The sequence below is a fragment of the Aethalodelphis obliquidens genome, unplaced genomic scaffold (genome assembly GCF_003676395.1).
Source record: "Aethalodelphis obliquidens isolate GAN/ISIS:26980383/991018 unplaced genomic scaffold, ASM367639v1 scaffold123, whole genome shotgun sequence".
In the NCBI taxonomy this organism is placed as follows: Eukaryota; Metazoa; Chordata; class Mammalia; order Artiodactyla; family Delphinidae; genus Aethalodelphis; species Aethalodelphis obliquidens.
The window spans coordinates 914608-1052593 of record NW_020838067.1 but is presented as its reverse complement, the minus strand read 5'-3'; the positions used below and the strand labels follow the sequence as shown (position 1 = coordinate 1052593).

The window sequence follows — 137986 nt, the reverse complement described above, 5'->3', positions numbered from 1 at the left end:
ACTGGTCCACACGGCCCGCGGCTGGAGACCATCGCTGTGTGTGCAGGATCGCTTGTGAGGGGAGTCGTGTGGGCAGGGCCTCCTCCACCTGCCGCGGCCAAATAATGGCTCTGGCTCAAACATGCAATTTCCAGAAAAACCACTGATCTGTGTGGCAGCTGTGCTAGGACAGCAGTGGGCTGGAGGAGGGACCTCCCTTTGAGAGGAAACATCGAGGTGCAAATCCGAATTGTTTATCTCACCACCTGAAACCACGTGGGCAAAAGGGAAGGAAAGAAAGGTAATGAGATGATTCCGAGCCCTCATTGTTTGAAAGTAGCGAATTTCAGAGCTTTTATCTCCTTTCTGAAATAATGGAAATTTCACTGAAGGCCTTATGAAAACAGCAGAGTCTGGGCGAATACCCAGCATGCAGCCTCCCCTTGTGCGCTCATCCCCGCCCCCGTCCGTGGCGGTACACCAGCCTGTATCAGGTTTCTGCCGGGTCGGGTAAGCGGGAGGACTCTTCAGAAGCACTCATAAATTCCCCTGCTGGGAAGACTCGGAGGGTGGACTCGGGCTGGAATAAATAGGAAGCAGGAGCTTCCAGTCCTTGGCGTGGAGAACGAGCCCCTCTCCTGCCTTCTCTCTGAGTCGCCCTTTCAACATTCTGCTGAGCGTTAAAAATAGCAGTGCCTAGGGGGAAAATGTGTTCAGAAGAGGCACCTCCCAGATCCAGCACCGGGTGTCTTAAGGCCCACTTTAGCCGAGACATTTCCCCTGGAGGCCTGCAGCTTTTTAAAAGCCTCAGGAGGAAAGGAACCATTTGCTTCACAAGCTCACTGAAGTGGGACCTGCGGGAAGGGGCTGCAGGCTGGGGTGCGGGGGGCCTGGCGGGCTCCCGGGGGGATTCGGAGGTCGGCTGTGTCTCTGGGGAAGCAGGACGTTTGTTTGGGGCTTGATGTGGCAGCCAGGACTGCCAGCATGACACCCTCACTTCACAGAAGCGAGCCCTCAGACGCACAGGCTCCCGGCATGTAGGAGTAAAGGCAGACATGCCTGGCGTTGGCTCAGCACCACCCAGTGCACCGCGTCGCGGCCCTCCGTCTCCCCTCCACAGCTCCGGGAAGTCAGTCTTAACATTTGATGTTTGTGGAAACCTAGGCCCAGAGAGGGCAAGTCACTTGTCCAGGGACACACAGCTACTAAGGGAGGATTTGAGCCTAGGTCCTCATGTCCGAGCCTTAGCTCTGAAGTGCTCCTGGAATCCTGGGGACAAGCAAGTGGCTGCTCGGCCTTTGTTGTGTCTGTGTGCACAGTTAGAGCCCCCAGTCAGCACACTGGCCTACTGTACTGACATGCTAATCATTCCACCCTCAACCACGGGTTTTTTGGAATGTGATGAATCCCTCCCACTCTGAAAAGCCTTGAATGTTCTAAATAGTTCTCCGGCCTTGGCCGCCGGAGGGGGAGGTGTGAGGGGGAAGTGCTGAGGAGCTCCTGACGCCCCCTGCACACCATCGATGACCCTCCGACCGCTCACGGACAGGTACCCTGCTTCCCTTCCAGGCCCCATCCCCTGGCCCCGTGTCCAGGTCTTCTGCTGGGAACGTCCACTGTTTATATATTGGGGCAGTTTGTCTTCTAGAACCGAGTCTCTCTTCTCTGTAACTGTGCTGGGACGCCCTCCAAGCGTCTCCTGGCTGGTTTACATTCATGCCTGCTGGCCATATGGTGAGTTCCGGGCACCCCGGGAGCTGAGAAGGGGCCAGCTCTGCTCCCTTTCATTTCTGTGGTGGGTTCCGCTCCAGACCCCCACCCAGTATTTGCGGTGTGCCTGCCTCAGGGGTCAGGCCACTGTTGCCCTGTTGCCTGCGTGTCTTCCGCCCACACGGCTGGGAGGCCACCTGCCCGTGGCCCTGGGAAGCTCCTGCCAGCTCTGGGAAGGCTCGGCCATGCCGAGGCGTTTGACTCATCGTAACCAAGGCTGAAGATAGGCTGAGGCTCCCATGCTGCCCCCAGGACACAGCCTCCCACGAGCCCCTCTGAGAGCCGGTTATTACTTTCCGGTATAACCTGCTTGCTTATCTGATCTTACTCTGTGACTCGCCGTCGTTCATGGCTCATGTCGCCACAGAAGACTTGGCTATTTCGGGCAGCTGATAATTTACCGACGTCTTAAAAAAAAAAAGGAACCATGGGAACATCTCTTGGCGTGGGCCTCCGTGTGGGGTGGCCGGCGGGGGAGCGCGTGAGCGGGCCCAGCTCAGGCCAGCGCCCTGCATACGGGTCCGTACCCCTGCCTCCCAGCCCTCCTTCCCCCGGGACTCTGGCAGAAACAGCTCCGAGCTCGAGAGAGGCAGATCCCTGAGGTCAGCAGCTGTAATGGCAGCAGAAAAGCCACGGCCTCTGTGGAGAGCCTGTCAGAGGCAGTTCCAGCTGCCAGCCAGGCCCCAGACAAAACGAGGCACCCCCTGCCCTGCCTCTCTCCCAGGTACCGTCACGGGTCCAGCAAGAAAGCAGCTGCAGTCCGGGCAGGGCTCACCCACCACAGTCTCAGAGGTACCACCGGTGACCTCGCAGCAGGCCGGGAGGTGAGGGGCAGCTGCAGGCCGGGCAGGGCTCACCCACCACAGTCTCAGTGGTACCACCGGTGACCTCGCAGCAGGCTGGGAGGTGAGGGGCAGCTGCAGGCCGGGCAGGGCTCACCCACCACAGTCTCAGAGGTACCACCGGTGACCTCGCAGCAGGCCGGGAGGTGAGGGTTGGAGGCCCATTTACGTGCGGATAGGACGCCACTGACTTGCCAAGGCTTGGGATACTGGCCAAGGCCGATACGAGCCCCGATATGAGTCTGACCACGGGGGTCTCCTGCCCCAAACCTGCCCAGGGGATGCGTGGCTCCTCCCGACAAGGGGATAAAAATGACATGAAAGCCAAGGCTGCGGGGAGAGGAGAGGTTAATTTCCGTAATTCAAACTGGAGCTTTCCCTCCAATTTTAATTGTGGAAAATTTCAAATCTACAGAAAAGTGGACATAGTAGTATAGCATACACCTGTATACTCCTCCCCATAATTCACCAGTTGGAAGTACTCTGCCATGCTTCCTTTATCTATGCTTAAATATGGAATATCAATGTGGACATATATTTTAAATACTTTAAGATTTATTGTGCTACAATATACAGAGCATCTTGACCAGTTTTAAGTGTACAGTTCAGTGGGGTTAAATACATTCACATTGTTCATCCGTCACCACCGTCATCTTCAGAACTTTCTCATCTTCCCAAACTGAAACTCTTCCCCACTGAACACCAGCTCCCCAGCCCCCCCAGCCCCTCCCCCCCGTGAATCTGACTCCTCGAGGGACCTCAGTGTTTGTCCTTTCATGACCAGCTTATGTCACTGAGCATAACGTCCTCAGGGTTCATCCGTGTGGTAGCAGGGGTCAGAATCTCCTTCCTTTTTAAGGCTGAACAATATTCCATGGTCTGTATAGACCATGTTTTGTTAATTCATTCATCCTCAGTGGACACTGGGTTGCTTCCGCTTCTTGGCTCTTGTGAATAACACTGCCGTGAACATGGGTGCGCAAGTATCTTTTCAAAACCCTGCTTTCGATTCTTTTGGGTTTATACTTAGAAGAGGGGTTGCCAGGTCGTTTTGATACGCATTTCCCTAATGATTAGTGATACTGAGCATCTTTTCACATGCTTTATTGGCCACGTGTATTGATATATCTTCTTTGGAGAAATGTCTATTCAAGTACTTTGTCCAGTTTTTAATCAGGTTTGCTGTTGTTGAGTTGTAGGAGTTCTTGATATAGTCTGGATAATAACCCCTTATCCAGGTACATTGTTTGTAAATGTTTTCTCCCATTCTGTGATAGTGTTCTTTGATGAACAGGAGGTTTTCATTTTAAGGTAGTCCAGTTTATCTATTTTTTTCTTTTGTTGCCTGTGCTTTTGGTGTCACATTCAAGAAACTATTGCCAAATCCAATGCCGTAAAGTAGATGCATTGTTTTGGCTAAAACTTTTTTTTTATGTTTGTTTGTTTGTTTATCGATTTTGGTTTCGCCGGGTCTTAGTGGCAGTACGAGGGATCTTCGTTGCGGCATGCAGGCTTCTTAGTTGTGGCGTGTGAATTCTTTGTTGAGGCATGCATGCGGGATCTAGTTCCCCGACCGGGGATTGAACCCAGGCCCCCTGCATCGGGACCGCGGAGTCTTACCCACTGGACCGCCAGGGAAGTCCCCTGAAACTTTTGAAAGGAAGTAAGTTGCAGACCCTGTGGTCGTACTTCAGCATGTGCTGCCCGAGAGGAAGGACCCAGAATAAGGACATTCACGCACAAGCCATTCTGTCATCACACTTTGGGAAAGTAACAGTAATTCCCTGTCATCATTCCTTTCATTACCTCTCACCATCTGGTCCATGTTCTGATTTCCTCAGTTGTGACCAACATTTGATTCCAAGACATGAGACCACGCGATCTTGCTGTTTTGTGACCAGCAGTTGTGAACATGGTCCTGCAAGACCCCAGTGATTCTTTCTTGTTTCTCTTATTATTTATTCAATCCCTGGGCCTGTGAAAAGGTGGCCGTGGCCCGTGTGATTGGGTGCAGAACGTGGGTCTGCTTTTTCCCTTCCCTCGGTGACCACTCAGGACCTGTGTCTGGTTCCAGGGTCACACCGCAGGGACCACCACTCCCAAGGCACAAGCAAGGTGACCCTCTGCATCACTTCTGGTTCCAGTGCCCTGTGGCGGGTTTGTGCAAACCGCTTGCACCCACCTGCCCAGGGCCTGACCTGCCGGCCCACCTCAGGGCTCGAAAAGCAGGTACAGGGGTGAACAGGAGTTCAAGCTTTAGTAGCAGAAAGCACTTCTCGGGAAAAGATGTTCGGTAGTTCACACGCCCTTGATCCGTGGCAGTGTATACGTGTAGGCTAATCCCCATTAGTCCTCTTTCTGTCCAAAGTGGAACTGCAGGTCCTTACTTCTGGTGGCTCTCCTCTGGTCCGGCTCAGGAATTTCAGTCCCCCAGGGCGGGGCGCCTGCTCCGGGGTTGGGGTCATAGCGGGAACTTGGGCCTCGGTAAACAGGGCTTGCTTCAGTCGGCCGTGCTGGGGAGACTCTGTGGAATCAGGCAGGACCCTTATGTCCCCTCCCCACCCTGCAGGCGGCACGTCAGGCCAACAGACACTGTGTCACTCGCGCTTCGGACCCGGCCCTGTGTTCAGGGTCACATCGTGGGTCTGTTAACAGCGGACAAAGAGGCGGGGCAGGGGGAAACTTGAGCTTCCCAACAAAAAGTCCAGAGGCGAGGCCTAGGAGAGGTTTTCTCTTGTCCAGCTCCCTCTGCAGCAGTCCTGCCGTTCACGACCAAGGCGGGGGCGAAGACATGGCCTCTGCAAAGACCTGCCAGTTCATCTTCGGGTTCCCACAGGTTTCTGGCTCCAGAGAACACTTGGGTAGAGTTGCCCTGCTCTCTCCAGTGTGCCGGGGAAGGCTATCTGATTTCCCTGGGGTGAAAATGGGTGGATTAAGAGAGATGGAAACAGCGGAGGAAGGAGATGGGAATCCCAGGTGGCCCTGAAGCAGGTGGAAGATGAGGTTTCCGTAGGCAGAGGGAGGGGATGGGCTGGAAGGAGAGTCGGAAGACCAGCTGCAGACATGTCTGTAGGTGCCTGGGAGGGAACGCAGGAGGTTGGGCCTGCTGGGCTGGGCCTCTCTGGGAAGTGTGAAATCACGTGGGCAGGACACTCACCTGTGCTCAGAGGCCCCCCCCACCCCGTGGCAGTCCGTGAGGGTGGCAGCACGCTACAGTCCTCACCAGGGACGCACCCGTTTCTCTCCTGGGGCGTGCTGGTTCCCTGCAACTCCACGCCCCCTGGCCGCTTGAGCCCACAGGACTCACCTTGACCTCCTCCTGTCTAAACACGTAGCGCAGCGTGGTGAGAGGTTGGGAATGCTGATGGTGGGGCCCGCCTGCCTCGTTCTCATCCTGGCTCTGTCCCTTACTTGCTGTGTGACGTTGGGTGAGTCACCCAGCGTTTCTGAGCCTCAGTCTCCTCATGTGTAAAATGGATAATGATGACAGCCCCTGCGTAGGGGTCCTGCAGAGACTTGAGGGGCAAGTACATGTAAAGCACTCGGCACAGCACCTGGCACAGAGGTGAGGGCTCAGGGCTAGTTATTTCTAATACTGTTCCAATTAATCTAATTTTGAGTCTATCCCAGAACAGCTTTTCAAAAAAGAGGTCAAGAGATCTGACTGGGTGGGGGTGGGGGGTGATTCCTGGATTTTGCTCAACCAGAAGTTTAAGAACGCTCCCAACTGTGGGTTGCTTCCTGTGCTTCAGGGCAAAGCTTTTTCAAAAGGCAGGCCCAGGCTTCCCTGGTGGCGCAGTGGTTTCCTGGGCCCGTGAGCCATGGCCGCTGAGCCTGCGTCCGGAGCCTGTGCTCCATGCCGGGAGAGGCCACAACAGTGAGAGGCCCGCGTACCACAAAAAAAAAAAAAAAAAAGGCAGGCGCCCCAGTTGGCTTGTTCCCAGCTGTCAAGTCAACCTTGCTGAGAGCCCTCAGACCCCCCGACAGGGAAGGTGCCAGAAGAGGCTGGGGCTCGGAAGAGGACCCTTCCTCGATGGGAAACCCAGGCAGAGGAGTGACGCTGCCCCTCGCTGCCCCGCGCTGGGGTCAGGCGGCCGCATGGCATTAGCCTCGCTGTGGGGCAGACCCAGCCTGGGCCCCAGGGTGCACATCCCATCCAGACGCCCGGCGTCCTCCGGGGCGTGACCACCGTCACCCCCATTTCACAGATCAGCAAACTGCATCCCAGAGAGAAGAGCCTTGCCCACGTCACACAGCTGGGAAACGTCAGGGCTGGGTGGTCTTCCTCACAGGGTTTCCCCCCAAGAGAAAAGACGTCACGTCTCAGCTGGTGGACACACCTCCAGAGGTTGGTCACCTGGAGCAAAGGTGCCCTGGCTTGGACCCGGGTCCACAGCCTCCAGTTGGTGTCTTCGCGGCTGTGCTCCAGAAATGGGGGGCGGGGGGGCAAGAGAGATCGCCGGAGACCGAGTCCTTGTTGTGCCTTTAACTATACTTGTGCTTTGAGACCTCTGATTCACGTGCAGTTGTGAGAAATAACTCAGAGGAGCTGTGTGCCTTGCCCAGTTTGCCCCAGAGCTGACATCTTGGAAAACCACGGGGTTATGGCGACCAGGATACCCTCGGGGGTGAGTCAGGCCGTCCCCACAAAGACCCCATGTTGCCATTTTGTAGCCCCACGCCCTCAAGCCTGACCACCACTCGTCTGGTCTACATTTCTCTGATTTGTCCTTTTATTTATTTATTTTTTTTGCGATACGCGGGCCCCTCACTGTTGTGGCCTCTCCCGTTGCAGAGCAACAGGCTCCGGACGCGCAGGCTCAGTGGCCATGGCTCACGGGCCCAGCCGCTCCGCGGCATGTGGGATCTTCCTGGACCGGGGCACGAACCCGTGTCCCCTGCGTCGGCAGGCGGACTCTCAACCACTGCGCCACCAGGGAAGCCCTGTCCTTTTTTTAAAATATAAATTTATTTATTTATTTTTGGCTGTGTTGGGTCTTTGTTGCTGCGCGCGGGCTTTCTCTAGTTGTGGCAAGTGGTGGCTACTCTTTGTTGCGGTGCGCGGGCTTCTCATTGCAGTGGCTTCTCTTGTTGCGGAGTATGGGCTCTAGGCTCGCGGGCTTCAGTAGTTGTGGCACACAGGCTCAGTAGTTGTGGCTCGAGGGCTCTAGAGCGCAGGCTCAGTAGTTGTGGCGAGCGGGGTTGGTTGCTCCGCGGCACGTGGGATCCTCCCAGACCAGGGCTCGAACCCGTGTCCCCTGCACTGGCAGGCGGATTCTTAACCACTGCGCCACCAGGGAAGCCCCCGATTTGTCTTTTTAAGAATGTCGTGGAGATGGAATCCCACAGTAAGTGATCTTCGGGCACCGACTGTTCGGTCTTTGGTTTTGAATGGGCTCAGGCTGTTGACCGGTGCTCGGGGCCTGGCTTGGGCTGGGAGGGAGAACGCTGTCTGTCTCCTGCCTGGGGGACAGGACACGACCCTCCCCCACTAGGAGAACTTTTGGTGGATTTAGGTCTTAAGCCCTCAGAAGGCAAAGGCCCTGGGGTTGGGCGGGACTGGTTACCTTAGGGGAGGGTTTGGGCTTCTGAGCCTGTTTCCCTGAGAGGAGGCGGTCCCTGCCCTGCCTTCCCGGCCGCCCCTCTGCCCCCCCGTGTGGTGGTGGCTGGCACAGGGGCCTGCCCTTTCCCCGACACAGCTGGCGGCTCCTCCCAGGTCTAGAATGGACCATTGTGTACACAGCGCCTACGTGCTCCAGTCGTGGGAAGAGAGCCAAGAGTGGGAAGCCACCTGTGCCGTCAGAGCGGTTAACCCGGAGCCGACTCCCTGCGGGGCTTCATGGCCGTCAGCAGGGCAGGCGCCAGGCCGCTCAGGAAGGAGGTGACCTCGTGGGCCCTGGCCCTGGGCGTTCGTTCACCGGGACACCCGGCAGCCAGGGCTCTCTGGCCCCGCCGCCCCTTCCCGAGCAGCCCTCCTTGCAGACCCTGAAGGAGCCCCTGCTGCTCCCGTGTTCTCGGCCCCCAGACTGGTGGCCCGGCCCCGCGGGAGGCCCGCCGTCTCCGCTGCAGTAAGGGGCTCATTCATCTCGTGTGGCTTTTCCCAAGTGGTCTGGCTCGCCTGCTCCGGAAGAATCAGGGTGGTGGGGGGACCTGGGACAGCCTGTCCCTCTCCAAGTGGATCTGGGACCCTGGATGAGGCCCTGCGGGGAGTTGTCACAGGGAGATGCGGCCCCTGCCCGAGAGTCAGATGGAGACACAGTGGACACTCAAGCCTCCTCGCGGGCAGCTGACCCTCTGTTCCCTCACCCCTCCTGACACCACACAGCTCTTGAAAAGAGAGGTGAGGGAAGAGGGGTCACGGCCCCAACCTGGTCCGGAGAGTTCTGTGGGCATGTGTCCCGTCTCAGCTCACGGCAGGCAGGCCACTCACTGTCCCCTTGGGGCAAGAGGAGTGAAGCCAGAAAGTCAAGGACGGGGCCCGGGTAGCCCCGCAAAGGGCACGGTCAGATCCTCCGCCGCAGGTGAGGCCAGTGTCAGAGGAGGTCCCGGCAGGCTGACGGCTGAGGAGGGCGGGCCCGGCCGCTGTGCACGTCCACAGGCGCAGGGGGACAGCAGACCTGCCTCTCAGGCTGGCAGGCCGCCTGCTGGAGCCACGTCCTGCAGCCCGCGGGGGTGTCCTGCCCAAGCCTTTCCCTGGCCTCGTTCCCGCACACACAGCCCTGTGACCCGGCAGTCGTGGGTGCCCCTCACCCTCTTCAACCAGGGGACACTGTGTCAGGACAGACAGAGAAAACAGAATCCACTCAGACTGACACCGAAACATCTTCTGAGCTGTTCCTGTGTGAACTCATCAAAGCGAACATACGATGTCGCTCACGTGAAGAAAACCCACAGCTTGATACTGAAACCGTCCCAGGGCACAGGCGTGGATGGCGGCGGGGCGGGGGGGTCACAGAGCAGGCTGGAAGCAGGGGCAGCGCGGCCGGACTGACCGGGGGTCCCCACCCCAGGCCCGCCGCCGGGGTCGGCTCTTCAGAGCCAGAGCAGGAGGGACCGCGAGGGCCTGATGGGCCCTGTCTCTCTCCTCCCGCAGGTGGACATCTACAACACGGACCCCCTCATCTGCCGCGCGGGCCTGAAGGTGTGCTTCGGCACCCAGCTGCTCAACGCCGTGTCGAGGGTGGAGCGGGCGCTGCCCAAGCTGACCCTGCCCTTCCTGCTGCTGCAGGGCTCTGCTGACCGCCTGTGCGACAGCAGGGGCGCCTACCTGCTCATGGAGTCTGCCAAGAGCCAGGACAAGACGCTCAAGGTGAGCAGCTGCCGCACGTCCCCGGGGCGGGGAGAGTGGCGTCCCTCTAGGGCACCTGCCCGAACCCTTGGCTTAGGGCCGGCCTGGCCCCCGGGGAGGCCCGTCCGCACCTGGCCTCCGGGCAGAAAAGGTCGTCCTCCTCAGAGGGCGTTAGGCGTGTCACGCACAGCAGGATGGAAAATGCTGTTCCAGGTGGAGCAGTTCCCGGGTGTCTGGCTGAACCGGGAAGACCCCTGGCTGGAGGATGGGGAGAGAGCAGGTGCACCGGCTGTGTCCCTGCCACGTGGCAGCGGAGCCTGAAGGTGGCTCTGCGTGGTCGGCTGGGCAGACCGCCACCCCAGGGCACACGCGCGAACAGACGTGTCCCTGGACAGTGCTGCCCCAGCTTGGGCACGGCCGAGTGGACGGCCCGGTCGAGGGCCACCTCCCGCTAGGTTATAGGGAACGCGGCAGCTCCCCGCAGGTGCCACACCTGCTGCATGGGTGCCGGGACTGGCACTCAGCTCTCTGCCCCGAGCCCCCTGCACCGCTTGCCCCAGCGCGCTGTGCTACAAAGGCTCTCACGTGTCTGCACTGTGCAGCGCCCCTCCGTCGCGGCTAAGAGTGGCAGCCCCTGGCCCAACACCCCTGCCAGAGGGAGGCCCGGACGAACAGCAGGAGGAAGGAGGGGAAGGAACGCCGCTCCCATCACGGCAGGAGACGGTCCCAGCTGCAAGTCCCACGCTGGCACACCCGAGAGAGAGTTGAAATTCAGAAAAAGCATTGAAATCAGGGTCTCGAAGAGATATTTCCACCCCATGTTCACGGCGGCCAAGAGGTGGATGCAGCCCTGGTGCCCACTGAGGGGAGGTGGTCCGTCCAGGCAAGGGGGTGTTTTCCAACCTTGAAAAGGGGGAAGTTCTGACGCAGATGAGCCTGGAGGAGGCTGTGCTCAGCGAAATGAGCCGGTCACAGAAGGTCAAATAGTGCGTGATTCCACGCACGTGACATATGCAAAGTAGTCAAAGCTCATAGAAACAGAAAGTAGAGGGACTTCCCTGGCGGTCCAATGGTTAGGGCTCCGCACTTTCACTGCTGGGGCTCTGGGCAGGGAACTAAGATCTCGCAAGCCGAGTGGCGCAGCCGAGAAAAGAAAAGAAAAGAAAGTCGGGTGGAGTTTCCAAGGGCTGGGAGGAGGGCGCTGTAACGGGGACAGGGTTCAGTTGTGGAGGATGAGAATACGGCACCGCGTGCAGAGATACTTAACACCACTGAGCCGCACACTCAGAAGTGGTTAAGATGGTAAATTTCATGTTATATGATGTGTACTACAGTTTAAAGAAAAAACAAACAAACTTGGAGATAGCTGTTAGAAATCGCTGAAATGGCAAGTAGGCAGGTGGTTATACACATGGAGAGTTCAGGGGAGGTCTGGCTGGAGATAGAGATTCTGAGTCATCAGCACACGGGTGGTTTTACAGCCAGGGGCCTGGACGGGGCTCCTGGGGAGAGGGGGAAAGAGGCCCGACCCCGCCTCGGCCGCACCAGCCTGCAGCTCAGGAGGGCGGCGGGAACAAGACCAGGAGGGTCGAGAGCTGTGGGAACCACGGGGGAAGGTGTTTCTAGAAGGTTCCCCTGGCCAGCTTTTGAATGATGCCGAGAAGCCAAGTCCTACGAGAGTGCAAGTGATCCCCGGCCACCGCTATGTGAGGGCCGTGGGGCTGGTGTCAGGACCACCGCCGTGGGCGGGTAGGAGTGAGGGTCAGCCGGGTCAGGCTGGGGTCCCACAGGGAGGAGAGGAGGCGCAGGTGGGGCAAGGCTGGAGGGGGAGTGGCGTGGAGAGGGGACAGTGGTTCAAGAAAGGATCTGATGAACATGTTGGGACCTTGCCAGCTGTTGCAGCACCACCTGCTGACCAGGCGTGGGTGCGTGGAGAGGGGGTCCTCTCCATCCGCTGCCCGGCCGCCTTGCCCACACGTCACTCGCAGTAGCCGTGACTTCCTGTCTTTCCTAATTGCAGATTTACGAAGGTGCCTACCACATCCTCCACAAAGAGCTTCCTGAAGTGACCAGCTCCGTCTTCCGTGAGATAAACACGTGGGTCTCTCAAAGGACAGCGGCGGCAGGAACGGGGTCCCCGCCCTGAGTGCCCTGGCCAGCCGTCGGGCCACAGTCGGGGAAGCAGGCAGAGGAAGGGCAGGAGCTGGCTTCTTAGATGTGGCTTGCCAACAAACAAACAAAAATCACAAATTGGAGGAATCCCTAGCGCAATTTACTAAAAAAAAAGAAAAAAGACAGTCTTGTCGCACATCAGGCCGTCCGCCACTGGATCTGCCTTAAGTGGTGGACGCTTTATGCAAAAATAGGAGGTCACGGCACTTCCCAGAGAATGTGCTGGAAGGCCTTAGGCCGCAGAGCCCTGCCCCGCCTCTCCCGCTCCGCAGGGTCCCAGGACCCCCGCTGCAATAACTGGAGGGGTCCCCTCCCGCCACCCCGCGCCCCGCCCTCACTGCCTCGGCTGGGCCCCCTCTGGCCGCCGGATGCGGGGCGGCGTCCACTTCCCCGGCAGACTGGCGCCGCCGCGGCCCAGCACATGCCTGCACTTCCTCGGCACGTGTCCACCCGTGACCCGCGTCAGCTCCTTGTCCGCCGGGAGCCCGGGGTGGGCTGTGGGGCAGGTGGGGCTTGGCCCAGAAGAGGCACCCTCGCCCCCTTCCCTCCGCGGGGCACGTCAGGGCGGCTGTTCGTCGCTGACTAGTGTTACCTGGGGCTCAGAGGATGGTTGTGTTGGAGATGGAGTGCCTCGTGTGTATAGCGTCTGTTCTGAAGCAGAGCCGGGGGGGGGGGGGGCGGGAACCAGGGGCCTTGAAGGCATGGATGCCCGACAGCCCTGTGCAGCCCCGGGGGGCGGGCCTAGGAGCCCCGTGCGTGCGGGACAGGCCTGTCCCAGCCCCTGCCTGCCGGGCCGCAGCCGCCCTGGGAGCCTCGGTGCTGGCAGCACAGCTACCTCTGGTGGCCGGAGAAGCTCCCCACGCAGTGGCCCTGCCCACGGCTGCAGGCCTGAGGCCACAGCAGCCCCGCTGCCTTTCTCGGTGCCAAACCCGCAGCCCCCCACCCCTTGGCCCTCAATTGCGCCAGAAGTAAACGGGGTCACCACCCACCCGGGGGGTACTTTGACTTTGAAATGGGACTCGCTGTCAGGTCTTGAGGCCCCACCTGCAGATGTGGCCGTGGTGGGGATGGAGCTGCCGGGGCGTGGAACCTTGGGGGAGGTGCGGTCCCGCCACCCCAAGGCTTCCCTGCCTGACGTGGAGGCTGGGGGCAGGACTCCCCACTCCCTTGCCCCTCCAGTACTGGGAGCTGATGCCCCACGTGTGCCGTGTTCTTCCAGGTCTGCTTCTCGGTCCACCTCCAAGGGCCCCCGAGCTGCTCACCCCAGCGACCGTCAGCTGGGGGGGGCCTTGGTGCGTGTCTTGCTGCCCCTGCCCCTTGGGAGGGAGAGGCGCCCAGGCACCCAGCCCTGGGGGACGGCGCCTGGGTCCCCACAGAGAGCGGCTTCATCGCCACGTCTTATTCCTCTGGCTTCTCTTCAGAGGAGAAAAACATGTAGAAAATGCAGAGAGGTCGGCCCCACCTGCCCAGCTGGGCAGCTGTGAGGAAGTTCCTGCTCTCGGGCTAAGGACCGGCAGAAACTCCACCCGCAAACCCCAGGCGCCCAGCCGTCCCGCCTGCAGGCCACAGCCCACCCCCACCTCCCAGAAGCACGCCGTGGCAAGGCCACATCCCAGAGTAAATACCAGGCCCGTGGGTTGACCAGTAAGCTTTCGATGCATGAATTTATTTATCTGAAAGCTCTTACAGAGGCATATTCAGTCACCTTTACAGATCTGGTTAAAGAATCGCCCATATTTAAAAGAAAAAAGTTCTTTGAAACCAGGACTGTTTCCTCATCTGGGAGGGGACACAGGGTACGTCCACCTGCTGAGTCAGGGGTGCAGGTAGCAGCGTCTGGAGGGCCCCCAGGGAGCACCCTCCCGTCCTTGCTGCACCGAGCAAGTCTTGAACTGGGGTCACCCTCCATGTTGGCGGCTCCGTGCCCATACCTGGAGCACCAGCGCCATGCCATCGCCGTGGTGCAGGGGAGCTGGGCTTGGAAAGGAGGCGAGGTCACACACGGCCTGGGCTCGAGGTGACAGGAGGACAGAGGCCACAGAGGGGCCCTGGACATGCAGCCTATCCAAACCACGCCTGGGAGGACGGACATACTACTCGGGACGCTGGGCCCAAGCACGCCTGTGAACTCGGCGCCGCCCTGTAACTCAGAGGCCACGCTGGGCCACACGAAGTGGTTTCACGCCTGAGAAAGTCTCTAGGAAAAGATGCCACCTGCAGCCACTGGAGGTCCCAAGCCCGCCAGGGCCCATTCCTTTGCTGGGATGGGGAGTGGTGACCCCAGCTTCCCCTTGGCTCTTGGGGGCTCTGGAAACTCCCTGCAGGGCCCCACCCTCCTGCTCTTTCCTTCACCAACTGCTGGCATCAGCCTGTTAGGATCATAAGCAATTTACTGGTTACTGTCATTGCTGCCGCTCAGCCACCTTCCTACACGTACGCTGTTAGTGGGGACCCGTGTATTAGAACTCTTAACGCACCAACGTCTGCCACAGCTAACCCTAATAAACACATGTTTTCTGATGGTGTCGTCTGCCTGTCTGTGATCTGACTGCAACGTCCCTTGCGGAGAGACCAGCGGCCCTTTGCGAGGCTGCACTGGGGGTCTGGGCCGGTCCCCTGATACACCCCAGTATGCGGACCTGACTGTCCCTCTTGCGGAGCGGACTGCACGCCAGCTTTCTCGTACAGACGCGGCCACCGCTGCCACCAGAGGCCGGGCCGCCCCAGTTCTGGGCTCCACGGCTGACCCTCCTCCACAGTCCCACGTAACTTCTGACAATTTCGAAATAAGTTCTGATCTCCTCCCCCGTGGCTGCACCTCTGCCTCGCCCACCTGAGCGCAGGAGACCCCAGCTCGGGCGGGTGCCTGCACCCCTCCCTCCGTCGCCCCTGCGCCTGACCCAGAAGCAGAGGCTGTCGGCTGCCTGCCTGTCCAGGCAGACCGTCTCCCTCTGGCCCCACTGGCCCCAGGGCAGTCACTGTCCCTTCCTGCTGGTGGCCACAGCAGCCTCCTCCGGGTGCCCCATCTTCCGACTTGTGTCCCATTGGTCTTTTCCCACATAGCGACCAGAGCGGGTGTTCAACGAGTCAGGCGGTGGCCCTTCCCACTCCAACCCTCGTGGTCCCATCTCACGCAGAGGCGGCCACGGCCCTCCCAAGCCTGCAGGCCCTGGGCACGTGGCCACACGCCAGCCTCTCTGTGGAGCCTTCCCACCACCCTGTGTGGAGCTACCCACTCCCTGGCCCCCGCCACCACTCCTGCAGCACAGCCACTGCCATCTGACTCGACCGCGTTCTGTGGACCCTCAATAGCCCTGTCCCCCCACCGGAGCTGAGCTGCGGGAGCTGGGTCCTCGCGTCAGACCTCTGTGTGGTTTCCAGGGGTCCCTGGTAAATATCTGTCCAGGGAGGGAGGGGGTGGGGGACCAGTGCTCTCTCTGGGCCAGGCTGGAGCCTGGAACTGGGGTTGTAGGCGCAGGGCCCACTTCTTGGTGGGCGCCCGTGCCCTCACCCAGGCCACACCTCCAAGGGCCCCCTCGGGTTTAATGTTCTGCTGTTGCTGGCTTGAAATCCTCAATCTTTCTGGGCATGGTTCTCCTCCCGAGTTCCTGGACCGTCCTCAGGGTCGCTGCTCTGGACGCTTCCTCGGGCAGGTCGCCCAGCTCCACGTCACTTAGTTCTTCTGGGCTTTATCTTCTCCTTCGTCTGGAACATGTTCCTCTGCCCCCTCGGTGTGTCTGAGTTGCTATTTGTATTTTGTGTCTGTTAGTGACGTTTCTCGACCTTGGAGAGGGGGCCTCCGTAGGAGACGTCCTGTGTCCCAGCGGTGCTCTCTCCTCTCGTCACCCAAGCTGCATGCTCTGGGGGGCTGCGTGAGCCCTTCTGTGGCAGGGGGCTGACCGCGTGGGGCGTCTGGTGGGCCTGGTCGGCCCCTGGCCTGGCTGGTCGCCAGGCCTTGCCACGTGTGGATGCCGCTGGCTGCTGGTTAGCGGGGTCTGGTCACGAGGCAGCGGGTTGTGGAATCCTAGGGGACCCCAGGCTAGTGCTGGCTCCTTGGTGGGCAGAGTCGGGGTCCAGGAGACCCTGGGATGCTGCCCACCCACTGGCGGGTGAGGCCAGGTCCTGGGGTTAGTGCCGGTCTACTGGCAGGCGGAGCCGGGCCCAGGGTTCCCAGAGCTGGTGTTGGATGGCCGGTGGGGGAGCGGTTCCTGACACAGTTGGGTCTGGGGTCCAGGGTGTCCTGAAGCTTGCAGTGACCTGCCGGTGGGCAGGGCCAGGGCCCAGCTGGTCCCAGGGCGGATCTGGCCTGCTCTGGGCAGGCTGGGTCCACAAGCTGCAGGACTGTGGTTTTCTTCTCTTTTTTTTTTTAAATTTAATTTTTATTTTATATTGGAGTATAATTGATTTATAATGTTGTGTTAGTTTCAGTCAGGTGTACAGCTAAGTGATTCAGTTATACATATATACACTGTTTCTCAGATTCTTTTCCCACATAGGTTATTACAGAATATTGAGTAGAGTTCCTGTGCTATACAGTAGGTCCTTATTACCTATTATATATATAGTAGTGTGTATATGTTAATCCCAAACTCTTAATTTATCTCTCCTCTGCCCCCCCGTTTCCCCTTTGGTAACCATAAGTTTGTTTTCTAAGTCTGTGTGTCTGTTTTGTAAATAAGTTCATTTGTATCTTTTTTTTTCTTTTTTCCTTTTAGATTTCACACATAAGTGATATCATATGGTATTTGCCTTTCTCTGTCTGATTTACGTAGTATGATAATCTCTGGGTCCATCCACGTAGCTGCAGATGGCATTACTTCATTCTTTTTGATGGCTGAGCAATATTCCATTTTATATCTGTACCACGTCATCTTTATCCATTCCTCTGTCGATGGACATTTAGGTTGTTTCCATGTCCTGGCTATTGTAAACAGTGCTGCAGTGAACACTGGGGTGCATGTATCCTTTCAAATTATGGTTTTCTCTGGATATATGCCCAAGAGTGGGATTGCTGGCTCATATGGTAGTTCCATTTTTAGTTTTGTAAGGAACCTCCATACCGTTCTCCATAGTGGCTGTATCAATTCACATTCCCACCAACAGTGTAGGAGGGTTCCCTTTTCTCCACACGCTCTCCAGCATTTGTTGTTCCTACTTTTTGATGATGGCCATTCTGACGGGTGTGAGGTGATACCTCATTGTAGTTCTGATTTGCATTTCTCTAATGATTAGTGATGTTGAGCATCTTTTCATGTGCCTCTTGGCCATCTGTATGTCTTCTTTGGAGAAATATCTGTCTAGATCATTTGCCCATTTTTTTGATGGGGTTTGGTTTTTTGATATTGAACTGCATGAGCTGATACGTTTTGGAGATTAATCCCTTGTCGGTTGCTTTGTTTGCCAGTATTTTCTCACATTCTGTGGGTTGTCTTTTTTCTTTATGGTTTCCTTTGCTGTGCAAAAGCTTTTAAGTTTATTTAGGTCCCCTTTGTTTACTTTGGTTTTTATTTCTGTTACTCTAGGAGGTGGATTGCAAGAGACCTTGCTGCGATTTATGTCATAGAGTGTTCTGCCTGTGTTTTCCTGTGAGTTCCATAGTGTCCAGCCTTACATTTAGGTCTTTAATCCATTTCGAGTTTATTTTGTGTATGGTGTTAGAGGATGTTCTAAAGTAAGTCCCCTACATAGGAATGAGTCCTGTTCCGAGAGCGCATGCGTAAGTCGTTTGTTTATAAGTCCAACAAAGTTAGCCTAGGTACCCAGCTAACACGATGGGCTATGTAGTACTGTACTGTAATAGGTTTATAAGGCTTTTCACACAAATAATACATAAACACAAAAAATAAAACATTTCCTTTTTTTTTTTTTTTTTTGCGGTCTGCGGGCCTCTCACTGTTGTGGCCTCTCCCATTGCGGAGCACAGGCTCCGGACGCGCAGGTTCAGTGGCCATGGCTCACGGGCCCAGCCACTCCACGGCATGTGGGATCTTCCTGGTCCGGGGTCCCCTGCATCGGCAGGCGGACTCTCAACCACTGCACCACCAGGGAAGCCCAAAACATTTTTAATCTTACAGTACAGTACCTTGAAAAGTACAGTAGTGCAACAGCTAGGATACAAGGGCTGGCATCAAGTGAACAGGCAAGAAGAGTTACTGACTGAGGAGGGAGAGGAGGTGGGAGACAGTGGAGCTGAAGCATCGTCAGCAATAGGAGACGGAGGGCGAGCTGCAGTTTCACTCACGCCTGACGTTAGTGGAACACATATTTCGTTCGCAACTTGAAGGTTTGTATGTAGGGGACTTACAGTAATTTCATTGTTTTACATATAGTTGTCCAGTTTTAGGGCTGTGGTTTTCTTGGTCTGGTGTCTGCCCCCTGCTGGGCAAGGCTGGTCTAGCGGCCTGAGCAGGCTCCCTGGAGGGTAGGGCAGGTGCCTGCCCACTGGTGGGTGGAGCTGCGCCGTCTGGTGGGCAGGGCCGTGTCCCAGGGGGCTGTGAGCTCAGCAGGTCCCAAGGCAGCCTGTCAGCTGACGGGTGGGGCTCTGTCCCCCAGGGGGCTGTTTGGCCCAAGGCTCCCAGCACTGGGCCTACAGGCTGTTGGGTGGTGCTTGGTTTTGGCGCTCACAGGCCAAGATGTCAGCCCAGCAGCACAGCAGCTGTGTTCACGGGCCGAATGTCCCCCAGTGTATCTGCCACCGGCATCTGTGTCCCCAGGGTGAGCCTCAACCGCCCCCCACCTCTGCAGGAGACCCTCCAAGAACAGCAGGTAGGTCTGGCCCAGGCTCCCATCAAATTACTGCTTCTGCCCTGGGTTCTGGTGCGTGTGAGGTTTTGTGCGGCCCTTGAGGAGTGGGGTCTCTGCTCCCTCGTCCTGTGGGGCCCCTGCAGTCAAGGCCCGCTGTCTTCACAGCCAGATGCTCTGGGGGCTCCCGGTGCCGGACCCCCGGGCTGGGGAGCCTGACGGGGGGCTCAGAGCTCTCACTCCTCGGGGGGAACCTCTGCAGGGTCATTATTCTCCAGTGTGTGGGTTGCCCACCTGGGGCTAAGGGACTCCTGCTGTCTCGTCGTCGTTCCTTCTTTATGTCTTTAGCTAAGGGACTCCTACTGTCTCGTCGTCGTCGTTCCTTCTTTATGTCTTTAGCGATAGAAGATATTTTCTGGCAGCGTTTGGTCTTTTCCGTGGATGGTGGTTCTGCAGGTGGTTGTGATGTTGGTGTGCTCGTGAGAGGAGGTGAGCTGCTCTCCTGAGATGACTTGTGATGAAATTTTCAATCATTTTGGAATAGGTCCCACGGGGTGGCCAGAGCTGGCTGTCCCCTGTGCAGAGGCCCCCTGGGTGGCACGTAGACCTGAAGGACGGTCCCCTCCCAAGGCCTGCACTCCTCCTACAGCCCAAGCCTCAAGGGGTTGACTGTGGGCAGTATCCTCTCTGGGCTGTTCCTGCCTCCTGGGAGCACCCACAGAGCACAGACTCCTGCTGAGGGCCATCACGTGGCAGGTGCCCCATGGTCTTGGGGCTGCCCCCAGATCCAGGACGGGGTGACACAGCTTGCCTCATCTTGGTGGGGCAGGAAGAGGGACGATGGAGCGCCAGGCCGGCCCAGCAGGGGAGAGCACGAGGTGAGCATGAGAGGGGCGTGTCCGAGGGGCTCGGGGTAGGTGGGAAGGGAGCACAGGTTGGTCCCAGGACTGGGACTCAGGGACGGAGAGCTCCAGCAGCAGCAGCACCCCGCCCGGGACGGTGCGTGGGGGGAGCCTGCGGTGGGGGTGCAGTGCTGGGACCAGCCACAGCGGGGAGCCACCCGCCCTGACCGGAGGTGTCTGGAGCCTGGGGTAGAGGACACGGCGGTGGCCAGGTGGGGGCTGGGTGGGAGCAGCAGCTGCTGTCCCACTCACGGCCCTGAGTGTGTGGCTTCCAGCCCGTGGACCAAGGAGGCTGCTCCTGCCACAGCATCCTTATCCCAGCCCACTGGGAGGGAGGAAAGGAGAGGGGCAGGGTGAGCTTTGCAAGGACGAAACCAGAGACCCCATCTGCCGTTTCTGCTCACATCTAGGACCTGGTGGCGTGGCCACGGCTCAAGGCAGCAGGGAAGCTGGGAAATGAGCCAGGTGCCCACAGCAAAGGGCGGGCACAGAGCTCAGAGAGACAGCAGGCTGTGCCCAGGAACCAGGCATGCACCCCAGGCTTTCCAGGAGGGGAGACCTGGGCTCAGCATCCACCTGGAAGATGCCAACACGGCAGGTAAGAGTGAGCTAGAGGTGAGGCAGGGCCCCAACTGGGGCCGAGCTGGCAGGAGGCGGCTACCGTGGAGGCTGGGTGACAGCTACCTCGAGGGCCGAGGAATCAGGAGAACACGAGTGTCCATCTCCACGACTCCATGGGTAAGAAGGGGCTACACCACGTGCCCAGAATTGCTCGTGTCCCATCTTCCAGGAACGAGGTGAGTTCACGTCGAGGTTCAGTGGGCTGAGCCCCACCCCTGCTGGTGCCTCCTCAGGACCCCGTCTCACTCCAGGTTTGGTGGTTGGTAGTACTGCTCCCACTTAGACCGATAAGGATGCTGGGGCTCTGATGTGCTCTAGCCCAGGTCCCCGGCCCACGTGCAAGACAGCCGCTGCCTCCCCGAGGTGCAGGTGGTGACCACCCAGGTGCAGGGTGCTGATGGGACTCCGAGAACTAAGCCACTGGCCGGGGGGGTGGGGGGCTGGAGTGCCTGAGGGCAGCTTCCTGGCTCCAGGGCCCCCCCCCCTGCAGAAGTCCCTGCCTGAGGCTGTGCTTCAGACTTTTACCAAAGTGAGAATTTTTATGCTAGTAGAGTGCTCCAGGAATGAAGGCTGCCCCTCGCCCTGGCAAGAGCACTCCTAACTTTGTGACGGCACCCTCACTCCTCCTCACTCTGCCGCATTGAGGCAGACACTGAAAGCTATGTAGGAGTTTTCCAGGTGGAGGAGCAAACATATGCATGCCTTTTTTTTTTTTTTTGCAGGTGGGAAGATTATTATAGGATGGGTTAAAAAAACGTATATCTTTAGGTAAGAGCCAGGACTAGGGCGAGGCAAGTGAGGCACTCCCCTCAGGCACACAAGGGTGCACCAAAAATCATAGTCATTAAAAATAAGCAATAGTTTAATGTAATACTTTACTTTCAAATCAAAATTAATGATGAACTTTCAAAGCAGGATTCCTGGTTGTCTTTTGCTCCAGTCCCCCGGGACTCGGCACAGCACGGTCGGTCGGCTTGTGGCCGCTGCCCCGCCGGCAGGCCCTCTTCGCCCTTACACTCCACTTTACATACAAGCCGTTTTTCTTTTCTGTTTTTGCTTACTCTGTTAACGGTTGATCTGTTTTTCCCAATGGGATCTTGTGATGGAATAGAATGCATATAATATTTCCTAGTAAAATGTATGGAAATTTTTGATTCAACAGTGTTCACTTCGAGGAGGCCCTGGGCTGAGGGTAAAACAGTGGCTTCCATCCTCAGCACCCCCTGGACTGATACGCACCACAGCCAGTGGCTGAGGCGGGTGCAGGGAGCCAGGCCAGGTCTGCTTAGCTGGGGCCCTGCGCCCCAAGGTGCAGGCTGGGCTGAGGCCCCACGGCGAGCCGTGTGAGCAGCTGCTCAGTAAGCGAGCTCAGAAGCCCTGCCTTAGCTCACCTGAGGGCAAACACCTCTGGTCCCACGAAACCTCCCAGGGCCAAGGGGAAACCCTGTCCCCAAGGGGAGTCTGGTCATCAGAGGGGCTACTCAGACCCACAGACGCGGGGCCCTGACCCGAGCTCCCCCGACCCTGTCCCTGGTACACAGGCTCCCACGGTGAATTCAAGCTTTATTGCCGCCTCCGCCCAGGAAAGCATGCGAGGAGGGGCCAGGAGCAGGTGGGACGTGGGAGGGAGGCCCTAAGAAACGGCCCGCCAGGTTTCCCTGAGTGGTGCCCAGCCCCAGGGTCTTGGGGCTGGTTTGTGCTGCGGGAGAGGCCTCATCCCCAGGTGCCCCTCCCCGGGGTCCCCAGGCACAAAGAGGAGGGGAGCCCGGCCGAGCGCCTACCGGCGCGGTGACGCCCCGAGCTCACAGACCACATGGCGCGCAGCCCTCAGCAGTCCAGGCCGACAGACGCCAGCAGGTCCTCCAGCGCCCGCAGCTGCCGCTCTGCCTGCTCCATGGCGCTGCACGTCTGCGCGGTGCTGCCCAAGTGGAAGCGGATGTCGTCCACCAGCGGGATGGAGTCCGTCTCCTGCCGGGCCGTCACGGCCGCGGCCTCCTCCTTCACCGCCTCCACGAAGTCCTCCCGCTCCAGCAGCTGCGGACAGGCCAGCTCAGGGCACGCCCGCCACCCACCCTCAGCCACCCCGGGCCCACGCTCACCTTCTCGATGACCTTGGCCATGTACTTCGTGCACTGGTCCTCCAGGCGCGCCAGGCCAAACAGCTTGGCCACGCGCCACACGCCCACCACGCTGTCCTCGTCCAGCAGCTGGGCCAGGCCACGGCCACACAGCTGCTTCAGGCCTGGCAACAGGTACACGTCAGCCACACTCAGCACGTCGTAGGCCAACTCGGGAGGCAGCTGTGAAGAGAACGGAGGTGAGGAAGGGCACCCGAGACTTAAGAATGGGGTCCACGGGCCGAGCCAGGGGCTCACGTTGCAGGCCAGCTCTGCCCCGAGCCCCACAGCCAGAGCCCATGTTTCCCACCTGCTGTGGCAAGCACGGCCTCCAGAGGACGAGGGAAGCTGGGTGCAACTTTCACCCAGTCCAGGCGGGGACACCTGCTTGGCCGTCACCCCGTTCTCTGGGAGCAGCTGTGACAGGGATCCTACAGCCCACTGACCCCTTCTGGGAGGAAGTGTGCTAACCCTGCCCTGGGCACTCACCGCAGAGAGAGAAACAAACAAGAAACAAACCCCCTTCCTCAGTCACCATATTACTACAGTGACCAGCACACACGCGCACAAGCAGGCAGTGCGCACCTGCCGCCTCCTCACCTGGGGCAGCTGCCTCGGGGCAGCCAAAGGGCCCTGTGGTGACCCCAACGCATCCCCACTGTTGCAGGAATTCAGGGTGACTGTCCCCACCCACCCCGTGGCTGGAAAACTTGGGGACCTCAGGTGGCTACACTGTGTCTCCAAGTGCCAGGTGCTCATGCCATGAGTCTTGTCACTCATTCTTGCCCTGAAACCAGGGCCCCTCCACCTGATAGAAAAGTTCACACAGGACCCACACTCCAGCCTCATGGAGAACAGGCCTCCCAGAGCCAGTCCAGACCTGGGCGCTCCCTCTAAGCCCCGTGGTGACGTGGCCTGTGTAGCCCCCCACAAGCCCTGCCCAGCGCGCACACCTCGGTGTGGTCACTGTAGACGTAGTACAGCACATGGGTGAAGATGGCGGGCGAGACGTCGTGCAGGGTGATGGCCAGGAGGCCGCCTGACGCCTCCAGCTCCTCGTTCTCGCGGAAGTGGTCATCCAGCAGGGCCCGGAAGTAATCGCTGCGGCCACAGAAGAAGGCCTGTGGGAGGCTGGGCTCAGGATGGGCCAAGACTTGTGCCTGGAGGAGCTGGCCCGGGGCTTAAGGCAGGGGTGGGGGTCCGGAGGGAAAAAACTTAGTACCTTGTGACAGAGGAAGCTGTAACCGTCCACTCGGAAGCAGACATCAGGACAGCTGCTGAAGCCGTCGCAAGGGAAGGGCAGCTCGCCAAGATCACCCTGGCGGGGGACAGCAGAGCAGGTGCCACCAGAGCAGGCGCCACCAGAGCAGGCAGGAGACGGGAGAGCAGCCGGCCCCGGCCAAGAGCCCGTTCTAGCTCATCCTGGAGGACGACCGCTGCCCCGCGTTGACTTAGACACAAGCCAACTAAAGCAAGCAGGCTAGCTCAGAAAAGGGAGGCAACTGGGCTCTAGGCTTAAACCGCATACCCGTCCCCAGACACGCCCCCTACCCACAAGCCCAGCCCAGGCGGGTGTGCTTACCCGGAGCTCGGGGGGCAGGGCACAGTCGGCCAGCAGGGCCAGGTCCTCCCGCAGCCGGGGGTCTACCTGGGGGGGCTCAATGGTCAGCACCTTCACACACGTGCCTGGCTTGGAAGCCACTGTGGAGGGGAGAACGCAGCTTCAGGGAGCCGGGCGGCCCGCCAGCTGCTGCCTGAGGCCCCGGACCCCAAGTCCTGGACACGCACACTCACACTTGGCCTCCAGGTCGCCGAGCAGGTCCCACAGCTGGCACTGCTTGGCCAGACGCTCACAGTCGCCGACATGCTCCACACCGACGTCCAGGCAGCCTGGGTATGGGTGCAGGGCTGGGGGGAGGCTCAGAGCCTGAGGGGGCCCTCGGCTGCCCCGCGGCCGTGCCTCGGCCCACCACCCGAGTTCTACAGGACCCGGGACAGACGAGAAGGGCTCCTCTGTGGGTGGGAAAACCCAGCCCAGGAGGCAGCTGGAACCACCCTGCACCCCAGGGGATGAGCCCCAGGAGAGAAAAAGTGGCGCCAAAGCCACGTCTGGGTGTGCTGCAGCCCCTCCCTACCCAGACCCAGGGCTCACCTGTGTACAGGTACTGCAGGAGGGCCCCAAAGGCCACGGGGTTGATCTGCAGGCAGAGACCGCAGGGAGACAAGGTCAGAGACAGCCGCTCAACACAAATTCCCTGCTCACCCTCTGCCCTCCCCATCCCCGGGAGGGACGCACCAGAGGGTGCCTGAGGACCACGACACTCTTGCCCTTCCATTTGGTGTCGAGCATGTGTGCGAAGTAGGTGCTGCGAGCACCCAGGATGCAGCGATGTGCCCGGAAGGACTTGCCGTGCACTAAGAAGACCACGTCGCTGTGGATGCCCTGCTCCAGGAGGCTGGGGGCAGTGGAGGGGGTCCTCAGCAGTGCCGCCCCCAAGTCCCCCCACTGCCCCCCCTCAGCCCCACACCAGCCACGCCCACCACAGAGCCTCTGTGCAGGGCTGTCTCGCGCTCAGTCTCACCGCAGCAGGCAGCTATAGTAGTAGTCCCGCCGCCGGTAGGAGGCCGTCACCTGCTTGTAGTCACGCAGGGCCCGGCGGATGGCCTCGCTCTGGGCCCCGTAGAGACAGCGCTCCCCATCGAAGGTGTTGGCCTCGCAGCGGGCTCCTGGGGACGGCAGGGCTGCCCAATCTGCAGGGCCATGGGGCTGCCCGCCACAGCTGGGGAGGGGCCTGGGGGAGAGGCGCAACTCCCCCTCCCCACCCCACCTACGGGGCCCGAGTCGCCCTGGGCCTGCTCGTGCCCCAGCATCCTCCCTGCCGGGGCCCAGGCACACGCCACACGCCACACACCACACAAAACAGACGGCTTGGAGGCCGGCCCTAATCTGTGCACTGGCAGTCTGGGGACACACCCTAGGCAGAAGAGTCCCCCGTCCTCACCTAACTGAGGTTCCTGGGGCAGAAAGACATACACAGGTTAGCAAATGACGTCAGGTGCTCTGAAAAAAAAGCTAAGCAAGATGAAGGGTGACAGTGGTGGCAGCTGCCACAGGAGAGGCTGTGGAAGGTCACTGTGGCAGAAACAAGGTGCAGAGACGTGAAATGAGTGAGAGCCATGCTAAGACCTGGGAAAGGCCTTCTGAGCAAAAGGAACAGCAAGTGCAAAGGCCCTGAGCGGCACGTGGGGAGGCAGCAGAGGGCTGGCGGGGCGGGAGGGGGCGCCTGTCAAGGAGCAGCTCAGGGCAGGCCAGGTTCTCTAGCTCATGGGAAACACAGCAGGGAAGGCACTCAGGCCAGGAAGCAGGTCACACTGGCCGTGGGGCATGCCCACTGTGGCAAGGACAACACACGGTAGAGGACAGGGAGGGGCAGCCGCAGGGACGCTGACCCGGGGCTGCGGAGCTGAGGGGAGAACCGGCTCTGAGGGCAGAGCTAAGGGCATTGCTGACGGGGTGCGGGACTGAGAGGGGATGCCAGGGCCCCTGGGCACAGCCCACGTCCACCGCCCCACCCAGCCCTGCCCTGCGCACTCACCGTTGGCTAGCAGGTAGAGCACCAGCTCTTCGTGTCCACAGAGGCAGGCATAGTACCTGAGAGGGAGATGGGCGGGGCAGGGGCGCTGTCAGGCCTGCAGGCCCCGCCCACCCTACCCACCCCCTGCCCCCCCCCCGGCACTCACAAGGGGGTGCTGTCCCACTTGTCCCGCACATTCACCTCCACGTCTCGCTGCTCCAGCAGGTACCTGGGCAGGGGAGGTCAGAGCCTAGGTCAGGATGGGTTTGGGGTCTGGAGAGGAGACCTGCGGAAGGGGAAGGAGGAAAGCCTCCCCAGGTGAGGGCAGAGACCAGAGCAGGACAGGCGTTTAAGGCAAAGGAGCCACGAAGAGTGGATGTGGGAGCCCCTGGGCGTCGGAGGCCCCAGAGCTGAAGAGGCTGAGCATCTGGGCTGAAGGCTTAAGGGAGGGAGGGAGGGAAGGAGGGGGGGGGAGGAGGAGGAGGAGGAGGGGGAGGAGGAGGGGGAGGAGGAGGAGGGGGGGGGCCCTGCCTCCACCCGAACCCTCGGGCTGCATGGGGTGGCAGGTTAGCCTTCCCAGGGCAGAGGGACTGGAGGTGGACAGGACGACCAGGAGACTTGCAGGCGTCCTGGCAGCGTGGAAACGAAAAATGGACAGATTATATAGAAGGCGGAAGTCAGGAAACAAAGCAGCAGAGGAGAAGGGTGAGGGGAGACCACGAAGAATGGTGATGGACAGGAACCCACTTCGAGGAGATGCCCAGGTTGGATCTCAGAGTGCACCACACTTTGGGGGCTACCAACTAACTCCCAGGTGTCACCCGACCCTGGGGAGGAGCCCGGAGAAGCTGCGGGGCTCAGGAAGTCCCCGACTGGCCCAGGGGAGGGCGCCAGGGGAGGTCGGGACCAGGGATGGGGGAAGGAAAACAGGTGCCTCATATCCCACATCAGCAGCCCCCTCCCCTCCCCGTGCGGCCCGCGGAGACGGCGATTGCAGCACCCGGGCTGCGTCAACCGCAATTAGGAGTTCCCGAACTTCTGAGAACCAGAGGCTGGTTCCGGGCCACAGGCGTTCCCAGCGCGGGGTCCGCAGCTCATCAGAGGAGCCACGTAGGGGGCGTCCCAGGCCTGCCCCCAGGGTCTGACCTCCGGGCCCTTCTCTTCTCTCTGCCCCTCTCCGCCTCCTTCGGGCGTCCGCGTGGCAGTCCTCCCCTCCGGGACTCCCGGAAAAAGTCACGCCAGCACCCGACCCCCGCGCCCCCGCTCAGAGAGCTGCCTGGACCGGGGCGGTCCTGCTTCGGCGCCCGGGCCGCCCCCCACCCCGGCCAGGCGCTCCGCGGGCGGCCGACTCACACCCTCCTCGGGGCCACGGCTCCTCACCGCACTCGGCCCACGTCCCCCTTCCTGCAGCTGGAGAACAGGTCGCAGGTATCCATGGCGCGGACGTCCCCGACCCCGGCCCGGCGACCCCAGGGCAGCGGCGAAGCCCCGCCGGATATAAACACGCCCCGCCCGCTCCGCCCCGCCCGCTCCGCAGCGGCGCCTGGCGCCCGGAGGACCGACCCGGGATGTGCCCGCCCCGCCCCGCCCCTTAGTCCACCGCCTCCGCTTATCACACACGTTCTCCCCCCACTCCGCCCCCAAGCGCAAAAACCAGTCGCGCAGGCGGAGGCGCGGGGCCCGGCGTGCTCTCCGGGCGGCTTTAATGGGGTCCCGGGGCAGCCCCTCGGGGCGTCGGGTGGGGACGGGGATGGGGCCGAGGTGCGTCGTGAGTCGGGGGAAAGCGGGGACCCCGCGCCGAGGGCCGGGCGGGGCACAGCCCCTCACAGGTGCGTGTCCTCCTCGAATACGTCCGAGTCCTCGGGGTCGCGCTTGTCCCCCATGAGCGCGCTCCAGCCCCCCGGGCCGTTGACGGCGCCGCCGCCGTTCAGGCTGGGCTGCTTCTCCTGCATCTCCGACTGGCTGTCGCTGGCCACGTCCAGCGTGGGGTTGTCGTGGCAGCCGTTCTCCACGAAGCGCAGCTCCTCGCCGTGCGACTGCGGCGGGAGGGGCCGCTGGGAGAGCACGCCGGGCCCCCGCCGCCCCCGCTTCATCCCTTCACCGGGCCTCAGGCCGGCGGCCAAACCGCACGCAGGGAACCCCAGCGGACCCTGATGGACGCAGGCCCTTTCGGCTCTGGGTCCTTTCTTAAAATGACTACTGACCCTGCACACGGAACAGACCCATGGCCTCCCTGACACCATCTGGTCCCTCCCGCCAGCACCGACCCCTTCTAAAGGGGCTCATGGGAAACAGGAGCTTTGTGCCCGGGCCCCTCCTTTGCGGGGAGCCGCCAGGCTGCTGGAGCCTCCTGTTGACGCCAAGCCCCCAAGCCAGGGCCTGTCTGATGAGGCATCCACAGGAGCCCAGGCCTGCAAGGCCGCCCGCCCCCCAGCAGCGGCCCTGCGGGTGCAGCCAACGTCCCGCTCCCTGCACCTCCAGCACCTAATGCGAGGCCGGCGCCCTGCAGAGGGCAACTGGGGGCCAGGCCCTGCACTAGCGCCTCACCCGCAGTCACCCCACCGGCAGATGGGGACACTGAGCCTCAGATGCCTGAGCTGGGCACCCCCTCACCGGCACCACCGCGGCCCAGCCCCCTGCCCCTGAGCTCCACGCTCGCTCACCACGTGTTTCAGCTTGGGCAGCCGGCGCTGCCAGCAGTTATAGAGCAGGCCGAGCACGATGATGATGACGCAGATGGCGCCGATGGCCACCAGCACCACAAAGAGCGTCCCGTAGTCGCTGCGTACCTGGCTGGCCCGCGCCTGGCAGCTGCCGGTGGTGGAGTAGTTCTGGATGCCAATCTGGGGGTGGGAGGGCCCGGTTCCTTAGCCGAGATCCTAGGGTGCCAGGGCTCCCCACAGGGCCCTTGGGGTTGGAGCTCAGGGACGGGGAACAGGCTTGCCCGATCTCCAGCCCACGCTGCCTGAGGGCGCCTCCACCCCCAGACTCCTCACAAACCCTGCTGCAGGCGGCCTTTGGCCCTAAACCCACCTGGTGGTGGCCCTAACCCCCCACTGAGGTTGGCCCCATGCCAGCAGTCACAATCCACACAGTCCCCACCAGCTTGAAAAAGGACACGAGCAGTTGTCAAGCTCTCTCCTCACATTCTCCACCACACACCGCAAGGAACTGCAAACACAGCTTCTACCTTGGGGGGCAGGGGTGTCCCGGTACCATTATGGCCATTGTGGGCCAGAGAGAGTGCACGTCCTCGGCCACCCCCAGTCTCCCAGCTTCCTCCCTCTTCCCACTGGAGTGGTCACCAATGTCATGTAGCGCCCAGCACCCCCGACACTGCGTTGTCTCGAGTGGGCGGCCTTCTCTGGCCAAGTGTCTGCTCTGTCCCCACCGGGTCAGGCAGACACTCTCCACAATCAGCATCTCGGGTGGAGGAAAGCAGGAACGGCGAGGTGCCGTGATCAGATGACAGGCGCCAGGGTGAGGGCGCCGTCCACCGGCTCCGGCGCAGAGACCTGGGAGTCCCCCTTTCTAAAGCCAGGTATTAGCTCTTCTTCCTGTGAACCACCTGTATATTTCCAGCACTTTCTCTATTCTCTTTTAAGTTACCACGGCTCAGGTCTCCTGCTAGACTCACCACCAATGCACGTGCTAAATCTGCCCACTAACATATGTCCAAAGACCCAGCATGCCTTTCGGCCGAATCAGTCCGAATGAAACGTCCGGAAAAGCCAGAACACCCAGGGGAGGGGAGAAGCAGAAGGGTCTGTAAAAAAGGTCAAACCCCACTTTCCACCAGCCCCCCAGTGTTCGTGAACCCCAAGTCTCACAACTGGACCGGCCCCCGTGGCTACCCAGGTGGTGTAGGTAGAGCATCACGGCGAAAGGCCCAGGCTCTCGAATCTCGCAGGCCTGGTCCAAAGCCTGGCTCAGCCACGCACTCGCTGTGCCATTTTGGGCAAGTCACCTCCCTGCTCTGGGTTTCAGCTCCCGTCTTAAATGGGGCACCTATGGTACTCAACAGGGGGCCTTATTTACTGCTTACAACCCCGGGGTGGTGCTCAGGGCCGGGTGAGAGAACCCAGTCTGGCACTCAGCACACTTATGAAAAAGCCGCAAACCACCACGGAGGCCACCCCCAGCCTGGCGTGGACTAGATGAGGAGGTGGGGCCTCAGCTCTGTCAACAAACACTGGAGGGCTCTCAAGGGACTTCCCTGGTGGTCCAGGAGCTAAGACTCCACACTCCCAATGCAGGGGGCCTGGGTTCGATCACTGGTTACGATACTAGATCCCACATGCCACAACTAAGAGTTCACATGCCACAACTAAAGATCCCTCATGCCACAACTAAGACCCGACACAGCCAAATAAATAAATATATAAAAAACAAACTAAAAACACTGCAAGGGGCTTCCCTGGTGGCGCAGTGGTTAAGAATCTGCCTGCCGATGCAGGGGACACGGGTTTGAGCCCTGGTCCGGGAAGATGCCATGGAGCAACTAAGCCGCGGAGCAACTACGCCCATGTGCCACAATTACTGAGCCTGCACTCTAGAGCCCGCAAGCCACAACCACTGAGCCCACGTGTCACAACTACTGAAGCATGCGCACCTAGAACCTGTGCTCTGCAACAAGAGAAACCACGACAATGAGAAGCCGCCGCATCACAACAGAGTAGCCCCCTCTCGCCGCAACTAGAGAAAGCCCGTGCACAGCAACGAAGACCCAACGCAGCCAAAAATAAATAAATAAATAACAAACAAACAAACAAATACTGCAGAACTCTTGAGAACTACGGGGACTGATAAGGCCCCTGGATTCCAGTGAATGGACGGGGCCTGGAGGACACGGGCTGTCCTCAAGAAGGGAGGTGAGGAACTGCACTTCCTCCTCTGGGGAAGGTGGATCTGGAGTAGAGGTCGGCCAGCCTGTCTCCTCAGCCCAGGTCCCTGGGGCTGGCCAGGTGGGCGGTGGACTGCCTGGGTCGCCCCACCCCCCACCCCGGGGCCCCCGAGCTGGCCCAGCGCCGCGACTCTCAGTGGGGAGTGCCTGGTGACACTTTCTTTTGCGCCTTTGGGAACTGTGCCACGTTCTCCCCACCCACCAGGCTTCTGCACGATTTCGAAATCTGCACGATTTCGCTTCTCTGCCGTCCACCAAAGAACTCCGCTTACCCTCCAAGATCCCCTCGGGGGGGCCCCTCCCTCTGCATCCTCTCCTGACCACCTCCCTCCACGGCTTGGGTCTGCGCCTGCTGTCGCATGTCACACGCACCGCAGCTGGTAGCTCCGTGCTCCTCGGGAGCTGGGCCTCGGAGACCGGAGACAGGAGCTGTCCAGAGCTGCTTCAGGCCGCACCCCCCCACGCAGGCCCTCACGCCTCAGGGAAGGCAGCCCCGCCCCAGAGTTTTAGGGGTGCAGGGAGCACGGCCACGCTCTTACCTCCACCAGGCTCCTGCGGATGTCGCCCAGCATGGAGAGGACGTCTTGAGTGGGCACCACCCCTAGGGAAACGCACCATCAGCACAGCCCTGGCCGCAGAGCTGCTCGGGCTCCTGACCCTCGGACCCCATCTGAGCCTCCGAGCCTCACTCCCCAGCGTGGAGCCCACACCGACCATGACCCGTACCTGCTGCCCACCCGCTGGCCCCTTCCAGAAGCCACACCCACGGCCCCTCCCCCACCACACAGAGTACACGGGCCTGCGCCTCCCTCCCGACCAGGGTGCACTCATCCTCCTTCTCTCCAGAACCCAGGCCTGTGGGCGTCACTGAGCCCTGAACCAGGCAGTCCAGCTGGGACTCAGCTTGCCCTCCCCACAGCCCCCACTCACCCTGCTCGCCCACCAAGGTCATCAGCAGGTGCCGCTCCTTCTCGCTGGGCTTGCTCAGGGAGATGTGCCAGTCCCCGTGGCGGCTGCGGCCGTGGCGGGGCAGCGCCTCCTCCACCAGGGCCAGGAGCTGCAGCCCCCGGTGCCGCCGGAACACCTCCTGCGAAGGCAGAGAGAAAGCCCCGCGTTCGGTGAGGGGTGATGCCCCCTGACCCCAGCCTCTAGGCCTGGGCCCCTCTGACCCGGGAAAGGCCAGCGGGCTGCCCAGAGTGGCTGCTCAGGGACCTCTGGGGACCACGGAGGCGGCTGTGACCCTGGCCTCGAGGGACAGTGGGCACAGGAAGACCTGAGTCCACTTGGTCCCTGCAGGCGTCCAGGTGCCCCCTCCTGCCTTGGCCTCTTGCACTCACGCGGGGCCTGGTGTCCAAACGTGTCACGTGACGGACGAGTATGTCGGGGGGGAGGACAAGAGAATGCGCGTCAATATGGCCACCGAGGTGGGAGGCATCCTCCCCAAACTCCCCTCCGCCTGTCACTGGAGAGACAGGGCTCAAAGCTGGGCAGTCAAGAAAGAGTCTGCTGTAGAGAACGAAGGTGTGGACACCGAGGCGGGAAAGCGGGGGGTGGGGATGAACTGGGAGATTGGGGTTGACATATATACACTAACATGTATAAAATAGATTAAAAAAAAAAGACGCCTGCGTCCTCGCAGGGTGCAGCGGTGCCCAGGACAATTAGCAGAGATGGCCATAATGGTAGACCCCTGGCCGCAGGGAGGGGCAGGAGAAGGGAAAGGAGACTTCTTTCCCATCTGGCGCTCTTGTGCTGCTGAGATTTCCTTCAGCTTGTACACAGGTAATCACACAAAAACAAAAACAAGAGGCTGGCAAGAGGCTGGCACTGAACAGGAACTTGGCACGGGGCAGGAGGCCTTGCCTCTGGCTCCCAGCCCGTCACCGTCCCTTCCTGGCCCGTCTGGGAAGAGGCCCTCCTCTGGCCGGGTCCCCCGACCCCTGGCCCCCAGCAGCCCCTCCCTCCTGTACGTGGGCTCCTATCTCCAATGCTCCCAGCCGCGGGGCCGCGAGCCAGGTGTCTCTGCCCATGAGACCCAGGCGTCTCTCCAGGCCAGCCTTGTGGGCTCTCCTTTCTGCTGGGGCCCAAGCTAAGGAGCGTGGCTGTCACGCTACTGACGTGATGAAGGGCCTTGTTGCCATGGCAAGTGCCCAGTGCAGGCTCTCACGAGTGTTAGGCTCAGCAGCCTAAGAGAGGCCTGCTCAGTTCCACACCTGGGAGAAGGCTGGTACCTGGAGATGGCCCGAGCGAGCGGCTCGGGAAGCCCCAGCTCCTGAAATGGCCGCTACCGTCCGTGTGTGCGCGTGCAGGGGAGGGGCAGCCGTGCCTGAGCCCTCCTTGGGGCAGCGCCTCCCCGTGTGTGTGGGGGCTGCAGCCCTGTGCGCCACCACCTGCGCACACCCCCCATTTTCAGGGTCCAGACGTTTGCCTGGCTTAAGCCCTAGACCCACAAAGTCAGTTCTGGGAGGGTCTGATGACTAGGTGTCTCATACATTCATTCTGTAGATGGGAAGTGAGTGTCAGTGGCTTTGGAATCAAATATGGACTCAAATCTTGGTTCTGCCATTCATCGGCTCTGGGACCTTTAGCAACACACTGCACCTCTCCGAGCCTCAGTTTCCCCATCTGAAAATGTGGGCATCGGGCCTAAATCCGTGGGCTTACTGTGAGGATTGAAAGGAATTATTCAGTCATAGGTGCTGGGACGACTGGGTATCTCAGCAGAAAAGAAAAAACATACCTGGACTCATAGGTCACACCATACACCAAAGTCAATTCCAGATGCATTTCAGATCTAAAGCTTTTAGAAACAAGCATGGCCTTGGAGTAGGCAAACATTTCTAAATTGGACCCGACGAAACCACTAACCATGAACGAAAAAACTGATAAGTTGGAGTATTTTATGATGAAGTTTAAAAAAATTAAGAACTTCCATTTATCAGAGGGTACTATTAAGAGGGTGAAAAGGCACCCCACAGGGTAGGAGAAAACATTTACAATATGTATACGAGACAGAGGTTTCATATCCAGGACATATAAATAATTTACAGACATCAATAAATAAAAAGTCAGATAACCCAGTCAATAAATGAGCAAAAGATCTGATGAGGCACTTGACCAAGAGGCTAAAACACACATGAAAAGCTGTCCAACTTTGTTAATCATCAGGGAAATGCAAAGTAAAGCCACAAAGTAGTGCCACCACACTACATACCTCGCAAAATGGTTAAAATGAAAAACAACACCGATGGCCGGCAGACGCGGCAGCCCCAGAGCACCCGGGTGCTGCCACGGTGTCACTGGCACAGTCACCGTGGAAAGTCGCTGGACGGTATCCAGGGAAGGTGAACGTACGCATACACGCTGACCCCACGGCGCCACCCGTTGGAATGTGCCCGGGATGTCACAGGAAGACAAATACTGTGCGATCCCACTAACATGAGGGGCCCAGAGCACTCAGATTCACAGAGACAGAAAGTAGAAGGGTGGCTGGGAGAGGGGGGAGATGGAGTTGTTTAATGGGGACAGAATTCCAGTTTCTGCAAGATGAAAAAGTTCTGGAGATCTGTTTCACAATAATGTAAATGTACTTAACACAACCGTACACTTAAAAATGATTAGAATGATAAATTTTATGTTAGATTTTTTTACAATTAAAAAATCCACCGTAAAAAATTATATTGACTAATTCGGTGGATATCAAGTATTAAATGAGAATAACAAACCAGACAAAAACAGGGAAAGCTGAATGAAAGCTATAAGCTTCTATGTGTTCTTTGGGAAAAGAACAGAGACATTAACTTTAGACTTCATTGTTCAAGTATGTGCCCCCCAAACTCCAGAGTCTCAAGTCCCCATGAAAGCCATGAGAGCTCCTTGAAGAATGTTGATTCCGTGTCCGGGGAAGGGAACATTCAAGAACAGCCTGGAACATCCTTGTGCACAGAAAGCAGGGAAACTAGCAAACACTAAAGGTTGGTCAAAAGGACTCAGAAGCCAACTCTGAGTTGAGGCTTTCACTGGCCAAAGATGGCGTTGTAGGCAACGCAGGCTGCCTGCCACTCAGTTCCACAAGGATCAAGTCTTAAGCCACTGCAGTCGCTGACCTACACTCTGAGAGGAATGCAGGACGAAGCATTCTGTGTCTGGATATATGGGCCCCCAGAGAGTTAACATGTATACTAAGGAAGAATGGCATTGACCCCAGATTCCTGCACTGTCCCACACACAGACAAGCACTCAAATCATTAACTGAGACGTCTGGTCCTCAAGGCCAGCAGTGACCTTTCCCTGAGGTCTCCGCTGCATGCGTCCCCTTCACCGAAGTTCATATGTATCCTGGCTCGTCCACCCGAGAGGCTGTCTCCCAGGCCACCGTCCTCAGTCAGACACTGAATGAACTCGACTCACAGCCCTTACCTCGTGCTTTATTTCCAGTTAACAGAGTGAGCATCAGTAAGACTAATAACTGCACTGCCCTGGATTGAAACACACCAATGATGTTACAATCTATCACTTTATAAAGATGCTGGGAAAAAGAGAACACCTCGTTGGTCACTTGTGGATTAAACGTGTGCATGTACTTTCACTTTTCTACCAAACACACTAAGCAAGAATGAAGGTTTTTTCTTTTAAGGTCTAAAACCACAAAGACAAAACCACAACAAAACAGCAGAGCAGACAAGAGCCACAGCATGTGATCACCGGAAGCGGATGGATGAGTCAGAGTTTCCCAGTTCAGCAAGCCCGAGAGAGCCAGACGCTGAGCCAGGCGGGGAGAGCTGAGGAGCACCCAGACTTCTCGCCCAACTTGCCAAACGCTCTGGATAAGCGGCACTGGCTCCCTCTGGGAGAGAGAATGGAAACGGCACCAGCACAGGACCACACTGAGAGTGTGTTTAAGAAGCAATGGACCCCTAGTTCCCCCTGACACCGCACAGCTGACAAACATCCCTTCTCCCTGCAGAAGACGGGACGCTTGTTCTTTAATGATGGTAAAATAGAGGGTCTCTGACCTTGAGGACACCAGACCCAGCCGTGGGAGGGGCTCACACTGCGCATGGGTGCGGTGAATAAACTCACCCATCAGGCACGTGTGTCCTAACACAGAAACACAGCCCTCTCCCAAGCTGCTCCCAGAACCCTGGCGGCCAGCCCCATACCCTCCCCGAAGGACAGACGTTCCTTTTTCCAAGAACCTAATCACCCAAGAGGAAGGCCCTAAAGACACTCACATTAGAAATTTTCACATGAAATGGCCCGGCCAGACCACCCTCCCGAGAAGCTACAGTGAAGCCCACCCCCAGGCTCAAAGCTTCTGACCAGCTTTTGCTGGCCCTCCTTAAACAGCACCAAACAAACGCCGCCAGACATCTGAGGAGAGGACGCATGTGGAAAATTGAGAACAAAACTAACACATGGGGAAAGCGTCCCGTACACGGAGAAAACAACTCTTCAGAAAGCAATTTCAATATCCTCATGGAGAGACGACATCACACGCAGAATCAAAAACGGAGGGGGGCAGGCGCAAAGAGCCTTGGGGATTTAAAAACCCGAGAGCCCTCTTTTCTCAGACGTTGGTGGGAGGTGGCTCCCCCCAGGGGGTCAGGCCACCCACCCCGGCCCGGCCTGCCGCACCAGCACTCACACAGTCCACGTTCTCCGCCATGTTCAGGATGATGTAGTTCTTTCCGGCTAGGTTGCTCCAGTCTTTGCAGATCACCTGTGCAAAGAAATAAGAAGGGCATCTGGAGGGAGGGTGGACGGAACCCTGTGAGAAGCTAGGAGGGCGAGGCCAGGCATGGGTGTGACAGCTGGGTGAGAGCAGACAGCCTCTGCAAGGTGACATGCCCAGGACCCGGCCAAGGTTCACCAACCCGATGTCTGGAGGGAGTGGAGGCAGGAGCTGTGTCACAGGGGCCCGGCTGCAGGGGCCGGCCTGGAAGCTTTCAAAGGCAAACTCGTGTAACGTTCTGAAGGGCAAACAGTAGCATGCCTGGGGGCCAGACGCACAGCTGACCACCTGGGACCCCTCCTTTCCTTTTGGTGTCGGGGTGGGCGGGTGAGGAGGAAAGCAGGGGCAACTGCACAGTGGTGGGGGGCGTGGAGGTGGGGCTGGCCAGAGCGCTGTCAGCACCCACCCTCAGCGGCTGTGACGAGCAGAGGGCACCCGAACCCATGACTACTGGGCGGGGGTGCCGAGCCTGTGCACCTCAGTGTGAAGAGGATGCCCGCTGCTGGGCCATGAGCTGTGCCCCCCAAAGTTCTGCCCGGGATCCACCCGCCGTCCCGGGGCCCGGCAGAGCTCTCCCCATGCCGTGAGCTGGGCATGGCCGGGCAGCCCGCGAGCACCCTCACTTACCTGCGTGGAGTCCCAGGGTGTTCTAGACGGAGTGTCGGCGGTCTGCCCTTCCTGGGGCAGCTGGCTTAGGGTTTCCCGTCCCACGGCAGCAGAGGAAGGTGTCAGCTCCGTGTCTCCAGGAGCCAGTGAGAAAGAGGCTGAGGCTCCAGGGTGCGTGGGGTCTTCGTCTGCGGCCTCAGCCCCGCCGGGAGCTTCTGTCTGAGAGAACGAGGCCGGGGACGGTCCCTCCCCCGGCCGGCCAGCCAAGCCAGCTGTTTCCGCAGTGGCCTCCTCACTGGGCTCCCAAGGGGCCTCCAACTCTAGCCCGTGCCCTGCGGCTGGCAACGCCGTGCCCCCTGCCCCCCAGTCGGCCACATCCTGACCCCCCAGGGTCACTGGACTTGGGGCGACTGTGGGCGGGGAAAGGCTTGGCTCCATGCTGCTCCCCACCTCCACACCCGAGGAGGCCTGGTCCCCAGACTCTTCGTGCCGGTGTTCGGGGGCCCCTGGGGTCTGGCTGCTGCCGGTGGGAGGAAAGCCGTGGACCTGACTTCGGGGTTCTTCTTGGGATCTGGTCACAGGCAGCAGCTGCTCCGCCTCTTCCTCCTCTGCAGGGACCACACGCCAGGGTGGCTCCACCAGGCTCATCTTGGGCAGGGGAGACGGGAGGCTCGCCCCCTCTTGACTCTGGCCCGTATCCTCTACGGGACCAGCCTTCTCAGTCAGGTCTGGGAAACCGTAATCTACGGACAGAGACGGAGAGTTCATTCGCGAGCGTCATCATTCATTGATTGCTGAGTACGTGCTGAACGGATGATGAAAAGAGCCGTGAGACCCTCAGGGGAACGGGGGGGAGGCTGGACAGTTGATCGTGTGGGAAAGGAGTGGGAAATAGTGGATTGGTGGGGACAGACTGGGGGACAAGGGCCAGGCTGGTCCTCACTTCCTTCATGGGAATAGAACGACACAATTCGGCCACTTAAGTCCCACAAACACGGGAAGGTGCGAAGCCTACACGCTCCCCAGAAGTGGCCCCGCTAACATCTGGCGCACAGGGTCCCTGCGGTGCCTTGTCTGGGCTCTCCCCGGGAGACCCCATCACGACCCTTCACCCCTTTTCTAATGGGCTGGGGTGGGCGTCTTCCAGGTGAAATCCCCCAATGAAGTCTGAGAACCCTGCGATCACAGATGACCACCACTGTCCCTAGCCAGTGCTCTTATTCTGTAAATCAGGTCCCGACTGGGAAATGCAAGATGCTGGGAGAGCAGAGAGGGGCACTGGCTGAGCCCACCCAGCGTCTGGAGCCTTCCAGCACTCACGGGGCCACTGTCGGCGGGTGGAAGGGGAGGTTCCTCTCCCTGCCATCCCTGGAACGACACTGTGAAGCAGAATACGGAGGCCTCCTGGAGACCAGGACATCTGGCTTCTCAGCGCACCCCAGGCTCCGTCAGGATAATGACACGTGAAAAGCACAGACCAGTTTTGCTGGAAGTTCATTCAAATATCAGAATCTATATCTAGGTAACAACTGTTATTGGCTGCCATTTTGTTTCAAAATAATAAATATCAAAGACAGTTCTGAAATACTGAGTAGAACTGAGAGGGCTGGGGAGGGTCTCAGGTGCTGACTGAGCTGCTCATTCTCCTCCTCCCAAATTTCTGTCAAATGACAAAATTTTTTTTTTCACTGTCAAAATGAAAGTCTAAAAAATGTAGATAAATTTCTGGGAACATGGAAAGCAGATGAGATCATAAGATCAGATAACCCCTCAGCCAAAATTAACAAAGAAAAAGTCAGCAGTGGAGGAGGGAGACTCTCTTTCCATCAGAATTAAGGAGAGAGACTACTGTGGGGTTAGCAAGGACACAGAACAGAAAGCTCAGGGAACACAAGATAATTGTTAAAATTCTAATGAGTATCCTCAGAAAGACCTAAAAATATTGCATCCCTAAAATAAGAACAGGCTAATAAGAAAATGAAGTAATCTTTAAAAAAGAAAAGTTCTTGGAAACTGAAACTCGATTGTTTAAATGTGAAAATTCGATAGAACAGCTAGAAGAAAAATCAAGGAAAAGTCATCAGAGCAAAAGCAAAAGGAAAGAAAAGCTAAAAGATACAGGTGATCAACGTACGAAGCCTAGCAACTAGCAATACGATTTTCAAAAGGATAGAAATAAAATGGAGTAACAGCCGAAGTTCCCAGGCCTCACAACGTGAATCTTCATGTTGGAAAGGTAATAGACAAGGTGAATCATAAAAGACTCACACCTAGCCTCATTCTCACAACAGTCCAACTCTCAGAGGGCTACCTATAAAGGAACAAGAAACAGATTATCAAATCATCATCAAGCTTCTAATTAATAACACTACATTGCAGGAGGGAAAAATGTGTTCAAAATTCTGAGGGAAGCTTATTTTGAACTGGGAGTTTTATACCCAACTGAACTATCATTCAAATGTGATTACAAAATAAAGACACTGTCATGTATGTAAGGATTTAAAGGTTTTCTTATCCACAGATTCTGAAAGAATGAATTAAGGAAGTTCTCCAAGAAATCCAAAAAGACATGGGAAATCAAGAAATATAAGAGAAATGTCATGAAAATCAATCTCAGGACAGAAGCTGGGAAGCAGGCCTAGAGAGCAATTATTCAAATTAGAACAAGGATCCAGAGGGCTCTAAGAATTATTACTTTTCCTAAGAAAAAGTATGATTTTTAGAAGCTGGAATGATCACTGAACTCCCACTACAACATTTAAATGAATAATTAAAACAGTCCACCACCCCCACTTTTGTTAGTTACACTCTTCAGGGCAGCAGAGACTTAGTAATTTAAGATCTTCCCCTCCTCCACCCCTGCACACACTCTGAAGGGAAGCTGACCTGTTCCCCACACAGAGCAGCTGGGGTGAGGCCTGCTGGTGGGACAGTGACCACAGAACTGCTGAAGAAACTCACGACAGCCCCTAAAACTGAGCAATCTAGTACCACCTGTACAAGCACGAGAGTGAGAAAGCAAAGCAACTGGCCTCTGAGAGAAAAGCTAATCTTGTCAACAAAGAAGCGCTTTGAAGAGCTGATCATTAACCTCTTCAGAGATTGAAGAGGCAATTACACCATAAAACAAGGAGAACAAAAATGTTTTACTTCAAGAGAAGTAAGAACTTTATAATAGACCTGTTTAAAACTGAAATGCAAAATAAAAACAGGACTGAAATGGGCTGGCTGACCGCCTGGCGGGAACCTATGTAACAGAACGTCAGATGGGTGTCTGGGCAATAAAACATATAAAAAGCCCTTACAGTCGTGCAATTTCATTCTTAGAGGATTAATCTGACAGCAACGCACAAGAATTAGATGAAGGAGGGGATGGAAGAAGGCAGAGCAGAGTTAGGGGCTTGTCGCAGTGGATCAGGAGAGATAAATGGAGTGACAATAGTGGAAGTGACGAGACAGGAATGGATGCAAGAGCCGGCCCTGGGGCAGAGGCAGCTGGCTAACGGGAGGAGGTGAGCACTGTGGGAAGAGCCATTCCATTAACAGAAACAGTGAAATCCAGAGGAAAAGGGCACTGGACACCCTCAAGAAGCAGTGGGAACAGCCAGCAGCTCAGGGAGAGCCTGGACCGTGGCAGAATGGCGAGCCACTGACCCACAGAGTCCCACTGGGGCGGGACAGTCCCCAAGGGGCAAGCTGACCAGACAGGCCCTCTACTCACCCTGATGCTGACCCGTGCCAAACACGGGGGTCACAGTGGTCATGCTGTTGGTGACATGATCTGGGAGCCAGAAGGCTTGCCACCACCTTGCTTGTCTGAGCAACGGCAAACTCCTCAGCTACCCTGGGCTTCAGTTTTTCCCGAGACAAATGAGGATGCCCATACCTAGGATTTCTAAGGCTCTTTCTAGCATGGATATTCTAAGCTTCGGAGACACTTTTGACAAATGTGTCTTATAAAAACAGCATTGAAGGCAACCACTCGTCTACTGTCCTAAACAGCATAAAATAGGAATCACTAGGTTACAAGCTCCTCTGGACAAGCAGGGGGACCTTCTTCACCTGTGTCCCCAGCACCTAACACAGAGCCTGGTGGAGTGGACAGGAGAGCAAGGCCTGCTCGCTGAGCCAGTCTCCCACCTTCCACCTCCCGCACCCAGGGTGTCCCCACAGGGAGAGAACAGAGCCTCCAGTCACGATGCAGAGTCTCCTTTACGATCTGCGTCAGCTCCTCTCCCCTCTCCCTAAATGTGACCACTTCCAAACCATCCGCCCTGGACTCACCATTTCTGCACTTCTTTCTCAGTGAGTTCACTGTTTCTGAAGACTTTCTCTATTGCCTCAACACTAAAGTCTCCCAAATTGACATCCCCCAGCAAGCCTCCACCCTTTTCCAGCCTCTCGTCTCTGGTGACTGAACAAATCACTAACTGATGCTCACCGGTGCTTGGAATCAGCAGAATTTTCTTTTTCTACTTTTTCTTACCACCTCTCAGCATCCAAAATTATTCCTTTCCCTTTTACTGTGTGATTTCAGTTTCACTGCTTATCAACCATATGGCCTTGGTCATGGAACCTAACGTCCATGTGCCACCTCTTCCTTACCTGTAAAAAGCGAAGAGTACGCAGCACACACGGCTGTGGTCTGGATTCAGTGAGATGAAGCTGGGCACCACCAACAGTACAAACACCCCGTTAATTTAAGCTCTTCCTCCACCTCCTCCTCCTCCACTACCAATATTAAAGGAATGTTCACACTGTTAAATCGTAAGAGAAAAGAGCAGCATTCTGGAAGTGCGCTCCACAAAGGAGGAGCACAGTAAGCACCTGAGTGGTAAGTCAGGATCCAGGAGAGAGGCAGGAAACGACCAATCATCTATTGACAAGCCTGCATATGATCTGAATATGGGAAATGCCTCTTACACCAGAAATGAGAACTAATGGGACGCCCACTGGGGGCACAGACTACAGAAGTATGACAGGAGGTGACACAGGGGCAGCTGGGGGACAGACCGTGGTGGGATGGAAACGGTGGTCCCAGGGGAGTGGATCCGAATGTGAATGTAGACTAACAAGCAAAGAAACTGAGCCTTGTCCAAGAGTAACCGCGCGCTGATGAACTGAGAAAGAAAAACCATGTATGACATTCCTTCCAAAAATGCAGAACCTGAATCTAATTACGAGGAAACACTAGACAAACCAAAACTGAGAAGTCTTCTACAAAATAACTGGCCTGTCTCCTTAAAAAAGCAAACATCACAATCCTGAAAGACAGACTGGAGTGTTCCAGAATAAAACAGACGGAAGACACAGGAGAACTAAATGCAGGACATGATCCTGGACTGAACAGCGAAGTGGGAAGAGTAACTTTTTTTTTTTTTTTTTTTTGCTACTAAGGACATTGCTGGGAAAACTGGCAAAGTTTGAATAAAGTTTGTAGTTATATAACAGTATTGTATCGATGTCAATTTCCTGATTTTGATCATGGTACTGTGGTTTGGTAACAGAATGTCTTTGTTAAGAAATACACATTGAAGTACTTAAGGGTCAAGAGGAATTTGCCTGCAACTTATTGTCAAGTGATTTAGGAAAAACTCTCCTATATACATCCATATATACATACACAGAATAACAAAGCAAATGTGACAGAATGTTAATAATGGGGGATCTAAGTGAAGGGTATATGGGAATTATTCTTGGAAGTTTTCTGCAAACACAAAGTTACCCACCAGAAAACAGAGAAGGCAGGGGACAGGGCAGGCTGTGTGGACTAACAGTTTCTGACCTCCAGGAGAAAGGAATACAGGTGCACAAGGCAGGTGAACAATCCCGGGGGGAAGAAGCGGAGCGTTCGTCCCACTCAGGTGTCCAAGGGAGGAAGACCAAGATTCCAGAGGGTAGCGACCTTGGAGGAATGAGGAAGCCTCAGCACTCACCTTGCAGGGACCAGGAGTAAAATGACAATGGAGGAAAAGGAGAGGGATGGAGATGGGCAGAGTGAAGAGGTGGGAGAAGGGGACTACTGGGAAGAGGGGGTAGGGGACTGCAGCGGGTAGGAGGGGACTGGAGGGGGGAAGAGGAGGGGACTGGAGGAGGGAGGAGGGGACTGGAGCGGGTAGAAGGGGACTGCTGGGAGGAGGGAGGAGGGGACTGGAGCGGGGAGGAGGGGACTGGAGGGAGGGAGGAGAGGAATGGAGGGACAGGGAGGAGGGGACTGGTGAGAGGGGGAGAGGATTGGAGGGAGGGGGAGGAGGGGACTGGAGGGAGGGGGTAGGGCTAGAGGGAGGTCATGGAGAAAATGCACCAGAAATTGCAGGATGAAGGGAGGGAATGCGTCTCCTCCCCAGGCGAGGTGGCCCCTACCAGCACTCCCGTCTCCGGGAGCAGCATCAAGCATGGCCTGATGCCCCAAATCCTGGACACCAGACCAGACACTTGTCCACTGACAGCCCCATGGACGTGGAGAGTGGTGCTCCATCCTGCTAGTAGCCCAGGCTTTGCCCTCCTTTTCCACCTGCTTCAGGCGTTGGAGTAAGGTTCCACAAACCCCAATAGCCTGTCAGGGACAAACACACCACATATCTGGACACAGGTGTGAGCAAGCAGAGATGCCCAGGAGACACGTTCGCGACAGCCTGAAAGCAAGTCAAAGCCTGTCCCTGTGCCCCGGAGGGCGGTCACAGCGGGGGCAATGGAGAGACAGTAAAGGTCCCTCACAGAGCAGGTCCCCCAGGCAGAGGCTCCAGCTTGGCCTCAAAGGGTGGAGGGTCAAGGAGTGGCCACGCTGCCCGGGGCTCAGCCAGCCAGGTGCCCTCACTATCCCTGAGATACCAGAGGCCCACCGGGGACCTCGTCCAATGCACCTGCCCCCATCAGCTCCCCTGCCTGAAACACTGGCCGACAGTGCGGGGAGCAACAGCACGCCCAAGTGGTTCCGCTGGAAACGACATCTTCCCCAGAGCCCTGGGGAACATCAGGCCTGCGCATTCCAGAGTGGGGTCCTGTGACATCAGCAGGCCCACAGCCCTGCTTTCACAGATGCAGAGCAAAGCTCAGAGAAAGGATGACACTTGCTCTGCGTGGTGAGGCCCAGACCTGTTGCAGCTGTGAAGCTGCCAACCTCAGGTTCTCGTGTGGTCGAAGCCAGTCTCTCAAGACACGTTCCCGGTCAGCCAGGCAGCGCCAGAGCTAGCTTCAGCTGACGCAGCAGCATCATCCCCTTGGTTCCGATCCTCTGAAGCTGGGCTTCTGTCACCAGCCTGGGTGACATGTAAGAGCCAGGGCCAAGCTTCAGAGTTCTGCAAGGGGGGCTGGGATTCTGGGTGACTGGCCCGGGGGCTCCGCACAGCCACCACTCTGGAACGTGAGGCTAAAATGAATGACATAAGGGATGCACAACCCTGGGCCCACCGAGGCACTCTTTCCTCCCCTGAAAGTCACGTGCAGGTTCTGCATCCCAGAGCTCAGCACACAGCCAGGCACACGGGTGTGTGCTGAGGTGTAGTTGCGGCGGGACCCCGAGGAGTCCAGGGTCCTGACAGCAGAAGGACCTGGGAGGTTCCCTGATGGGCCTTGGCCCTTGGCCGAGGCATGATGGCATTGCTGTAAGTTACTTTAATGGTAACTCAATAGAGCGAATTTCTTATTTATCTTTATTACAACACAAATAAAACTGTACAGACTGTAAATGGCAGAATTATGTATGCATAAGGGCAAATTATTCGGAAGGGAATTTTTAGACAACGTCTAGAAAAATGGGCTGCAATCTTCTTCAAGAACATGTCTTGGCCTCCTTAGGGAGACATTTCTGTGTCATTGGCTTTTTTTCTCCCCAATTTCCTTAAACCCAACTGGGATGGTTCGCTTACAACTTAAGCCCATTTCTGTTTTATCTGCTAAATGAGGAGAACCTGGGAAGCATCTTCCTCAGGGGGAAAAAACCCTACATATTCTCTTAGTTGCCCCAGTTTAGCCTTCTTTTCCTGGGGCTACATAACCGTAATTATTCCTTATTCTCAACCCTTTCCCTTGTCATTTATCTCCTCTTGTGAAAATTCTGGATTCGCCAGTTTTAAGGTGGTCATGAAATCAAGAGTAGGCATGCAGTAAATGTTTGGTGAAGGGACTGTTAAACACTGAACACGACTGACTAACCGGAGGCTAACGGATCAGAGGGTAAAGGAAGATCTCTTAACTCACCCAGTGTCGGCACGTAAGCTGCGTCTAGGCCTTTTTGTTTTTCTCTTAATCTCACTACAGTGCTGGCTTTTGTTCCCTAAATAGATCATGTCGCATTTTTTTCCTGCTAATATGTCACCCAAGTTTTGTAGGTCTTTTTCCCTTTTTATCAAGGTTGCACCGGACGTTATTTCTGCCTTCCAGGGTGGCCATCCTCTCATGTGACCTTCGGCCTCAGCTGAAACGGTAATGAACTGATTCCTCTCTTTAAGACAAGGAATTAAAACAGGCATCAGGGCCACTGGCCTCGAAAGATCACTTTAAACATCCCTTTAGCTTAATGTCAAATCACTGAAAACTGTCCCCTGAGTGCAACACGCAAGCCAGTTATTCAACTGTTAATATTTACAAAAACATTCACAAAATTCACAATAGATTTGTATAAAACAGAGGTGCAAGGGAAGCTTCCAGTAAATTAAACATGACTTTTTAATGGTCAACCTCAGTAGTCATCAAAGAAATGTAAATTAAACCAGATGATAAACCTTTTGGACCTCCAACCTGACAACATAGGAGTGCATTTAAGGACCATACTCGGTACCGGGTGAGCGCGGGAACAGGCACTCCACCTGCTGCTGATGGGAACAGAAATCGGGCCTCAGTCTGGAGGGGAAAGCATGAACAAAAAGCTGTGAAGACAAACACCCTGATCCTATCACTTGTCTTCCACAAACGCACGCTAAGGCAACAATTAAGGACGCTCATGACGATTCAGTGTCAAGGATTCTTGTCAGGGCACGGCTCATGGGACGCTCCTGCTTTCACATGGCAGGGGCAGCCCGTCCACACTTGGGATGCCAATTCGGCCTCAAAGCTGAGGCTGGAGAACTGTGTTTGCTGCCTGGGAAAGATGTGCGTAAGTGAAACCGCAAGATCTGTGCCCTCGAATTCCATTTTTCATAAAAGCGTATTTTATCTGAAAGTCCAGTAAGAGACACACCAGAATGTCGCTGTGCCCAGACTCTGGGTTGGTAATGGAGTTATGAATTTTTTTGTAACTTGTTGCATGTTTCTGACTTTCATACGATGAAACTTACTAGCGTAAATCAAAAATACGGAGCTTTTTGCGTTTCCTTTCTTTTTTTGGTGTCCAGCTGAAGTGCTACTGTCAGGAAACATGCCTGAAGTGTGGGCAGTGACCCGGAAGGTCAAATCATTGCATAACAGATACGACCCAACAAGACCGCTGTACTGAAACCATTTCCACACCCCAGCAGACAGCTGCTTTGATGATCTGGTTTCCACAAATTCACTCCAGACGAACAGTAACTGAAGTACCGTGAGGGAGGAGCTCACACAGAGAAGGAGCGGGTCCTGAAGCAGACACCTCAGAGCTGAGAGCCACTCTGCCACCAATCACCCGCACAACCTCAAACCACCCGTGAACCTCCCTAAGCCAGTCGCCTCCGCCATGAGACAGAGATACTCAGGCTGCTTTTAAGGCTGCATCAGGTCGCCGTGAGGGAAAAAAAAAAGAACTGTATGTGACGATGACTGAGGAAACGTAAGCACTTAGGAATGACCCTACTCGAGGCCATCATTTCATCCCCCTTTCTGTTAATGGCACCTTGATTCTCCTCTGGGGGGCCCTCCTTCCCTCTTCTTGGTCCCAAAGTGTGGGGCCGTGGGGACTCGGGACCCAGATTAGACCAGACCAAGGAGCCTCCACCTGAGTCTTCCCCAGAAGTGCTGGGGCTGCTAAGTGACAGGAGGATGACAGCAGAGTGATGGAGGGTCTCGCGCAGCTACCACAGAGAATGACCGCCTAAGAGTGAACCGACGAGGGGACGCAAAGCACGATGGGCTGAGGCAGCTTCTGATGCCGTTTCAACACCTGGACCCCACCTGCCTGGGCGGGAAACAACCGATCCCTTACAAGCCGATACACACCCCTCTCTCACACAGGTCTGTGGGTCTGTTTGAGTTGGGGTTCCAGAGAGTCATCTCTTGTCCTGTAGCACACTAAGTAGCTTGCTCACTGGGAAGATGAAGGCTGCGTGCAGAGAATGTTACTAAGGAGACTGGAAAGTGAAAGGGGTGAGGCGGCAGCAGGGCAGTTTGGGGATGGAGAGGTAACCTGGGAAACTATTCCGAGTCACTAGCAGTTTTCCATGAACTAACTGATCAGGCTTCAGGCTGGCTTGATTAGCTGGGAGAGTGGTGATTTACGTTCCATTTCTTTTCCCTACTTTGTAGAGACCACTCTTCCCACCCGAAATGTCAGAGAATCATAATATTTGAAAGCTAGAAAAGACTTCAATCTATCACTCCCATGGTCTCACTTTCAGATGAGGAGACTGAAGGCAAGATTAGAAAAGGGACCCACACAAGGTCACGGCCCTCATCACTGGCCAGGCAGCTGCTCTGCCGTCGGGCCCCCAGGGATCGCTGCTACAGGAGGAAAAGGTGCTAGCTCCAGTTCTTCCAGGCCCAACGAACTAGAAGGAGACGCAGAACAGGGCTCCAGTGACAATCAGAGGCACTGGTTCCTCTCTGACACACACCACCCATGTGCTCTCAGGGCAAGACCTGCTCGGAAGGCCCTGAGCCCAGACTCGGCTCTGCCGCACACAAGTCGTGTGACCTCGGGCAAAGCTAACAAGCTTTCTTGGCCTCAGTTTCACCACGTGTGAAGCAAAGACAGTAAGTGCTGCCTTGCTGACCCCACAGAGCGGCTGTGAAGTTCGGTGAGCTAAGCAAAGAGAAAACGCTATGAAAAAATGGTGGTAAGTCCTACACAAAACCGAAGACGTTACTGCTGGTCTCCAGTAAAACTGCTGAGCTGAGAGGCAACACGACACAAAGAGCCAAGGCTCTGGAGTCTGACAACTCGGGTTTAAACTCTGGTTCTTACGCTCATGGAGCTGTTACCCAAACTCTGTAAGCCTCAGTTTGTCCACTGGTCCAGTGGGAGTAACAATACAGACTTAACTGTTTCTCTGAAGATTAAAGGAGGGAACACTCTACAACACCTGACTTGGCGCCTGGCACAACTTGGCATTCAATTCCTGGGTCGGATGTCCTGGTTATTAAAGAACCTGCCCTGGGGCTGGACCGTCTGCAGTACGGCCCCCAGCCCTCACAGCCACTGCTGCATGGAGCGACCCCCGTCCCCAGGGGCCTGCTAGGTTGGCACTGAACTCTGGGCAGACTCCCCACCCTGGCAGGCCCTTAGCAGGCCTCTCTCTTTGTCCCCCCCGACCTGAGCAGCAAACGCCACGAGTGATGCCCTCCCTCCTCCCAGAGACCCCTGGCGGGAAGCCTCTGACTTCCCAGGTTGGGAGCAGAGGGCGGGGGGGAGCGGCACACACGATCCCTTCCTGTACAAATCAGCCCCACAGCCCGAACGCTTTGCCTCTGTCGCGTCCTCAGAGCACAGCATCGTGCGCTGTGAGAAGACGGAGGCAGGAACGAGCAGACTGACCTCAGGGCCGTCGCCAGCACAAGGACGTCCCCACTGGCGGATGAATTAGGAAACGGTGTGCCTTCCATCCAGCCCAGGGCCTGCTGAGAGGTACACAGACTGGACTTCAGCCCCTGGGCCAGAGCACCACCAGCCCAGCCACCTGCAGTGGCCCCGTCACCTGGGGGAGCTGGAAGAGCCTCTCAGAGGCCGCATCTCTCCAGATAAGTGCTGAAGCAGGACACAGCCCAGCAGGCAGTCGGGGTGGAGAGGAACACGCTGAGCAGGTGGGACTGGGTATAAGGGCGTCGCGGGCTTGGGGGATGGGCCTGAGCCACTGTCAGTAAGAAGACACTGATTCTCAATGCAGCCCCATCGCGCACCAGCACCAGCGGTGACCTTGGGCAAAGCACTTAGCGTCCCTGTGCATCAGTCCTACGTCTGCCATGCAGGGCGGACAACAGGCTAATGAGACGATGCAGTCGCAGGAGGGGAGGAGATGGGGCCGGGGATAAGGCTGGGCCAGACTGTCAAGGGCGTTTTCTGCAGCGCCAAGACGTTTGGCCTTTATTCCCTGGCCCCCTTTCTGCACACATCTCCTCGGGGTGTTGGAGAAGACTGAGCTGAGGAAAGGGCAGGACGGTGGGCAAACAGAGCAGCAGGAAAGGAGCAAGGACTAAGCCCTCCCCGCCCCCCACTCCCAGGGCATGCACGTCCCCAACTATCAGGCGTGAACAGCAGACACAGGAAACACACCTGCATGGAGCTGGCATGAGGACCTGGCCACACTCAGTGAGTCCCAGAGAAGCCACTGGGAGAAGAGAAACGACATGAGAGAAAAAGAAGGGGGGATGCACGGGGGTGGGGCAGTGGGCAGACGAAACGGAGCCCATCCAGGCCCAGGGGCATCCCACTGGGATCCGAGGACAGGTGGCACACAGCTGCTCCCTCCAGACCGAGGCTCTCGAACGATGACGGCTACTCTCACACTAAAATCCCACGAGTCTGGACAAAAGGGAAGACCCCAGTACACAGCACTGTCTAGCGCGAGGGGAAAGTGCACTGCTTTTCAACGAGGAGAGGACAGATTTATCAAGGAACGCTGCTGTAGCTACAGGCCTGCTACATGGGGAGATGAGCTCGATCCTCACCCTACACCACAACGCAAACAGATGACAGCTGGCAGCAAGTTACAAGTAAAATTTAAGCTGAAAAAGAATACAAGACATAAACGAGCGTCTATCTCACGGAGGGACAGGCTTTTCTAAACATAAAGAAAAACACATGAAAACATTTCAAAAGAAAGATTGTCCAAGCTTATAAAAATCCTCACTTATGTATGTCAAATGTTACTATAATAAAAATAAAATTACTAAACCGGAAAAAAATTTTCTATTTTTGTCAAAAGGTTGTATCTTTTTCATAAGAAGATTTGTACAGTGATAAAAAAATTAAAGCCTCAACAGAAAAAAAAAGGAAAAGTAATAATACTAGCTAATATCTTCAGAGTACTTAACGATGTGTTAAGCACTTTAAACGTACTATTGCATTTAAACCTCAGGACACTGTGATACTATTTCCTACAAGACAAAACTGAGGCTTAGGTTGTTACCTGCCAAAAGTCACACAGCTACTGAATGGCAGTGCTGGAACTTTGGAATCTGCCCGACTCCAAAGCCTGCTCTTACTTGCCCTTGCTTCAAATAAAAAAAAAAGATAAATGGTCACAATGAATATAATATACTCAGTGTGTACGGGTTTCACTTACCGATGCTTCAGTTAAAATTTACTAGTAATCAAAGGCCATTATAATTTTGCCTATCAAATTGACAAAAATCTCCAAGTGACAAAATTCAGTGATGGGAAGGGGTCAAAATCTGGCATGCATTTCCCTCTCTGACGGGTGCGCAAGCTGGAGCGACCTTTCTGGAGGTCACCTGGGAAATGCGGAACAGGAGCCTGTGCAAAGATCCTCATCCTCTGTGTCAGATACACCCACTCCCACGCGCACTCCCCACCCTTCTCCACCCCGTCCTCTGCCCGGGGACCGACCCAGTGAATCACACGAACCGGGACACATCCCTGCTTCCTGCCTGGACTCCTCCACAGAGGCAGGGGAAGGAGAGCAACGGGGACCCTGGCAGGAGACGGGAGGAGCCAGAGGCCGGGCATCTATCTTCCACTTTCTTCCCCGTCGCCTCACTGCGCGTGTCAGGACCACTGCTCCCCACCCCTCTGTCCTCGCAGGCTCCTGTCATGTGTCCCTTTCTTTGTCCTGTGGGTGTGGGGCGCTGAGCGCTCCTCTGCTGGCATCCCTGAACTCCTCTGGGTTTGCCATCCCCTGGTAAGTACACTGGTCTATAAATAAACCTCCTTGGTCTCTTCTAGCCCCAGGCGCTTCGGGATCCGCGGGCCCCGGTGCAAACGTGGCCAAGCCCAAGAACCACACCACGCACAACCAGTCCTGAAAATGCCACAGAAACGGCATCAAGAAACCCCAATCACAACGACACGAATCTCTTAAGGGGGTGGACCCCAAGTTCCTGAGGAACACACACTTTGCCAAGAAGCACAAGAAGGGCCAGAAGAAGATGCAGGCCAGCAACGCCAAGGCCGTGAGTGCGCTGCTGAGGATATCAAGGCTCTCGTAAAGCCCGAGGAGGTCAAGCCCAAGATCTCAAAGGGCCGCGCCCGCAAGCTCAGTCAACCTGCCTACACTGCTCACCCCAAGCTCAGGAAACGTGCTCGTGCCCCATCGCCAAGGGTCTCAGGCTCTGCTGGCCAAAGTCCCAGGCCAAGGCTGCAGCGGCAGGTGCAGCCGCGGCTCCAGTTCCGGCTCCCAAGGGTGCCCAGGCCCCCACAGAGGCTACAGAGTGGAGGCCTTTATCTGCCAACGTGAGGACAGAAGGACTGGTGTGACCGGTGGGCTGCTGTCTGCATGGGGCTGGTGTCCTCCTGTGCTATTTGTATAAATAAACCTGAGGAGGATCTGTCAAAAAACAAACAAAAAAACAAACCACAACCTCCTTGGATTACCTTACTTTGATTGTGTCTTCTGTTTCTGGGTGGGACGCTCATTGATACATCTTTAGACCTAGCAATTTTACTCTAGAAATTTATCCTAAGGAACAATCAGAAAAGTGCAAAAATATATAGGGATATTTGTAGCATCATTAAGACTGGAAACAAACTAAATATTCAATAACAGGGAACCGTTTCATACTGAGGGTCATGATCTACATGAAGAAACACTACGCAGTCATTGAAAACCAAGTTATAAAAGATAGTTAATGATGTGAAAATAAATTTCAGAAATATTTTAAGTGGAAAAAATGATTCCAATCTGCATATAAGAGAGACTGGAGGGATGTACCCCAAACTACTAGCACTAATTATCTTTCAGTTCTGACGTCATGGGTGGATTTTCTTCCTTGTGTTATTTTTGTATTTGTCATATTTTCTACAGTTTTCATGTATCATTTTTGTAATTACAGAACATAAGTCCAAAATACTATATGTATATGTATATACACATACATATATACATATATGTATATATATATATATATATATATATATATGTGTGTGTGTGTGTGTGGTACGCGGGCCTCTCACTGTCGTGGCCTCTCCCGTTGCGGAGCACAGGCTCCGGACACGCAGGCTCAGCGGCCACGGCTCACGGGCCCAGCCGCTCTGCGGCATGTGGGATCTTCCCAGACCGGGGCACGAACTCGTGTCCCCTGCATTGGCAGGCGGACTCTCAACCATTGCGCCACCAGGGAAGCCCCAAAATACTATATATTTAAAAAAGGAAAATCAGTGCTAAATTCTGGAACACCCCAACCCCATGCATGTGCACACACAGTTTGACAGTCCAGTGCTTAAAAACGGGCTCCTGCCGGCCAAGAACGTTCACACAGCTGCTGTAGCTGGAAGCACGGCGAGCACGCTCTGCTGCACCTGCGATCAGCCCACAGCTGCGTGCGCTGCTGGCTCCAGGCCTCAGGCTCGCTCTGTGAGCCAGACCCCAGCTCTGGTGCAGGGCCGAGGGAAGGGCACCTAGAATGCCTTGTGGGGCTCTAAGACCCAAGGAGGGACACGGGATCTGCTGACCTCCAGGAACCTTAAACGGGATCTGCTGACCTCCAGGAACCTTCAACAGAGACAATACAGCACAGAAGAGGGAAAAGACAAACAAAACCCGAGACCTTCCAAGGTCTTGGATTCAGACCTCGGCTTGAATCAGCACTGATCATCTCGACAGCTGTATGACCTCAGGTGTGCTTTCACCTCTCTCAGACTCTGCTTCCTCATGTTGAAGACAGGGATAACATTCTTTACCGCACAGCCTATAAGCATTACACTGAATTACGTGAGCACAGAAGTTAAGTATTACAAAAGTAAGAATGGCCTCCTGGGCCAATAAGACCCTCAGAGCCCAGACACCTGGCTTTGAGGTGCAGATGGACAGCAGAGGGTGAACGCAGGTCGAGAGGGAGAGGAGATGATCTGGCGGAGGAAAGGGCTGTTTGGCACTGTGCCAGGCCTCCTGGCGGCTGTGAGCAGCCCACATCTTAGGGGAGAGTGCTACCTGCAGTGGGTCCCAGGTCCAGACTAGAGTCGTTCAGCACCTCCTCCTCCTCCCAGAAGTACTGCGGCGGCTGCAGGATGCGGGACTCTTCGCTCTCTTCGCTGGCAAAGCCAGAGCCAGGGGCTCCCAGGCCAGTCCCCAGTCCCATGGCCTCGCTGGGCTCCTGCGAGTCCAGCGGCTCCAGGCCAGTGGGCAGCAGGAGGTCCAGCAGGGAGGTGGAGGTGAGGCCCTCTGGGCCAGGCTCCTCGGACCCGGCTGCACACGTAACCAGGGATGTTCCTGCAGACATGAAAGCCGGTGGTTAAGAAGGAAGAGCGGCACAGGGCTGAGACCCATCTCCAACAGCCAAGAGCCCAGGGGTGAGGGTGGGGCTTCAGGGACACTCCTGACGCCAGGGGGCTGCGAGGCGATTCTGAGATGCTGTACTCATCTCCAAAAGGCCAAACTGCTTAGCCTTCCTTCCCTGTAGCAGGGGCAAAGGCGAGACGGGGAGATGGGCGGGAGAGAGGGAGGAAACATTTGCTGAGTACCCACTCTCCACCACGCTGTGCGGGCGCAGGGCAGCGGAGAAGGGGCCCTGCTTCCCTGGACCTTGTGCGCACACTGTTCTGCAGGCTCCTATCCTAGGCTGAACATTTTCCAAAACTGCATTAAGAATGTGATCTGTGTTTCAGCAACACACAGTCTTTAAGACCATGTGAGAGACTTCCTGGTGGTGTGATGGTTAAGACTCTGCGTTCCCAAAGCAGGGGGCCTGGGTTCAATCCCTAGCCAGGGAACTAGATCCCACATGCATGCCACAACTAAGAGTTTGTATGCCACAACTAAGGAGCCCATGTGCTGCAACTAAGGAGCAGGTAAGCCACAACTAAGGAGCCCTCGAGCCACAACTAAGGAGCCTATGAGCTGCAACTAAGGAGCCTGCCTGCCTCAACTAAGACCCAGCACAACCAAATAAATAAATATTTTTTAAAAAAACCAAAAACCATGTGAGGTCACAGGTCAAACTCATCCAGAGCTGGTAATGATACATCTGTTTGGAATCTTGGACCCCTAATTTACAAAACAAACAAACAAACAAAAAACAAAAATAAAGGGCATCTTTTTTTCCTTCTCTCTCACTCCCATTCACTAAGAACAGGAAACAGCCCTCTTTGCTGGTTTCACAATGTCATCACTAATTACACAAATATCACTAACTTGCTGTAAGTCTTCCGGAAAGCTGGGCCTCAGTTTCCTCATCCAAAAAATGAGGAAAGTGGGTGAAATGACCTCCAAATTTTCTTTTCCAAAACGAACATTCAGTGATGTAAGAAAGAGGGAGTTTCGGGACTTATTTCCTACTCTGCGCCTGTAGCGCACTATGGCGTGGCCGAACAGCAGTTCACAGAAATTCTTAGTGATGTTTAATAATAAAGATAAACAATAACACTACTGGTGCCGCGCGCTGAATGCTTTGTAAGCGTTATCTGAATTTTCATCCTTATAAGCACCTTATGAAGCAGTAAACCCTGAGCTTTGTGTGTGCCCGCACAATGAGCGCCTGCTAAGGAACACAAGGGCTTTTCAGACTCAGAAATGAGTTCTATCAGAAACAGAGAACAGGGCTTCCCTGGTGGCGCCGTGGTTGGGAGTCCGCCTGCCGATGCAGGGGACACGGGTTCGTGCCCCGGTCCGGGAGGATCCCACATGCCGCGGAGCGGCTGGGCCCGTGAGCCATGGCCGCTGAGCCTGCGCGTCCGGAGACTGTGCTCCGCAACGGGAGAGGCCACAGCAGTGAGAGGCCCGCGTACCGCAAAAAAAAAAAAAAACCCAAAAAACAAAAAACAGAGAACGTGTCTGGGGGGGACGGAGACTTCGTATGCTACGCACCAGCTGGACAACACAGGGCCACGAATAAAACATCTCGTAAGGAAAGCAGTCCAGGGTACAGGGAAAGGGGCGTAACAAAATAACAAGTGTGCTGAAGAGGATTAAACAGGTCTTGAGATCAGACACAGCAAGAGCGCGTGGCGCAGGAAAGCACCCTGGCTTCCTGGCTGAATGACTCCAGGAGAACGTCTGCCCCACCAGCACCCTGGTCTCCTCATCTGTAGAGCAAGGCAAGAATTCCTCCAGCCTGCAAAGGCCACCCAGTGGTCAGCTCCGTGCAGCGTATAAACTGCACTGCAAAAAGCACACTGCAGTCTACAATCATAAGTATCATGAAGGATAGAGAACCGGGACATTCTCGGCCAGGAAGAGAATGTTTAAGAACGACAATGATATCTTCAAATGCGTTAAAACAAAAGGTTGATGTGAATAATAAAGATCAGTTATTCTATGTGACCTGAAGGAAAAAACTAAGACTAATGGGAAGAAACATAGATAGCATGAGAGTCTCAAATAGCCTTTAACAAGAAGCTGGTGACGCGTCAGGTCACCTGCACCAACCCGCCTAACTCCTACTCCTGCTTCCACCCTCAGCTCAGAGCAGCCACCCCGGCCCCCACGGTCTCAGCGGGGCACCCACCACTACATCGCCTCTGGACACGTCCCAGCACCTTCCTCACTGAACTGTCACAGACCACCTTACAGCCTCCCTCACTCAGCAGCGAGCACGGAGTCGAGCGCCCTGTGTCAGCTTCACCTGTGTTCTGCCGGGGCCTCGACAGTCTCGGAAATGTCACAGGAGCTCAAGACATGTTCGAGAGCGAATAAATCAACACCCGTTTCTTTTACAGATGAGATACCTGAGGCCTCACGACACTAAGGTCAAACAACCAGCCAACAGAAGCACTGTAATTAGCTGGTTTCTCCTCACAAAAAGGTCCTGCAGGTGCTCCGTAAAGAAAGACCGGAAAACTACTCTTTATGTGCCCTTCATCCAAAGGCTGTGTAAGGAAGAGAGCACCCAGGATGGCACGGATGCCTCACAGGACTTAAGGAGCAAGGAAACAGGCCAGACCTGAAGACACCCTCTCCTCCCAGCACTCTGCTCAGGGTCCCCACGAGAAACCCAAACCACAGGGTGGCTCCTCTCCTGAAAGACCTCAAGTTGGTAAAGTGGCCCCCTACATTTCACAAAGAAGCCCTTTTATTTCTATTTCTGCACAGACCCTATGTTTGGAAATAGTTCGTCGATCGACGGTACTCAGGTTAAGAGCTACTTCCTAATTTTTAAATAGTCAGAATCATATAATATTGCCAATCAGATATGCTGCTAATTAGGACCTACTTTGGTTTCAGGCAGGCGGCAGTATCGTACTGGAGCTAACATCTGCATTAGACTTTCACTGCTCAGAGGAATGCGGCCCCCCGAGTTCCCATTCTGTGCCACGTACTGTGCCAGGCCCTCTCTGGAGACACAGAAATGAACACAAGACAGCCTCTGCCCTCGGGGAAATAACCACTGTTTGGAAAACGTAATGCAAGTTTTATATAAAATACCAGCTGATACAACAGGTCTACTTTCAGACTTGGTATCCTCAGGGTTGGGGGAACCAAATTCTACAAGACAGGAATCTGGAAAAACTCACGCAGTCCAGGAAGAAACAAGTCAATTGATGAGAAATAATTACATGACAAAAACTGTACAGGTTCCCGGGGCACCAGAGCAGCGGTCTTTGAGACGGCCAAGAGGTGAAGCTCGTTATCTACCTACTGGGAAAGACATTACTTCAGCCGTTTTAGAAAAGCACAAAACCGCTGGAGGATCAAACACACGTTGCCTCGTCAAAACCCGACAGGTGTCTCTGCGAGCTGAACCGAGGTGTGATGGGAGAGGAGCCGCAGCCACGTGGCCTCGGTCCTGCTGGCCAGACCAGCCTGGACCACAAGGAACCTGCATGTGCCCTCTCAGGGGAAGTCTGACCAGCAGTCCTGTTGACTTCCCACCTCTGGGGATAAAATACTTTTTAGTCGGTGAAGCTCTCTGCGCAGAGCACTGTGGTCCGATGAATGCGCTGGGTCTATTCCCGACCATTTGCACGACTTAGGCGGGGTCCCCATTCTCTCAACCTCTCTCCTCCACCTGTCACAGTCTGTCCTTGTCTATCTTTCCCAACAGTCTGATAGGAATTAAAAGAGGTTCTGATAATGGTGCTGAAAAGCTGTGTGTGAAAAAGAGGAATCTGGTTTTTCATTCTTTCTGCAATAAACATTTCCATTTTCTTGAAGTTCCTTTTCCCTCTGATGACTATTTTTCTTTTATATAGACCTTGATATTTTCAAAAGCTCTCGCAGTGGGAAATTCTTTAGCTAATTACGAGAGTTACTTATTTTCAAGCTTGCCCACCGAAACAGTGGCTGAGACCTAACCGTTCCGTGTATAATTGCTTTTGCGTTTAACAACTCATTTGCCTTGAGACCCCCACCTGATTTTAACTTTCAGAATTACACTCCCTGTGATTTTTTTTCCTCTAGCACCTATAATTTTCTGCTACTTCCATCACTCCCAGTGAAAAGGAGCGAAAAAGAAGGCACGTGAAAAGGATTTGGAAATCAGCCTCAAAGAACTGAAAATCTGACCCAAACGGACTCAGAACCAGGTGAAGGAAGCAGGCTTGTATCGTAAGGGGGTGGGGAACACAAGGCCTCTCAATAAGCCCCATGTTTTTCTCCCCCGCAATCTGCTCTTGGTCCCAACACCCTTCTCTGATTTCCACCATCAGCCCACCCCACCCTTCCCCTAATCAGCAGCTCTGAGTCCAGGGATCCCTGAGCCCTCGGCAGACACCCATTGGGGAGCTGCCCGGCAGCATCTGTCACGTGGCCCACACCCTGGAGTGGCAGCTGTAACAGAAATGGTCCAGCACCACCACCCTACCACACACACTTGCTTGCATGTCTGTGTGTCCTTGCACTACGGTGTGCAAGGGAGACACGCTGCTGGACACACGCCACCCAAGCACAGGGGTGCTCACAGGCACACGGAGAGCGCGCCCCGGGGGCGGAGGCGGGAGAGGGGGTAAACGGAGCCCAGCTGCCCACAGTGATCTGTGGCTAGCCAGGAAGAGGCACCGTAACAGCTGGGCACGGTCCTGACTCACTTCACTGGCCAGTTCTGGGGTGGCTGCCACACAGAGAAAGAATGGACAAGCAGTACTTATTTGGTGAGCCTCACCTTCTTCCATAGAGGACTTAAGGTATGCAAGGACAGAGGTGGGGCAGCGACTGAGACAAACACGGATGCCATTTCTTATGCACACCACCTGTGTCCTTACTCATCCTGGACTGATGGTGCAGAAGGCGTCCCCTCGCTGAGCTGGGCGCAGGGACACGCTCAGGGGCAGTGGCCCTTCCCCGGGATTTTGCACCACGGCCCAGGGCACTAGCCGCTCTGCTGTCATCATCAAGCAGAGACCCCCCCCCCCCCGCCGGCTGGGACCCAAACACACACACACACACACACACACGCACGCACACGTGTGCACCACGGGCCCGCGGGCTGACTGCACGGGGAGCGCCGCGGGCCGAGTCCGCAGGACGGGAGCCAATGCAGGCACCCGGGGGGCGGGCGGGACCATACGCGCGGGCACAACGCCCCCCCCCCCACCCCCCCCCCGCCCCGGAGGGCTCGCCGCGCTGCCAGGACACGTCCTCGTGCGACCCGCCCCGCACACGCCGCTCCGTGGCCGCGCCCCTCCCCCCGCGCCTTCACACCTGCCGTCACCTCCGTGCACGTGCCGGCACGGCGCTCGCCCCCCGCGGCCGTCACCACAGTGCGGGGCCCCGCGGCCCTGTCACCCGGACACGCACCGCGGGCCCCCGCCCCGCGCCGTCGGCAGCGCCCGGACCGCGGGCGGCCGCCCCGCCCCGCCGCCAGCCGAGACCGCCTAGCCCTTTGTTGGCGCGGTGCTGCCCAGCGCGCGCCCGCCGCCGCCCGCTCACCTCCGGCCAGCAGCAGCAGCAGCGGCAGCGGCAGCAGTGGAAGTGGCAGCGGCAACGGCAGCAGCGGAGTCTGCCCCGGGGCCCTCAGCAGCCTGCCCATGGTGCCGCGTCGCCGCTCCGCAGCCGCCTGGGCTCCTCAGGGCCGCGCGGGCGGCGGCGGCGGCGCGCGCACGCCCATTGGTCTGCGCGGCCGTCGCTCGCGCCGCCCCTCCGCCCTCCACCGGCCAATCAGCGCCGCGGAGGCCGGGGGCGGGGCCGCGTCGCCGGCGCCTCGCGCCTCGCACCTCAGACCTCGCGCCTCTCAGGCCCGCGTCCACCTGGAGCCCGGATCGTGGAGGAGGGGCGTGGCCCCGGCGCTGAAGGCCGCGCTCGCGAGATTACGCGCGGACCCGGCGCGGAAGCGGTCGCCCACCTGTGCGCCCCGGGCCCCATCACAGCGCGGGACCTCAACTTACATGAGGGGTTAGTCCCTAGGCCGCGCCGGTGGACGCAGGGCTCATTAACCACAGCAGAAACGCATGCCTTTCTAAATAACTCTAGAGTTGAGGGGTAAATCACAAGATAAATGTTACTTTGTTTATAAATTAACGACATTGAGAACGTTGCGTATCAAAATCCGTGGGGTGCAGCCAACAGTTCACAGAGGAGAGTTTATAGCCACAAACACATTAGAAGACAGGCAGTAAAAGTAAGCGAAGTAAGTATTCAACTTAAGAGGCTTTAACACACACCTACACCGAGGAATCAGTAAGTTTCTATCGTTGAAATAACAAAAACCCAGTAGAACTGACTGCTAAAAGCCTGAGAAAGATGAATAGAGCACACAAATCTTTAGCATCCAGAAAAGGACATAAGTCAATACCATTAGGAATGAAAAAGGGAAAAAAACTACAAACAAGACGATTTTAAAATTATAAGCAAAACTTGACGCATATCAATACAAAATTTAAAGTCTCATTGAAATGGATACTTTTAAGGAAAACACAAATTACTGATTCAAGCAGTAGAAAAGCTAAACAACCTACCATGGGGAAAGATAAAAAGATAATTTAAAAATTCTCCTCTTAAAAAAGACATATCGCTCCTTTGGAGCGAGTGCATTCTGTCAAACCTTCAAGAAACAAAACTCCTCCTGAACAAAGTTAGAAAGCCTCCCAATTCACTTTATGAAGTTGGAATAACACAAACAGAAGAAAAACCCTAAGCCAATCTTACTAAACACAGATGCAACTTTCACAAAAATATATGAGCAAGGTGATTGCTGCAATGTATTAAATATGTTAATATGCCATGATTAAGTGGGGCTTACCCTAGGGATGCAAGATCGGTTGAGTGTTAGAACCCTAACCTAAACAGACGTTTCTCCAAAGACATACAGATGGCCAACAAACACATGAAAAGATGCTCAACATCACTAATTATCAGAGAAATGCAAATCAAAACTACAATGAGGGGCTTCCCTGGTGGCGCAGTGGTTGAGAGTCCGCCTGCCGATGCAGGGGACACGGGTTCGTGCCGCGGTCCGGGAAGATCCCACATGCCGCGGAGCGGCCGGAGCCTGTGCTCCGCAACGGGAGAGGCCACAACAGTGAGAGGCCCGCGTACCGCAAAAAAAAAACAAACAAAAAACTACAATGAGGTATCACCTCACATGGGTCAGAATGGCCATCATCAAAAAACCTACAAACAATAAATGCTGGAGAGGGTGTGGAGAGAAGGGAACCCTCATGCATTGTTGCTGGCAATGTACATTGATACAGCCACTATGGAGAACATAAGATTCCTTAAAAAACTAAAAACAGAATTACCATATGACCCTGCAATCCCACTACTGGGCATATACCCTGAGAAAACCATAATTCAAAAAGCCACATGCACCCCAGTGTTCACTGCAGCACTATTTACAATAGCCAGGACACGGTAGCAACCTAAATGCCCATCGACAGATGAATGGATAAAGAGGACATGGTACATATATACAATGGAATATTACTCAGCCATAAAAAGAAATGAAATTGGGTCATTTGTAGAGACATGGATGGACACAGAGACTATCATACAGAGTGGAGTAAGTCAGAAAAAGAAAAACAAATACGGTATATTAACGTATATATGTGGAATCTGAAAAAATTGGTATAGACCATCTTATATACAAAGCAGAAATGGAGAGAGATGTAGAGAAGAAACATATGGATACTAAGGGGGAAAGCGTGGTGTGGGAATGGGGGGGGTGGGATGAATTGGGATATTGGAATTGAATACACTATTGATAGTACGTATAAAATAGATAAGTAATGAGAACCTACTGTACAGAACAGGGAATTCTACTCAATGCTCTGTGGTGACCTAAATGAGAAGGAAATCCAAAAAAGAGGGGATATATGTATGCGTATAGCTGATTCACTTTTCTGTACAGTATAAACTAACACAATATTGTAAAGCAACTATACTCCGATTAAAAAAAAAAAGAAAAAGCTACTCACTCATTTCTCAGCATTAAGAGGATCAGTTTTTTTAAAATCTCAGGAGGGAATTCCCTGGAGTTGCATTGGTTAGGACTCCACACTTCCACTGCGCAGGGCACGGGTTCAATCCCTGGTCAGGGAACTAGACCCCACATGCCTCGCAGCAAGGCCAATAAATAAATAAATAAATGATCTCTGGAGATGCCCCCCCACCATTGGCATGCAATGAAACAGCCTCTACTCCTGATAAAAGGGACAAACAAAAACTTTAGAAGCAAACAAGAAATAGAAGGGAAGGAAAACTTCCTTAATTCAGTAAAGAGTATCTCCTAAACATGTACAGCAATCATCATATTTAGTGAAGAAACATTAGAAGCATCCCCATTTAAGTGAGGAACAAGAAAAGGACTATCATTACCACCACAAATATTGAATAGTCTGTAACAAACAATGCAATAGGCTTGATAGAGGAATAAAATGAGATAAAAATTTGGGAGAAAATTTGGTAAAACTAATTATTTGCAAGCATACCTAGAAAATTCAAGACCGTCAACTGACAGACTAATTGAAAACTAGTACGATTTGAGGAAGATTTCTGGATATAAAATAACATATAGAAATCAATAACTTTTTAATACATCATCAATAACCAATTAGAAAATATAGTAGGAAAAAAGATCTCATCCACAACCGCTATTGAAAGCCAAGAATAAACCAAATAGAGGTATAAAGTCTAAATGAAGAAAATACTAAAGCTTCATATAACACCAGAACAAAGGGGGAAATGTATCTTGTCCCTGAATGGGAAGATTCAATGTTGTAAAGATGTCAGTTCTTCCCCAGAGTAATCAACAAACGCAATGGAATGCCAACAAAAACCCCCAGTAGAATGTTTTGTGGAATTTGACAAGCTGATTGAAAAATTCACCCCAAGGGCTTCCCTGGTGGCACAGTGGTTAAGAATCAGCCTGCCGATGCAGGACACGTGGGTGCGAGCCCTGGTCCAGGAAGATCCCACATGCCACGGGGCAACAAAGCCCGTGTGCCACAACTACTGAGCCCTCATGTCACAACTACTGAAGCCCGCGTGCCTAGAGCCCGTGCTCCGCAACAAGAGAAGCCACCGCAATGAGAAGCCTGCGCACCGCAACGAAGACCCAACGCAGCCAAATACAAATATAAATTTTTTTTAAAAAATTCATCTTGAAGAGAAAATACTCAAGAGTAATAGAAATTTTGATCAAAACACATACAGAAATTAAAATATTGTGGTACTGAATCTGGAATAGATGCACGAACAATGAAATGAAACAGAGAGGTCAGAAACAGACCACTGTACACATGAAAATGTTTTACAGAGGAAGCTTTTCAACATGGTGGAGAACAGATATTCACTCAACAGTGTTATGTCAATTAATCTGAAAATATAACGTTAGATCCATATTTCACATCATACATCATTCCCATTAGACTGAATTACTAAATCTAATTTAAAAAGTTGCTTTAAATACTGGGAAGTAATATAGGTCATTTATTAACCAAACACAAAAGGCATAAGGGAAATGAGATACACGACCATATAAAAATGAACACCAAACATTAAAAGAAAAGTTAATACCAATTCTTCATAAACGCTTCCAAAAATTAGAAGTGCAGGGAACACTTCCAAACTCATTCTATGAGGCCAGCATTACCCAGATACCAAAACCAGACACAGACGTTACAAGGAAAAAAATCGCAGACCAATATCTCTTATGAACATAGATACAAAAACACTCCACAAAGTATTAGCAAGCCAAATCCAGCAACATATAAAAAGAGTCTTATACCACGGCCAGTGAGATTTACCTCAGGAATGCAAGGTTAAAACTTAACATCTGAAAACCAATTCACCCTATCGATAGAATAAAGGCCAAACCCCACATGATCAGCTCAATAGATGGAAAAAAAGCATTTGACACAATTCAACACCCTTCCACGACAAAAACACTCTAGAAACTAGGAATAGAAGGGATTCTTCCTCAACCTGAAAAAGGGCATGTTACCCCACTGCTAACATCATGCTTAATGGTGAAAGACAAAGCTTTCCCCCAAGACCAGGAACACGACAAGGCTGTCTAGTCTTGCCACTTCTATTCCATGTTGTGCAGAGGTTCCAGCCAGACAAGTAGGCAAGAAAATGAAATAAAAGGCATCCAGGGTAGAAAGGAAGAAATAAAACTACCCTCATTCATAGATGACATCATCCTGTACATAGACGATCCTAGGTTTTCATCCACTAAAAACACTATTGGAACTAATAATGAGCTCAGCAAGGTAGCAGGATATGAGATCAATATATGAAAACCAAATGTATCTCTATACACTGTGTGGTAAGCGGGATCACGGCTCCCCAGAGATGTCCCTAATCTCCAGCACCTGTGAATACATGACCTCACGTGGAAAAGGGGACTTTGCAGATGTGATTAAGTTAAGGATATGGGATGGGAGATGATCCTGGATTATCTAGGTGGGCCCAGTGTAATCACGAGGGTTCTTACAATGGAAAGAGGGAGGAAGGAGAGTCAGAGTCAAGGAAAAACAGGACAACAAAAGCGGAGCTCAGAGTGACGCAATTTCTGGCCAAGGAACGCAGGGATCCTCTAGAAGCAGGAAACGGCAGGTAAAGGAACTTTCACCCAGAACCCTGCTGACACCTTGATATTACCTCAGTGAGACCTATTTCAGACTCCTGACCTCCAAAGCCGTAAGATAATAAACTTGTGTTGTTTTACGCCACTGAATTTATAGTAATTTGCTATAGCGGAAATAGGAAACATACAAACTGCAATAGAGAAAATTCCACTTACAACTTAGAAACAAATCTAATAAGATAAACACGAAACTACAAACACGGCTGAAAGACGTTAAAGAAAACCTGTGTAAGTGGATGGACATTCCATTTCATGCATGAGAAGGAATGAAATTGTTAAAATCGTAATCCCCAAGTTGATCTACAGACTCAATGCAATCCTCATCAGAATTCCTCGTGGCTTCTTTGCGGAAATTGATAAGCTGATTTCAAAATTCATATGTAAATTCAAAGGGTCCAGAATGACTGAAACAATCTTAGAAAGAAAAACAAAGTTGGCACCAGCACAAAGATAAGCATATCCTTGGAATAAAATTGAGAGTTCAGAAATAAACCCTCACAGTTATGGTCATATGATTGCCAAGGCAACCAATGGAGAAAGAATAGTCTCTTCAACAAATGGTGCTGGGACAGCTGTACATCCCCGTGTAGAAAGTTACACCCCCTATGTCACACCACATAAAAAATTTACTCCAAACAGATCAAAGACTTAAATGTAAGAGATAAAACTATAAAACTACTTGAAGAAAATATAGGGGTATATCTTCAAGACCTTGGATTATGCAATGGTTTTTGAAATGATACCAAAAGCATAAGCCATAAAAGATATACAGATAGGAGCTCGGGGGCGCAGTGGTTGAGAGTCCGCCTGCCAATGCAGGGGACACGGCTTCGAGCCCTGGTCCGGGAAGATCCCGCATGCCGTGGAGCAACAAAGCCCGTGCGCCACGACTACTGAGCCTGTGCTCTAGAGCCCATGGGCCACAACTACTAAGCCTGCGTGCCACAACTACTGAAGCCTGTGCGCCTAGAGCCCGTGCTCCACAACGAGAGAAGCCACCACAATGAGAAGTCCGTGCACCACAACGAAGAGCAGTGGTGCAGCTGCTCTGGAAAACAGTGCGGTGGTTCCTCCACAGCGAAACACAGGGCTGCCCTATGACCCAGCAATTCCACTCCTGGGGACACACCCAAGAGAAGAGAGAACACACGTCCACACAGAAAGTTGTTACAGCGATGTGCATAGCAGCATCATTCACAACAGTCAAGTGCTCATCAACTGATGAGTGTATAAGTGAAATGTGACATATCCCTAAAATGGAATGTCACTCAGTAATAAAAAATGAAGCACTGACATATGCTACAACAGGGATGAACCTTAGAAACATTATGCTAAGCAGCCCGCTGCAAAACACCGTATATCGTATGATTCCATGTGTATGAAATGTCCAGAACAGGCAAATCTACACAGACAGAAAGTACATTCTGTGGTTTTCTAGGGCTGTGGTAGGGGTGGGAGAAAAGGAAGGGGAGTGAACGTTGACGGCTATGGGTTTGGTGGGGAGATAATAAAAATGTCCCCAAACTGATTTTGATGATGTGCTAAAAACCACTGAGCCGTACATTTTAAATCATGTTATTTAACCATATCTCAATAAACCTGTTACTTAAAATAACACAAGTCCACAAGCATACATTTTATAGTCTATAACGCACACACAGCAGTACGTAGTAACTGTATACTTAAAGTTTTTACCTGTATGATATCACACCTTCTGGTATCTTATATTTTCAGTCACGGTTATCTTTCATATTAATCCATTAATAAACTTATTGTATGAATAAAAACTTTTAATTGTTCAATCCTAAAATATACCAAAGGAAAACCTTCCCTCGATCCCGTAAACTTTGCCAGCTGCCCCATCTCACCGCTCCCCTTCAGAACGAGACTTCTCAAGTTTCTACGCGTACGATTTCCGCTTCCTTACCCACTCCCACCCCCTTTATTCTACTCACGCTGCACTGACACTGTGGGTCAAGGTCACTGTCAACCTCCGTGTTACCACAAATACCGGATTTCAACTTAAGAGGCACATTTACAACTATTTCCAACAACTCTAAACTGGGACGTTTTACGGTTTGACGGCATCCAGCCTTTCTAAATGTTAGCATTTTTGCCTTAGTAGCATATTAAAATAATGGTGATTCTTCTAACAGGTGGCATCTGACATTGGATGAAACATGGCACAGGGGACAGATCTATCGTCTCACCTGACCCTGAAGCTGTCTGGGTCCCAGTTGACGTCAACCTTCTTAAAAGGTTTCCCTTTCCTGGCTTCAAGAACAATCCCTCCTCTAGTTTCCCCCAGCACCTGCCCGTTCCTAAGCGTCCTTTGCTGGTTCACACGACAGGCACTCAAGCTTCCAGCGGCGATCGCTTCTCTCTGCTCTCTGCAGGGTGATTACACCCAGCCCCACGGGGACACCTGTTGGACCACTACAGCTCGTGCCCAAACCTCCACTCAGCAGCCCAGACTCAAACCTGCCCGCGAAGTTCCCGTTTCTCCTGGGACGTCAAACGCATTTCCAGCCACCTCGTCTACAAGAAGCTCCCGGTTTTCCCCTGACCTCAGCCTCTCTCTCAGGCCAGAAGCCTGGTCATCACCCATGGCTGCTTCTTTTCTCCCAGTACTTCTTACTCATGAGATGCAAAATACACCTAAAATAGGTCCACTGTCCCCGTCCCCTGGTCCAGACCACCGCCATCTCTAGGCTACACCCCAGGCTCCCATTCAGCCCCTCCATTACTCTCTCTCTCCACTCACTTCCCTGTGGCCGGATAGGACCTCCCTGTAAAACACGTGGGACCAGCTTCGTCTCCTGCTTACCAGCCTCAGGGCCATGTACTGCAGTCAGACTCAGAGCCTTACTGGACCTGTGTGATACTGTGATAGAGTAAGAAATATATATTCTGGTCTTCCTCCCAGCTCCTGGCCAGACTCTAAAAATACCTTTGTAATTTCCTAAGTGATAAGAGACACTGACAGAAGCATCTTTTGTAGTAAGATCTGGGTTTTATCCCTCGCTCCAGAAACGGCTCTGGAGTAATTCAGGTGAAAAGAGTGTCTTCGTTATCCTTAACAAGACCCTTTTGACCACTCCTAGGTTTGTTAAGGAGGTGAAGTTTGGAAAGCCCCTAAGGAGAGGGGCCTAGTTGCCCGGGTAACCAACCAGGTGATCAGAGGGTTGGAACTTGCCCCAGGCCCTGACCTCCTGGGAGGGGAGAGGGGCTAGAGGAGGAGCTAATCTAATCACCAGTGCTGATGGTCCGACCAGCACGCACGCCATAGTGAAGCCTCCACAAAAATCCGAACTGAAGGGGTTCAGAGAACTTCCGGGCTGGTGACGCACCCCGCTCTCCATGGGGACCGAAGCTCCTGTGCCCGGGACTCTCCATCTGGCTGTTCATCCACATCCTGTAATATAGCCTTTGTAATAAATCGGTTAATGGAAAGAAACTCGCCCTGGGTTTGGGAAGCCGTTACAGCGAGTTACCAAACCCGAGACGGGGCATGGGAGTCTCTTATTTGCAGCCCAGCTGGACAGAGGCGCAGGTGAGCTGTGGCTGGTGTCTGAGCCGAACCTGTGGGGTCTGCTTGGACTCCTGTAGTTGGCGTCGGAGCTGACGCCCAGTCTGTGACCGCAGACAACCGGACAATGGGTTGGCGTGAAAATGCACACGTGAGGTGTTGCATATGTGCAGAAAAAGCTTTCCCTTCAGCCTGCAAGCCCAGCCTGCCTGCTTGCTTCAGCCGTACCCGCTCCCGCTTGTGAGGAGCCCCTTTTAGAGGGTCACCTCCCCCCTAACGCAGGCCCACAGCACCGACCCTTCCTCCCGGCTCTTCCTTACCTGCTGACTGGAGTCTATCTGCCCCATCCCAGCAGAGACCACGTCTGACGTGCTCCTCAGGCCTGGCAGCCGCACGGCAGGCTCTCCAGGATTGGGGGGAGGAGGTGCGTGAGGCATCAGACATACCGTATCATCAGACGTCCGCAGGGCTTTCACCCGAGTCCTCACCTTGAAAGGTTCCAGAAGGCAAAACCTGCACAAGAGGGACGATCCAACGCGAGGAGACACTTCCGCTCCGTCTCGGGTAAGAAGCAGGAAGACCCAGAGGCGTGCAGCGCCCCGGGGGAGCTGTCAGAGCGCGGCGGTGCTAGGGCGAGCAGGGCTGCTCCCTCCACAGCATGGTCACCTCCAGCCCCTCTGGGTGTACAGGTCTGTCCCGAGGTCCCCTGATTTCACGGAGACCACAGAGGCAGCAACCGAATTCCCCAGCAAGACCGGACGCACAAACAAAGCCGCTCTCCTAGCCCGATCCTCGCCTGCAGGAAACCAGAGGCGAAAGGGGGAAGGGCCTTCAGGGCGAGTCCAGGAGAGCCTGGGTTACAGTATGAAAACGGAATTCAGACCAGTGTTCAGGTTTACTCCACTTTATTAAAAACTACAACGACAGAAACAAGAACTCAGTGTACAAATGAGAGAATGAGGAAAGGGCCAGGTAGGAGAACAGATCACACAGCAATGGTGAGGGGGTGGCCCGGCTCCGACGACCCTCACCATCTGACCCCAAACCCACTCCTCCCACTGGCGGAGGCCAAGGCTGCAGGGCCGTCAGAGGACGCGAGGCTGTGCCGACAGCTTAGGGTCCCATCTGTGCAGGACCCACACGCTGCCCCTACTCACGGGAGCCTAGAGAAGGCTGCAGGACACAATTCAGAAAAACGCTGCAAATACTGAGAACTTGCTCTTCAACCACAGGCAGCAAAAGCAACAGGACACGGAACTCATGCCAAGAGGCCAGCAGTTCTGGTGACACCCTTCCGTGCTCAGCCCCCTAGAACAGCCCCCAGGGGCCCGAACACAATCGACTTCAATCCCCAGAAGGTCAGGCGAACCTCCTGCAAGTGGTGGGCGGTTGTCAGAGGGCTATAAACGCAGCTCTGGGAAGTCAAGTGCCCCGAGATGAGAGCAGAGGAAGTGAGTCAAGGAAATAAAACACCTCGGCCGTGGGGTGGATGCAGCCACACGGCACCGCTGCGAGCCCGGCCCCAGGACTCGGAGCCCCGCGCAGTTTGGTTGTGGGTCCCTGCAGCAGAGTGAAGTCAGCACCAGGTCTGACCTTCCACCAGGACCACGGAGCTGCTGCGGACGCTCAGAACTGCTGAAGGATCATCTTGCGTTTCAGGTCGTGGGTGAACTTGTGCATCCTGAAGAGCTCACTGTCGTAAAAGGCAGACAGGTTGTGGATGTTGATCTGACGAGCCTGAAAAGAGGGGACGACCAGTGAGCCGTGCGGACGCGTGGGCAGGTCCCGAGCCCGAGGCCCCAGCAGGCGAGGCAGGCAGGCGGGGCCTCTGTCCCCGTCACAGGGAAGAGCGAACCGCTCTGAGGCCGAGGGAGGGTCTGCAGCTGGACACGGGGCTTGAAATTTCAGCCCGGACAACGGCCGTGAACTCGGACAAGCTGCGTGGTTGCCCCGGCCCAGCGCGTCGGCAGGACGGGTGACAGTAATGGGACAGTAGTAGGACACGTGCGTTGTGACGGCCCGGGCAAACCCCGCCCCTGGCCACGCCCATACCTTGTCCACCAAGTCCTTCTCGGGCACCTCGATCGTGTCCTGCTGGGCCCCGAAGCGGTTGCGCTGATACGTCACCTGCTCGGCCACCAGCTGCTTCAGGATGAAGAGCAGCAGCTCGTTGTTGTCCCGGCGGAACGACAGGTAGCGGGCAAAAGTCTACGGCGAGAGCGGAGGTGACCCTCCTGCCAGGCCCCCCCGAGCCAGCTGCTCCTGGCAGCAGAGGCAGGTTGGACTCCCGCGGCCCAGGCCCCGCCCCCATGGCCCAGGCCCCGCCCCCACCTTCCGCATGCTGCGCATGACGCTGAACTTCTGGGTGTCCACGAAGCTCTCGAGCATCACGCGGATGGCCATGTTGACGTCATCCTCCATCACGTAGTCCCGCAGGTGGATGCGCGCGTGGGCCTCAGCCATGCGGATCATGGATTCGATGTGACGCACCGTGATGGGGATGCTGCCCGTGGCCTGGAGGGAGGGCCGCGTCAGGTCTCCCCGCGGGACGGCCAGCACGTGGCAGAGGGGCAGAGCTGGTGCCGCCGGGAGGCCCAGCTGACCCCCCTGCAGGGCGGCGCCCACCGGAGCCAGGCGCGCCCAAGCTTCCCCTGGTTCCCAAAGCGCGAAGGCTCACGGCTGCCACCGCCAGCCCAGCACGTGTGCTCCTGGCAGCTCCCGGGCACCCGGAGTCTACACGCCTGTGGGCGGCTGTATTTGTTACTGTCAGGTACCAGGGACCGCCTGACGCAGTGCAGCACAGGGAGAAAACAAAGCTGTGTTTCTGTGAAGCCCAAGCTAATGCTCTGAAAAGACGTGATTAAGTGAAAAGGTGTTGTTAGGAGGGAGGGAAAGGGAAGGAGCGGTGGCTGTCATGCTTAGGTAGGTGAGAGGGAGCAACCTGCAAGAACTCTGCAGTCCACCTGCTTGCAAGCTGCCTTTAAATCTCTCCCCACCACGAGTGAACGCAAACTAGCTCAGGCGCGTGCTCATTCGGGTGAGATTTTCGCAAAGTCACTGGAACTAAATCAACGGCCCAAGAACAAAGACCTCAGCTGTACCCTGAGACAGACAAACGCACGTACGTTTAAGTTCCGTCTAAACAAAACAGTTAAGGTGAGTAAGTATCGTGTCTTTAAGGCCGTCCTGCTGCTCCAGTGCTCCTGGACCCACTGAGCACACAGACAAGGCTCTGCTGTGCGTCCCCCTCTGCCCCACCCTACCTGCCCCACCTGGCCCTCACCATGGATTCCTTCCTCAGGTCACTGTACATCTTGGCCACCTTGTCCTGGTCCATCTGGTTGAGCTTCGGGTGGACCTTCTCCTTGGCGTAGATGATGTACTTCTTCAGGACCTCCTGCGGCAGGGGCTCCACGCCATATGTGTTGGGCATGGGGGGCTCCGGGGCGCCCCCCAGGTCCCCATCCTCCTTGTTGCTGGGGTGATGTCTGATGTGGCTGCCGACCACGAAACGGGCCAGCATCTCATCCTGAGACAAGACGGAGAGGACAAGAGCGGGCTGAGCCTGGCGCCTGGCTTGGAGCAGGTCAGCTCACTGAAGACGCTCTGTAACGACACGTGTCCCCCACCCGCCATGGGCCGGGAGCTCCTGGGGCGCACCCCCCCAGTGAGGGCAGAGGAGACAGACAGAGTTCACACTATAGGAAGAAGAGAAGCACGTGGTGGGATGGAGGCCGGAGGACAGCCTCCAGCTGAGGCCACCAGAGCCCCAGTCACAACACCTGAGAGAAGAGAACAGAGCGCGAGTGAAGCCCGAGAAGGTGAGGGGGTGTGGATGAGAAAGGGGCAGGGGGAGAGACCTCTCGGGGACGGTGGACTCCCCGCCAGAGAGATGGGATGGGAGGCCGAGAGCAGGTCTGTAAGGAGAGGCAGGTCCGCCGTGCCCCCAAAGACGGCTGGCCTCTGACAGGAGAAGCCGGGGGCCCAGGACCAAGGCTGCAGTGCATCGGGCCAGAGGAGGGAAGCTGGGACGAGGTTCATAGCAGCGAGAAGTGAGGAGACTCGGGAGCTGGTGGCAGAGCGTGGGCGATGCTGGGTGGGTGGCCGGGGAGGGGCTGGCGAAGGAGAGAAATCAAGGAACTCTGGACTGAGAACAAGTGGAAAACACACGGTCCACACGGCAGCCCTTCCCTGAGCCTGGCGAGCCACAGCCCTGGGCCGACGCCAGGTCCCCAAACTCACTGCGCACACCCAGGGCGTGGGCTGCATACCTGGACTGGGTCCACTGTGTCCCTCACCACACACAGGACGTCGAAGCGGGAAATGATGGGCTCCGTGAGGTCCACGTTTTCCGAAAAGGTGAGCGAGGGGTCATAGCGGCCACCTGCATCACAAAGGCAGGTCCCCATCAGGGCTCCCGCTCCCTGGGGCCCCTCTTCTCCTCGACTGGACAAGGTTCTTTCCAACCCGTGTGGCTTCACTGACGAGAGGGGAATCAGTGGTGGAGGGATGCAGGGCCTGCCCCAGGCACCCCGGACAAGCCCGCGTGAGGCTCTCCCCACCTGCCCCAATCGGCCCGAGGCCGCTCAGCCGCCTCCCGCGAGGAAAACCCGGGGACAAGGTGGCAGGGGCGCCTGGGCTCTCTAACCACTTGCTGGCTGAGACCGACGGCCAGTCCCACCCTATTAAGCGCTAGGTGCTCCTCCTGTCTCCCGAGAACACGGCTCGACGAAAGCCCGGGGGTCTCCCGTCCTCCCGCCCCCGCCCCCCAGCAAGAAACGCAGGAGAGGAGCACTTGCTGCTGCTCGGTCCCTTCCTCACTCAGTGGCGCGGGTCCCAGAGCAGGGGCCCCCGGGTCTGCTCCCCCTCTGGCCGTCGCACCCACGCACCTATGGGGTTGGCGGCAGCAATGACGGTGCAGCGGGCCTGCAGGGAGGTGACGATGCCGGCCTTCGAGATGGAGATGCTCTGCTGCTCCATGGCCTCGTGGATGCTGGTCCTGTCCTGGTCGTTCATCTGCACGGCGGGCAAACGCAGGATTCTTGCCCGACCGCGGTCTCTCAGACGAGGCCCCCGCGCGCCCCACGAACACGCGCTCCCCACCGAGGGCTCAGCCCACACGTCAGCTCTGGGCCCGGGGACCCACCTTGTCAAATTCATCGATGAGACACACTCCTCGGTCCGCCAGGACCAGGGCCCCAGCCTCCAAGGCCCACTCCTTGCTGACGGGGTGCCGCTGGACGTATGCCGTGAGGCCCACGGCCGAGGCCCCCTGGCCGGTGGTGAAGATGGCTCTGCTGGACACTTTCTCCATGTACTTGAGGAACTGAGACTTGGCCGTGCCGGGATCTCCACAAAGGAGCACGTTGATGTCACCGCGCACCTTGTGCTTGCCGCCTGGGGCAGGAACGGGGCAGAGGGGGCTCAGGACAGAGCTGGATTATCCCCGATTTCCCAGCCTGCTTACCGCAAACAACAAAGCAATATTCTTTCTAGAAAGGGACGTAATGCCCAGGACCCACCCCACTCTGAGCACAGAACCCAGAACCATGGTGCACAAGGAGGTGCCTATGAAGACGCTGTTTGTCCTGTACACACTGGAGGCTGTGCACGTGCTCTCCAGCCAGGAGGACAGCTGAATGCGGCACGATGTGGACCAGCACACGGTAACTTCAGAGCGTGAGCTCGTTCTCTGTGTGCCCACAGGAAACGCTGCCAAAGCCGTGCTGACGGGGCAGCTGGGTACGTCACGGACAGTCCCTCACACACAGACAGGGAGCATTACACTGGCTAGGAGAAACATGCCACGGTCACGGAGTGCCGTGTTTTCCATATCAGCACACGTGTAATCTATCTGAACAGCCACACAAAGTTCTGCCCATGTCCCCCCGACACCAACCAGGTGACCTGCAGGGAGGGACCGTGATGAGACAGGGAGGTCAAGGGGGCTTCAGCCCCTCTGAGGATGTAATACAAACACACGTTCAGGTGTTACTCCCACAGTCAATCTGTGCACAGCGGCGTGGCCGCGGGCTGCGCTCCCCCTGGGATGAGGAGCCGCCCGCGGACGTATCCTTCTCCCGGGACACCGGGAACTGCTCCCACCAAGCCCCCTGCAGAGAAGGCGGCCCCCCTGCCCCGCTCACCAGGGTTTTTGGGCTCCCCTCCAAACAGAGCCAGTGCCAGGCCTCGCTTGATGTCTTCGTGCCCGTAGATGGAAGGAGCAATGCTGGCAAAGATCTGGGGGTGGGGGGCGGGGCGATGGGAACGGTCACCGTGTGCTCCGGCCTGGAGCGCCCATGCACAGCTGCAACTCCCCCGACCCCGCATTGACAGCCACCCCCATCCCACCCCCAACTCCGGGCCTTGTACTTGGTTGGCTCTTCCCGAGTCACCGAACCTGAAAGCTGACCAGAACCCCGGCCTGACCCCCTTCACTTCGTCCTGTTGCAGGACCACCCCAAGGTCGCCCGCAGAACAGGAGCAGGAGACGAGACCCAGGCCCGCGTGGGCGGGGGTGGACTCCAACAGCACGGACGCAGAAGACCCCACCCAGGATCGGCGGCCTGCCTGAGCCTGTGTCCTCAAATGGAAAGGAGATGACACTGCCCAGGTCACGGGGGCTGTGAGCACTACAGGAGGCGTCTACACAAGCCCGGGTCCCGCAGGACTGCAGGTACCGAGCTCAGAACACGGGGCGGCCGGGAGGTGGGTCCACCGGGAGGTGAGACGTTCACCTGGAAAGCCGTCGAGACATTTCGCCAATTGCTCTGGGGGGGTGTGTGTGTGTGTGTGTGCGTGTGCGCGCGCGTGTGTGTGTGTGCATAAGAGAGAGGAAGAGGGAGGGCTTCCCTGGTGGCGCAGTGGTTAAGAATCCACCTGCCAATGCAGGGGACACTGGTTCGATCCCTGGTCTGGGAAGATCCCACATGCTGCAGAGCAATTAAGCCCGTGCGCCACAACTACTGAGCCTGCGCGCCACGACTACTGAAGCCCGTGTGCCTAGAGTCTGTGCTCCAGAACAAGAGAAGCCACCGCAATGAGAAGCCCGCGCACCACAATGAAGAGAAGCCCCCACTCGCAGCAACTAGAGAAAGCCCGCGTGCAGCAACGAAGACCCAATGCAACCAAAAATTTTAAAAATAAATTTTAAAAAAAGATGAGAGACAGTCAACGAATCAGTGTGTAGACCTTACTTGGACACTGACCACAAGAAACTTTTCAAAAACTAAGAGACCACCAGGGAACTGTAGACCCAAGTGAACATCAACCCTAGGAACTGCCGGTATCTTCAAGTGTGACGGTGGTAGTGGGGTCAGTTTAGTAAAAAAAGAGCCTTGCGAGGCACACTGATGTAGATGCAGGCGCAAGGGCGGGTCTGAATTTGTGTCAGAATAACAAGGGAGGGGCTTCCCTGGTGGCGCAGTGGTTGGGAGTCCGCCTGCTCATGCAGGGGACGCGGGTTCGAGCCCCGGTCCGGGAGGATCCCGCGTGCCGCGGGGCGGCTGGGCCCCTGGGCCATGGCCACTGGGCCTGCGCATCTGGAGCCTGTGTTCCGTGGCGGGAGAGGCCACGGCAGTGAGAGGCCCGCGTACCGCAAAAGAACAAAACAAAACACAAAAACAGGGAAGGGGGTTGCACAGAGGAGCCCAGACCAGCCATGACCTCAGGGATAGGAGAAGTTGGCAAAGGACACGCAGGGTTGCCACACCATGCCACGCTCGCGTCTCACAACTTCTGTGACTTTTAAAACGTGGGCCAGGGTCCCCTGGAACTCACGATAACCTTGAGCTGGGTCCCCTGGAACCCGACACTCAGAGGCACCTCCCACACGTGGGAACCGCATGGGGGGGCAGAGGGCGGCCCCTGGAAGCAGAGGTGGAGGCCGGACGGCCTGGTGGGACCCGGGCTCTGCCACTTGTTAGCCGCGTGACGTGGGCGTCTCACGTAAACCAGGCCCCCACCGCCCCACGTCTCAGGTTACTCATCAACAACAAGACACAGACGACCTTCTGCAAATCGCTGTGACCAGCGGCTACTCGGCGCTCCGTACACGTTACCGATCCCCTTACTGAGCCCCCACCTCTGCTGGGAGACCTCATGCCAGGACTGCCCAGCCTGGGCTTCTCCACCCAGACCGCTTCTCGGTGCTGTCTGGGCACCAGGCACCTCACAGGATGAGGTAATGTCTCCCTCTGGGACCAAGGGCAGCAGCCCGCTTCCTGCCTGCTGTGCTCGCAGGCTCCCTGTGCCGTCTCTGCCGGCCTGAAGGGCACGGGAGCGGCCACACCACTGCCACACCGCTCGGTGCACCCGTGCTGACCCGGCTACCTTAAGCGATAGGGCAACTTAGTGCCTGGTAAGAGGGGTGAACCCAAACCCAGACCTGCCAGGGCGTGACACCCACTTCCCAAGGGTTATTCCATTTACCACCACGACCTCCACATCACACGGGAGGAAACAGGCCACCCGCTGCTGAGGACGCCCAGGACCCGACCCCAGGCTCCTAACACTCCTAAGTCTTAGGTGCACCGCCCGCCGCCCTCAGACAGCCCAGCCCCCACCTGCACGGCCACAGGGAGCACAGGAATCGTCGAGCGCAGGCCCAAAGCTGTGCTCATCCTCCCGCTGGCCCTTCCCAGCACCCCAGCTGTAACAACCTGTAACCGCGACAGCTGGCCGCGGAGACCCCACGCCTGCTCGCTGACCTGCTCAGCCTTTAGAACAGCTCTGCGAGTGGGTGCGACCCCCTCTCTGCTCACAGCCGGGGCAGCGCATCTGACCACACCGAGCACGATGCCAAACCTCAACCCTCAGTCTGGCTTCAGGCCGCGCGCGTCTCCCGTCAGTCCTTCAGACCCTCAGTGTCGGGCACCACACACACCTCTCGAACGCCTCACCCCACCAGCACCCACGAGATCCAACGCCACGGCGGCAAGCGGGGTGGAAGCCGGAGGGACGCAGGCGGGAGAGCCCACGGCAGCGGGCAGCCAGCAGACCGGAGGGAACCCATCGAGGGCGGCGGCCACCCAGCACACCACTTGCTCCTGAAGACACAGACCACCCGACTTGGAATATCGAAACCTGGGTGCCCACGTTTTTATGTGAAGTCTCCCTATTCCTAAGGAATGATAACTCATTCAAACATTTGGAAAAACAAAAAAACAGAACCACGTACCAGTTGGAAAAAACCCGTCGGCAGGCTGGATGGGGCCCACCAGCCACCAGCCGGCAAACCTCCGGCTCCAACCGTTCCAATGAGCCTGACCGTTTCTGGATCTTCCCTGTCACCCGTCAGCTTGTCTCCGAAGTGGCAGAGGGCGCAGAGGGAAGTCACGGCAGGCAGAGGGCAGGCGGGCGCTAGGGAAGTGTTCTAGAAGCACACGGACCCCCCGCACCTGCACACGTCAGGTGTGTGTAGACAAGCTGACACAGGCCTGGGACCCAGAGTCCCCCGCCCTCAGAAGCCAGCTCCGTCGAGATTCTGAAACATGCCCGTCACACTAGCACTGGTTTCCCTCGGCGGGGGCGGGGCGGGGGGGGGGGGGGTTGCCGGGGCTGTAGTAAAGGACAAGCCCCATGAGGGCGACAAGCGGCTCTCACTTCCCACCGAGAAGCCTGAACAACGCGGCCCTGGAGGGTCCCTCAGGACCCAGCACATTGGTGGAACTGCAGTGCCTGTCCTCCTGGGGCTAGGGACACCCGCCTTCCCCGTGTGCCCCCAATCTTGGCAGACTAATAAAGGTGGCCGACGGGGGTGCAAGGACCTGAGCTGTGCGGCAGCAGAGCAGCCAGGGAGAGAGCTGGGAGGTCCTGCACCAACAAGAGAACAGGAAGTGGGGAGGCGAGGGGAGAGGGATGCCAAGAGGGCTGGGGGAGGGCCACGAGCCTGAGGGGCCACCCGGCGACCCAGGAGCCCGAGGGCCGTGCGGCAGAACTTTCATCAACAGGAACTTAACATCCTACAGCTGAGACTGGAACAACCCGGGTTTGATCTGCGTGGGTCCACTTACACGTGGACTTTCAACAGAGTCGGGGTGGGCGCCCCTCACCCCTGCACTGTCCAGGGGTCGCCTGTATTTGTAAATTCTGCAACGAAAACCCCCGTCCCCCCAACCTCAGCAAAAAGCCTACAGTTAAAGGGAAAAGCAAACCCCCGTGCTGGGGTAGCGCTATTCCTGGAGAAACGACTGGGGACAGGGGTCTGATGCCACGGGACACCCCACCAGACAAGCTTTTCCTACTGCCCCCCCCGTTTCCCTTCCAGTCCAAGCCCGGCACAACCTGAGGAACCCTGACCTCACCCGTGTCCTCGCGGGCAGGACACAGGCTCGGGGGGCTGCCGGACGTTCTTCCCCTGGAGCACAGCCCCCGCCAAGGCAAGTGGACTGAGCGGACACAGGGAACCAAACGAAGGGACCAGCTTCCAAGACCCGGGCACCAAGACGGAGGCTGCAGGGTGGGCCAGACGGCGAGCCCCGGGTACCCTGACTCTGCGGCTGCCCCGCCCGCCCGCCTTCCACCTGCCTTCTCCCCAATCTGCTGGTCCTTGGAGAGGCTGATAATCTTCTTCACATCCTCGTCAGTCAGCTCTCCCACGGCCACCTTATTGTCCTTCTTGGCCACGTGGTTGGCTAGGATGACAGTGGCGAAGACGGGAAAGCCGTTGGCGGTGTTGAGAGCCCCATCGTAGTTGTTGTGATAGATGCCGGTCAGCTCCTGGGGGGTACCGAGTGGTCAGGAGGGCCACAAGCACGGGCCGGGCCCGCCTCCTCACTGGCTTCACCCGACCCCTCCTCCGGGTCCCTGGGTCACCGACAGGAGAGCAGTAACTCCACAGCACGCTGCTCCCAAGCCCAGCACCCAGCTGGCCGCCCACCGCAAGGAGCTCAGTGCTAGAGACGGGAGAGCTGACCTCGACCCACTCCCCGGGCCACCGCCACAGCGCTCACACCAACTTCCTCGGCCCCCCGGCCACTCACTATCTCGTCTCCCGGCTTGCAGCTGTCCACCAGGTCCGCGAGGAGGATGGCATCCTTGGAGCGGGGCAGCCGGCCGGCCGCCACCTTGCCAGGACTCTCCTGAATTCGGATGCGCTGGTAGTTCTGGTAGATGGTCTGCGCGGGACAAACAGATGGTCAAAGGGACCCGTCCCTAGCCGGTGAAGCCTGGGCTGTTGTCCAAGCACCGATTCTTTGTCACCTGAACTGGACCGGTGCCCTGGGGCAAGGAGAGCAGCGTTATTATTCCCACCGCTGACTAGGATACGCAGAACCAACGATGGCAGGGGGGCGAGCCACTGTGACCAGCGCCACGGTGCACGGTCCCCGCTCCTGCCACCCCGCCCCCCGCCGGGGATGCCTCCCTCCTGCCAGAAGCCAGAGCCCTGTGACAGGCCCTACAGCTGAGCGCAGTGCACGGGGACACTGGAGCCAGGCTCTGCTGTGGCCTAAGCTGTGTGGCCCTGGCGAGGCCTCCCCCTCTCCGTGCCTGCCCCGCGGAAGGGGGGTCGAACGCTGCAGCCACAGCCACACAGGGAGAAGGAAGTCACGGCACACGTGAAAAGCACTGAAACCAACGCCCACGAAACAAGTTACGCCAAGTGTGGGCTTACTGTCGAGGTCACAAGGCAGCACTGTGCGTGCAACCTAACATCCATCATCTCACCTACTGTCTAGAAAAGAGCCACAGGAAAAGGTGGTTTTAAGCACACGCTCTGCATCAAAATGCTTGCGTTCTAATCCTCTGGGCCACTCCTGGCTGGGTGACCTCAGGTCAGAGAGGGCCGACAACGGCACCCGCCTCACGAGGTGTGATGAAGACCACGTAACGCACGCCCCCACCACGTGGCACCGAGCAAGTGCTCCAGAGACTTTGGCGTAATTATTATCCCCCCACCAGTTACTGTCCCAGGTGCCCTGCAAGCAGAGCCTGCAACTCTGCTCTCGTTCAAGTAGATTCTCAAGAAATGTGTGTGAAGGGGGAACCTGTAAAGGGAGGGGGACCAGCTAGACGGAGGGGGCGGGGGGACTCTGGGCAAAGGCACGGGCTCAGCTGGAGCCCAGCCCTGCAGCTGTCGCTCCCCGAGGCAAGGCGCACTTGAACTTTGAAACAGGGCAGCCTTTGCCTGCAGGCTGCCAGGCTTTTCCTGGCAAGGTGGCTCCAGCTAGGGCGCTTCTCAGAATCGTAGAGCAGTGAGGCGTCAGCCCATCAGTCGTGGCAGCAGAGCAGTAGAGGGGGGTCTGGGCTCTACCGCAGCGATTGTGATGAGCCCGCCACACTTTACACTGGGAGTGGTTCACGTTCAAAGGCGGGTGTTGCGTGCCCGAGGTCTTAAGGCCCAGAGCCTTCCAGCAGGGCCTCCCGAAGACGGCACAGCAGTGTCACAGACAGTTACAAATCAGGGGTCCCCAGCGCAAGGCCAGAGAGGCAGGTACCAGGGAGTCTGGACTGGAAAGCAGGTGCCCTGCTGAGGGGCAGCCAGGGGAGACGTGGGCCCAGTTTCACCACATCTTCCCGCTCGAGAAAAAAAAGCCATAAACGTTGACGCTTTAAATGTCTGGTTTGTACATACTGGCTTGAATTCTTGAGAACACCATGAGGGCTGACCACATGGGCCTGCTTGCCCCAGCGCGGGGCCAACACACACTTGCATCTTGGCTCCCGCGGCTACGGTGCCAGCCTCGCGCTCACCTCCTCCATGTTGACCTCGAAGGGGCCGGCTGACTGGCACTCGGGGCACGAGCCCGGCTTCACCTCCTGGTTCTGGGACTGGCAGAAAGGCCCCAGCACGAAGCCACACTTGTTGCAGTTGTACTTGACCATGCTGAGCTGAGGCAGGACGCCCGTGCAGCTGGTCACCACCCCGCTGGTGCGGATCAGCTGGTTCAGGTGCAGCTGCCTGCGGAGGCGAGGCGCCGTCAGAGACCACAGGGCGGGGGCCGGACCCTCGCCCGCCAGTGAGGCCAGGACCCACGGGGTGGGCTTTCTCTGGCCGCGGCCACCCGCCACCCCCCACGGGTGCCCGAGCCCCCGCCGGCTCACCTGAGCGAGCGCAGCTCCTCCACCAGGGGCAGGTGGGAGATGCGCACGTGGACGCGGCTGGCGATGCGGTCATACTTGGGGTACATGGCCAGCACCACCTCCAGGGCAGCCTCGCTGAAGATCTGCAGCAGCTCAGCCGGCGCCTCGGGCAGGAAGTAGGCCAGGACGTGCTCCCTGGCGGCCAGGTCCTCGTAGTTCACCACCAGGCTCTCGCGGTTCTCTGAGGTGGGCGGGGTGGGAAGGGAGGCTGAGCGCGGAGCAGGCTGGGGCAGGCCCACCTCGCCGCGAGAAGGGGAGGCCAGCCCGCCGAGCCCTTGACTCGGAGCTGGAGGCGCAGCCTCGCTCCCAAGTCCGCTCAGCGTTAGCGACGGGACCCAGAGATGTGACGGATGCTAGGTCTCAAGCTCTGAACCTATGAAACGGGACCTAAGTGCCTGGGGGGGATACAGTGGAGTAACACATGGGGTGCCTACCGCAAACTCAGAGTGCCTACGAGGCCAGGAGGAAACCCGCGAAGAAACGTGTCGGATGTGAGACGAAAGGGAGAGGAGGGGCCGGTGGGGGACCAGGAGCCACACGCCGCCTCACGTGCTGCTTTGTTCAGAAACGTGCTGCTACACTCTGATCAAAGCAGTAATCCAGATTTTTACATAAAGTCTGCCCGATTGTAAGTCCATCAAAAACGACTTCTGGGGCTTCCCTAGTGGCGCAGTGGTTAAGAATCTGCCTGCCAATGCAGGGGACACGGGTTCGAGCCCTGGTCCGGGAAGATCCCACGTGCCGCGGAGCAGCTAAGCCCATGAGCCACAACTATGGAGCCCGCACGCCACAACTACTGAAGCCCGCGCACCTAGAGCCCGTGCTCCGCAACAAGAGAAGCCACCACAATGAGAAGCCCTGGCACTGCAAGGAAGAGTAACCCCTGCTCGCCGCAACTAGAGAAAGCCCGCGCGCAGCAACAAAGACACGGCACAGCCAAAAAAAAAAATTAGTTAATTTTAAACAAAACAAAACAAAAAAACGACTGCTGTGGTCCAGACGTACGTAGTCCCTGGACAGTGCGCTGGACCCACGATACTTTGTCTGAAAGACGGGCACCCCGGGCTCAGGCCCCGGCCCCGGCGCCCCATGTGCCCCGCACATCCGTCTGTCAAACCCACCGCCACAAGGCCAGGGCAGGCGGCCTCCCGCGGGCACGGGGCAGGCGCACCTTTGCACATGTCACTGATGCGCTCCTTGAAGACGTTGTGGCCGCGGCCGTCCACGTGGGTGCGCAGGAAGTTCTTGAAGCGGTGGTGGATCTCCAGCCGCGGGCCGGCCATGCTCACCCACTCGCGCACCGAGTGGCCCTTCAGGTCCTCCAGGTTCTCGATGCTCTCGATCATCTCGTCGGCCTCGCCACCGTCCTCCGTGGCCCGCTCCACCTGCCGCCGCTTCCGGCTGCAGCGCTCCTCCTCCTCCTCGTCGCTGTCTGGGGGCCGGGGGCACGTTCAGGGCCGGCTCCCCGCACCGCCTCCCGCCTCCCCCGGGCTCCCCGAGAACGCACCGTACAGGAGCCCGCGGCGCATGCGGCCCAGGCCCCGGCCGGCCTCCCGGTCTCGCTGCCGCATGACCCGCTCGGCCGCCTCCCTCTGGCTGGCGGTCAGCTCGTCCACGTCCTCGTCGTCCGGGGCCAGCCCCTCGGGCTCGTAGACATCTATCTCCGGGATGGGGCGGTAGTCCCTGCGAGGCCCCCAGATGGAGCCTGTTAGCACCCAGACCCCAAAACAAAACCCCACCAGGAACCGGGCTCCCGAGGGCTCCGGAGCCCCGGCCAGGGCACCTGGAGAGGCTCCGAAAGGCTCCCCCACGGATCCCCCACGGAAAAGGACACAGTCTTCCAAAGGACGGACCTCCTGACACCTGCTGTGACACGGGCAAACTCTGAGGACACTGCTCGGTGAGACAAGCCAGTCACAGGACAGAAATCCTGCGTGATTGGGTTTGGGGAAGAAAGTCCTGGAGAGGGTGGTGACGGTCGTACGACCACGTGAGTGCCGTGATGCCACTGAGCTTACGCTCAGAGATGGCCGAGACGGGAATCTTGTGTCACGTGGGTTTTCCCACAGTGAAAAAGGGGAGCTCTGAGCACCAGCAGGAAAGAGGAATCGGAGGACCCACAAAACCTTCAGCTCGAAGGGCCTTCAGAGAGCCAACACAGCTCCCCATGGGCAGGAACCCTCCTGCACTCCTGTTTCTGGCAGCCCCACCTCGAAGCCCGGACCCCAGGAGGCCCACACACATCAGCCCAACCAGCCTCTCCCGAACACATCTGTGGCTCAGTCCTTCCAGCCACAGCGAGACCTTCCACGTGACTGCCTGTCAGATATCTGAAGGACTGATGCCTCAACAAGGACCCCCACCAGGGCAAACACAGCTCCCCTCCCCGCGATTTGGGGAAGCACACATCACCCTCCATCAGAAAGATGAAGAAACCAAGGACAGGGGGCGGGGGGTGATGGGATTTCTGCCAGAGGTCACTCAACAGAGCTGGGTGTCAAGGTGGCTAGCTGCTTCCAATACCACACTGGCTCCACGACGGTCCTCTTGAATTCTCCCTTTCTCAGAGGACGTGGTAATTTGGGGAACTTCTTCTTTCTTTTTTTGGCCATAGACTCTGTCAAAGAACACTCTCAGATAATCCCACACTACTGACACCAGAAACAGAACCCAGAACCAGGTATGCTTCTGGATTGATCGCTTCCAAATTCTTAAGTGTTCTCAAGGAAAAGGTACCTGTCTAACTCGTTAAGAATTCCAAGTCATGGGCTTCCCTGGTGGCGCAGTGCTTAAGAATCTGCCTGCCAATGCAGGGGACACGGGTTCGAGCCCTGCTCTGGGAAGATCCCACGTGCCACGGAGCAACTAAGCCCGTGCACCACAACTACTGAGCCTGCACTCTAGAGCCCGCGAGCCACAACTACTGAGCCCATGTGCCACAACTACTGAGCCCACCAACCTAGAGCCCGTGCTCCAAAACAAGAGAAGCCACCACAATGAGAAGCCCGCGCACCGCAACAAAGAATAGCCCCTGCTCGCCGCAACTAGAGAAAGCCTGCACGCAGCAACAAAGACCCAACACAGCCAAAAATAAATAAATAAAAATAAATTAAAAAAAAAAAAAAGAATTTCAAGTCATGTGAAATGCCTGCAGTGAAATTCTAATTGGTCAATTTAAAAGAATTTGATAAATTAGACTTCAGCAAAGTTTTAAAACTGTACACATCAAAACCCACCACTTAAAAAAAATTAAAAAGACAAGCCATAGACTGAGAAAAAAATATTTGCAAATCACACGTCTGCTAAAAGCCTTACATCCAGAGTAAGTTTTTAAAAACTCTTACGACTCAATGATAAAAAGTCAAGGAAACAAATTATTGATAAAAAACGGGCAAAGGATCTGAAGACAAATTTTCCAGATACTCAAATGGCCGACAAGCACGCGAAGCGCTGCTCCACATCACTAGTCATCAGAGAAATGCAAATCAAAACCACAGTGAGATACCGCCTCGCCCCCATTAGGGTGCCTGTTGTCCAAACCCAGAAGATAACAGGTGTTGGTGAGAATGTGGAGAACTCAAACGACATATGCCACTTGTGGGAATGTAAAACGGTGCAGCTGCTTTGGAGAAGTCGGGCAGTTCCTCAAAAAATTAACACAGAGTTATCACGTGACCCAACAATTCCATTCCTAGGAACTGGAATTCCATTCCAAGAGAACTTAAAAATGCATTCACATAAGAAACTCCTAGCAGCACTATTTATAATTGCTAAAAAGTGTAAAGCACCCAAAACGTCTACCAACTGATGAATGGGTAAACAGAATGCAGTCTGTCCGTGCAATGGAGTACTACTCAGCCACGAAAAGGAATGACGTGCTGACGTGGGCTCCAACGTGGATGGACCCTGAAAAACACAGTAAGCCAAACAAGCCTGCACACAACGACGTGTGTATTCCAGACTCCACCTGCACGAAACAGCCAGCACTAGCAAATCCAAAGAGACAGAAAGTAGATTACTGGTTACCTAGGGGTGGGGAAGGGAATGGGGATTAACTACAAACAGGCACAAGGGATCTTACGGGGATGACGGAAAAAACTGGATTGTGGTGATAGGTGCACCACCCAGGAAATTTACTAAAACGCATTGAATTGTATTCCTGTAAGAGATAAATCTTACACTGTAAAAATTATAGCTCAGTAAGGTTGTTTTTTAAACAAGCCATGAAACCCAAATCTCACTGGGCCCATCCAGTCCTCAGATACCTCTATCCAGTCTTCCTTGCGAGGGAAGGACAGAAGATGCAGAGGGCGTGGATGGAGGGTGGCCGGCCGGGGAGGGGCGTCCTGCCTGCACAACCTCACAGGGCACAGCAGGGAAGCTGCTCAGGGCTGCTCTGCCCAGACTCCTCATCCCTCCAGACTCTGTCTGGCCTGTGCCGCACACCCAGGCCCATCGCCTGGAGTGATGGAGCTTAAAGCGAAGATCCAAACGGTCCAGAGTGCCCTGGATGCTCCCAAAGGGCATCCCCTGTGGCCTGGGGGGCGGCCTGAACAGTACTCTCATACACACCAAGTGTGAAGCCCCCACGTCAGAGTACAGAGAGCCCCAAAGCAGAACCTCCACGAGGCTCCCGGGCGTTCAGATAATTCTAGTGCTAACGTATAGGCCAAGTCCTGGGTGTTAAGACAGGGTGAGACACCAGTGGAATCTAACCTTGCTCACTCACAGAGCTTTCCTCCACCATCTTAGCAATAAGCCTCCATGACCTTTACTACGTTCATACATTTATCAATAAGTGTGAACACGAGATCTGCTACAGATTAAGCACAGTAACTGTGGGCTGAATTAAATCTAAATCTTGATTAATCACCCCCCACACACACAGTTCCTCTGAAGTTGCAGAGAAACTCTTGGCGACCTGCTTCCTGTCCTTCCCGGTTGGGGTCCCTGACGTGGCCCCGGATTAGAGATGCCCTGCGTCCCCTGGGGTGCACATCTCATGGAGCTGGGGCTTACCACGGCCTCTGGGTCTACTCTAAGGTCGACACAGCAAGTTGCACGGACATGTGCTGTGGCTGCATGAACCTGTCCCCCCCCAGACCCTGGGCCAGGATATGCTCAAAGCAAGCAGGCTCCCCGGGACACACGACAGCCCCCCAGCAGAGCTTGCTGAGCGCAGGGTCTTAAGCGCCGAACCTCTCCATGCCATCTCCGAAAAGCTCCTCTCCATCCTCCTCCTCCTCCTCCAAGGGCCCCTCTGTGCCGAGCAGTCCCTCCGACTCATCCTCAAAGGGAGGAAGGTCGCGGCCGGGGCTGGAAGTCAGGGCATCCGTGCGCCGGGAGCTCCGCCCAGGGCTGGAGGTCAGAGGATCGTTGCCTCTCCGCCTCGGGGCCGGGCTGGACGCCACCGTGAAAGACTCGGATGATTCCTGCAAGAGGAGATGGGTTGGAGGGGGTGAGGGCCCACTCAGCTTCCTATACGGTGGCGCCCCCACCCATAGGGTCTCCCTCTCCACGGCTGACCCTGTCCTCCCACGCTGCAAACCCCTCCCAGCCTGCACACTTTGCACCTGCTGTTCCCTCTGCCTGGAACGCTCCCTGAGCCCAAGGCTTCTCCACGCCCGGGGCCGGCTCATTCCTCACACACACCGTGACTCACTCGACCCCGTTTTCTCCAGGACAACCCACTGAGGCTACCTGGTTAGCTGGTTTACCTGTTTACCGCCTACTCCTCCCCCCAGCACGCGTTCCCGCCCTCTGGGCCCCCGGTGCACCAGGAGCTGCCAGGGGAGACGGGACACGAGAGCGGCCACAACCTAAGGGGTCGGAGACCCAGGTTGGTGGAGGGGCAGTCAGCTGACGAGGCTGCGGACGAAAGCAGCACGATAAGGAGGGCCCGAGCGCGCGGATCGGGCCGGGGGCCCGGGCTGCCGGGGTGGGACCCGCCGGCCTCGCAGACCCGCCCGACTGGAGCACGGGAATCGGCTCCGCGCCCGGCCCCCCACCGCCCGCGCCCCGCACGGCAGACGCACAGACTCCGGCGCGCTCACCGCCATCGCTGCTCAGCGCTCCTCTCCGCTCCGCCAGCAACAACCAGTTTTCGCGCGAAAAACGGCCCACGTGACCGCCCGTGCCCGGGAAGCGTCTGAGGGAGCACGACGTCATGACGTTAGCGTCCATTTTCGTCACGCCGGCGCTCGGGGGCGGGCCCGAGCGTGCGGCCCCGCCCACGCTGCCCGAGACCCCGCCTAGCCCGCGCTCTGTGCTGCGGGGCCAGTCGAGATGTACGACCTGGTGCTGTGGCCGCCTGGGGGCCTTGTTTTCTGACGTTTTCTTACTGTGTGATGTCAACTCCTCCAAAAGCTCAGGCTGCGTCCTTCAAGCGCCGAAAGGCGGGGGATGGTAGGAGGCCAGCTGTGACGTTCTAGTGGGGGTTACCCCCCCCCCCGAGGGAGCCGAGATGCAGGGGTGTTCCAGGTAGCAAGAGCCTCGTGCGCAGAGATGTGGAGAGCAGGGCACGGTGGGCATCTGCAAGCACTTTCCTAGTTCCAGTTAAACCGCTTGTGATGTTCAGGAAGGGACAAAAATTGAGGCTGGAGAGCCCAGGTCACGAAAGATCACCAAGTCTTTCTACTGAGCTGGCCTGAGGGCAGTGGAGAGCTACGTGGGTTTTAGGAGAATCCCTCAGGCTGCCAGGGGTGGACATAGATCGAGGCAGGTTGGAAGCAGTTACAGTTGGTTCCAAATCTGCAGATTCAACCAACAGGGTGGTTAGAAAAAAAGTTTAATTCCAGAAAGTTCCAAAAATCAAAGCTTGATTTTGCTGTAGGCCAGCTAACTATTTACACAGCATCTACACCTATTTGCATAGCATTTACATTGTATCAGGTATTGTAAGTAATCTAGAAATGACAAAGTGTACAGGAGGACGTACACAGGTTACGTGCAAATATTGCATCATTTTATATGAGACTTTAGCATCCTTGAATTTGGGTATCTACAGGTAGCCTGAAACCAATCTCCCAAGGATACAGAGGGATGAGCATGCTGCGATTCTTCGTCCAGGTACAGGCGGCCTGGGCTAGGGCAGGCGAGCAGGGCAGGGCTGGATCTCAGCCCTCTTGCGCTGGCACTTTTGTGCGGTGAACAAGCATCTCGGGATGGGGCCCCGGGTAGGGGCGGGAGCGATGACAAGGAGGGGAAATAGCCAAGACGTATTCAGGAGATGGCGTCTCTCGGTCCTGAGGACCGGGGACAGCAAAAGGGAGGCGCCCAGGATGGCAGCAGGATTCTGGCTTGGGTGGGTGACAGCGTCACCTGAGATGGGGGCGCGGGAGGAAGACAGGGAAGGAATCCAGCAGCTTACAACAGCTGCCATGTTGTCTCAGTGTCCGCGGGCCCGGGCCCGAACCTGGGCAGGGCTTGCTGGATGCCTCTGCCTCGTGGTCCGGCTGCTGAGCCAAGCACTTGTGTCTATTATTTAGGGAGCGGTTCTGCAGCACCATCTCCTCCTGTCAGCCATGCCTCGGGAGGAACACCACCCTGAGCCTGGTGCAGGCGAGGGAGGGAACCTGAGAGTCAGATCTTCATCTACTGAACTACCATCCAGGGAAGCTCGCTGCTGCCATGCTCTGTCTGGTGTGCAGGGGGCACTGCAGTGTGTCAGCACTCCTCTGTCCTGGAGGGAGGGGAGATAGCTACCCTCATTACTCCACAAATGAAATCCCACTGAAACCTATGCGTGGGGCCCAAAACTCAGCGTACAAAACGCAGAATTGCGCGTGGTGGTAGTAAGAGCAAACTCCCGCCTCCTCCCACGCCCGCTCCAAAGTGTCTGTACTGTCTCAAAAAAAACAAAGATGGAGGGAGGGGGGTCATTTGGCTTAGTTACCGATTCTCCATTTCTCCTCCTTCCTGGCACAGGGTGGAAGGGAAGTTTCCTGCCTCTGGAGGTCAGAAGTGGCCTATGACTTGTTTTGCCGATTAAAGGTGTGCAGGGGGAATGCATGTAACTTCCTGGCAGAAACTCTTGGAGCTGTCCACTCAGGAAGACAGGCGCCTCATGGCATCAGCTCATGGCTGATACAGAAACTGCACGCTGACCAAGGTCCAGATAAACTGGGTCCCAGATGGTCACAAGGCAGCGGCTTCCTCACCTTCCCCTTGTTCAGAACAGGAGCAAGGCAAAGACTGGGGCGCAGTCTCATTCCAGCCCAGCTGTGAAACAAGTGTGGTGTCACGAGGTGTGTATCTTGGGGCTACTGTGATCAGTGGGTGCCTACGACAAGCAGCAGGCCCTGAGTCAGCCTCCGCACGTTCAGGGAACGTGAGAAGCATGGCCCTGTCCTCACGACACTGCCATTCTAGTTGGGGGAGGCTGATGCTGAACTAGGAAGTGACTAAATGAACATGAACCCGTTAGAGAGACTGTGCTGCTGTGTAAGCAGATGGGGCAGGTGGTTCCCGAGAAAGAGAACCAGGAATGGCTTTCTTGACATAAGAGAAGCCATTTTTGGCTTGGTTGGGATGGAAGCCTGGCCACAGTGCTTACCCTTAAACAGGTCTCAGTAATGAATGATCTTAAAGGAGCAAAAGAATGCAGAAACAAACTGTTATCAGGTGAGAGAAGTAACAACGCTAGACAACGTATCAGTTGTAAAGATTCCCTGTTGTGATTCAATGGCAAAAATTAGCCTGAAGAGCTCAACCACCAGATCAACTGGACCCTAAGGGAGGATGACGGTGACCACCTCTGAGCCTCATGACTTCAATTAACTAAAACTTAGACTGCCCAAGCCCCTTGATGAATACGCATGTACCCTTAGCTTAAAACGTCCCCAATTTTGTTGTTTGGGGAAGCACGAATTTGGGAAAAGTCCCCTATGTCCTCCTTACTTACTGCAAGTGATCAGTTCTTCCTTCTCCCGCTCTTTGCCTTGGTTGTGTCTTTCCGCTCGACGTCCACCAACAGACGAACCCAGTTTTGGTAACACTGGGAATGAAATAAAGGGGCTTTGTGTGACAGAGACTGGACAGCTACTTTGGCTAGGGTGTCAAGCAGGAGAGGGGGGTCATGTGACAGGAGCCAGGCCGGGGTGGGGGTGGGGGGACAGGTGCAGACCCACAAGCAGGAACAAGCCTTGGTATAGCCAAAAAACAGAAACAGAGACCAGTATGGCTTGAGCACCCAGTGAGGAGCGGGTGGGAGGGATATGTTGGGAGGGATAAGGACTCAGAAGCAGGAGGGGCCTGACATGGTGGAACCCGGGAGAGGGGAAAGAGGAGTGAACACAGCAGGGACGCAGGAGGTTAATCCAGGAAGGCTTCCAGGAGTTGGCTTCCTGTAGTTAGAGGTGAGAGGAGGCGGATCAAACCCCAGTTCTGGGCTTTGTCACTTCCTGGTCCTGTCGCTTCGGTCAAGCACTTAACGTCTCAGCCTCAGGTTCTCCTGAAATGCGACTAATTACAGCTGTTCTGAAGAGCTGCCGTGAGGCGGAGGGTGCGCAGCACTGCGTCGACCGCGGCCGCGAGGACAGGTGCGCGGGGGACGCGCCGGTCCGGGCGGAGCTTGTCCCCCGGGACCAGAGGTCCTCAGGCAGGCGGCGGAGGCTCCTCCCCGGACGCTCGGTTGCCGCCTGCGGGAGAAAGGTCGCGGGCGAGGGGGGGGGGGGGGGTGCGCAGGTCGCGGACAGCTGAAGACAAGGCCCCTTGCGGCCGAGAGTGCCGTGCGCTGTCTCTTTAAGAGGTTGGCGAGCCGCCCCGCCCCCTGGGGATCTGATTGGCTCCTCCCGCTACGTGCGCCCTCTTTTCTGCGTAACCCCATTCCTATAGGCCGCTGCGGACTGGGGGCGGGCCTGCGTGCCGCAAGTAGGGACAGTGGCTGTTTCGCAGTTTCGGCGGAACGAAAAGGACGCGCCAGCCTTCCGGGTCACTGCTGTCGGAAGGGCCGCGCGGTGTCGGGCCCGACGGCGTCTCCCTACCCGCCCGCCCGCCCACCCAGTCTGCGGGAGCCAGCCGCCCGCGCCTCTTGGGCGACGCTCCCCGGCCCGAGCGCCGGAGGCCGAGTCCCGCGGCCTTGCGGGGTCCGCGGCCGGCGGCGGATGGGCGGCCGGGGCCTCAGGTAAGGAGGGGACCCCTCTCCTGCCCCAGCTGCGGGAACTGATCCCGGCGGCCCCCGTCCCGCCTGCCGCTCCTGCCGCCGGGAGCGACCCTCCCGCCCAGAGGCAGGCAGGGGGCGCAGAGGGCCGGCGTCCTGGGTCCCCGGGGAGGCCGGGCTTGCGGACCCTGCGATCCAGGTCGTGCGGGAAGACGTCCCTGCGAGTGGCCGAGTCCCACTTCCGGCTCCCCGGGCCCGAGAGGGCGGGGGTCCACTGGATAGGGAGCGAGGAGTGACCTGCCCTCACGCTGCAGTAGGGACGGGGCCGAGAGCCTCCCAGACGGTCCTCCCACTCCCCAGAAGGGCTGGGCCGCACTCTGCTGGACATTCATCTGTCCACTCACAACGTTTGCTGTCCTGGGGGGCTGGGTCATGAGTTGCGTGGGCTGAACAACACACAGCGAGGGCCGCTTCAGACAGAGGTAGTCAGGGAGGGCTTCTCAGAGGAGGCGGCCCGAATGGTGAGCCGCAGCTGGGAAGGAGTACGCACCGGGGTCCTGAGGTAGGAACAGCACAGCAGCTTGGAGAACAGGCTGAAAGATGGGCTGCAGAGTGGAAGGGAATCGTCAGCGCAGTTGGCAGGGGTGAGGCCAGGTTGGACCTTGAAGGCCCAGGGCTGTCCTTCCTCCTGGGGGCTCCTGGCAGGGTCCACCTCCCCCCTCCCCAAGGCTGAAGAATTAGGGGGTTGGCTCTGTCCTGTGGAGTCTTCCTCACCCTGTTTCGGTTCCAGGGTTTTAAGGCTCATCAACCAGCTCCGGTCGGAAGCCCTGAGAGGCGTTTAAGCAGCAGCCTCTCTGCTCAGGGTTTTGTTTGCCCCAGCGTTCCCCATCCAGTAGCTCTGGGTGGTCAGACCCACTGCACAGATGAGAGATGGGAAAGCGGAGGCCCACAGAGGGAAAGGTCCTTCTGGTCCAGGGTCTCACAGCAGGTCCAGCCCGCAGGACCCTAGCCAGTTGGCATCCTGCCCACAGAGGAAGGGAGGGAGGGAGGGAGGGAGGTGGGCGGGAAGAGGCCTCTGGAATGTTAGTGAGGTCAGGAGAGTCCTTCCCAGGTGGAAGAAACGCCCCAGACGGTGCCCCAGAGCACTTGGCATCCCAGGAACTTGCCCTCTGAGAATTCCCTTCCCCATGCCTCTGGTCTGGCTTCACCCCTCCCTTCCCTGCCCTCAGGCAGCCTTCCCACCATCCCCTTTCCTGAGCACCCCTTACTTTGCCACTGCTTGGGCTTCTGCCAGCAAGGCCAGGAGCTCACCTGTGGTGGGGAGAGGGGAATACAGGCCACAGGCGGACCTGTCTCGGCCTCTTTCCGCTTTGTGTGATGGGATGTTAGCAGCCCCCTCTCCTGGAGGCTGGTGTGGCGGCTCAGCAGGTGATCCCGTGGAAAGCCTCACCTGCACGCGGGCAGGGAAGGGTGCATTGTCCTTTTTATCGCGGCTTCAGTGATTTTGTGAGCTTTGACACATAGTGGCAATTCCGGTGTGGCTCAAGTGCGGTTCTGGGGCCAACAGAGCAGCAGCGCCAGCTGGGAGGGTGTTGGAGACGCAGACTCTCAGCCCCCAGACCTGCCTGACCCGAATCTGCTCCTCACCAACACTCCACTCTGGATCCAACCCGGCTGCAGGTGGAGACACCAAGGCCCCAGGAGGGGCCCCTGGCAAGTTGCCGGTTGGGGGCCTGCGCTCTGGAGACAGAGAGTCTGCGCTGCCCGGCTCCGGGCTCTGTGCGGGGGGTGACATAAGCACCTCCCTGCAGGGTGGCAGGGCTCCGTGAGCCTTCTCTGCAGTTATTACAGAGCTAGCAGGGCTTGGTGGAGGGGGCTTAGCTGACGCTCTCCTTCCTCACCTCAGACTCCGTAGCAAGTGGCGCTTGGACCCGTGAACCAGATCCTTCCCTGCTGCACGTCCCCCAGCCCCTCCTCCGGGAGGAAGAGCAGCAGTTACCTTTCTGTGTGTGACCTTTTGTAGACATTCACTTCTCTGGTCTTGCTTGATCCTTACAGCAGCCTTGCTGGGGGGGGGGGCGGTGTTATTGTCCTGTGACACCCAGAGAGGGGAAAGACTCCCCCAAGGTCACGGAGAAAGAACCTGGCAGAGCCAGAAGCACAAGCAAGGTCTACGCAACTCAGAGTCAAACCGGCCTACGCAGGAAAGGGAGCTTGTTGGATTCTGTAACTGAAAAGTCCGGCCTGGGGTGCGGGCATCTACCTTCAGGTGTGGCTGGATCCAGGGGCTCCCGCAAGGCGCCATCTCCAGGATCTATTTCCATCAGTCTCACCTCTGTGTTGGCTTTCTTTCCACGTGGGACTCCAATGTGCACATTCCCTGGAGTGGTGGAGGGGTGGAGTCAGCAGTACCTAAACCCTGTGGATGGGGACTGGGGTGCTGAGGTGCCCCCACGGGAAAATAGGGTGCTGGACAGGCAAGGCCAAGAGAAGCCCTCTGACCGCCCCCCCTCCCCGCTCTATCCGGCCCTCCTGCTTCTGTCCCCATTCATCCCCACGGGCTTCTCTGCCGTGTGGGGTCCCTGCAGGACGTCAGGCAGCCCTGGGCCCCGACCCTGTGTCGCATGGGCACCCTGCGCCCTGCTCAGGTGCCCCGCGCTGCGCCACACCACCCCCACTCCGAAACCTCTGGCTTACAGCAGCCGAGGCTCAGCTTCTGGCTCCGGCAAGGGGCCCCTGTCCTGAACGCAGGGCATCAAGGAGGGTCCTGCAACGGCGGGGCACCTTGTTAGCGAGGCAGAGGGGCAGTGTCACGGGGACACGGGGCTGGGCGCCCCGAGGCTCGGGCCAGAGCCCCGGCCTCAGCCTGCCCTGCCGTCTTCCCTCACCCCAACGTGCGTCTGTCTGCGGGTCTTGCTGGCCAGCCCTCCCCAAGGGGTCCCAGATCCCTCCACTCCTCCCCCGCTGCCCCCGCCGGTTCGGCCACTGTCCTCGCCGGCCTGGCCGGGCACTCCTCGGTCTCCCTGCCCCGCCACGGCAGCCTCTCCACGTGGGAGCGGGGCCGCGTCGCCCGCCTTCCTACACCTCCTGTTGCATTTAAAGTGAGCTCACCGTGCCGGTGGTCCCGGCTGACCTGGCCCCTGCCCTTTCTCCTCTCTCTCCCAGCCTGCTCTTTGCCCTCTGAACAGGCCAAGACTGTGTTTTCTTCTTAGCACTTACCTCTACGAGAGGTTTGCTTTTGAAGGATGGTATTCGTGCTGGCTGTCGGCCTCCCCTCCGAGAATGAGGGCCCCAAGAGGGCAGGTGCGTCCTGGCACCTGGACCTGCCGGCTCAGAGCAGGTGCTCGGCCACGTCAGCACCGGTGGAAGGGTGCAGAGCGCGGGAACGGGGAGGAAACCAGCTTCTTTCCTTGGACCTGCCGTGTCAGGCACACGTTCTCGCCTGCAGTACCTCCCGTCCTTGCTGTATCCTCAGGCTGCCGGGGGGACGCCATCCCAGAGCCGCTGGGTGGCCTGTGGGAGAGAAGGATGGGGATCCTGAGCCCTACGTCCCGGCCCTCCCGCTTCGGAATCTCCCCACTTTCGGCAGAGCAGCGCTCGTTCCACAGCTTGGCCCGCGGGGTGCTGCCCTGCAGGCCTGCTGTCCAGGGACGTGAAAGCAGCACGAGCACGGGATCCTGTTGCTTCGCTGCAAGCCCTGCAGGAGGTGTCCTGCGCTGCTCCTTGCTGAACGGGAGACCTGCGCTCTCAGCATAAACGATTCATCTTTTCCATTTCTTTAAATCTACTGAAGCGTAACCCATACGGAAAATCGCTCGGATCACAGGTGCGTGGCTCCATGAACCGCGACACTGGAGCACGCCAGCGTGCCCGCCACCGGGTCGTGTCTCCAGGGCTGGCCCCGCGCCCTCGGCCCTCCACAGGGCGCCCCTCCTGGTGCCCGTGTAGGGGCAGGCCGCGTGCCCACAGCTGGCCGGGCTCTGCTCAGTGGCCGGCTGCCAGGCCCTCCGTGTCACTGCAGGGCAGGAGTCACTCTCATTTCTGGCCGGCGTGCCACCGGCCACGCGGACGCCCCGCTGACGTGTCAGTTCTGCTGACGGGGGCACTTGGGCTGCTCCCGCCTGGGGCTGTCGCGAATGGCCCAGAAACGGGGGCGCCGGGTCAGGAGCCCAGTCTGTTCAGTCATCGTTTTAAACGCTGGCATCTGTCACGTCCCGCTGCCGCCCGGGCCCACGTGCTCCCTGCGACGTGCTGCTGCCGCCGTCCGGTCCCCGACACAGAGCCGACAGCGAGGAATGGCCCCTGTCAGGGGCTGGGTTGCGACCCGGGCGGGAGGGAGCGCCACACCTGCCCCCCACCTGCTGGCGCCCACCACCCACCAGAGGCCCAGGGCTGCACAGCCCCTGCGCTGCTCACGTGGTGGCTCTCACCCCCCAGGGCCAGCGGCTGGCGGGATGGACACCCCGGAGGAGGAGATCTGGGCCAGCGGGGCCCCGCCCCCGGCGCCCAACATCAGTGTGCCGCACCGCTGTCTGCTGCTGCTCTACGAGGACATCGGCACCTCTAGGTGAGGCCGGCACAGTCGTGCCGGGCTGCGTGACGAGGGGTTTCCGGGGTCGGGTGTGTGTGTGTGAGTGTGCGTGAGTGTGTGTGTATGTGTGTGTGTGTGTGTGAGAGAGAGAGAGAGAGAGAGAGCCGGGTGGGCTGCAGACAAAACCCCAGCAGTGAGCCGCCTTCTGCACCCCCCTGCTAGGGTCCGGTACTGGGACCTCTTGCTGCTCGTCCCCAACGTGCTGTTCTTCATCTTCCTGCTCTGGAAGCTTCCGTTTGCTCGGGCCAAGATTCGAGTCACCTCCAGCCCCATTTTTATCACCTTCTATATCCTGGTGAGTTCATTCCAGTTGGTGACAGAAAACCCAACTCCAACTGCCTTAAGCTGTCTTTGTAATGAAAAACCAGCTTCGGGTATGGCTGGATCCAGGGCATTAACTGATGTCAGCAGGACTGTCTCTCTGTCTGCATCTCTGCTCTCCTCTGGCCTTATCGCAGATGAGTTCTCCCCATAAGGTATCAGAGGTAGCCAAGAGCAGCTCTGAGCTAACCTCCCTGCCAACTCCAGCAGAAGGATACCTCTTTCCTGATGCTGCAGTGTTGATCTGCAATTCCCTCTGAGTGGCCCACCTTGGAAACCCTGTTCATCCCTGAGCCAGACTCTGTGACTAGCAGGGAAAGGGACACTTTGGAGCTGGGATGGTGGGGTCAGCTCAGCCAGACTGTATGGACTGAGGAGGGGTGGTGGTCCCAGGAAGAAAATTGGGGAATGGTTACTAGAGGGAAGGGGAATGGATGCTGGGCTGGGGAAAAAGCCCACTGCATTCTGAACCCCAGCTGTGCTGAGTGACCGTGGGCCAACAACTTGGCCTCTCTGGACCTCAGTGCCCTCCTACACGACGTGACGTGGACCTGCCTTTAGTTTGCGGTGCTCCCGTGAGCACCCAGTGAGATTGCGCAGAGCTCCAGCCCCGTGGGGGCCCGCACACCGTGGGCACATGGCCCTGAGTGGTGTCACCCTCCCTGAGATGGGACATGGTTTTCAAGGCACAAAGGACAGAGTGTACAAATCTGGGCTCTTCTGTTCATATGTGTCAGAAAACTGAACTTAAGCTCACAGAAGCCCGGGGTGGGGTGGGGTGGGTGGGGGCGGGGTAGTAGTGACTGAGAAACTGACAGTCCCAGCTGGATCCCAGGGTGCCGTCTCCCTGTATTTCGTAGATGAGGTGCAGCACAGACAGGTCCCAGAGGCAGCGAGCGGCAGGTCTGGGATTAGAACCCGGCAGGCTGGCTGCACCACGTCACCCTAACAAGCCTTCCCAGGCTGTCAGCGTAGCCAGGAAGCCAAGGCCCAGAGGGGAGGCCAGGCCTCCCTGCATCCCACCCAGGCGGCTCGTTTAGTGTGGAATCCTTCCATTCTTGAGGAATTGAGGGCTCCTGCAGACGTGGGGTGTGGGGTGCAGGCCCTGCGATTCCCGGAGCTCTTGTCCCCCGACGCCAACCTCCCAACCCCTCTCTCACTCACCAGGTGTTCGTGGTGGCGCTGGTGGGCATCGCCCGGGCCGTGGTGTCCATGACGGTCAGCGCCTCAGATGCTGCGACTGTTGCTGATAAGGTGGGGCTGGGCCTGCTGGCAGGGCTGCTGGGCACTGGGAGGGGGCAGCCGGCCCCCAGGCTGACGCTCTGCCCGCTCTGTGTCCAGATCCTGTGGGAGATTACCCGCTTCTTCCTGCTGGCCATCGAGCTGAGCGTGGTCATCCTGGGCCTTGCCTTTGGTGCGTCTGCTGCTGCGGCCAGGGCTCCCCTGCCCCTCCCTGGCTGGCGCCGACCCCACCGTGGTTCCCTAGGCTGGCTCCCGCTGACTGACCAGCACGTTTCTTCCAGGTCACCTGGAGAGCAAGTCGAGCATCAAGCGGGTGCTGGCCATCACCACGGTGCTGGCCCTGGCCTACTCTGTCACCCAGGTGAGGTGGGGGAGGGCAGCCCCGGGGGTCACCGGGGCTGGGCATCCACTGCCTTTGGGCCCTGGGTCAGAGTTGAGTGTGCAGTGGCTCAGACTTTAAATGCAGCTAAGGAATCCCCTGGGCTGCTGGCTAACAAGGCAGGTTCTGGGCCTCTCCAATTCCGATCCAGTAGGTTGAACCTACCGTTTCAACAAGCAGTCCGGGTAGGGAGAGTGCAGGTCTGTAGATCCCACTGAGACCCGTGCGTCCAGAGACCCCTTTCTTACTTGGGGGCTGCCCCTCCCCGGGCCTGTTCTGAGGGCCGGAGCTGCGGGGCAGGGCGTGGCCGGAGAGCTGGCTAGAGCAGGGGACGGAGCGCCAGGCAGAGCGGGGCTTGGTGTGGTGGGGAGCCCAGGGACGGGGCGTTCCAGGTCCAGGAGCCCCTGAGACCCTCCCCTGCCCGCCGCTGCAGGGCACGCTGGAGATCCTGTACCCGGATGCCCACCTGTCGGCTGAGGACTTCAACATCTACGGGCACGGGGGCCGCCAGTTCTGGCTCGTCAGCTCCTGCTTCTTCTTCCTGGTGAGCTGGGGGGTGGCCGGAGCCTCGGGCACGGCCTGCTAGCGGGCTCAGCACTGGGCAGGAGCTCCCTGCGTCCCGGTCAGCGCCAGTGTCTCCGCAGGTCTACTCTCTGGTGGTCGTGCTCCCCAAGACCCCGCTGAAGGAGCGCATCTCCCTGCCCTGTGAGCGCCTGGGGACGGGGCTGGGCGCGGGGTGGGCTGTTGGCCTTGCGGGGGCCTGGAGCGGACGGCTCTGGGTGGGTGGGAAGCAGGGAGCCGGTCCGGTCCCGACACCTGGGCAGGACCTCATGCGCGCCCACCCTGCAGCACGAAGGAGCTTCTACGTGTACGCGGGCATCCTGGCGCTGCTCAACCTGCTGCAGGGGCTGGGGAGCGCGCTGCTGTGCGCAGACGTCATCGAGGGGCTCTGGTAAGCGGCCGGGGCCGGGGGTGGCCGGGAGGGGGCCGGGGGGCGGCGGGGAGGGGGCGGGGGCCGGCCGGGTCGCTCCGCCGCAACCCTAACCTGCCCGTCCTCCCAGCTGCGTGGACGCCACCACCTTCCTCTACTTCAGCTTCTTCGCGCCCCTCATCTACGTGGCCTTCCTGCGGGGCTTCTTCGGGTGAGTCCTCCAGCGGGGGCTGCAGGGAGGGGGACTGGGGGGCGGGGTTCCAGGTGGCGCTCTGGGCTTGTTCGCCCCCAGCTTCCAGGCTGCGGGCGCCCCCGCGTGGCCGCCGTCGGGATCACGCCTTCTGCCTCTTGGGCATGCGCAGCCGCCACGGCAGCATCCCAGCCTCTGGGCTCGGGGCTGGGGGGCAGCTCAGGCTGGGGCCGGAGCTTGAGGAGGCGGACAGGGTACATGTGTGTACATGCACGTGCGTGCGGATATACGTGCACACTCGGGCGCGCACACATATGCATGCGCCCCTATAAACATACACACACGTATACAGATGTATACGTGTGTAACGTGTATGTGCGCACACATAAACTTGTACACATATATGCGTTTATATGCACATGCATGCATATACCACACCCATACAGGCACGCATAGGTTCACACAGATATATATAAATACAGACATAACACATTACGTACACAACACACAAAGACGTGCACTTTTCTCGTGAGAGAGGCCGTGCCTGCTGATCTGCACTGTGTTTTTCATTTAAGGATAGATCAGCTCATTCCTCAGCACCTGCTGCAGCCACCGACACAACAGGGAACAAAGCAGACACAAACCCCTGAGCTCGCGGAGCTTGTGTTCCATCTGGGGGCAACCGGAGTGGGGAGCAGTGTTGGGGGGAGTCCAGTGTGTCTGTGAATGTGGGGTGGGGTACACTTTTGTGACTCAGACGTGGTGGAAGCAGGCGTTCTGCCCCCAGCTCCCCCTTCCCTGCCTGCCAGGTCTGAGGGTGGGCTGCAGGGGTGCCTCAGCTCTGGAGCAAGAAGGACTAGACTGGATCCTCCCAGCCCTGATGTGCATGACCTCACACGTGATTCATCTCCCTGGCCTCAGGCTCCTTTTTGTAAATGGGGAGTGAGGCTTTCTCCCTGGACAGTTACCCAGAGGACTGAAGACAGGCGGGCACCTGGTGGGCAGTAGTTAGTGCTGCGGGGCAGGGGTCTGGGCCCGCGTCTGCCCCACACTGTGGGCAGGTGCTGTTTTAAGGCCCATCATTTGCCCGGGTCCAAATCCTTCCACCCATTTTACGGTGAGAAAGCAGGCGCTCGCCAGGCTCCCATGCCAGCAGCAGGAGGGCCGCTTTTAATACCGGTGTCCCAGCGGACTCCAACGTCAAGGCAAGGAAGGGGGCCTCGCGGGGTGGGTGTTAGGGGGCTGTCAGCACGTTTCTTGCCATGTCCGATGCTTCATTGCCCAGCCCCAGCGAGGAAGGCCTTTCCTGACCCACGGTGAGGCTCCCCTGCCTCTCTTCTCCCCCCCAGCTCGGAGCCCAAGATCCTCTTCTCCTACAAATGCCAAGTGGACGAGACCGAGGAACCAGACGTGCACCTGCCCCAGCCCTATGCGGTGGCCCGGCGGGAAGGCCTAGAGGCGGCGGTGGCCGCCAGCACGCAGTTCGACGCGGCCGGGGGGGTGGCCTACCTGGATGATGTGGCTTCCATGCCTTGCCACACGGGCAGCGTCAACAGCACGGACAGTGAGCGCTGGAAGGCCATCAACACCTAGCCTGGCTGCCCCGGGAGGGCGGGAGGGCCTGGGGGCCTGTGGAGGGCCGGCTGGGGAGTGCAGAGCCCCCGGCCAGGAGGACAGGGGGTCAGGCCCGTGCGTGGGCAGCGGCCCCTTGCAGGCCCTGTCCCGCCCTCTGTCCCCCACTTGCCTGCGGCCACCTCTGCTTCAGCTGGGGGCCACCTCCCCCTCCACCTGCCCTCCCCTTGCTCGGCGACTCGGCCCCGACTCTGACATCCCAGGGCCAGGCCTGGCTAGGCTGGCTGAGGGCAGCTCCCTGCGGCCTGGGCCCCCAGGACTGCTCTGATCCCCCTTAGCCTCCGCCCGCCCCCCCCCCAAAGCCCACTCTGGCGGATGGGCTGAAGTGTGTATATTTTCTTGATCTGTTTTCTAATAAAAAGGAAAAGGAGCAGAAGGTGTTGACGTGAAGGCTGTGCGGGGATACCGGGGCCGGGGTGCCCCTCTGCACTGGGAGCCCGGCGTACCTGCTGCGAGGCCCCGTCGGAGCAGAGGGGACGGCCGTGGAAAGAACCGTGGTTCCTGTGCGCTGTCCTGTCTGCCCCTCACGCTCTGTTATCCCGGGCAGCATTCCCCTCCTGCAGCTTCCGTTTCTGCATCTGTGACATGGGGATAAGAAGGCCTGTCTCACAGGGATGTTCGTAAGGGTTAGCGGAGAGCAGGTGTGGCTGGCTGGCACGTGGTGGTGGAGCGACGGTGACCACAGGCATTATTTTTAGGGACCGGAATAGTGCTCGGCACGTAGTAGGCCCTCGGAAGGTAGGATGTGGGGACTGATGTTCATAATCATGGATGTGATGAGCTGAAAGTGGGGACAGGTCCGAATAAAGCCCGGGGCCCTGGGGGGCTGAGGGCCAGGCCGCGCTCCCCCTCCACTGCCCACCTTCTTTCTCAGGAGGGCACCGAGGGCACCAGCTCCAACACACTCATGACTGGGGGGCCAGCGGCCAGGCTCCCCGGATCCAGGGCTGTCAGCTGGTGTGGGCACAGCCAGCGACCTGGACTCTGGGGCCCGCGGGGCTGCCAGGGCGCTCTTGCAGGCTCCTCGCCGTGCCCGGCCCGGCTGCCACCCCACAGCTCTCACAGAAGCCTGTTAGGTGGGGAGGGAAGCCAGCGGGGCATTCCGAGCCGGGGAGGTGTGGGGGGGCCAGACAGGGAGGAACTGGTCCTCAGATCCAGAGCTGGGTTCCCCATCGGCGGCGTTGACGGGCTGCGTCTAAGACGGCACGGCGGCAGCCTGCGTTGGCTCCGTGTGGTGACTCGGTAGAGGGGGCAGCACAGGAGGCCTGGCGCCCGTTGCAGGGCAGCTGGTGGACCCTGGAGGCTGGGGGAACCTCCGCTGCTCTGACCCCGTCTCCCTGCCCCCCTCCCCAGAAGCACCGCAAGGCCGGGGTCTTCCTAACCTTCCAGGAGCACCTGTGTTCACACGCGTGTATGCACGTCACCCCTAGTTTGGGAGCGTGAATGTCTAGCTCATTTCCCACGCTAACACCTGGTCTTGGGCTCATTCCACATCAGGTGGGAGAGCTGCGAACGTTCTGGATACGCGGCAATCGACTTACCCAGTCCCCTTGGGAGGGACCTTGGTTCCTAATACGTTTTGCAACAACAAACAGTGCAGCAACCCAAATCCTTACAAATAACTCACACAGGTGGGATTGCTGGAGCACAGCCTTCACTCGTGAGTTAATTAGTCTCCCAGTCTTCCGCGAGACTAATCGCCGTCCTCCAGTACGTGTTCTCCTTTCCTTCCGCTGTCACAGGACACGTGACTTGTAGCTGGATACACAGCTGCCTGGAACAAAGACTCCATTTTCCAGCCTTCCTTGCAGGGCCTGGCCAGTGGGATGTCAGTGTGTGTGCACCTTCCTTGAAGAGAAAGGATCGGCTCTTTTTTCTTGCAAACTGGGATGTGGTTGCAATGGCTGGAGTTGTAGCAGCCATCTTGAATCATCAGGGGATCTTGGAGTGGGAGCCTCTCATGGCAGAGCGTCAAGGTAGAAGCAGACGAGGTCCCCGACACTAGTGCACCCCTAACAGCCCTGGACTTCTCCTTTGGATGACCTGTTGGATGTGAGAGAGAAGTAAACCTCTGTCTTTCTTAAACCACTTTGGATTTTTCCCTCACTCATAATCGAACCTAATCTGAACCGACACACCCTTCCAAGAGGCTGTACCAGTTTTGACCCCCATGAGCACAGCCTCACCGGTGCCGTGTGCTGTTCAAATTCTCGGTGGTTCCACAGGTCCGTGCTCATGTCTGTTCTCCTGGAACCGCACCCCGTGTGCCGCGTCTGGGTGGGAACAGACCTCATGCCGACGGGTGGCCAGGATGTGGGGCGCTCTGGATGACGAGTCCACCATATTGGCTCCACGTTCCAATCTTACGGCCTCCTGCTGTTCACAGCCCATGGACCTTGACATCATGCCTCTCTGACCCTCTTTCCTCATCAGTGACACAGGGCTGTGGGTGACCGGTGGTCACATGATGTTCATCTTCCCTCCCTCAGTAACTGCGTCAGGATGCTTGGAGGGTCAGTGAAGCACCAGATAGAAGGTGACATTCCTGCCCCTTTACGTTCACTCAGGTGACTAAGTCCTGGTCATTGCGATGTTAGCAGGAGTGTGAGACTTCTTCAGCACAGGCTGCTTAAAGGGAGCTGACTGAGCTCGGAGATGTGCTCCTTTGTCCTCCTGCCTTCTCCTTCCTGCTTCCGGGAATGCAGACGTGATGACTGACTCCAGCAGCCAGCCTGGGTGATGAGGCGACTTCGGGAAGCTAGTCAACAAGGATGGTCAAACAGAAAGACAAAACAAGCCCTGTCCCCAATGACGATGGCGCTGCCACACCAGCACAGCGCTACTACACGATAGAACAGAATTCTCATACACGGAAGACTACCCTGTTTACGGCAATCCCGATCCTAAGGGAAACACGTGAAAATCCGAAAGTGTCCCCCAAGGTGTCACATCAGGGAGACAGGATATTTCCAGACACCAATTTGTGACTTTTCCTTCCTGAGCCCACCCTTCTCCCTCCCCATCAGAGGGAGTTTGGGCCTGGGCTCACTTGTTGAGGGAGCCTGCGGCTGGTGGACGACCTCTGACTTTGTTTCCAGATGCCTTGGGCTACAGAGGCAGCAGGGGCTTGTGGGAAGACACAGGTGGGATTCCCTTTCGAGTGAGGTCCTTCCGTCCCCGAGCCCTGGGGACCAGGCACGGGTGAGGCCCGGCTGCAGATAAGATGGCCCCCCTGTGGGTTTAGGGCCCAGAGCGCTCAGCTGCTGCAGAGGGTCCCGCAGCCCGGGTGTGGCTCTGACACTGCAGCTCTGAAACCTGCAGGTCCTGTGGCCAGGAGCCCTGGAGGTGACAGGGCGACCAGGACCACGGTGTATGTGTCTGCTCCGCTGCTGTAATGGATCCCATGGGCGCAGGGAGGGGCGTGAACCACAGACACCTGCTGCTTACAGTTGTAGAGGCTGGACCTCCAAGATCGAGGGCTGGCTTTTCCCAAGGCTTCTGTCCTGGGCGTGCTGGCCGTGTCCCCTGTGTGTGCACATCCCTGGGGTCCCTGCGCCCACAAGGACACAGTCAGATTGGATTACGGCCCACCCTGATGGCCCCATTTACATTTAACAACTCCTTAAACGTCCCCGTTTCCACATACGGTCACATCCCGAGGTCCTGTGTTCCGGACCCCACACTGACACAATGCCCCCTTTACAGACGCAGCAGCAGAGGGACAGAGATCACACGGCCACCAGAGGCGGATGCCATCTGACCCCAGGCCTCCAGCCCTGTGCCTGCTGCCCAGGCTCACAGACGCACCTCCCTCAGGAGACGGGCTCCGAGCCTTGCTGCTGGGGCCATCAGACCAAGGCGAGGAGGCTGTGTAGCCAGGCCAGGCCAGTCCGGGGGGCGGTGCAGAGGACACCCGGCGGGCTGCCTGGGGGTAAAGGGAGCCCCTGGCGTTTGTGGCAGCGCTGGGTCCGTTGGGCCGCGTGCCGCCCCAGCGGCTCCTGGTGCAGCTCCGCTGTTCCCCACCTGTGACCCTGGCAGGCCCCTCGCGGGCGGATCCCCCAGTGGAACGTGCTGCCGCCGTGCCTCCTTGGCCTCCACGCAGCCCCCAGGCCCACCCCGTGCAGGGCCTGGCACCGAGCAGCTCCCTTCCAGGCAGGACCTCCCGGGGTGCCGGAGCCGCCTGCGGGGAGCGGCCCGTGTCATCGGCCCCGGGAGCAGGGGCTGCGCTGGGCGCCCGAGCGTGGCCAGCGTTTTATTTCTCATATTGTTTGCAGGTGGTGACTCAGCTGAATCATTCAGCAAATCAAGACCCAATCACCACCCACCGTGAAGAGCGTTCAAAGCTGGGCTGCTCCCAGGAGGCCCCCGGACGCAGCATCAGTGCCACTTGGCCGGGGTCGAATCGGGAAGATTGGAGAGCGGCCCTGAAGACACGGTCCTCCTGGGGCCGGGCCTGCCCGGGACGGGGGCCGAGGGCTGCCCCGAGTTGGTCTGCCTGGCATGGGTGGTAGCACCCCCCCTGGAGTCATCCAACAGCCCCGGTGAGGGTGGCCTTCCGGAACATTCCTGCTCTTCCCCTTAAGATCTGACTCCAAACTCTGGCTCTCATCCTCCTCATGAACACAGGGGGCCCATGGGCGGGAAGAGGTGGGGGAGGGGAGCCAGGGCTGCCACTGTCCCCTGTGCCTGGGGAGCTTCCCACAGGCTGCGCTGAATGGCCGCCGTGTGCCCTGGTGGCCGCCGCGCCGCGAGGGAGGCTGAACGTGGCAGGGTTTCCTTTTCTTTTCTGAGCTGGTACGTGCTGCCCCCAATAGATCAGTGAGAAAGAAAGAAAAGGGGTGTCAGGGAGGCAGCTGGCGGTCTCCGCCACGTACCCCGGGACACAAAGACCAGCGGTAGCTGGTGACGCACCGCCAGCGCGTCTGTTTTCCATTTCCCCACAGTCCCTGGATGGTGTTTTGAAAACAACTTTCTGAATTGAGCATCACGGATACAGCGAAAGCCCCCGTGTAGCCTCCCTCCTGACTCTGCCCCAACCCCCAGGTAACCACTTTCCCGCCATCTTGAACTTCGTGTTTATCCCCGCGGCACACGTATGTGTGTCCGCAGACAATGTGCTTTGAGTCAATCAACCGGCTTCATTCTGAGCTCTTCTTCCCCGACCTGATTTTTTTCACTCAGTTTTGTGTGGGGGACTTCTCCTACGTCGATACTTCCTACAGCACTCCGCTGTGTAAACAGAGCATCGTCTACTTGTCAATTCTGTCTTTCAGGTTGTTTCCAAACCGTGAAAGCGAGCGGCAACCCGATGCACATCCCACCTCTGACTGGTTCCCACGTGCCCTCGAGGGGCTCTCGGGCGGATCCAGAGGACGGAGCTGCTGGGGTTACGGGTGTCCGCGTCTGCAGCTCCAAACTTCTCCTGATGGTCGATGGTGGCGATCAGGGCACAGGCCAGGGGCTCTCACACTGGGGTCCTCACCCCTCAGGGCTTCTGAGACCCTTCTAGGGGTCCCTGAGGTCAAAGCCATCTTCGTACAAGTGTGAGATGTTCCAGCCTTTCTCATCCTCTCACGAGTGCACCGTAGAATTTTCCAGACCAGCGTGTGGTAATGTCATAGCTCTGATGGCCAAAGGCATGTGTGCTTTGGTTGTGATTGAAATTAAACTTTGAGTATATAATTTCGAATATGTAAATGTTGGTAGACCAAACTCCAAGCCACAAAAGCTCTTCAAGGCCCTCAATGGTTTTGAGTGTAAAGAAGTCCTGAGACCAAACAGCTCAGGACGTGGGACAGACCCACGGCCTGGACCCCAGGGCGGGGCCCGACGGGGCTGTGGCAGCTGCGTGGCTCCTCCCCACTTCCTGGGGCGCCGGTGGCACAGTGATAGCACGCGTGGCTGCCGGAGATGTGCTGACCGGCCCTGCTCGGGGGCCCCCAGAGGACGTTCGTGCGCCTGGAATTCTCGGCACTTCTCAGAACAGCCGCAGCCTGACCCCTCGGCCGCTGGGGGGCGCTGAAGGCGTGTCACAGACCTGACCTCTCTGATCCTGTCCCGCTGGGCACACCGAGCATCTGAGCAGGGAATCCTTTTCGAGGCTTGGGGCGGGGCGGGGGGTGCAGAGGCAGGAAGTCAGGGAGCCTGGTGCAGGTCAGACTCTGCTCCCAAGAGCGACCTTTACCCGCCGAGTCTCAGTTGCAGACACACGGAAAAGGAACAGAGGACTTCTTTCCCTGGACCATCTGAGAGCCACGGGCGACACGACGCCCAGCGGCACGGACACTTTTTTGTGTATTTCCCTCAAACGGACACTCCTCCTGCGTGACCACTACGTCAGCACTCGTGTCAGGAAAGCACACGGATACGACAGCACCGTCCAAGCCTCAGACCCCACACACGCTTTGCCGATGGTCCCCGTCATGTCCTTTATGGCAAAAGAATCTAGTTCAGGACCCCAGGCTGCCAGGTTGCTGCCGCTGTGAGGAACCTCTTCTCCTCATCCATTTGTTATTTATTTATATTTATTTATTATTCAGAGGAAAACAGGGACCCTTTTGAAAAGGGGCACAATCATAATTACACAGGGACCCTAGGTATAAAGCAGGACTTTCCCCCAGAAAACTGGGAGGTGGGCTCACCTGTGACATGCCCCTCCCCAACGCCAGCTGGCGCCCTGCTAAGGAGAGCACGCTGCCGCCACTGCAAAGGGCACCCCTGCCCCCCAGCTCCAGAAGCCAGGCCTTGACGGGCCTCCTGACACCGCCCGCCCCTCACCTCCACAACCGTCCCGTCACCAGGTCCCGTGCATTCTACTTCCAGCTATGGCGTCGTCCACGCGACCACCGCACCCCTCCCATCCCCTCTGCAGGCTGAAGCCAGAGGCTCTTTAAAAATGCAGCTCCGACTCTGTCCCTCTGTGCCCTCCCCCGTCCCGCCCCCAGCTCCCAGAGGCCCCGCCCTCCTCACCTGCCTCACCTGGAGCCTACCTCCCTGGCTGGGCTCCAGCACCCTGGTCTGTGGGCCCCTGTGACTCTGAGCTTCCCAGCGCTAACCTGCCAGACACGGACGGAAGGAGATGGCTCGTGGCTCTGAATGTTTATGGTTACTGAGTCATCTTGTTTTACAGCCATTGAGTTAAATTCATCAGGAATTGTATGGGCTATTATTTTGGCTCCAGCTGTGAACTCTAATTCAGCTTGGCGACGTGGCCTGGGAACTTCCCACCCGACACCAGAATCAGCGGCCTCCACGCGCTCGCCCTTCTTGCTGCCCCTCCCGCCGGGGCTCACCCGCCAACAACATCAACAACCCAAAGCCCTGGTCCGGGAAACAAAGTCTCAGTCAGGCGCTGTGTTTAGCCCTCGCAGGCATGACACCTGATATATGGGTGTAAAAGGCCCAGCTCGGGCTTCCCTGGTGGCACAGCGGTTAAGAATCCTCCTGCGTGGGAAGCAGCCGCATAGCACAGGGAGATCAGCTCGGTGCTTTGTGACCGCCTGGAGGTGTGGGATAGGGAGGGTGGGAGGGAGGGAGACGCAAGAGGGAAGAGAGATGGGAACACATGTATACGTATAACTGATTCACTTTGTTGTAAAGCAGAAACGAACACACCATCGTAAAGCAATTATACTCCAATAAAGATGTTAAAAAAAAAAAAGAAAGAATCCTCCTGCCAATGCAGGGGACACGGGTTCGAGCCCTGGTCCGGGAAGATCCCACATGCTGCGGAGCAACTAAGCCCATGCGCCATGACTACTGAGGCTGTGCTCTAGAGCCCGCGAGCCACAACTACTGAGCCCGCGTGCCTAGAGCCCGTGCTCCGCAACAAGAGAAGCCACCGCCATGAGAAGCCCGCGCACCTCAGTGAAGAGTAGCCCCCGCTTGCCACAACTAGAGAAAGCCCGCACGCAGCAACAAAGACCCAACACGACCAAAGATAAATAAATAAATTGAAAAAAAAAAAAAAGACCCAGCTCAGGATTCATTGACATATTTGAAAACGTTTTATTTGGAATTTTAGTGCACATTCAGTACTGTCATCTTTATTTATTTATTTATTTATTTAGGCTGCACTCAGGTGTCTGCAGAAGAGCCACGTGTGTAGCTCCTGCCCCGTGCGCCAGGCTGCTGGAAGGTCCTGCACCCCCAGTGGCCCCCTTAATCCTTGAGACATTGAATCCCCCAGGGGCTATTATTGTCCCTATTTTACAGACGATAAAACTGAGGCTCAGAGGTTTGGTGACCTGGCCACGCTCCTACCACTGGAAAGTGGTGGAGCTGTGGTTCTCATCCAGGCAATGGGGCTCAGGCTGTGCTTTCCACCACTGTATGATGCTGCCTCTCCTTCACGCACTGCCTTTGTAGGGCTGAATCTACTTGTGATGGTATGTGGTGACTGCGACTTCTGTTGGGGGCCCTGACACAAGGCCCTGTCCTTGGTAAGTGGTCACTATGTATCGGTTGAATGAATGAATGAACGAAATGATCCCTTAAGTGATCAAAATACCCTCATCCTAAGTTCCCTCTCGCGGAATGAAGGGATGTGAGCAGAGCACTGATAGACGGTGGATGCTCAGAGGGCAGAGATGGGCCATCCTCGGCCAACCTTGCCAGTGGGAGCCAGGGAAGGCTGCCCTGAGGAGGTGACATTGGGTAAGTTTTGCAGGATGAGTAGGAGTTCACTGGAGCACAGACATCCAGCCTGAGAGCACCTGGGGCTGGGAGCATCGCCTGTGGTGGAGGTTCGGGCTCAGCTTCAAAGAACCTCCCTTCATTGCAGGTGCCTCTGTCTCCACACGGGAGGCCGGCCCGAGAGCACACAGCAAACCAGAACAAAGGGACAGATGGAGATTCCGGACGACTTCTTTCAATGCTCGCATCCACATGGGCCCGAGGTCCTGGACTTGCGTGACATGGGCTTCTCCCCGTGTCGTTAAGGCCAGTCTGGCTGGGTGTCTGACCCTGGTTACCGGAAGGATCCAGGGCAGAGGAGAGCTGGCCCAGCTCAGGGGCCAGGGTGAGGTCTGCAGCCCCTCCAGCGCTGAGTCCGGAGGGAAGGGCAGCTGCAGGGGCGGAGACACTGGTGTATTCTCCCAGCTGTCGGGCAGAGGCGGCGGCTCTGAGCGGTTCTGAGACAGGGTGGAGGGCAAGCACACATGCCCAGTGTGCAAAGCCACTGCAGCTGCAGGCATGAGCCTGCGGGCACCGGCCCAGAGACACACAACGGAAACACACACACATTTCAAGAATGTGCAGCTCTTGAGCTAGAAATTCCACTTCTGGGAAGCTGCCCGAAGGACAGAATGAAGGGTGTGGGCCGAGACTCAGCTTCAGGGAGTTTCCTTGCAGCGCAGCTCAGAAGCTGGCAGCACTCTGGATTCCAACGTGGCAGGAGAGCACGATGGGCTCAGCCCTCGGACCAAATGCAGGCGGATCCCTTCCTCGGGAAGAGCAGCCGTGTTTACCGTCACGTGAAGAAAAGGCCGCAGCCTGAGAACAGTCTAAATGCCCTGAGCCCATTTGTGTAAAGCTAGTGAGGACCAGTAAGGAAGCAGGGCTGTGGGGCTTTCTGTCCCTGCAGGAAGCGAGTGACGCTTTGTGGGTAAGAAAAACAAACCCGAATTGGAAGATGAACATGGTGTCTGCACACACCTACCCTCCCGTGTGCGACCGTGAGCTGTGAATAAAGACTGAGGTCACAACGTTGCCTTAATGGCAGGCAGCTGGGGCAGCCGTGGTGTCCAGCGGGGACGCTGCTGCCACTGTGACCAGGGAGGGCCCCAGGTACACCGGGTGAGGAACAGACTCCACGATACAGTAAGTGGGAAAAAAAGCAGAACAGTGTTTATGGTGCGTGATCATTTTGTATAAACCAGTTTTCGCGCACGCAGGAACGTAAACCATCTCTGGGAGGACCTGCAGGACACACAGCGGCCCATGTCTGGGGCGGGGACAGGTGTCCGGTATCAGGGTGGAAACATGAGGCTCGTGGAAGCTGCAAACCCGTCCACATCTTGAATCAAAACGTTATTTGCATGTGCTCCCTGTTCGAAAGCATGACGGAAACATTAAGGAAAAAGGAAGCACACACGTCTCAGGTTAGCACACAGCAGGGGCATCCGAACACGTTAGCACGAGCACCTGCTCATGGCGATGCCTGAGCAGCGCCCGCCGGGCCCACACGTGCTCTCCGTGCCAGGCTCAGCTCGGGTGGGGCCAGGCGGGCGGGCAGCAGGGAGCAGTGGCCACCCAGGGCTCTGCCTCTCCAGTTCCCTCCGGCTGAGCTGCCAATTTTCTGCTAGGCTGGCCCGGCGGCTGCAGAGCCGCTTCTGTTAACCAACTGCACCGAAGAGCAGAGCAATTAGGCAATTACACTGTTTTAAATGGAATTCAGAGCCCTGATGTCTCTCTGGGAGGGTGGCCTCGTGGCCTCACCTCTGCCCTGCATGGTGGGCAGGGGAGCAGGGGATGAAAGGGCAGGGCCGGCGACAGACCCCAGAGACAGACCCTCAGACCCGCGGCCCCTCCCGGCTCGTCCCCGCACACGGGAGCCGGTAGGTCCTGCACTCAACCACGCACTCATGTATCGAATGAACACCCAGCACGCACGTGCCAGGCACCGTCCCAGGCACTGGGATCCACAAAGTCCTCATCCTCCGGAGCCAGGGGACACAGATAACAAAGAAATAAGCGAGACAATTCCAGGATGAAACAGGAAGATGGGAAAGGGAACGGGTGGGGAAGAGGGCCAGCCAGAGTGCTCAGGCCTCCCCAAGGAGGTCACATTCCTGCCCTGAAGCTGGGGCTGGGAAGATGCAGACACACAGCTTTCCAGAGGGCGGGAACAGTAAGTGAGAAGGCCCCGAGGTATGCCCAGTCTCGGCTACTTCAGGCAAGACCAGAGGTTAACACGGCCAAAGCAGGCAACAAAGAGGAGGGACGGGCTGGAGCCTCCCTGTGGGCTGGCAGCATCCCGTGAAGCTCAGAGCGCTCCTGTGGAAGGGGCGTGTTATCCACGTCGGAGCTGGGAGGGAAGGGGAGTCACCCAAAACTGCGACCAGGACCGCGCAGCCTGAAGCCTGGCGCCAGGTGCTCTGGCCTCCACGTGCCTTGCGGCTTCCCTGACAGAGGAGCAGGTGGCCCCCAGGGCAGAGCCAGGGGCGGGGAAGCGCAACTGCGGAGGGAGGAGGAGCTTTTTTTTTTTTTTTTTTGTGGTACAGGGGCCTCTCACTGCTGTGGCCTCTCCCGTTGCGTGCCGACGGAGCACAGGCTCCGGACGCACAGGCTCAGCGGCCACGGCTCACGGGCCCAGCCGCTCCGCGGCATGTGGGATCCTCCCCGACCGGGGCACAAACCCGCGTCCCCCGCATCGGCAGGTGGACTCTCAACCACTGCGCCACCAGGGAAGCCCGGAGGAGCTTTTTAACGGAACCAACTGGCCATGGAATCCCCTCCTTGTAAGGTGGTGAGCTTCCTGTCCTGGAAAGTAGGGCAACCCGTTGAGAAGTTTCTACAGAGGGAACTCCAGTGCTGAGCAAGGTGGGACCGCGTCTCTTTTCCACCCGGCCTGGGGGCGTCTTGGGGACTCGATGGACAGCATGCCTGCCAGCGTGTGATGCCAGGCAAGGCCCTGATCTCACGAGGCCCTGACCTCTCCAGGCCTCCGTCTCCTCAGCTATAAAAGGGAGGCAGCTATAAAAGGGAGGCAGTGGTACTTGCTCTGCATGTGCAAACCCTAGAAGAGAGCCCAGCTCGAGGTGCAGCCTGTGCTGGGGAGCTGCTGAATTATTTCAGCAGCCCGTGGGCTCCCATCACTTATTCTTCTCCTTTTTTTTCACTTGAAAACTTCGAAACACGTATATGGTAAAAAGAAAGAAAGAAAATACTAATCCACCCATCCAAATGGATCAACGGTGAAGGTGTCTCCCTCCAGCCCTGGCCGAGCTCCTCCCAGAGGCCACCGCGGCAGCATCCTGTGGGGAGGGGTTGTCCTTCCAAAGCAGCTCCACACATCAGGGAACGTGCCTTTCCCGCACAAGCCGTAGCGTCCTGTACACACTCTCCTGTGCTCGGCTTCTTTCCCTCGCTCCAACAAAGCCATATGCACTGACTTGAGAGTTTTAAACTTCTGACTGGAATATACATCCTCACAGGGCTTCAAAGGTGCAGTGATCAACACTGAGTACCCTCTCTCCTCCCTGCCCCTGACCGCCACTGCCCAAACGGCTACACACCTGCTCGGTTTCTTAGGGATCCTTCTAGTGTTTCTTTACACAAGTACAAACACATACCAACAGGCCTCTTACCCCCACACCCAGTTCTGCACGTCGGTTTTTTCCCTTAATGTCTACCGGCACGTAGATTTCCCCTTACCTGCCAGGACTCTCCTCGTTGCCGTTAACAGCTCCGTACTGTTCCCCCGGGGGCGTCCGAGGCAGCGTTTCTATACGGCTCCTGGGTGGGTTGTGATTTCACCATCACAAACACAGCAGCAGTGGCCCTCCTGATGTAACCTTGGCAACATGGTACCCGGCTGTGCCTGCAGGGGCCAGGGTTGGCGTGGGTTGCTGGGCCGGGGGAAAGCCTGATGGACAAACAACGTCCCCTCCCGAGGGTGCGTGCTGTGTGCTCCCACCAGCGACACGGCAGGGACCTGTTTCCCATGGCGTTGCCAAGTCGGTGTGTGCACACCTGATGGAGGTGCGTACTGGTGGGAAGCAGGGTATCTCTGGGACCTTTGTTTCCGTTTCTCTTATCACACGTGAAGTCAGGCATTTGTCACATTGGTTCAGGGCCTTTGAGTTTCCTTTTTTAAAAACCATCTATTAATGTTTTCTCCCCATTTTTTATTGGGTTGTCTCTTCTTGATTTCTAGGACCTCTTCATATATTGGTTAAATGAGACCGGACTATGGCCTGTGGGCTAAATCAGGCCCACTGGCTTATTATGTTTTTAATAAATAAAATTCCCCTGGAGCACAGCTGAGTAGAGCCTGTGGCCTGGAAGCGGACAGTATCTACCACGTGGCTCCTTACAGGGAAAGTATGCTGATTCCCATATAAGACTTCTGTGATGTGAGTTGCAAACACTTCCGCCAGTTTGACATTTATCTTTTGACTTTTTTTTTCCTTTTGCTTTAAGTGCATTTTAAACGTTTAGCTGTCCGGACATCTTTCCATAGGCTAAAAGCTGCTTGACTTTGGAGGGTCCTTGCTTCTCAAAATGCACGATCTTTACGTACCAGACTCTGCAGTTCAGCGTCACTTGTGTTTCGCTCCAGAGCTAAGAGAAAATGAACGAAAAAGGCAGATTTAGACGAAAACTGTCTAGAAATTGTTGGAGAATTTAGCACTTGCACTCTTTCGGCAGGGGGTGTAACGGTCTGAGAGGTGAGGTCTCTAAGGCAGGTGCCGGTACGATGACCCCTTTTTACAGACGAGGAAATTGAGGCTCAGAGGTTGTGCAGCCTGCAGGCCTGCGTGGACAGCACCGCCACTCCCACTGGGTGACCCGCGCCCTCCCCGCTGGGAACGAGACCCAGGGCAGGAGAGGCTGTCCGAGGGGACAGGGCGCGCCGCCTCCTCGCGCTCGCCTCGCAGCCCGGCGTGGGTCCCACGTCCTGCGCCCCCCGCGGCCCCGCAGCCCTCCCGGCGCAGAGCGCCGCGATGCTTGGCGCGGCCGGCAGGGGGAGGTGTCGCACCGGCCACGGCGCGCTCGGTCTGTCCGCTCGCTCCGCCACGGGGCTGCGGGGCTGCAGCTGACGGGGCAGAGCCGGGCCCAGGCCCGCGGACCCTCCGCTCGGACCCCGCGGGTCGGGCAGGCGCGCTGCTGCCCCGGTGCACCGGCACCGCCCTGCTGCGCCCTCGGCACCCCGGCCTGTGTCCGCACCCCGGTCCCCACCTGGTATCCCACCCAGGCCCCAGCCTGTGCCCCACCCCGACCCCACCTCGCGCCCACATCCCCAGACCCCAGCCCGTTCCCTCCACCGGCCCCCAGGCCTTCCCTCCGGCTTCATCTTCTTGCCGGGAGCTGTGGGCTTGGAGTCAGAGCCAGGGCAGGGCGGGGCCGGCCGCGGGCCTCGCAGTGAAATAGCCCCCCCGCCCCCCACCGCTGAGCTGCCTTGGAACCCACCGGGGGCTCCTGTCACCTTAAAATAGAATCCCGATGCGGTGGCTTGCAGACCTGCAGAGGCCCTGCCCGGCTGACGTCACCTCCTCCGCCGACTTCTCCTGAGGTCCGCACATCGCTCTTCCGCCTTCTTGCCGTTTCCAGCAGTCTCAAAGCTCCCTGCGCAGGCACTACCTGCCCTCCCCCCATGACCTTCCCGGGACTCACGCCCCCCACCCCGCCCCACCCCCCTTTCTAACGTACCTTCCTCAGGACACTCCTCCGCACCGGATCTCCAGTAGCCCCAATTCCTACCTGCATGTTTCTGCTTTGCGTGCCCCTCCCCCAATACACACCCCCTAGGAGACCTGGGGCAGCCCCTCCCAGTCTCAGTCTCCACTGGCCGGCTCTCCACAGCGGACCAGGGTGCGTGGCACATGGCAGAGACTCCGTAGGTCAGGGGTCAAGGTGACCTCAAGCTGGGACTCTGCTGCTCAGGCAGGTAGACACTGGATCAGGTGGCCTGGGGCCCAGGCTTCTCTGGACACTGGCCATGACCTTGGCCTGAGCCCTTGGGGAGGGGGACACAGGTCAGCTCAGGACGAGGGCTTACTGTGTGCTGTGCGCTTTCCTCAACCCGCCTGACGGCGTCTCATAATAACCCCGTGAATTATGGCCCCATTTTATGGATGGGGAAACTGAGTCTCGGAGCGGCTAAGCCAGCTGCCCAAGGTCACACAGGGAGAAGCAGAGGTGGCTGAGTTTGAATCCAGAGACGAACTGCTTCTCTCCTGAGACAGCAGGTGCGTGAGCTAGGCGAGGCCTCACAGGGCCTCACAACGACCGCCCCAGGGAGCAGCCGGGCACACTGAGGCTGCCGCCGCCGCACAGGTAAACACGGGCCGGCTGGGGCTCGGGGCCAGGGCTTCTGGGAGCGGACGCACACCCGTACAGCGCCCCTCCCGGGCTCTGGGAACAGCTAGCTGAGCGGCTCGCAGGGCCCCCTCAGGGTTGGCCCCCTCTGGGGTCTCTGGCTGTAGGGCCTCTGGATCCATGTCTTGGAAGCCTGGGGGTGGGATTCTGGGGCAGGAAAGTGAGCAGACAGCGGTGGGATCACGGGGGCGGGGGCTGAGGTGGTGATTCCCTCAGAGAATCCCTGGCGTACGTGCCCCTCGTCAGCGGAGCAGCCAGTGGGCCCAACCACAGGCGGCCTAGGGCGGCAACCTCAGATGCTGCATGGCAGGGGGCGGGGGGGGGGGGGGGCAGAGACGAGGGACAAGGCCAAGTGTGACGCAGGCGGGCTGGGGCGGGGCCCGACCAGAGCCTCTCCCCTCTCCCACCTGAAGGGGGACAGGCTGGGCCAGAGGGTGTGAGAGGGCTGGGAGGGCTGTGCACGGTCGTGGGAGAGGGTCACAGCAGGCCCTACCCTCCAGGCTCCCAGCGCACTCCGCACAAAGTCCAGACTCTTCCACCACAGTGACCAGGCCCTACCCGAGGGTGGGCGAGCTGCCTCTGGGCCGGGCTTGATCTTGTTCACCCCAGGGTCCCCAGAGCGGAGCTGGGCACCGGCTGCACTGTGGGTTCTCAGTGAGTGAATGAATGAGTGAGTGAGTGAGTGGATGGGTGCGGTGGCTGGGGATGGCGGCTGCTCTCCTTCCCTGGGGATCCAATTAGTGGAAAGTCCCTGCGTGGCAGTGTAAGAGCTGGCTGGCCTCCCCAGCAGCCGAGGTCCATCTGCAGGCTTTGTTCAAAGATACTGAACTTCGCTGCTCAGCTGTACCACCACGGTGGGCTCAGCTCTCCCACGGCTGCAGCCCCGTCCTGCCAGGTGCTGCTGGGCCCTGCAAGGAGAAGTGTGGATTTAGGATCTGGTCCAAGATCACGGGTCCTTGGGCTGACAGACCCTGGGGTTCAGCCCTTCCCTGGAGGCTCAGAGAGGGCAGGGGACCTGCCCACAGTCACACAGTGAGGCTGGGACCAGGGCTGCATGAAGAGAGGGGCGGGGACAGGCTCAAAAGGCAGCTGGAGTGGCCCCTGACCAGCCTTGTCAGTGGCGGGGAGTGAGGGGGCCCGAGGCAGCGACACTGAACGTAGACCTGAAGGACGAGGGGGACCACGGACAGTGCGGCAAAGATCCGGAGGAGAGTGGGAGCAGAGAGCCTTGGGGAAGGGCAGCCAGTCTGTGAGGCTGCTGTGTCATGGGGAGGGAGCTTGGGCACGAGGCCGCAGGGCCCAAGAGGCCTGGACCGCCAGGGTGAGGCCCCAGGCAGCCACTGAAGGACTGAGATTTGCCCCTTGGCAGCCTTGTGGATGGAGGGGGCAGAGGATGGGGCTGTGATGGGGAAAAGCGGTCCTGGCCTGAGCTAGGGCAGGAGGGGGCTCAGTCTGTCACCCCCCAAGAGGACAGACATCCCTGTGCCCTGCCACCTAGACCCCCAGCCCCTCTTCCCCGTCACCCTGGTCTGTGTCTCAGGGCCCCAGGGTCGTGTGCATGGCGAGGAGGAGGGACGACTGCGTGGTCTAGTGGTCTGTTACCCCCGTTGAGTCCTGTAGCTTAATTAATGCTGCAGTGAACTTCTTTGTTTCTCTCCCCACTCCTCCTGTGCTGAAAACAGAAGGAAAACGAAAGTATGACTGAGCGAATGAATGAGGAAATTCAGGAAGCCTAGGACCAGTGGGGTCTCCCCAGCTCTCCCCTCCCCTCCTCCCACACCCGGTCTCCAAAGAAACCCCGGCCCCTCCCCCTGCAGCCTCCCTCTGCTCTGAACTGCCCCTCCCTCTCCACTGGGCTGTTGACACACCCTGCTCCTGCCTCTGCTCCCCTGGCAGCCAGAGGGCTCAGACCCGCACCTGCCGCACTCCCCTTCCTCAGAGGAAAAGCCCACGCCATCTGTCCCCGTACTCTCACTTCAGCCACACGTAGCCCTCTCCCACTCAGCCCCAGAACGTGCCAGGCCAGCCTTGCCCCGGGGCCTTCGCACCTGCTGTTCCCCATGCCTGGATGCTGTTCCCCGGGGCCCCCCGTCGGCCCCTTTGCTTCCCTTGAGTCTCCTCCCTGAAGTTCAGAGACGCCTTCCCCGGCCCCCGTCTGTCATACTCTGTCCCCTCTACCTCGTGGTTTTACGTGTTTGCTCCCGTCGCCGGGTGGATAAACAGATGCTGTGTCCCTCCCGCCTGTGCGTGGAGCTGAGGCCCGAGCGCGGCGGTGGCCCTGTGCCCGCGCCCTGCCCCCACGTGCGGTGTGTCTCCCTCGGCCGCGGCCAAGTTGGGGTGGTTTAGGCGAGCGTTTTGCCTCGGCGTTGGAAGGAGAGGCTGTGCTGGGACGGTGGCCTTGGTGACAGCCGCTGTCCCTGAGTGCAGGAGGGGCCTGTCACAATATTTGTTTAACAGGCCGGCCTGCTGAGCCAGGCTGCAAACACAGCGCTGCTAAGGGGGGCAGCCTCCTGCCGCCGGGCTCCCTCGCGGCGCTGGGGGCACGGTGCCCAGGATCCAGCGTCTGTCTGGCTGCCCTGGGGCGGGGCGCCCGTGACCCTCGCGGCCCCTGCCTCCCCGCCCCCTTCCAGCCCAGGCCCCCTCTGCTCCAGCGCCCACAGCCGTCTGCTTGAGCCCCTGGAAAGGCTCCCCTTGACCCTGGCTCCCTAAGGCGCTGGGGTGGGCCCAGCACTCTCAGCTTCTGAAGGCCTCAGTGGGGACGTCCTGCCGCACAGGCCCCTTGGGACTTGGCCAGGCCCTGGGCCACCAGGCTGCCTGCCTCTCACCGCAGGACAAGAAGGGGAGGACCTGCTCTGGACGGGGCTCCTGTGGGGGGGGGGTGAGGGGAGGGGACAGGGAGGCGCGAGGCCAGCCATTTGTTTATTTGAAAGTCTCTTTCTTGTCTGTCTGCCTGTGTGTCCCTCTGTCCGGGCATCCCTGGTGAGCCAGACCCTGTGCTGGCATCTGGACACAGACGGGGCGCTCGGAGAAACCCATTTCACAGGTGGGGCTGCTGAGGCCCACCGAGACCACCCAGCGCTCGCCCAGCCTGCACCCACGCTGCTCCTGTGGGGAGGGGGGCCTCCACATCTGCACCCCCTGCTCTGCTCTGCCCCCCTGAACCCATCCCCTGATCGGCAGCCCCCTGGGCACGAGCGGCGGCCCCAGCGCCCCCGCCTGGCACGCCTCCCCCACCTGGCACTCCTGCAGCCACAGTTTAGCACTTAGTGATACGCTCTGCTCACCAATGATCCTCGACTTGCGTGGGCTCCTGGAGGGAGGCGGCGCTCTCAGCCGCCGGCACAGCCCCCGCGAGGCCGGCCTCCTGCCGCCTGGGCCGGGGCCCACGCCCGCAGCCTGGAGCCCACGGTGTCCCACTGGTGGCCACGGGCACAGGACCGAGGCAGCCCATCCACTCCCTTTACAAGTGTCCATCTGCCCCGCACCCTGTCCCTGCCCCCCTGCGGCCCCCGGGGAGCGGGCTGAGACCGTCTGCAGCCAGCGGCAGGCCAACCGCCCCCAGTTCTTCCTGAGCACTCTCACCCCCAAAGCCTGCAGCCAAGCCAGTGGCGGCGCCTTCCGACCCTGCCCCAGACGCACGCAGAATCGCCCCCGCCAGCTCCACGCCGTCCCCCGAGTCCAAGCGGCCTCCCACTGGATGACGGGGCTCCTCCTGGGACCACCCCCCCGCACCCCCAGGCCCCCAGCAGTCCATCCTCCACCCACAGCCGGAGGAAGCACAACGTCCCTCCCAAACTCTGCTCCACACGGCGAAAGGTAACGGGACAGAACCTGCCACCCACCCACACTCCACGCTCGGGGCAGAGGCCGGGGGCAGGGGGCTCCGGGACGGGTGGAGGAGGGCAGACCGTTCACCTCTGATGGCTAGACTGGGGAAGGGCCTGCGGGATCTGGGGAAAGACTCAGCTCTGGGCTCCACGGTGCCCCACTGGCCTGGTCCGACCACTGACTGTGCCACTGGGTCGGGACACCCGGGAAGGTTCAGGACGAAGCCCTGAACCTTCATCCTCACCTGGGGGTCCCAAGGCCTTAGGGCACAAGGGAGCCCGCATGGGGGGCAGCTGTTTGTTCAGGGCCGCCGGGAGGAGGTGGGGCTGGCCGCGGGCCCGCGGCATCCTCCGGCAGGGCAGCCCCTAGCCCCTGACTTCCCGCTCCTTCTGGCGACAGAAGCTCTTCACGGAGGCCTCTTCGTCCTTGCTGCTCCCTTGCTCTTGACCTCCATCTTCTCCTGCTTCCGCCCCATCACCTGGACATCTCGGCTCTGCCCTCCTCAGGCTCCCCTTTGCCTCTGAGACAAGGTCCCAGCCCACAGTCAAGGCCCTCAGTGACCCGTCTGCCCTGCCTCTCCCCGGCCACTCCATCCCCCGCCCCTGTGGAATCCTACACTGCTTGAAAACCAGCTAAAACCTGACAGCAGAGGGTCCCGGCAGACAGGACCTTAACCAGTGCTCAAGGTCAACACGCCTGTGTCTCAGGACCCCTGACGTGAGGTGATGGGGTCGCCCATCTCTGGGTCTTCTGTCTGCAAACCCACAACTCGGTGGAATCGTGAGAAAGTGACAGACAAACGCAAGCTGAGGGACGGACGCCTACAGAGTAACCGGGCCGCGCTCTTCCAGAGGGTCAGTGGGCCCTGAGGGACTCGTGGAGGACGAGCCCAGAGGGACCAGGAGGCTAGGTGGGGTCCTGGACGGGACCCCGGGCCAGAAGGAGGACGCGGTGGGAGACATGGAGAATCTTCAGTCAGCAGTGTCCACCGACTTCATTTCTTAGCCACGATCAACGCGCCCGGTCACGTAGCGCGTTCGGGAAGCTCCTAGCTTTGTGCCTCCTTGTTCAAACTCAAGTTATTCCAAAAGGAAAAATTTAGAAATTCCAGCTGCTTAAAAATTCGTTGCTGTGGTTCTTACTGTAGCATAATACGTGCTCAGTGAAATAACTCAAATCAGCAGAGACTCGAGGTGCCGTCGGCACCGCCTGCCCCGGGAGAAGCCCTTGCGTTTCCGCACCTGAGCATAGATTACTGCCATTCCTCTGTTTCATCACAGATGTAAGCACGCTCTGTCCCGCCAGCGCTAAGGGTCGCGGAGAAACTGGTTTGCTGGGAACACAGAAGTGGTGGCCCTGCGGGGAGAGGCCTGGCACGGGGGGGGTGGCAGGGGGCAGGCAGGAAGGACTCTAAGACCCCCGGCCCCACGCCCCAGCATTTCCAGGTCAGCAAGGGGTCCGCCATCCAACCCGTTGCCTGAGCTGGAATCCTAGAGCCCGCACGAGGCCTGCTCCTCCCTTGTCTGCCCCACCCGAGCCCAGGCACAGGAACCCACACCCGCTGTGCAGCTGGACCTTTAGGGTAGGTCTGATGGTGACAAGTTCTTTCAGTTTTCTTTCTTCTGAGAATGTCTTGATTTCTTTTTCATTCCTGAAGGATATTTTCACTGGATATAAGATTCCGGGTTGACATTTCTTTCAGCACTTGAAGAATGTCTGCCATTCCCTTTTGGTCTCCATGGTTTCTGATGAGAAATCTGCTTTCAATCACATTGTTTTTCCCTTATACTTAAGATGTCATTTCTCTTACTGCTTTTGAGATTTTTTAGTTTTCAGAAGTTGTAATATGCTACGTCTCAGCATAGATTTCATTTGGTTTATCCTTTTTGGGGTTTTCTCAGCTTCCTGAATCTGTAGATTCATGTCTTTTGCCAAATTTGAGAATTTTTAAGCCAGTGTTTCTTTAAAAACTTTTCCAGTCCCACCCTCATCTTTTTTTTCTTCCTGAGATTCTGGATCACACAAATGCTAGATTTTTTTTTTTAATAGTTTCTTAGGTCCTTTAGGTTCTGCTCATTTTTAAAGTCTGTTTTAAAGTCTGTTGTTCAGATCGAGTCATTTTTATTGTTTTATCTTTAAGTTCACTGATTTATTCCTCTGTCCCCTCCCCTTTGATGTTGAGCCCACCTGTTGAGTTTTAAATTTTGATTATTGCATTTTCAGTTCTAAAATTTCCACTTGAAAAATAAATAAATAAATAAATTTTCCATTTGGCTCTTCCTGACATATTCTATTTCCTTGCTGAGACTTTCTATTATTTCATTTGTTCCAACTGTGTTCATTGTTGAAGGAGTTTCATAATGGCTGCTTTAAAACCTTTGGTAGGGACTTCCCTGATGGTGCAGTGGTTAAGAATCCGCCTGCCAATGCAGGGGACACGGGTTTGATCCTGGGTCCAGGAAGATCCCACATGCTGTGGAGCAACTAAGCCCGTGCGCCACAACTACTGAGCCTGCACTCTAGCGCCTGTGAGCCACAACTACTGAGCCCATGTGCCACGACTACTGAAGCCCATGTGCCTAGAGTCCGTGCTCCGCAACAAGAGAAGCCACTGCAATGAGAAGCCCGCACAGTGCAACGAAGAGTAGCCCCCACTCGCCACAACTAGAGAAAGCCCGCCTGCATCAACAAAGACCCAACACAGCCAAAATCAATCAATCAATCAATCAATCAATCAATCTTTGGTAGATAGTACTAACTTCTATATCCTCTGGGGTTGGTTTCTGTAGATTGCTTTTTCTCATTCAAGTTGAGATCTTTCTGGATATTGGTATGAAGAGTGGTTTGCAATTGAAACCTGGATTTTGGGGGGTTATGGTATGAGATTCTGGGCCTTATTTAAACCTCTGTCTTATCTGGCTTCCTCTGACACTGTTCTGGTGGGGGAGAGGGGACACCGCCTCATCACTGCCCAGTTGGGGTGGAAGTGCAGGTTCCCCACTAGCCCTCCTCTAACACTGGGGGTGGAGGGGTTTCTCATTACTGCTGGGAGAGGTGAGATTTCCAGCTCCCCACCAGATCCCACTGATGTGGCCCTTGCTGGGAGGGATGCCTCATTACTGCCACCTCATGGCCTCCTCCAGATAGCAGGGTGGGCGCCTGTGGTTGCTGGACTATGGTGGTGAAAGTCTCCACTCCCAGGTGGCCTCTGATGCCCCCCAGTGAGGGGGTCTTGACCATCCCAGGGAAAGGGAGCCTGTACCTCAAAGCAAATAGAACACAATGAGTTAATTAAGGAGTTAATTTAGAATTAAGAATTTCTGGGACTTCCCTGGTAATCCAGTGGGTGAGACTCCATGCTCCCAATACAGGGGGCACAGGTTCGGCCCCTGGTTGGGGAACTATATCCCACATTCATGCTGCAACTAAAAGTCCACATGCTGCAACTATGAAGTTCACATGCCACAACCAAGAAGCCCGCATACCGCAACTAAGAAGCCTGCATGCTGCAACTAAAGATCCTGCATGCCGCAACAAAGACCTGATGCAGCCTAAATAAATAAACAAATATTAAGAAAAAAAAGAATTAAGACTTTCTAAAGGTCCAGGCTCTGCAGTTTTAAGGGATTTTTTTCCCCTGTGAAATAGAACCATTACATAAAATAAGACTCTGTTTGAGATGGGCTCACTTAGGATTTCATTCTCATTCCACATGTGCAAACACTGAGGTGCTGGGAGGTAAGAGATTTGCTGCAGCAGAGCCAGCAAGCATCCAGCTCTGGGTACATGTGATGACTCTGCAGTGGCTCACTATCCTGTGGTCCAAGGTGGCTGCTCCAGCTCCAGCCATCACATCTGTATTCCAGCCAGTGGGAGGGCGAAAGCATGCCCCTTCTTTTTAAGAACACAATTCAGAGTTGCACACATCATTTCTGCTCACACTTCGCTGGCCAGCGTTTAGGCACATGGCCACACCTAGCTGCAGGGAGTGCTGGGAAATGCAGCTTTTATTCTGGGAGACCCTGTATCCAGCTAGAAGTCTAGAGTTCTGTCTCCATGCGAGAGGCTTGAGAATGGATATTGGGGGACAATGAGCAGTTTCTGCTTCATCTTCTAATAAATATGACGAGTGCAGCCCTTGCCCTGTGCCGTGAACCCACCTTGCGCAGGCACACAGAGCACCTGCTCCCAGCGAGCCTGCCGTGGGCCCCACGGATGTACACATACGTCTAAGGCCAAACAGAGCGTAAGAGCCAGACCAGGGGAAAAGTAACACAACCCTGGGCAAAGGAGCTGCCACCAGCGCCCGAGGCAACTCCCAGGGGCTCAGCCCTCAGTGTCTACCTTCCACGCTCCCTGGCTCTGGGGGTGGGGGTGGGGAAGTAGGTCTGAAGCCTGTCCGGGCTGCACAGGACAGCGGGCCCCGCAAAACCACCTACTCGAGGTCACGTGGTTTGCTGGCTCACGGCTGAGACCCCTTAGTTCATGCTCCTTCTCGTGCCCCTGGCTACCGCCCAGGGCCCATCTGAGGCAGACGCACTGCCAGGGGATGGGCCTGCAGCTGGATTCACAGCCCCCTGCACGTTGCTCCTGAGTCAGACAAGGTCTGCGCTGCTCCTGGGCCCCAGACGGCCCGCCCCCTCTGCCCTCCTCCCCTCCTGGCTCAGCCCGCCCCAGCCTGTGGCCTCCTTGCTGAACCTGGACCTGCCAGGCTCGCCCCAGCCTCTCCATGCCCTTGCTGCACGGCCCCATCCCAGCTCGCCCCCTCCAGCCTTCACACAGCTGCTCTTGGGTCATTAGGGTTCAGCTCAGACATCAGCTTCCCTGACCACCCCCTCGAAGTCCCCCGCCTGCCCAGGGCCTTCTCTGTCTGGTCACTGCTGTGTTTAGGTCTCTCTAAAATGATCTGTTACTCGGTTACGTGGCTTCAGTCTGTCTCCCCTGAATGTGAGCTCCCTGAGGGCTCGCGCTCACCGCCACCTTCGCAGCGCCGGGGGCAGAGGAGGTGCTCAATCCACGTGGGTGAGGTAACGGAACAAATGAACACACGACCTGCCCAGGGGAGAAGGGACCTGGGCCTGCCGGGACCGAGAGTCCTTTCTTCAGCTCTGAGCCAGGGGGAGGGCAGGCTTCCCGCCTCCCAGGAAAAGTGTGTGCAGTGGGGAGAAGGCGGCTGCCGGGGATGAGCTGACCCAGGTTCGAATCGCCATCCAGCCTGCCCCTCCTCACACCCACTGACCCCCTGGCCCCCAGTGTCTGTGTCCATAAAAGGGCTTGACGATGAGCCCCCCGTGGAGCAAATGGAGCGAAACGGGGTGACGGCGGAGCGGTCTGCTTGGCCGCCAAACACCACGGGCTGCGCAGCGCAAACACGGGGCGTCTGTTGATATTTCCTCTCCGCCCTGTAAGCAGGGCTGGCGCCTCCCGAGGCCTCTCTCCTCACCGTGACGGTGCTGTGTTCTCCCTGGGTCCTCACACGGTCATCCTCTGTGCGTGTCTGTGTCCTGATCTCCTCTCCTCAGAAGGACACAGTCACACTGATTCCGGCCATCCTGGTGACTTCAGTGTAACTTAATCACCTCTTTAAAGGCTCCGTTTCCAAAGACAGTCACGTCCTGAGGTCTGGGGTTAGCCCTTCCGCATGTGAATTCTGGGAACAACAGCTCCTAAGAGGGGAGGCCGGCTCTTCTCCAAGGTTGAGAGAGGCCCTCAACTTTCAGCTGGGTTGTTTTTCTTTTTTGATCTTGGCATATTAAAAAATGAAAATATGCCTCAAGGGTTTAAAACATTCGTCTGTATTTTATTTTTATTATTTATTTTTTGGCCACGCGGCCTGCGGGATCTTAGTTCCCAGACCAGGGATCGAACCCAGGGCCCCAGCAGTGAAAGCTTTGAGTCCAAACCACTGGACCGCCAGGGAATTCCCTAGTCTATATTTTAAATGGTTACTTTAATAAATTACCAACAAAAGCACACTTCACACACATAATGCACTACGATTGTGCTGATGACAGGTTAATTCCAACATTACTAACAGCATTCCTCTGGTGCCTTATAGATGGTCTGGTCTGGCTATGGTACATGATTTTCAAGTTTCGCTACAAGAAGCTTCTTCTTTGATCATGCATCTCTATATTTACGGATAAATCATCTAAACTTTTGATTCCTTGAGGCTGGGTGGCCTGACTCTCTGCGACCAGCCGTGCCAGGCACTTCCTGGGCCTTACGGTGCAGACAGGAAACTTCTCTGGGGGCCTGCCAGGGCCAGGGGCTCCCTCCACCTTCCCCCTGCAGCTCTGCCTGGGGACTTCCCTGGTGGTCCAGTCGTTAAGAATCTGCCTTCCAACGCAGGGGGCTCGGGTTCGATCCCTGGTCAGGGAACTAAGATCCCACGTGCCGCAACTAAGACCCGATGCAGCCAAAAAATAATAATAAATAAATAAAACAAAACAAAATGTAACATGTAAAACAAACAAACAAACAAACCTCTGCTGGGGCCGGCGGCCCCACGGCCAGGAAAGCTGCTCAGCGAGTGGGAGGGGAGCCAGGCCCCGCTTGGGTAGCATCGCCATGGCAACGCTCTCCCCACTCCACTCCTCACTGAGAGCCAGGCATCCGTGGCCATGGAGACTGGCCCTGCCACTGACACATCTGCATAGCAACCAGAGAGGGTGCGGAGCGCAGCTGGGCCCCACGTCAGGAGAGCAGGTACACTCAGAGCTTTTATAAATCATTAAGGAGAAGATGGGTGCCTCGATGGGGAGACGGACAAAGGATGCGGACAAAGACGGACCCTAAGTGGCTAATAAATACGTGAGAAGTGCTCGACATCGCCAGCGATCATAGAGATGCAAATGCAAACAACAATAACATGCTTTTTTTTTAAAAAAAAAAAAGCAGTGCAATTGGCAAGAGATGAAGAAACCAAAAAGATAAGACTCGGAGCTGGGGGGTGTGCAGGGGAATGCGGACTTGCACACCCTGCTGGTCTGAGTGCATGTTTGTAGAACGTTTCTGGGAGGGCGATTTGGCAATACGCATCAAAAGCCTTTAAAATGTGCAGACCTTTTGAACCAACAATTCTAGTTCTAGTAATTTATTCCAAGGTAATAATTAAGTGAATAAAGATTTAGCTACAACTGTGTTCCCTATAGGGACAATTAGAATAGCAAAAAGTTAGAAACAACCATAATCTGGAGAGAAAAAGTGATTAAATCATCTATTTTGCATTCGTACAATAGAATGCCAGGTAGCCATTAAGAACGTTGTAGACCACTGAATGGCGCAGAACACCATATGCAGTAACGTGTTAAGCGGTAAAGAACAGATTATAAAACAGATGTACGATGTATGGGGGTTTGAGGGGAAGGGTGCTCAGGGACGCCCCCCCCAAACACCCTAAGTCCTCGGCACCCTGCCCACAGTTCCAGAGAGAACTTCCAGAAGCTTCTGTGCACACGAGAGCACGTTTGGATGTATATCATAAGAGGCACAGTGCGGGGGGCGTGGGGACTCAGGACCCCAGGCTGGATCCTGTCACTGCCACTAACCACATGACGAGGGGACAGCCCTTCCTTGAGAGCTTGCCATCAGGTGGAGGTGACACTGGCCACTGCATCCCAGGCCATCTGATCCCAAACCAGACCCAGCTGGGTTGAGGGTATAAGTCATGAAGGGTCAAAATTTTTTTTTCAAGGCAACTGTCCAGATTTGGGAACCTTGATTGCATGAGAAAAACAGACTTCAATGTAGGGCATTAAACATTTTTTTTAATTTTATTTGTGGTAAAATACATATAATATAAAATTTACTGTCTAGGGACTTCCCTGGTGGTCCAGTGGTAAAGAATCTGCCTTGCAATGCAGGGGACGTGGGTTCGATCCCTGGTCAGGGAACTGGATCCCACATGCCGCAAGGCAACTAAGCCCATGCGCCACAACTACAGGGCCCGTGCACCCTGGAGCCTGCGCGCCCCAACTAGAGAAGAGAAAACCCACACGCCACAACTAGAGAGAAGCCCGCGCGCCGCGACGAAGAGCCCACATGCCTCAGTGAAGATCCCGTGTGCCGCAACTAAGACCGATGCAGCCAAAAATAAACAGCCCACAAGCAACTAAGGAGCCCACTTGCTGCAACTAAGGAGCTGGCGAGCCACAACTAAGGAGCCCACCGGCCGCAACTAAGGAGCCCACGTGCCACAACTAAGGAGCCTGCCTGTTGCAACTCAGACCTCACGCAACCTAATTAATTAATTAAAAAATTTACCATCTAACCATTTTCAAGTGCACCATGTGACTGGCTTATGTCACTGAGCATAATGCTCTCAAGGTTCGTTCATGGTGTAGCAGGTTTCAGAGTGCCTTTTTTTTTTAATTAATTATTTGTTTTTAAAATTTTCTGGCTGTGTTGGGGCTTCGTGGCTGTGCACGGGCTTTCTCTAGTCGTGGCGAGCGGGGGCTACTCTTCGTTGCGGTGCGTGGGCTTCTCATCATCGTGGCTTCTCTTGTTGCAGAGCACGGGCTCTAGGTGCGCAGGCTTCAGTACTTGTGGCACGTGGGCTCAGTAGTTGTGGCTCGTGGGCTCCAGAGCGCAGGCTCAGTAGTTGTGGCACATGGGCTTCGTTGCTCCGCGGCATGTGGGATCTTCCTGGACAAGGGCTCAAACCCGTGTCCCCTGCATTGGCAGGCAGATTCTTAACCACTGCACCACCAGGGAAGCCCCAGAGTGCCCTTTCTTTAAAGACTGAACCACAGTCCACTGTACGGATGGACCACATTGTGTTTATCCACCACCTGTTGACAGATACCTGGGTCGTTTCACCTTTTAGCTACTGTGAATAATGCTGCCGTGAACGTGGGTGTGCAAATATCTCTTCGAGACCCACGCAGCGCATTTTAGATGAAGAACAATGACCTGGGGTGAAGCTAGAAAGCGACTGGAGTGAGCCTTGCTTCCCATGTGGGGATGTCTGTTGTAGGGACCAGTCAGACAAACCGGGAGGCAGGTGTGAAAGCAGCTCTGATCGTGAGCGAGCCTGGTGAGGCCACGACACGGAGGAAAGAGCTCGGCGTGTTCTCATCTTCCTGCTGGAGCATCTGGCACGTTCAGAGACTGCAGGGGAACAATTCCAACGGTCTTCAGAAAAGTGAACAGTGAGAAGCCATGTAGGAATAACGGGGGTGAGAAACCTCTCAGAGCAGGGCTTTATTCAGCATAAAAGGACCCACACAGAAGACAAATCCTCTGGAATGAGGGCAGTCTGGTAGCCATAGCACAGGAGACAATTCACAGGGAGGGAAATATTACATCCAGGTCTGCGGGCGTGTTTGTCACCAGGGTACTTGTGGGCATCAGAGAATCTGCCGGAGGGTCCAGGCGGACGACCGGTCTTCGGTGTGGCTTCTGATCCTTCCTGGCTTCTGCCAGCCGTGCTCTGTCTTCGTGTCCAGCTCAGTCTCTGCTGCGCTCTTGTATCTACTATGTGCTCTTGTTTTATGGCAGCAGTGACTCCTCTTTCCTGACATTTCCACGGGCATCCTGGGGTTACTCCAAGGGACCCACGTGGTCACAGGAGCAGCTCTGGGGTGTGGGGTCCTCAGCTCGGAGCAGAAAAACAATCGTCTGGTCATTGCAGCTGGGAGCATGGCAGCCCAGGGTGTCCAGCAAGGGACAGAGGTAGCGAGGCGCCGGTGGGCAACTGCCCAGATGCGGGACATGGGCCAGGCTACAGGTGGGCAGAACCCACGTGGGAGGGTCAAGGGCCAAGCCTCAGAGACTGACCTGCCTGGGAACCCCTCCTGCCATGGATGACCACGCGGCCAGCCCTGCCTGGGGGTCTCCTTGCTGCAGTTCAACAACTACCCATACCATTTGCTGTTTAAACACTGTCTCTGCACTGACGTGTCTCACCTCCAGCTGGACTCTCCAGGACTCCAGACTGACTGACCGCAGTGTCCCCACTCACTGATCCAGGAGGAGTCTCGAGCAGTGCGGTGGCCACGCTGCTCCTGACCCTGTACCCGAAATCCACTCCTCCAGCTGCCACCCCTGGGTTGGTAAATAAGCCCCGTTCTCCCCGGTGCTGAGGCCAAAAAGTCTTGTTCGCCCCGTTTTCAAAACCTGTCCAGAATCCAGCTGGAATTCTCGCCCCCACTGCTGCCACCCTGGTCCCAGTCACCACTGACTCGCCCAGACATCTGCACAGCCCCCTTCACGCTCCCCATCTCTATTCTCACTTTACAGGTAAAAGCCAGAGGGAACCTTTGACAAGTACATCAGATAACGCTCTGCTCAAGGCCCCCACCCCGCGTCGCCCTACTCCATGCATAAACCCCAAAGGATTTTCAGTGGCTGACAGGGCCCCGCATGGTCTGTCCCCTCCACTTTCTCCTCTCACTCTGCTCCAACACACCGGCTGCTACATTTTTTCTCAATCATGCCAGGAACATACCTGCCCCAGGACCTTTGCACCTTCTACCTGGCAGCTCTGCCACCACCAGCCCCTCATCTATGCACTGGGGGCTCCTTTTCAGCATTCGGGTCTCTTCTCAAATGTTGGCCCCTACACCAAGCCACTCGCCCCTTGCCTGGCCGCCAGCGAATGCACACAACTTGCTTCTGTCCTGAAGGGATTTCAAGGAAGGGCGTGGAAGGAGATCGGAAGACAGAGCACGTCCCCCAAAGAGAACCCAACTGGATGTGGAGCTCAGCTGTGGCAGGACGGGGCTCAGCCGTGGCAAAGAGCTGACAGCAGGGGGGGGCCGCACGGACGCTCCCACCTCTCTCCCTGCCACCACCCCACACACCACTGCTGCCGCCTCCCACTGGCCACACCCAGCACGAGGGAGCCTGGGTGCGCAGGCCAAAGAGTGACTGAGACAGAGGGGGGCGGCAGGTGGAGATGCGCTCACACCTTGGCTCCGTCGCTCACTAGCTGTGTGAGTTTGGGCCAGTTTCTCAGCCTCTCTGTGCCTCAGTTTCCTCTCCTATAACATGGGGATCACCCAAGTGCACACCTCACAGAATCATTCTCAGTGTTAACGAGCTACAACAAGCAGAGCACTTAGAACGGCACCTGAACACCGTAAGTGCCATGCAAAGGCAGCACCTGTCACCCTGGAAGGGGCAACCCCAGCCTGGGAAGAGGCCTGCAGCTTGGACCCAGTAGCCCAACCTCCTGGTGGGCACCGGCAGCTGTGCTTGGCTGACCAGGCCTGTGCGGGGAGAGCTCAAGGCCCTGTCTGCCGAGAAGCCTGGAAGGCGTCCTGGCCTTGAGCCGGTCACTGCCCTCTCAGGCCTTGGTTCCCTGTGCGTGCAGGAGGGCAGTGGGCGGGTGGTGTGCCCTGCGGTTGCACCAGACGCGGCGCCCTCCCCCCCAGCAGAGCTCCCTTCTCCTTCCTGGGAAGCCTGTGTCTGGTCTCCAAGGCAACGGGGCATCTGAACCACAGGGAGAGTGTGCTGGGGATGCAGGAATCAACAGCCCACCCTGGCAGCCCTTGGAGACGGCCCTCCTGCCCCCATCTGTTCCCTCCCTCCAGCGTGGAAGGTCTCGCCTGCCTTCCCTGCCTCAGCTGCGCGCCTCCGCAGGGCCGGGGTCACAGATGGACGCTTCTCCCACATCAGCAGTCACCACCCCGTGAAGCCTCGCACCCCCGAGTCCTGGGAGAGTGGCGGACGAGGAAACAGGCGCAAAGAACCGAGGCCATGCAGCTTGCGGGACCTTAGTTCCCCGGCCAGGAATCACACCCGGGCCCTGGCAGTGAAAGTGCTGAGTTCTAAGCTCTGGACCACCAGGGAACGCCCGGCCCCTCACTTCTTCCTGTCTACCAGCTCCAAGACCCTGTGCCTTCCGCGTCACCAGTGGCGGCCTGTGGAACCCAGGAAAACCGCGGGGGGAGGACAGCGGGCTGACGTCCGAGGGAGGCTTTCAGACCTGCAGATCCGGGGCGAAGCAGTGCCGGGTAAGGAGACAGCAGAGCGAGGGCCTGGGAGCGCCCTGGCGCTCGGGCGGCCCTGTCCCCGGAGCCCGGGCAGACACTGCTGAGCCATGAGAACACCTTTCCTGTCGAGCCAGGCTCAGCTCAGCGTCATCCTCGACGTGGCCCTCCGGGAAGCCTCTTCCCATCTGCCGGCCTGTGTGTGCGCGATGAAACGCCATCCTCCTGGACCATCATCTGAAGGACGATGGCGAGGGATGAGGTGGGAAGATGTGGAGGTCACAGACGAACGTCCCAGGACCTGTGCAGATGACCTGTGGGGGCCAGGGATGCGGGCTGGGCTCCAGGAAGGCAGAGCTGGGTCAGTGGGTCCCGGCCCACCACTAGCAAACCCCAAACTGGAAACAGCCCACGTGTCCATCAACAGGAAAACAGAGCTGCAAGCTGAGGTGTATTTACCCAACGAAATACCACGCAGCAATGAACTGCAACTACACAACGGTGTGGGTGAATCTCACAAAAACTGCTGAACGAAAAATGCCAAACAATAAAGGAGACAAACTACATGATTCCATCCTATTTTTTTAAAAAATAGGCAAAACTACAAATAGATAACTAATAAGAACCTGCTGTAGAGCACAGGGAACTCTCCTCAATACTCTGTAATGGCCTATACGGGAAAAGAATCTAAACAAGAGTGGATTTGTATATATGGATAACTGAATCACTGCTGTACACCTGAAACTAACACAACATTGCCAATCAACACTACTCCAAAAAAATTATAAAAAAACCACAAAAACCAGGTAAAACTAAACAAGCATGTTTTAGGGATGCGGGCTTAACACAATGATAAAACTATAAAGGAAAGAAGGGAAGCGATTACCATGAAAATCAGGAAAGTGGTCATTTAGGGGAAGGGGGAAGAGGCAGGGACCGGGGGCATGCGAAGGGCCTTGGGGGGCACCCACAGTGCTTGCTTTTCCGCCCTGCCAGGTGCTCCCTGGGATCGGCCTGTGATAATTCACTGACCTGTACATTTCTGTTTGCTGCAATTTTCTGTATGTGTTCGTGGTTCACGTGAAGAACTTCTTTAACTCCCTCTGTGTCCTTGGCCCCAATCTGTCCGCACAGACTCTAGCTCTGACGCTCTCTGGCTGCAGTTCATGCTTCCTAAGGTCCTTCACAAATATGAAAGTGTCCTGCTAGCAGGTGGCTGCTAGTCCCCCTTTTCTGATAAGGAAACTGGGGCTGGGGGGGGTGTGGGGGCCCACGACTGAACTCGGTGGCAGAGCAGAACCAGAACATTCAGTCACGTCCCATCTTTTACTTCTCGCAGTGGATGTGTTGGGGGGGCAGGTATAAATCACATTTTCTTTTTTTTTTTTTGCGGTACGCGGGCCTCTCACTGTTGTGGCCTCTCCCGCTGTGGAGCACAGGCTCCGGACGCGCAGGCTCAGCGGCCATGGCTCACGGGCCCAGCCGCTCCGCAGCATGTGGGATCTTCCCGGACCGGGGCACGAACCCGTGTCCCCCGCGTCGGCAGGCGGACTCTCAACCGCTGTGCCCCCAGGGAAGCCCATAAATCACCCTTTCTGTAGATTGATTTCACTTAAGATGCACTGGGGAGCCTCCGCTTCAGGAAACCCCAGAGCGAATTCGTTTATTAATTGTCTCGGCAAATATTTCTCGAGTGCCTATTTTATTCACAGAACTGTGAACCCCTTTGAAACCTGAAATGTTCTTTCATCGAGTGACTAAATGTTCATTTAATTTGCTGGCTATACGGGCCTATATTTTCAGATGCTGATACTTTTATACTTTCTATTTCTTTTTTTCCACTTAGGCTAAAAGTAGTGCATGTTCTACAGAACCGTAGAGAATTTAGAAAATTGGGAAAAACCAAAAGAAAAAAATGCAATCACCTGCATCTCACCTCTCAGAGGAGACCATTGTCACCACGTAGGTATATACCCTCTAATAGTTTTCCTTAGGCCCGTATGTAGGGATTTTTTAATCAAATTAGAATCATCTTAGGTTTCTTTTTACTTTACTTTTTATTTTAAACATCCAGTTGGAATCTACCCAGAAAAACAGAGAGGTTTCCCCAGCACATGAGCTGTCGTGCGCCCCCGGCTGCAGGGCAGGCGGGGGGAACCGCAGCGAGGTGTCGGCGCAGGTGGGGCACCGTGTGTGCGTGCTGGGGGCTAAGGGTCCCTCTCCCGGCGCTGCCTCGGCCCTGGACGATCACCACTGTCCCACCTCCTGAGCACAGTGCCAGGTCTCTGCTCCCAGAGGGCCCAGAGGACCTACAGTTAGGAGACGAGCATCTGCGAGCGGACACAGCACTTCCTCCAGGTCACCCTCAGGACTCACCAAAACCCCTGGAGCCCCTGAGCCAGCGTGTGCTCAGCTGACCCGTCTCGCCACTAGAATCTCAGCACATTCCTCTTACAATCCTACAGACGTGTTCTACTTTATGAGAGAACCCTACGAGCCCAGCTTGTGGGCAGGACCTCGACACTTTTCAAAGGGCAGAAAATCCGGGGAGCTACCCCCGTCAGAGGTGGCGCCTGGGCAGAAAGCAACTGTCAGGGGCAGCCCTGGCCTCGTTCTCTCAGGAGGGTCCTCGGCAGGGACAGAGAGACTGAGGGGCAAAGCGAATACAGGGCACAAGGGCTGCTGGCAGGTGACGCCCCAGCCAGGGGTTCGGTGGACATCACAGACCAGAAGGAAGCCTGCACCATCTGAGCGAACGGGCAGCCCCTGGACGAGGAGGAGGAGCCGCAGGGACGAGGAGGAGGAGCCGCAGGGACGAGGAGGAGGGGCCACAGGGACGAGGAGGAGGAGCCACGGGGACGAGGAGGAGGAGCCGCGGGGACGAGGAGGAGGGGCCGCGGGGACGAGGAGGAGGAGCCGCGGGGACGAGGAGGAGGGGCCGCGGGGACGAGGAGGAGGAGCCGCGGGGACGAGGAGGAGGAGCCGCGGGGACGAAGAGGAGGAGCCGCGGGGACAAGGAGGAGGAGCTACAGGGACAAAGTACCGCCTCCTGAGTCCAGCTGCAGGCAGAGCCCACTGACCGCTCAGAAGCTACGGACAGCCCAGCACCCTCCTTCCAGCCCAACTCAGGGCCTGAGACGGCATATGACCCGCACCCCAGACCCTGGGGCGCAGAGCGGGGCTGGGGGTGCGGCCTGGGGTCTGCAGCAGGATTCTGGAGTGTGGTCCAGAGATGGAGCCCTGAAAGCAGCCCTGTACCTCAGGGGTCCCCAACCCCCAGCCACAGTCCAGTACCGGTCCCTGGCCTGTTAGGAACCGGGCCGCACAGCAGGAGGTGAGCGGTGGGCGAGTGAGGGGAGCTTCATGTGTATTTACAGCCGCTCCCCACTGCTCTCATTACAGCCCGAGCTCCGCCTCAAGTCAGATCAGCGGCAGCATTAGATTCTCACAGGAGCGAGAACCCTGCTGTGAACTGCGCATGCGAGGGGTCTAGGTGGCGCACTGTTTATGAGCATCTAACGCCTGATGAACTGAGGTGGAGCTGAGGCGGTGACGCCAGCGCTGGGGAGCGGCTGCAAATACACATTATCATTAGCAGAGAGGTTTGACTGCACAGAGACCATCATAAACCAATTGCTTGCAGACTTATATCAAAACCCTGTCAGAGGGCTTCCCTGGTGGCGCAGTGGTTGAGAGTCCGCCTGCCGATGCAGGGGACGCGGGTTCGTGCCCCGGTCTGGGAGGATCCCACATGCCGCGGAGCGGCTGGGCCCGTGAGCCATGGCCGCTGAGCCTGCGCGTCTGGAGCCTGTGCTCCGCAACGGGAGAGGCCACAACAGTGAGAGGCCCGCGTATCGCAAAAAAACCCCCGTCAGTGAGTGGCAAGTGACAATTAAGCGCATCTAGTGGCAGGCCTTATAGTGGCAGGTGAGCTGATGCACCTCACTTGTACAGCTGCATCTGGTGGCAGGCTTTAAGTCGGAATCCAGCACTTGTTTTAGTCTACGTGTGGCCCACCCGTTATTTTATTTACCACTGCTGTCCACGCCTCTTTCCCGCACTGCGCCCTTGTCTCAGTCACAGCTTTGGTAAGCCCACAAGCTAACCCTCGCCAAAATGAGTAAAAACACAAACGTCGCTGGAGAGCTTCTTTGAAAAGGGGGAAAGACCCAATGATGAGACAGCAGAAGCCTCTAAGACTGCCAACAAAAAGAAGGCCGCATTTAAAAGAAAATACCGGGCTTCCCTGGTGGCACAGTGGTTGAGAATCCGCCTGCCAATGCAGGGGACACGGGTTCGAGCCCTGGTCCGGGAAGATCCCACATGCCGCGGAGTAACTAAGCCCGTGCACCGCAACTACTGAGCCTGTGCTCTAGAGCCCACGAGCCACAACTACTGAGCCCACGTGCCACAACTACTGAAGCCTGTGCGCCTAGAGCCCATGCTCCGCAACGAGAGAAGCCACCGCAATGAGAAGCCCATGCACCGCAACAGAGAGTAGCCCCCGCTCGCCACAACTAGAGAAAGACCGCACGCAGCAACGAAGACCCAACACAGCCAAAAAAAAAAAAAAAACAAAACCAAGAGTCCTACTTAAATTATGGGTTCATTGTAGCAGGTGATTCACATTCTCCAAGCCCGCTTTGTATAATATGTGGCGACCGGCTATCCAATGAAGCCGTGAAACCTTCAAAACTGCTTCTCCACATGGAGACCAAGGACCCTGCATTAAAAGACAAGTCTTTGGAGTTTTTCAATGGAAAAAAACGTGAACACGAAGAACAGAAGCAATTATTGAAGGCCACCACTTCATCAAATGTGTTTGCACTGACAGTATTATTCTTAGAGGCTAACCGCATTGCTAAAGCTAAGAAGCCCTTTACTGTTGGTGAAGAGTGGATCCTGCCCGCTGCTAAGGACATGTGTCGTGAACTTTTAGGAGAGGCTGCAGTTCAAAAGGTGGTACATGTTCCTCTTTCGGCTAGCACCATAAGTAGACGAATTGATGAAACAGCAGAGGATACTGAGGCACAACTGTTAGAGGGGATTAATGAGTCACTGTGGCATGCAGTCCAGGTCGACGAGTCTACTGATGTTGACAACGAGGCCACAATGCTTGTGTTCGTGTGATGTATTTTTCAGGAGGATGTGCATGAGGATATGCTATGTGCACTTTTGTTGCCAATCAACACCACAGCTGTAGAACTATTCAAGTTTTTGAATGACTACATATCAAGAGAACTGAATTGGTCATTTTGTGTCAGGGTATGCACAGACGGAGCAGAAGCCACGACTGGACGGCTCTCCGGGTTCACTACTCGGGTCAAAGAGGTCGCTTCTGAACGTGAGTGTACGCACTGTGTCATCCATAGAGAAATGCTGGCTAGCCGAAAAATGTCACCTGAACTTAACGTTTTGCAGGATGTGATTAAAATTATCAACCACATTGAAGTCCATGCCCTTAACTCACGTCTGTTCGCGCAGCTCTGTGAGGAGACGGACGCAGAGCACACACGTCTTCTCTTATACACAGAAGTGAGATGGCTTTCTAAAGGGAGATCACCGGCCAGAGTTTCTGAGTTACGAGAGCCGCTCCAGAGATTTCCTTTAGAAGAACAGTCACCACTGGCAGCACATTTCAGTGACACAGAATGGGTCGCAAAACTTGTTTACTCGTGTGACACATTCCACCTGCTCAACGACATCAATCTGTCACTTCAGGGGAGAACGACGACTGTGTTCCAGTCCACAGATGAACTGGCTGCATTCAAAGCCCAACTGGAATTATGGGGGCGGCGAGTGAACATTGGGATTTTTGACGTGTTTCAAACATCAGCAGAGATTTTAAAAGAGACGGAGCCAGGGCCTTCTTTCTCCCAGCTGGTGCATGGTCACCTATCTCAGCTTTTAAAAGTGTTTGAGCGTTACTTCCCAACCACAAAAGACCCCTGAACTGGGAAGGAATGGGTCCGCGACCCACGTGTGAATAAGCCAGGTGAATCGACTTTGTCCGTGCTAGAAGAGGATCGACCGCTTGAGATCGCAGATGATGGTGGCCTTAAACGTATGTTTGAGACAATGTCAAATCTCCGTACTTTCTGGATTACAGTCAAGGCGGAATATCCTGAGACGGCCGAAAAAGCACTGCAAAGCCTCCTTCCGTTTCCAACATGCAACCTTTGCGAAGCAGGGCTTTCTGCAGGGACGGCGACCAAAACGAGATCCCGGAGTAGACCGGACATAAGCAACATACTTTGTGCGTCAGTGTCTCCCAGCACCCCCAGATGGGACCACCTAGTTGCAGGAAGACAAGCGCAGGGCTCCCACTGATTCTGCATCATGGTGAGTTGTATAATTATTTCATCATATATTGCAATGTAATAATAATAGAAATAAAGCGCACAATAAACGTAATGTGCTTGAATCACCCCCAAATTATCCCCCTCCTCACCCTGTCCGTAGAAAAATTGTCTTCCACAAAACCGGTCCCTGGTGCCAAAAAGGTTGGGGACCGCTACTGTAGATCTTTTTATAATTCTGTGAGATACCCAGTATCCTTTCAACAAGTTCTATTTCTGAATAAATCAGCTAAAGTTGGTTTTTGCGCTTTCCAACTAAGAAGCCAGATTGCTAGAGCATGAAAATAGTAACATGCCATGTTCAGACTGAAAC

The 137986-nt window shown here is 57.0% G+C and overlaps 5 protein-coding genes and 2 long non-coding RNA genes across 26 annotated transcripts in view; 4 read left to right on the top strand and 3 right to left on the bottom strand.

The window, feature by feature from the left end:
• The window catches only part of MGLL (monoglyceride lipase), a 101948-nt gene extending 88668 nt beyond the window's left edge, over positions 1 to 13280 (top strand). For both annotated transcript variants that reach the window (XM_027098409.1, XM_027098408.1), the window contains exons 7-8: positions 9685 to 9900; positions 11900 to 13280. In XM_027098409.1, coding sequence (XP_026954210.1) covers positions 9685 to 9900; positions 11900 to 12025 — 342 coding nt within the window. In that variant the 3' untranslated portion in view covers positions 12026 to 13280. The remainder of the gene's footprint in view (positions 1 to 9684; positions 9901 to 11899) is intronic.
• Positions 13281 to 18285: 5005 nt separating this feature from the next.
• LOC113615713 (uncharacterized) lies at positions 18286 to 21469 on the top strand. Its single transcript, XR_003431092.1, has 2 exons — positions 18286 to 19670; positions 20105 to 21469. It is a non-coding gene; the product is annotated as an uncharacterized LOC113615713 (long non-coding RNA).
• ABTB1 (ankyrin repeat and BTB domain containing 1) lies at positions 21160 to 27519 on the bottom strand. Of its 12 annotated transcripts, none has more exons than XM_027098438.1 (12): positions 27388 to 27519; positions 26174 to 26236; positions 26029 to 26084; positions 25015 to 25159; positions 24729 to 24888; positions 24585 to 24630; positions 24221 to 24445; positions 24015 to 24133; positions 23655 to 23750; positions 23386 to 23553; positions 22415 to 22615; positions 21160 to 22349 (listed from the first exon to the last, which is right to left on the bottom strand). In XM_027098438.1, the coding sequence occupies exons 1-12, from the start codon at positions 27441 to 27443 to the stop codon at positions 22143 to 22145; spliced, it is 1542 nt and encodes a 513-aa protein (XP_026954239.1). In that variant the 5' UTR covers positions 27444 to 27519; the 3' UTR covers positions 21160 to 22142. The 12 variants fall into 12 exon arrangements, with proteins under 12 accessions (XP_026954239.1, XP_026954240.1, XP_026954241.1 ...); XM_027098439.1 differs by having other exon boundaries at positions 24221 to 24322; positions 27388 to 27518; XM_027098440.1 differs by having other exon boundaries at positions 24227 to 24322; positions 27388 to 27518.
• Positions 27520 to 27713: 194 nt separating this feature from the next.
• On the bottom strand, positions 27714 to 68800 carry PODXL2 (podocalyxin like 2). 3 transcript variants are annotated; one of them, XM_027098429.1, is made up of 8 exons: positions 67766 to 68800; positions 53483 to 53761; positions 37272 to 37993; positions 36558 to 36632; positions 31841 to 31997; positions 31450 to 31511; positions 28671 to 28850; positions 27714 to 28043 (listed from the first exon to the last, which is right to left on the bottom strand). In XM_027098429.1, exons 1-8 carry the CDS (start codon positions 67923 to 67925, stop codon positions 27831 to 27833), a joined length of 1848 nt encoding a protein of 615 aa, XP_026954230.1. In that variant the 5' UTR covers positions 67926 to 68800; the 3' UTR covers positions 27714 to 27830. The 3 variants fall into 3 exon arrangements, with proteins under 3 accessions (XP_026954230.1, XP_026954232.1, XP_026954231.1); XM_027098431.1 differs by having other exon boundaries at positions 28797 to 28850; XM_027098430.1 differs by lacking the exon at positions 67766 to 68800 and adding an exon at positions 59354 to 59489.
• Positions 68801 to 68928: 128 nt separating this feature from the next.
• Positions 68929 to 90523, bottom strand: MCM2 (minichromosome maintenance complex component 2). 2 transcript variants are annotated; one of them, XM_027098427.1, is made up of 17 exons: positions 90026 to 90523; positions 87159 to 87873; positions 86323 to 86555; positions 82631 to 82806; positions 82295 to 82555; positions 81085 to 81304; positions 80734 to 80941; positions 79023 to 79157; positions 78568 to 78759; positions 74187 to 74280; positions 73187 to 73437; positions 72930 to 73056; positions 72312 to 72424; positions 71324 to 71569; positions 70372 to 70554; positions 70093 to 70248; positions 68929 to 69777 (listed from the first exon to the last, which is right to left on the bottom strand). In XM_027098427.1, the coding sequence occupies exons 2-17, from the start codon at positions 87180 to 87182 to the stop codon at positions 69667 to 69669; spliced, it is 2730 nt and encodes a 909-aa protein (XP_026954228.1). In that variant the 5' UTR covers positions 87183 to 87873; positions 90026 to 90523; the 3' UTR covers positions 68929 to 69666. The 2 variants fall into 2 exon arrangements, with proteins under 2 accessions (XP_026954228.1, XP_026954229.1); XM_027098428.1 differs by having other exon boundaries at positions 87177 to 87873.
• Positions 90524 to 90548: 25 nt separating this feature from the next.
• On the top strand, positions 90549 to 100884 carry TPRA1 (transmembrane protein adipocyte associated 1). 5 transcript variants are annotated; one of them, XM_027098447.1, is made up of 12 exons: positions 90555 to 90662; positions 90958 to 91246; positions 95660 to 95789; positions 95976 to 96108; positions 97302 to 97388; positions 97476 to 97548; positions 97658 to 97737; positions 98189 to 98299; positions 98400 to 98460; positions 98605 to 98707; positions 98817 to 98897; positions 100226 to 100884. In XM_027098447.1, the coding sequence occupies exons 3-12, from the start codon at positions 95677 to 95679 to the stop codon at positions 100467 to 100469; spliced, it is 1086 nt and encodes a 361-aa protein (XP_026954248.1). In that variant the 5' UTR covers positions 90555 to 90662; positions 90958 to 91246; positions 95660 to 95676; the 3' UTR covers positions 100470 to 100884. The 5 variants fall into 5 exon arrangements, with proteins under 5 accessions (XP_026954250.1, XP_026954248.1, XP_026954251.1 ...); XM_027098449.1 differs by lacking the exon at positions 90958 to 91246 and having other exon boundaries at positions 90549 to 90662; XM_027098448.1 differs by lacking the exons at positions 90555 to 90662; positions 90958 to 91246 and adding an exon at positions 92302 to 95048.
• Positions 100885 to 104783: 3899 nt separating this feature from the next.
• LOC113615712 (uncharacterized) lies at positions 104784 to 108008 on the top strand. Its single transcript, XR_003431091.1, has 3 exons — positions 104784 to 105049; positions 105452 to 105551; positions 105782 to 108008. It is a non-coding gene; the product is annotated as an uncharacterized LOC113615712 (long non-coding RNA).
• Positions 108009 to 137986: the final 29978 nt, after the last annotated feature.

What these genes read in the sequence shown, in the direction of transcription:
- MCM2 (XM_027098427.1), bottom strand. Translation starts at nt 87,182, where the DNA reads ATGGCGGTGAGCGCGCCGGAGTCT. An exon ending in TTCGGAGATGGCATGGAGAG is followed by an intron (nt 82,807 to 86,322) that starts GTTCGGCGCTTA and finishes GGGGCCTCGCAG; the next exon opens with GGACTACCGCCCCATCCCGG. An exon ending in GAGGAGCTGCGCTCGCTCAG is followed by an intron (nt 80,942 to 81,084) that starts GTGAGCCGGCGG and finishes TCGCCTCCGCAG; the next exon opens with GCAGCTGCACCTGAACCAGC.
- PODXL2 (XM_027098429.1), bottom strand. Translation starts at nt 67,925, where the DNA reads ATGTGGATGAACAGCCAGATGGAGAGTCCCGGGCACAGGAGCTTCGGT. An exon ending in TGGTCGGACCATCAGCACTG is followed by an intron (nt 53,762 to 67,765) that starts GTGATTAGATTA and finishes TCATGTCTGCAG; the next exon opens with GAACATCCCTGGTTACGTGT. An exon ending in TCCGCAGGAGCCTGGTGGAG is followed by an intron (nt 28,851 to 31,449) that starts GTAAGAGCGTGG and finishes TCCCACCCCCAG; the next exon opens with ATTGGCATCCAGAACTACTC.
- TPRA1 (XM_027098445.1), top strand. Translation starts at nt 95,359, where the DNA reads ATGGCCCAGAAACGGGGGCGCCGGGTCAGGAGCCCAGTCTGTTCAGTC. An exon ending in GAGGACATCGGCACCTCTAG is followed by an intron (nt 95,790 to 95,975) that starts GTGAGGCCGGCA and finishes CCCCCCTGCTAG; the next exon opens with GGTCCGGTACTGGGACCTCT. An exon ending in GGAGCGCATCTCCCTGCCCT is followed by an intron (nt 98,461 to 98,604) that starts GTGAGCGCCTGG and finishes CCCACCCTGCAG; the next exon opens with CACGAAGGAGCTTCTACGTG.
- ABTB1 (XM_027098438.1), bottom strand. Translation starts at nt 27,443, where the DNA reads ATGGATACCTGCGACCTGTTCTCCAGCTGCAGGAAGGGGGACGTGGGC. An exon ending in CCTGCAGTACCTGTACACAG is followed by an intron (nt 24,446 to 24,584) that starts GTGAGCCCTGGG and finishes TCCCACCCACAG; the next exon opens with AGGAGCCCTTCTCGTCTGTC. An exon ending in TCTACAGTGACCACACCGAG is followed by an intron (nt 22,616 to 23,385) that starts GTGTGCGCGCTG and finishes TTCTCTTCACAG; the next exon opens with CTGCCTCCCGAGTTGGCCTA.